The sequence below is a fragment of the Cyprinodon variegatus genome, unplaced genomic scaffold (assembly GCF_000732505.1).
Source record: "Cyprinodon variegatus isolate N-32 unplaced genomic scaffold, C_variegatus-1.0 Scaffold4, whole genome shotgun sequence".
Lineage (NCBI taxonomy): Eukaryota > Metazoa > Chordata > Actinopteri > Cyprinodontiformes > Cyprinodontidae > Cyprinodon > Cyprinodon variegatus.
Window position 1 is genome coordinate 352,937 of NW_015150457.1, and position 104,848 is coordinate 457,784.

At 38.0% G+C, this 104,848-nt stretch overlaps 1 protein-coding gene across 2 annotated transcripts; it reads left to right on the forward strand.

Moving 5' to 3' along the window:
* Nucleotides 1-22,279: 22,279 nt before the first annotated feature.
* Nucleotides 22,280-83,525, forward strand: alcam (activated leukocyte cell adhesion molecule). 2 transcript variants are annotated; one of them, XM_015372618.1, is made up of 16 exons: nucleotides 22,280-22,548; nucleotides 60,262-60,368; nucleotides 60,595-60,808; nucleotides 62,621-62,685; nucleotides 64,047-64,134; nucleotides 64,286-64,459; nucleotides 69,644-69,768; nucleotides 71,453-71,585; nucleotides 71,916-72,028; nucleotides 72,124-72,250; nucleotides 73,890-74,011; nucleotides 76,836-76,968; nucleotides 78,800-78,829; nucleotides 79,249-79,360; nucleotides 81,266-81,399; nucleotides 81,484-83,525. In XM_015372618.1, exons 1-15 carry the CDS (start codon nucleotides 22,488-22,490, stop codon nucleotides 81,366-81,368), a joined length of 1,707 nt encoding a protein of 568 aa, XP_015228104.1. In that variant the 5' UTR covers nucleotides 22,280-22,487; the 3' UTR covers nucleotides 81,369-81,399; nucleotides 81,484-83,525. The 2 variants fall into 2 exon arrangements, with proteins under 2 accessions (XP_015228104.1, XP_015228111.1); XM_015372625.1 differs by lacking the exon at nucleotides 78,800-78,829.
* Nucleotides 83,526-104,848: the final 21,323 nt, after the last annotated feature.

Below are 104,848 nucleotides of genomic sequence, written 5' to 3' on the forward strand. Positions count from 1 at the left end.
AAAGGAAGGAGTGAACTTGTATAATTTACAGTATGTGGAAATATACATATAAATACGACAATATAATTTACATTATTACAATAATTTACATTATTACACTATTACAGTATTGTATTTCATACATTTTCTATGTTGCCTTGGTGTACTTAGGTTTATCCCTGTCATCTATGTCCACAAAGACCTTGGTGCACCCTAACCCTGCTTTGAGGAGGTTATTTTATACTGAGCAGACTCGCCAATAAGAAGATGAATAAAATCACACCAGCTTTACCAGATTGCTTTCAGACTGAATGGAACAGTTTGCTCATCTACATATGAAATAAGCACAACAAAGGGGAAAATTAACTCGCAGGCAGGGCTGTATAGCAGGAAGTACAGAGAAAGTGAGCACAAGAGAGTTTAGGCAGCAGAGCAAGAACGTTTCATACTCGTCTCCTAGCGTCATGGGAGTTCATACATGAAGGTTGTTTTTACCAAAACTGAACAAGAAAAATCCATAATCAGCTACTGATTTAATTTTATGTTTATTTCTCAAAATAGGATCCTACTGAGTAGTTCAGTCAGTCTTGGAGTCTGATGTTTTTCAATCAAAAAGCTCATTCATGTGCATAAAATTCATGAAAAGAAGTTTACTTTGGGAACCAGTTGGTTATATTTATGAATAAATTCATAGCAATTTGAGAATGGTGCAGCCAATAGAAGACAAGAGAAGGAGTACAAAAGTGGGCAGAAATTTTACAGGCTTGTGAACATTTACAGGTTAAGATAAAAAATCTCAAAAATACAAACAAGTTTTCCATTTGAAGTATAACTGTCAGCCATGAATGGATCAGTGCAGCAGCTTTTTATTTTGTTTATAACTTTCTGTAAAAAAAACCCCAAAAAAAACTGTATATCTGATCTCAGGATAATCATGTACTTGGTTTGTATTGATGAAAAAAAAGTTCCCCTAGTTGTACCTTTATGTATTTGTTGTTGTTTTATTGTCTCCTCTCTGTACGCTCAACCTCTAGTCAACCTCAGCTAATGGCTGTTGATCCTGGTAATGATGGAGGTTGCTTACCATTAAGAGGAAACATTTCCTTTCTACTGTCGACATGTGGCTGCTCAGGAGTAAAAACTGATTCAGCAAAATTGAAAAAGCTTCCTTGGATGGAAAAGTCTTGATCAAATTTTCAGCTGACTCTGTTTTTCTGATATTAGAAATGCCCTCCACTGGACATACACAATCCATTCTGAGTTTAGAATAGAATAGAATAGAATAGAATAGAATATAATAGAATAGAATAGAATAGAATAGAATAGAATAGAATAGAATAGAATTCAACTTTATTGTCATTACACTGTCACAAGTACAAATCAACAAAATGTAGTTTGCATCTATCAAGAAGTGCTATACAGGATACAAATACTTATTTGCATATGTACAGAAACTATGAATATATGGACTTTGAATGGTGTATATAAACAGAGAATAATTTAAAGAGGCTATAAAATTAAAAATTATGGAAACTATATACAGATTATACAGGAAAGTTAGGATATGGATTATATAGATTAGTACAGGATAAATAATGACAGATAATAGCAGATAAAAGATTTGCTAATTATATAGTTGAGAAATACGTGTAAGTAGTGTCGGATCCCTTTACATCCTGATACCAGGTATTTAAATAACATGTATAGAAATGGCTTCAATTCCTGCTAGCATTAGATCAAACAAACTTTTGTCTTTTATGTTGGTTTGGCCTTTCGCTCTGACAAAACTGGTGTAGTTAACAGAAGATTGTGGATCACAAACACCTTTTTTTTAAGCTCTCTCCACAGACTTTTTCAGAGGACTCACATAAGAACTTTGTAATGGCCATCCCAAAACATTGACTTTGTTGTCCTTATATTAAATTTTAACCAATATTGCAGTAGGCTTTGCATCGTTGTCTATGCGGAAAGCCATTTTTACAAAAGCTTTAACAGCTTTGCTGATGACTTCAGATTTTGCTGCATCACATAACCCTCTGGTCTCATGATAACATCTCTTTTGTTAGGTGTGGAGTTCCTCCTGCAGCAAAAAAACAACACACACAACAATAAGGGCTGTTTTTTCCCTGTGCACATTTAAAACCTAATTTTGTTCCTTAAATCTCTTCTTTTTTTTTCTTTCTTTTTTTTGATTTCACACAACGTAAAAGTGTGTTTAAGATGTTGCCTAAAATACATGTGCAGGTGTTCTTTCTAAATCAAATGCTCAATATTTAATAATTGCTTAAGAATTTCACCTATTCTTAAAGTCTGTTGAGATGTTTTCAGTTGTCTCAATTTGATTTGAATTGAAATGTTTTTAGAGGAACTGTGGCATAGACTTAAAAGCTGAACAGATTATAATATCAGGTATTTAAATGTCCTCATTTCCATTCCCCTCTGGGCTATTTGTCAACAGCTTTCATTGCTTTATTTCTTAATCTTTGTCCAAATTCACACAAAAAAAGGAAACAGATACTAAATTTAACTATTGTAACATCTTTATTCAAATCTCACTAGGACTGTCATTTCATATTTACAAAAACATAGTAGTTAGAGATGTTTTATAATTCACATTTTATTAGCCATGTTTATTTGAAATCATCCTGCTTATACTGATATAGTGTAATTAAAGTCAAATCACACAAGGAATCTACAGGTAGATTTTAGATGGACTTTACTCTTGCCTTCATGGCCTCAGGCTGGTTTCAGAGCAGTTTGCATTCTTTCAGGCAAGCCTGGAACAATAAAAAAGAAAACAATGACAGACGGCATCCTCCGTCCTGCTTTGAGTTGCAGCAGCCCCTGCTCTTCCTCCCTGCAGCTGAAGCTGCATTGTCATGGACACGGTGTGAGGTAGAGGGAGAGCTGGTCAGAAACAGAGCTGATTGTTATGGTAACATCTGTTTGTTTGGAGATGTGATGTGAATGTGGGTGGGGTTAATTGCACTCTGTTCTTGTGGGTCAACACCAGTGCGAATTAACGCTCTGGACTGAGCCTGCAGGCACTGAAGCGATAAAGTCATTCCAGCTTTGGCCGAAAAACAGGCTGGCGCTCATGTCCTGAGTTGGTAACACACCTTCAGGGCGACAGTGCAACAGACCCTCCACATTCCAGAGTGAGGGGGGGGGGGGTTCTATCCTTCACTTCCCTGCAGGTCAACCGAGTGTGTTTAAAGAGGCCTAATCAGATCTATGTGTTGGACTTTCGAGGGTAGGGATAGACTTGCATTGTTGCCTGAAACAATGACTGCCTTTATGGCAGCAGTGTGAGCTGACACCTGCAAGGTGCTTCTTTTCCACCAGCAAACATTTGGGAAGTGAGTCAGTAAACAAATTTTATCATACAGCCTTTTTCAGAAGAGCAGAAGGACAGATTTAGAGTGAAAACACTGGCTTGCAAAAGGATTTATGCATCTTTGCACTTTTTTGCAATGTGTGTTAGCAAGATTATACCTGATAGGAAAAAACACCAACTCATATAAAAAAGTAAGTTGAAAGATATATAATAAATATTTTTTAATGTGTATTTAGACCCAACTAGATTACTTAAAAAACATGTGGAAAAATATGCAGTGGTCAATTGAAATCAGCTCCTGATGTTTTCTTTTTGTGAAAATCTAGAACCTGAACTCACTATTTTCTCCATAAAATATGGTGGGTACAGCATCATGCATTAAGGAAGTTGATTAGAGGTAACTGGAAGACAAAATAAGCCAAATTACAGGGGAGAATATTAAGAGTTTCACCCTTCAATGTTTTCTAATGAAAAAAAAAAAAAACTAAGAAACCTCCAGCAATCAGAAAAACAACAGCATTTGATGGAAAACATGTTGTTTTTAAATGGGAAAAAAAAACAGCTTGCTGTAGGTGAAGGACAGAAAAAAACACACAGCCAGCAGTAAAAAGCTGTCCTGCTCCTGATAAAATGAATACAATCAATTAATTCAATCAAATAAATGACAGGGTATCATTAATGCATGCTGCGTGTTTGCATATGTGAGTTGCTGTCGCCCAATTTGAGTGAGGACTGTGAGCAGCAGTGCGTTCAGGAATCTGACACCCCCGCAGAATAAGAAACAAGTCCTTTTTTTTCTGAGACACAACAAGTACAGATATTCAGAAAGGCTTTCAGAGTCACAGATTTTTAATTCTGTTACTGCAAACGGGTCTCACTGGATATAAGTGTATTTCATTTTCAAGTCTTATTTATTAGGTAAAAAAAAAAAATCAACTTTAACTTCTATAAATTCCAGATGATTCCATCAGAATCTGTTTCGATGAACACAGAAAATGGTTTTAATCTCCTGAATTGAATGCAATTTTTTTTTATTTATTAAGCTATCGTTGTACATGTGGTGTTAAACTTAGAGAAAATAAGAACTAATTTGGTGAATCACTGAAGTATTAAATTTGCGTTAGCCCTTTAAGTTTTTCTTTTACGTCAAATGTTTGCTTCTTTTATTGTGGGGAATTCAACTTTAAGCCTGTTTTGTGGTCTGACAGCCCATAAATGTAACTCCATGGGTGATTGTTACCATAAATATAGAGGACTGCACGCTGGCTGCCAACAAAAACAATTCCAGCGAATCCCTTTGTTTACTACCTACCATTAAAAACAGCAGATAAAGTAGGCATCAGACTGGAGAACATGTCGCAGCATTTAACAGGACAGGCTTCATCTGCATCTGCACCGCCACAGTTTCATTTGGAAATATTATCTCCATCCAGATGAGCCTTTAAGCTGAGATTTGGAAATCAGTGTGTGCTCAGAGTAGCAAGTCTGAAAATGCCCACTGATGCATTCAGCAGGTAGATAATGTTCAGATTGGGAAATGAAATGAAATACAACCTAATCCATTGAATAGTGAAGGGAATAGAGAATTCAAACATGAAGGGAGACATTGTAAAGGGTATGCAAGAGTAAACATGTTAGTGTTTTGAGTCAGTCTTTTTTCAGTACCATGGTGGAGTCTCTGTCATTGTTTTCTACATTCTCAGTTTCTTCAGGGCAGGTCAAAAACTCAAAGGAACAGCAGAGTAAAAAGGAGTTCAAAGGAAACTTTAAATGTTTGATTATTGTGAAAAATACTAAAAGGGGTCATGATTTTTTTAAGTGTAGTTCTGTGAAGAAGGTTGTAATCCTTTTGTAAACATCCATGTTACTTGGTGACCTTTTGGCTGAATTTCCATTGAGAAAATCAACTGTCAGGCAAAATGAAGTGGAAGTATTAGCAGGTTTATTCAGCTTCGCAGCACCAAGCCTCCTATCAAACACACAACCTCTGCCTTAAAATGGACTAAACCATTTACATGATATTGAACAATCCCTCACTTCCATTTAAGAACACATATTTAGATCAAATATATTCACACATTTCAGGTTTACTTTTTATGAACATTTTCTGATTAACTTACACACAAACACTATAGAAATCCAGAAAACTGTGTTCACAAATTCCCCCATATTTTCCATGGTCTCTCCCGGAACATCTAAATGGTGTCTAGACCCCCAGGGAATAATTTGTCCAAACACCCTGGAGAGAACACAGAAAAGAAGAGGTCTTCATTACAATCCAGGTTAGGTGGTCCAGGAGTGAAAGGCCTTATAATCTATAATATATGACATTTATTTTCATATTTACCTTAAAATACTTAATTCTGATTTCAAACACCTGCAAACTTAGGCTAGTATTTGTTGCAAATTGTATTTAACATTTTTTAAAACCATCACCATATTCGCATGTTGTTATTTTCAAAGACAAACATAATTTTAAAAATTGAAATAAATATAAGAGAAAGTGTGCCACTAATTACCTTTCTGTTTGAAACGACATGATCGGGTCACAAGCGTTTCCTGTTACAGGAAATGATAGAGGGAAAATTATGAAATTAAATGCTATATTTATTTTTTATCTTTACACCACATCACTTCTCTACCAGACATCTACTGTGCATGTGGTGTATGTGTAGTATCTGTTCCACACCAGGGAAATTATATGTGACACCCTAATCAAACTTCAACTTCTCATGAGAGTATTGCTTGTTTTAATGCACACAAAATTGGTTTAGAGGATCATCACAAAAAGCATCTCTATAAATTTATGACATTTTCGATACTTAATCCGTAGGTATGAACACAATATTAATGAAATATTCTAAGGAGGACAATCCAACAAAATACAAGTTTTGAAAATGAAACGGTTAAGTAGATGGATGGAATGGTGCTTAAATGGGTGAATGAAAAGAAGTCTCATAAAACTGTGTATTTTTTAAAACTTTATTTTGTTGTGTTTTTAGTTTGTTGTTGTTTTTGCCAGACCTGCAAAAATACATAAACCAAATGAATCCCTTTTTACAGGGTTGTATGTGCTGTATAGGAAATCTGATAAATGTGTAGGATGTTGGATCAGAACCTCACTTAAAAAAAAAGAAAACTATCCTTTTAACTGCATAACATTAGGGCATTACTGCCAACTATCTGTTCACCAATTTCAGATATTTTCTCTTGCTACTCATGCGGCCAAAAAACAGTTAATGAAAGCTGTGCTTCATGAGGCCTTTTTGTAGATTACATTTAAATTAGTTTCAAAGTCTGAATGGGGGAACTAAAGAATCTCACATCATCATTTCACTTTCAACATGAGTAAAAACAACCAGGCTCCTCCTCGAGAACTCAGTGACAGAAACCCTGGGGATCGGAAAACCTCTCAGGGCAGAAACTTCTGTGGAAAAGCAACGAGACGCCAAGATTTAAGAGATTTTTCAGGATCTGAAAGTTTTCACTGCCTCAGAAATGCTGGAGACCTTAAGTGGGACCAATTTGTCATGATCCAATCAGCACTCTCAAGTGGTTTTCTGTATTTTTTTTCCTCTTTTTTACCTCATCCCCTTTTCTTGATCTTCTTGTGTGAGAATTTGTCACATTTTTCAGAGTGCTTATGAGTTAAATCATTGAATGTAATTTGCAGCAAAGGCAATCAATTCTCTAGTTTTTGCACAGTTGAACAAATAACCTCTCAGCCTCTTTAAACCTTGTGTGGTTGCATATTCTCAAACTGTCGAACATGAGCAGGATTACAGTAATGTATGTAAAGCTCCAAAGCAGAAAAATACAGGCCTGGGTGGCTAAAAGCAGAACTCGTTCCTCCACATTCTCATGAAATTCCAGCAGTTTTTCACAACTCCAGCCATACCTGGTCACAGCTGATTCCAGCGTGTCAGACAAAGAAATCTTCATCCTTCATATTTGATTACTTTGTCTTCTATTTGATATTCCCGACATGCCCTTTTCACTCAAATGTATCAGGAGATGGTATCTTCTTCGGCCGGTATCTACAATTTCACTTTTTTTCTCTACTCTGCTTTAAAGATTACCTGGCAGAGAGAATGTCAACCAGCTTTTCCCACTTTATTGCCAAAAATAAGAGTAAAAAAAGAAAAAGCAGCTAGGACTGAAAGAGCAATGACAAATTATGCTGCAAACAGCTTTGAGACGTGCCGATGAGTTGAAAATGTTTAAAACTGTAACAGCGGCTGCGGAGATGCCATGACATGACTTATCTTTTGTTTAAGAGTTAATTTCATGGAACATTTGAGAGTTGTGCTTCATTATGAGGAATTGGTGGGAGATGTACTCCTGAAATGTTTACAGCCATATTAGAAAGGGATAACAAGGAAATGCCATTTGTGTTTGTTCCAGCTTGTTGTTCAAAGCGTTGACCGTCAGCAGGGCGGCATTTAAGTACCACCGTCTCTTCCTCCTGCTGGCAAAAATAAAATAAAAATCAACGAGCCGCCGCCATTAAATAACAAAGCAACAAACAGTTTGAGGCTCAGGTGAGAAATAAACAGTACAGACAGCTGACAGATGCCTGAGTTGTAGCTGGCTGGTCTACATTCCTCATGAATAATTTCTCTGCCTTTTCATGCAGCCTGTGAATTACTTTTGAGCTTTCACAGCCAGGTAATTTGGGAAAACAGACACAACCAGCAGCCAAGCCTGCCAGACTGGGTCAAATATATCATACCAGCAGCTGCATCTACTGCAGGAGCAGAGTGGAGGCCAGCTCCTGGAAAACATCTGATCTTATTTTTTTGAAGTAACAGATTCCTCCTCCAATACACATTATATTACCTTTCTTCTTCTTTTTAATTATTCCACAATCTATTATTTTAGTCTTCCTTTTATAATGATTGCAACTCAAACTTAATATTTCTCTCAAAATAGTTTCTTTGATATGGATTTGCGAATTTGAAGGCTATAATAGCTTGTGTGTCTTTTTCTGTCAGACTAAACCAAATAGAACATTTGTGTGATTTCCTTTTTACATAATTATTATTATTCATAGTCATATATAACAAAAGCTGAACATAATATCTGAGGAATTCTCTTTTCTGCAAATACTGATTAAAATTACATTAGTTTCTCTGTAAAATCTTGGAGCGGGGTGTCGAACATCACAAATGTCTGTTATTTTTATTTTTTTTACAAAGCAGAATCCCTTCAGTTGCAATTTGGGTTGATTTTTTTCTTTTTTTTAGCCCTTTCTAAATAGACAGCCTCAACACAAGTCCATTTTATTATGAGTTCAGAATTATTCCTTTTTTTTCTTAACCAAACCTAAAAGTTTGTAAGAAAAAAATAATCAAGCAAAATATGGTTTTGTCATTTTCCCATTATGTGTTTTTATTCAGTATGAGAACTCTGTGTGCATTCTGCTTCTCCACGTATTTATTGGATAAAGCTTCACCTTGATTAGCAAGTCAAAACAGATGAAAAAAAATATAAATGAGTACAAAGTAAAAAATTAAAACAACCTGTCACTATGTTAAATATCTGTTGGTCAAGGGCAGCATAGGATAGCTACCTTCGTAACTATTTTTTTAAATGTTGTTCTTGGATTACCAGCTTGTTGTAGCTTTCTTTCAGCCAGCTGACTAACAGCACACAACAGTGCTGTGGTAACTGTTGCTCCAAATAACTGGAGAAAACTTTGGTCACTCTGAATTTTTCTCTCGCCCCTGATTAAAAAGAACTATAAGAACAGAATAATAAAATTTTTTTAAATAAGTTTTGAAACCATGATTTTCAGAATATTTCTTGATACCATAATCTTATCTGTGGATGAACATCCTATGATTTCATATTGCACCCTATTTTCAAAGATGATTCCTCCTGCTGGTAGATGGTATGCACCATATTAGCAAATTTGTTTGCAGTAGACTTGAGGTAGATTTTAGAAACTAACCTTACATTTTTAGTTGTCAAAGAGATTTGAAAGTTTCATAAAGGTGGGTAGAGACAGTTTAGGAAAAGACGAGTGATACAAAAGTACAACATGGGGAAATGGCAAAAAGCTCATCCCTTCCCTTTATTTATTTTTCGAAACCAGTCACAATGACAAAATTTGTTGACATTTCTTGGAAACTGGCTTGGAGCTCGTCTGCCTGGCTGTGTTTCCTGGAAGGGGCCACCTTTGCATCTTTCTGCTTCTGTCTCCTTAAACCCCAATTGAGCTCAGCAGATGGGCAAACACACTGAGCCTGGTTCTGCTGGAGGTTTCTTCCTGTTAGAAGGGAGCTTTCCTCTCCACTGTCGCTAGATGCATGCTTGGTGTGAGGGGTCGCTGTCAAGTTATGAAGTCAATACAATCAGCTGGTTTTCCTTAGATAGAAAACTTTAAACGGATCTGACTGTATGATTTGGTTGAATTGTCTCTCTGAAGTGTCTTCAGATGACGTGTTGGTGCTATATAATAAAAACTGAATTTAATTGAAATAACAATTTTGTTAAATCAGTGAAACATACCAATATAAGTGCAGTTTAATACAAAGTGGATGAAAATATGTCATACATCATTAGAAAGGATCATACATCTGTCAGATCCTGTTTCTGCTTTTGTTTTTCTTATTTCGTTAAAACAATAATAATGGAAAAATAAAAACCTTGTCTAATAAACTGTCCTTAAATTACAAATATGACATTTGGAATAGAACAGCTAATTTCACCCCTTCTTTTATTCTCATAATCTTTTTCAGGCACTCAGTGCACAGAGTTCTCTAATGGTTGGCTAAACTAACTGGGAGGAAACCAAGTTAACTTTAAAAAGAGACAATATCCAACAATAAATCTTTAATTATTCTTGAAATTATTATTTAAAAGCATTTAAAAAAAAAATAGTAACCATAACCATAAAGTCTGCATACTTAAAAGCATATTGGAAATATATTTTTGACATTATTACTAGGATACATGACTATGCAAAAGGTGGAAACCAATCAGCTGCTTAGATGTTGTTCATAATTTGTTCATATTTGTCAACCAAATCAGGCTTCGGACTTTTCTGTTACTTTGGACAAAAAAACAAAAAAAAAAAGTCTGGAGCTGTCTGTCTAGGATGTCAAATTTTTTTTCCTTACTCGAATCGTTGTTATATACATTTTTGACTTTACAACTGTTTATCTGGGCCCACAATAGTTCTGTTCTTATTTTATGTCAAATGTCAAAATCGTTGATTTAAGCACACCCTGTAGTGAGCCCAATCTTACTCTCATTTTTAACACTGGTGAATGATTCCTTCTAACAAAAACAGCAGAAGCTGAATTTACAGACAGTAAAACACTCATTAATTTTACTCGGACAGAAAGAAAAATTACATTCTAGCTGAAGCTAATCATCATGGAAAAAAAAGCAAGGGGAACATCTAGAGAGAAGAGATAATGATTTTAAACTATCTGATTATTTTATCACTTTTCTTTTGCTTTGAAAGACAACATGTGCAAAAAGCAATGCATTTTATTTCCAGATAAACCTCATGCTAATACTCTAGCTGTTTACTCTTTACAATTCACTGGGCTGTGTTATTGTCCTACAGATTTAGGACATTTATTTCCTTAAATTTGGGACACCAGATGTTTCATGACCCTTTAGAAAAGCAGGGGTGCAATGTAGAGACTGTCTTTGGTGGATGAGGAAAAATCTGTTAGTCATTGTTGATTTATTTTTCTGTTTGGCCAGCAAGCAGTCACACATCCAACTTAATATATCCCAATAAAGAAGGCTATAAAAAAAAAAAAAAAAAAAAAACAGAAACCAACTGCTGCAACCATAAACAGAGACAGCAATCCACCCAGAGAGGGAACAGACTCCAGGTTCTCATCTATGGTAATTCAAATTCTGTTTGGAGGATGTAACTCTTGTTTTGTGTCACAGTGTGTTATAAAATTACCTGTTCTCTCTGTAATATAAAAAGAAAGGCAGAATGAGAATTGATCACATCTAATATGTTTTATGTTTCGAAAATAGCACATTCTTCCCTTTAAAGAGTGCATTTCAATTTCACATAGTTTTTATTATGTTCAGGCAATCATGATGGACAAACAGATGATTAGTGCATTGGCAAAAAAAGTTTACTAAAAAAAACAAAAAACAGAATTTGGACCTTAATACCAGAGTTCTGACTCTAGAATTTCATGAGATAAATGTGTTAATCTAGTTAAAAGGAAAAAGTCTGACACACTAAAACTTTATGATGTGTGTAAATAATTTCCTGTCAGCAATAAACCAAATGACCACGTTAAACATAACACCAGTCGTTCAAGAACCAAAGAGACAGATAGCGATGTATTTCACAGATTTATCTCAACCAAACTTAATCCATACAAATATTTTCCGAGGTTATTCGCTCCACCAGTTGTCACGAAATTCATCTCAGCAGTTTCTTTGCAGTAATCCTTCTGAATAAAGACAGACAAACATATGGGACTGTTCTCACCTGAATTTGCATCTTCTTCAGTGTTTTTGCATCTTTTCATCTTAAGCCCTACAGCTTTGCTGTTTTGGTTTGCTTTCACCACTCTCATTAGCATTGCCTCTGACAGCAGGCAGCATGATGTACAGCATTTAGCAGCTGGCTTGTCAGACCTTTCCCCCTAGAGTTGCTGGAGCCCCAAACAAAGCCACGGTGAATGTCAGTATTGGACTTCAATTTGTTGAGTGGACAAATGGATCCCCAGAGAAATGTCCATGTTGCACCATAAGTGCTGAATGTATAGATAAGAAACAAGAAGTGCAAAAGTGTAGCCCAGTCACTTGGTCCAGAAGATCAAAAAAGTATTCACACCCCTTAAACCTTTTTACATTTTTGATCAATTACAGCTTTAATGCATTTTATAAGGAATTTATGCCGTTTTTACACAAAGTGGTGCAAAATAAGTGGAAAAAAGACATATAGTATATTAGGGCTGAAACAATTAATCGGATTAATGATTGATCGATTATTGAAATAATTGTCAACTAATTTAGTAATCTATTAATCGTTAACTAGAGTATAGAGACTCTGAAATTCATCTTTAGTTTACAGAGCAACCAACCTTAAGCAGCAATTATGGACAAAATATGTAAACATGTTACATTTGATATAAAGATATGCTTTATCCAGAACACAAGTGGAAAAGTTTTAGTATTACCTGGTTTTATTTCGTGAAAAATCTTCTTTAAGGAGCCTTTTGCTATCCGCTTATTGATCGATTAATCGAAAACATAATCGACAGATTAATCAATTTGCAAAATAATCTTTAGTTGCAGCCTTACTGTATTTTTTTTTTATTTAACAATAAACACTATGCAATAAGGAATTTGTAACAGCACCCTTTACCTGTGCCTTGAGGAGTAATTCACTGTTTTAATCCATCATACAAAAAATTTCTGAATTGAAATTATAAAATTTTAAATACTTCAGCCTAATGGGTGAGAGCCTTCTTTCGTTCTCTGTAAGACATACAGTTTAAGAAAAACCCAGAAGATTTGAAGCTGTTCTTACAAAGAAAAATAGTTTCAGAAAATAAATATTTAGTGGGGAAATAAAATAGGTGCCACCTCTTTAAGATTTTCATAAGTTATTCTCACATTATTGTTATGCGGAACATTTTATTGGTCTACTACATAAAGTCTCTCTTTGGTTACATCAATTTAAGATTTGATAAAGTTTAAGGGGTCAGACCATTATCCAAAGACACTCCAACTCTTAATACTCAGACTCATTTGTTGATGCTTTAGAAATTTGGGAATTGACAACTGGTAAGCTCAAAATAGTTTTACTTGAAGCAATAATTGTGTGGTATAAATGCAGACACAATGGATTCTTGTCATTAGTTTTACTGTTGCTATCAAGAAGTGAGTTCTATTGATCTGTTTCAATATAATGAAGGCAGGGATGGCATGAGAAGCTCAAACAAAAAGACCCATTCTTCTCTTCTTCGTGTAAATGTGGAGATTAGTTTGGGGGGAAAGTTAGGTTCTGCAGTGAAGAATAAAATCAATAAAACACAGACTCCACTCAGAAAGAGAGGTAACTGTGCATTGACTACAAGCCGCTCACACACTCAATCAGATTAACTAATGAAGCAATTATTGATCGGGCATGGAGATGTTGGCCAGCCCCAGGCCGAGCCATTAAGTGGAGCTTCTTCTCCCTTGGTCACACTGAAAAATGTCAGGGTCACTTTGTTTTGCTTCTTGACACAGTTTACCATAGCCCCCCAACCCCACCCCCACCTCATATCACTCGTTTGCCTCCCACGAGGGGCTCTGAAAAGGCAAACGCCTCCTTGGGATGTAGGCGAATTCTAATTGTCACTATGCTTGGAGAGGAGCCAAATTAACGTGCACCTTATGAGCTGCATCAACAGGGAGAAAATTAAGGCATGTAAACTTACTGCAGGGCTGGAAATCAGTGTTATCCTATTTGCCGTGTCACTCTGAGCCTCGTCATCATTTCAGGTTACAGCTTTTTGTTGGAATCACACCCAGTAGGAAGGGTTTAATTACTTCTAGATTAGCAACCCACTTTTGGCAATTAGTGGTGATCTATAACATGACCCAGCTGCAGGGAGGAAGTGGAAGATTTGCTGTCTGCAGCATCCCTGAATGTCAGGAATACATAGTTTCGCCTGAGTCCTTAGCAACACACAGTTTGTTTGTTTCCATGCTCATAGCAGGAGCCGTGCCACGAGATGCCTCACAAAATGTCAAAATAGGAGCCCTCATTCTTTCATCAAATAAAAGACAGCAGGAGCTGGTAGAGTTTCTCCACTCTAACACGATATATTGTAATTCATTATTCTGTGTGTAATCTCTCTGCCGCGTCATGGGGACAAACTGAAAATGCTCTCCTGTGAATATAAAATCAACTACAGCGGTGTTTATTTCAGAGTAGAGGGGGGAAGCATGATGAGAAGTTTTAGAACTGACTTTTTACAGACTTTAGGTCTTTTCAATATTTAGTCCTTGAGCATGGCTCACCTGAAAGCCCAATTATGACTGAGATGTTATTGTTTGGTAATTGAACTCAACACTGCCGGCTTGGTCATCAGTCACTCTCATTCCCTTTCACCCACACTCTCACATAAAAAAGTAAATAGTTCTTTTTCTTTCTCCCACTCTCTCCCTTTCTCTCTCGACGCACTGAGGCAGGGAAAATATTGCTTTGCGGTTAACTTCTAATCAAATTGCATTAGGTTTTCACAGCCTGTGCCCTCACTCCATTTGCACAAACCATCACAGATCTTACATGAATTTCACACCCAGGGTGAGGAATACTTACTTCTTCACCCCCAATAGATTTTGGCTCTAGCTCACCACACACATGAAAGTGCGCACCCCCCACCCTCCACATACAAACGCACACTCTCATGCACACAATTTGTGATCAAACAAGCATGATCGTGCAGTTACAGGCCAGTGGTGGATCATTTTATTTGCAGTAAGTGTGGATTTAATGACATTTTACATTCTCTGATGTTATTTTTACTAACTTCTGATGTGGACTTGAAGTGACTCTCACTGTCATATTGATACAGTGTGGCAGAGCTAAAAGATCTTTTCAAGTCCTAACTTGTATATCATCATACATGCTGCATTCATGATGCTGAAATCATTGAATTATGCATAGCTCTGCTGAGGTTATTCTAATTAAACTAACATAATAAAACTAGCTATTTCTCTGTAGTTATGTAAACAGTACTGCCTTTTTGCATGTTATTTTTCATTTACACAAGAATTTGTTGAGTTAAACAGGGTCGAGTGCTTCAACCAACTGTTTTTATATTTGCAACCATCTAGTTAAATTTCTAGGCAGCACAGGACAAATGTATGTTTTTATGCTGATGGTATTCATTAGAGCACATCCTCTTAAGAACCTGATGATAAACTGTTGCATTGTAACCTCCAATGTCTCTCTCATGTTTTTATCATCTCCCTTATCACCCTTCTCATTGTGCATTGTCGTTAGATTACCGTCCTCATCCATTTTTGTTTATATCACATTTGTTTATAGTTCCTGTTGTTTTGAACTTAATTATTACAATTCCCATAGAGATAGGATCATTTTCAGTTTTATGAAGCCTAGGCACAGTTCAACTGAAGAAACTAAATTACTTGCCCTCATCAGAAGCTCTTTGCCCCTAATGCAAACCAATCAGCTTTGAACCACACCTCCACAAAGCCCAATCAGCATCCAGAGATCATCTTAAAAGGTCTTCAAATCCACAACTCTACCCTGCTACTCAGCCAAGCACAAGCAGTGGCTACGCTATGTTTGATTTTGAGTCAGACGACCCCAATTCAACCCACCCCCATCCCCTTTCCCGCTAAAGCTTCATCTGACTTTTCCATGGTGCTTCTTCAACCTCATCCTTATCAGAGTGTATTTCCTCTCGGACTCTTACTGCATCCCACGTCACATCTCCTCTGCAATGTTAAGACTCGTTCTGCCAGAGGTTTGTTCCTATAGGAGAGTTTTCCTCTCCACTGTCACTTCCTGCTTGCTCATCATGGTCAGGTTCATGCAAACCTGTTTATCCAAGCTGGACATTTATCTTTCGGGACCCCAAGTCAAACACTAGTATCAGCTCACACAGTCTGTTGGATCTCACCAATACAGCTCAAGCAGATTGTCTCGCCAACCAGCATTCTATGAACCACCTGCTTATGGATGTCAGAGTAAAATTCAGTGCAAATGTTTCCTGCCGAGGTCTGAGCACCAAAGTCTTAAAATAATTGTATCAATAAAATTCATCTAATTGTCATTTTCTCTCTGGTGAGTTTTTCAGATTCAAATGTGATCAACACTTAAGCTGTATGTAGATGGTATGTTATCCTGTCTTTGTTTTTTAAGGGTGGCAAAGACAAATTTGGCTCAGTGTTGTATGACATTTAAACAGAGGAAACAGGAAGATTCAGATCTCAAATGAAAGTTTACAGGCATTAACTTAAAAGATAGGAGGGATGGCTAAATGTACCACTAACTAGTAAAAACTATATTTATATTAACAGCTATTTATTAACATTCTTAATGAAATGTAATTTATTTGAGGTCATGCCACAGTGTTTAAAATAATGCCTTGTATTTTTGTTATTACACCTCAAACAGTGGCAAACTGAACTAAATAAATAACAAGCATGTCTTTAAATTTAGAAAAGCCTGGATACATTATATATTCTTAAAAATAAACAAAAAGGCTGTGGTTTTCAGATTTAAACACAAACATACCTGTTTACTTCAGATTAAATGTCACTTTCACTATTACTACTAAAGAAAAAAAGGACAGAGTATTTCCCCATTAAGCAACGTTTAAAGACCTCATGCTCACACGTGGGGGATCTTTTTAAAATAATAATTAGAATGGTCAGAATTTCTTTCATATAGTTTCAAACTGATCTGAGCTTGCAATAACTTTTCTGGTTGGATAAGACAAAGACCATACTTCCTCAATTATGCATTCTCTCCCCCAGAATAAAAGCTACAAAATCCAATTGTAACATCCAAAAGCTTTTAATCACCGAGCTCCATCCTACCTCAGAGATTTCATATTTCCATCCTTTCCCATCAGTGCTTTGCTCTCAGGCTTCAGGTCCAGCTGTGGTTAACGGAGTATCTGAGGCAGAGTCTTCATTATCTTATTCTTTTTACTCTCTGTATGTGTGCATGCTAATGATATTGTGAATAAAATTGGCTTAAAGAAGGCTGTAGGTATCTGGATTTTTATTAGACCTACTTACTCACCTATTTAAGTTCAACATCATTTGTTCTAAATCGGCACCGTTTAAATAAACACATTTTAGTTGATGTATGATAGTATAGGAGTAATTTAAAGATCTGCCAACAGAGCACTAAGCTAGGAGAGGGAATTTTCCTGAAAGCAAAAGCTGTCTTTGTGCCATTATTTCCATTTAATGGACAGTCATTATCTGTTATAGTGGTATTGCTCTTGAATAGGTAATGAAATAACTAAAAAGTAGGGAGATATGAGCGAGGCTTTCATTAATTAATTATGACTTCTTTATTTATGCAGACATTTCTTCTTTATTATAATTAACCATCCTACAGGCTGCTTTACCATCAGCTTTATGTTGTTTTGGCTGAAGGGTACAGCAGCAGGGTGATGCCCGCCTGCATTAAACAAGCCTCAATATGGGAGTTGGCTGGAAATGTGCCTCGGTGTGAAAGTGTGTCGATGCAGCTGTATGAGAAAGTAAGTGTGTTGGATGCTGTAAATGGATAAAAGCAAAAAACAAAAACAAAACACTGATTTGGGGATAAGACACTACCCAAAATAGGAAACAGCTACTTCAGTAAAATTTCTGAGGATTTCATCAGTTAATTTTTAAAAGCATGTCAGCAGAACTTAGAAGCTGCAAAGGAGATTCTACTAATATTATCCTGTATGTTCAAAGTGCTTTTTTGATAGAATCTCTCAGACCTATTACCTTGATGTCCACTTCAATTTTTTTTTTCCTGCATGGTTGCAGATGTTGCTCTCTTGTGTTTATTTTCCTGTGGATGATTTGAAACAGGACAATGTCTGGTAGTATGAAGGTTATTAAAGTGAACTTGATTTAGTTTAAGGTCCAGTTTATTTACAAGTGCAAATTTGCAGCCAATGTCATCTGAGGATACTTTATGAGAAAAAAGCAGGTCGAGTGAATATACAAATTACAGAATCCTGCTTGTTTTGAATTTTTGTTCATATCATAATGTGATTTGGTAAAAAGTTGTCGATCTACTAAACACTGGACTGGAGTCACTTCTCGGAAACCAGGAGGTTGTGGTGGCTTTGAAGGCTTTAAGGGTGGAAAAGGAGTCGTGGTCAGTCCAATGGTCATACACAGAGACGTAGTCCACGGGGCAGGGGTTTCTAAAAGGGCTACACAAGAGGAGGGTCGGAAATCCAGGCAAGAGAATGAGTAAAAAAGGCACTCTAACCAGCCAGAGGTAGAAAGGTAGGAGGCAGATCTGAGGTCCAGGCTCAGATAACACCCGATTGACCGAACACTCCAGATGGACACAGGAAAACAGACTTGGTCAAGAGGAAAGACAGGAGGTTGATGTCCAGAGAACAGAAGCCAACATGAGTATCAGGGGCAAGGCAGGCAGGAGAAAACAAGAAGAAGAGATTTGGAGAATAGGAGGTCAAAATCCCTTGAAGGTCTGCTGCCAAAAATGGCTTTCAAGATCCCACAGGAAGACAACAATATATAAACAATAAACAATATATAGAGCTCCACCAGGTGCAACAATCAATTGGAGCTGCCACAGAAGCAGAGAGATAAGGAAGTTACATCTTGGGTATGCAAAGAGCAGGTTCACAGGCAGGAATGGACAGGAATATTTCACACCTGAAAGCACCAAAACAATCCCTGCAATGCATTGTTTCTAAAGCTGATCCATCTGTTTGTCTGTCCATCCATCCAATCATCCATCCATTAATACATCCATCCGTCCGTCCGTCCGTCCGTCCGTCCGTCCATCCATCCATCCATCCATCCATCCATCCATCCATTCCTATTGGAGATTTAGTAATGATTGTTTCAAATTGAAGCATGAAATCTAGACCTCCCTCTTCAATCACTCTCCCCAGCTTAATGTTTGGTGCCATTGCATTCTCAGTGTGGAAGGCATATATAGTGTCTACTGTGATTACCTGGTCTATCCTAGAATAACCTTCCTATAAAAAAAAGAAAGAGAAGAAAAACCTCCATAGCAATCTTAACTGAGTCCTTTGGGTGTGAAGGAGCAGTTGCTCTATCCTGAGCTCTCCAATGGTGACTCCTAAAAAGGGAAGCTCATTCCAGCCGGTGGTATCTGGGATAAAGTTGTCTTAGTCCTGATTTCAATCTCATCACTGTAGCTGAAGATTGGAAAGTAGATGGATCAGTAAATTGGGAGCTTTGCTTTCTGGCCAGCATGATGCAATTTGCTATTTACTGCACACAAGTTCCCAATCCTGCTATAAACTTCCATCGCTCAAACAAGACACCAGGTTACTTTGACATGTCCACTTGTTGCAGACACTCATATCTGACCTACAGGCAGTATTACACTTTTTTTCCGGTTGAGAACTGTTTCCTATTTAACTATGAACCACTAGAGTGCCCTCTTAACCTGGCTATTTAAAGACAGTATCTATACTCCATCATCAGCAGAAAGCAGTTACCAGACTCTACGGCTTCCCAACAAGTCCTCTCTTCTCCAAGACAACACCTTGAAGCCCTGTCTGTCAACACTTCTAACAGGATCAGTGACAAAATACACCCCCTCTCAGAGTCCATCCTGAGCCAAGAACAAGTTTCAACTTTGTGCTGAGAATGTGGACAGCACTTTTGCTTTGGTTTTACAAGGACCGGATAACCATTAAAAGCATTCAAGGTGCCCCACAGTTCTGCAGCTCCTCCTGCGAATTTGCTTCGGGGGACATATAGTGCAATTCCATGCTGATATTAAACTGTTATATAGATCTGGAGAGCCCATTGAAACAAACCCCTCAAGGCTGAGCAAATGCTAAAATCTTTTTTTCAAAACCATAAAAATAAAAAAGTACAAATTCCATTACTTATTCTCCAAGCACTGTTAAATCCTGAACATTTTTGACAAAAATACATCACTTATTGAAATAGACAGGCTTCTCTGTAGTTGCTTTGATAATCTGTCAGATGTTTAAAAGCAGAGAAATTTCTTTTTTTTTCATTCTCTCAAACCCATAAACCGTGCAACTTCGGGAAACAGACTGCTGAAAAAAGTGAAAATGTCACCTTGCCATCTTTCTTTTCTCTATATAGCGTTCTAGTAGGGTAATGACTTCAGAATGGTCAGATACCTGGAGAGCATTTCAGTTCGGCTTTTAGATAATACCCTATTAAAACTCTTTAAAGCTTGTAAATGTAACATCTAATAACGGTTCAATCCTGAAGATGTTTCTCTGTTTCAACGTTACTCTCTATCATTATGTGAGCCATCTGGCAGAGAGCCTGATATTTTTACATTATCTGCTTTATGTATGAATACAATGATCAGGGATAACAGAATAGCAAGCAATGTGACACTGATAACGTTTTTTTAAATGCTAGTTTTTAGTGGGTGGTATACAATATGCCTTTGCTATATATTGTATCTTGACATTGATAAGTGTAGAAATTTGAGTGGGGTTTGACAAGGTCAGAATAGAGATAGATCACAGCAGGAGCATCAAAACAGCATATCTTGTAGAGATTAATAATAATAATTCAATTCAGTTTATTTATATAGCGCTAATTCAGAACACATGTCATCTCAGGGCACTTTATGTGATGATCTTGGTACTGATGACTGGTCTGATTACTCATTTCACTCACCTGCCTATCTCCGCCCAGTTCTCCTTACCGCACATCTGATCCCCCTTCTCAAGCCTCGATTTAACCAGCCTTCAACCAGTCATCAGTGCCAGATTGTTCATACCTTTAGTGAGAGTTTTCTATTGTACCTGTGTGCTTTGATTGCCTGATCCTGACCCGTTCTGCCTCTGAAATTCTGAGCCTATCTGTCCCCATTCCGATCTGTTTGTCTGACCTGTTTTGAACTCCTGACGGATTTCTGCCCGTCTGTGACCCAAACCTGGAACTATTCCCTGACTCCGATCTAGATTACCCTTCAGCACCTCTTTGGACATCTGATTTTCCACATCTTGTTGGCAGCCGAGCGGCTGGAACCAACCTCATCCTCTGGGCACGGACTGAACTATAAGATTAGGTTAGAGACCCACACGTTCATTATCATACTCCACCAGATAGATGTGGTCACTAACCTGTGTTCTCCAGCTGCAGAGATTCCTGCCTTAGACGCCGACCCTGTTTACTGCAGTTCCTTTTCTAATAAACGTTTTGAGAAATCAAACTATCTGTCTGCCTCGAATACTGAGTCCAATCTTTCTGAGTGTTACAATTTACAGAGACAATTCAATCAGATCATAGAGTCAGATTGGTTCAGAGTTTCCCATGTAAAGAAAACCGGCTGACTGAGTCGACTCATTGACAGAGCGTGCATGTAGCTACTGTGAAGAGCGTAACTCCCTTTTAACAGAAAGAATACTCCAGGAGAACCAGGCTCAGTCATCTGCCATCTGCCGAGGCTAACAGGGGTATAATAATGATATAACTGATAATAATAGTTAATAGGGGTGTTCTAAAACAACTTTTTCACTTCCAATATGATTTTGATGTCATAGCTTTGTTTAGGGACCGATACTCATAATAACCTGGTAGAATATCATGAAATAAAATAACTTTTCTACTGACTTTCTGGTGTGAAATTAAAGTTATCTTACTTAAAAAGAGAAAAAATAGTCTACAACAAATAGTAAGATAAAAACTGATCCATTTATTATTAACCTATGGGTTGGAAACACTTCTAATAGAACCTGTTAGAAGCGTTAGATGCAGGTTGATTTGCAGGTTGATTTCAATATTACCTTTTGGGTTGATATGTGACTGATATCCAACAGCACCATTGTATCATGATATGTCTATAAAGTAAAGGTATTAGCAAATAATTAACAGGTGTTATTTGGTTTGATTATTGTTGTGCAGTTCTATGTTAAAATTTGTAAAAGCACTTAGGATTTGTTATTCATTTATTCTATTTTATCAAGAAGTGCAGCTTTTCCTCTAAGTGGAATGAGGGTGCATGAATGAGGGAAGGGTAGGAGGGGAATTGGGGAGTTGGAGATGAGGGCGTACAGAGAGGCCGTGGGGGTTTAAAGAAACCTATGGGATGGGGGTGCATCTGTATAGGATATGTGTGTGGGAGGAATGCTTTTGGAGGGTAAAAGCAGAGAGGGAAAGGGTGGTGGTGGAGGAAGGGGAGGGTGTGGGTGAGTATCAGAGGCGGAGCTGCGCGCAGGATTCTCCACCCTCGCGCTCGCCTGTGAGCCCCTCGCTATTACCTGTTTGAACAGAGCTGATGTGAGCGCGACTTGGCGAGCACATGCCACGTTGGGAGAGAATCCAAGAATAAGCAGCGCGAGGAGCAAACCGAACTGGGCGCAGCAGGACACTTTGATTTAATGCGCCTGTTTTAATATTAAAAAAGAAACAAAAAAATAACTGAAGTGGGTCTCTACAAACCTTTAAATCAGAGGAAGCTGACGGAGGACCCATGAGAGTCGCCAGGATGATGCACTTGTTGTCCCTCCTCTTCTGCGCGCTCCTGTGCCAAGGTAAGCTCTATATGTGAGGTTTGCTGCGCGCTGGAAGCGGTAGGCGCAGGTAAACGCAGGATAGGGGCCAGCTTTTATCTGAACGCGCAGCCACAACTTAAAGAAAGAGTTAACTAGAATACGGATTTTAATCATATCAGCAAGTTTGTGATCTATTTTATAGTTTTTTTTCTTTAATTAAGCGTTTGTGTTGAGTGTTTGATTGAAAAACAGAAGAAATTCTCTATAATTACGCATGTAATACTAAATAAAATTATCTTTAAGAAATCAATAAAAACTTTTTTTTTTGTTATCCACTTGATATCGATCTAGAGTGACTCATTACTATAAACTCATTATGCGCACTTTGTAGATCTATGCAGTGGTCATTACCTCCTCCTGATTCGTGTTTGTGCCATGATGATCATCTCATTTACATGAGTCGTTTGTGTGCGTGTGTGTTTTGGGTCATTGTTAACAAGCAGGCTGTTGGGCCGAAGGATGCTGCTTTCCTGTATGATTTATGATAATTATGGGCTGCCTGTGCGAGTAAAGCATTCCTTACATGCTCTGTCTAGTAATTACACATAGGGATGTTGGCAGTGACTTATGTGAGTGAATGGGCCCCTTAGTTTTAACCAAATGAAGTGGAATCTTTTGTGTTTAAGCACAATGCAGAAGGTATGTGTTAGAGGTGATTTGGTTTAGTGAGAAATAATTTAAATATGGACAAAAGATGTGTGTGCGCGCGCTTTGCACATGTTTTGCATTTGTGGTCATGTCTAACCCCTTTGTAGTTTTCCACACTGTCTGCTCCTGTTGGGTCAACAGGTAACAGCACCATGTGTTCACATCACTCAGCCAGACTTCAGGCTATAAGCTCAGTGTACTTCCTGGGATAAGAGAGGGGCGGGGAGGCTGATCCCATTCTGCTCCCCTTTGCTTTGCTGCACAGCAGTGGCGCCTGTTGTTGGAAATGAACACCGCGCAGCACCTTTCAGCCCAACTCAGGTGGATTTCTTTAAATGGAAATGAGAGAAAATGGCCACTCAAGCTGTTAGAGCAGCATTGCTGCAAAGCTGTGTGGTTTTAAAAAAGGGAGGTAAATCATCCACTTTTCTGTTGATTATGAATTTCTAATTATTTGGTAACAAGATCACTTAAAAAGTAAAATAACTATAAGATATTTCTAATGTTGGGTAAACGGTTCAAAACTCCCTTACCCTTTTCCACATACTATTTTATAAAAGATTACATTTATTTATTTATTTTGAGATCTCTTTTTTTTAAACACAAAACAAACATATACATTCTTGGCTCAAGATACTTTTTTTTTTAACATTACAAATTACCCCACCGCTCAGAACTACTGTGCGTCTACCCACAAGATAAAAAAGTAATAAAACATTAGTGTGTCATTTTTATACGCATATACATCATAGACCCAAAAAAGAGAGGAAAACTACATAAATAAATGAAAAATAGTGGTCCTCACTACAAATACAAAATACAACCACTAGGGTTGATTACATTTATAACAGCTAAAGTGTTTAAACTTAAAATTTTAAGCAACTGCTGCAGCTAGATACAGCAGGAAAGCCAGACTCGGTGAACAAATACTCTAAAATTATGCATCTGTTTTGGGGTTTTTTTTTTTTTTTTGTTCGCCTCTCCGACTCCACCCTTCCCCCACCGCCGCCCCTCCATCTCCTCCCTCCCTTATTGCCTGTCCTGAACAGGCAGGCAGACAGTCCTTGGTGTCACAGCTGGTCTTACTTGTCCGGCAAATGGGGGCTCTCCTCTTTTGCTAATGGACTAATCTCATGTGTGTTTGGGTGTGTGTGTGTGTGGGGGGGGGGGTCACCCAATTATACCTGAGAGTCAGTCACTCTCCACTCTTTCATCTACTAACTAGGTTATGTCAAGGCTTGTCTGATGCTAAATCTCAGGAAAAGGATTGAAGGGCTTTAATTGCATGTTTGGGTTCTGTGTTTAATTTCCCACAACTGTTCATTTATGCCCCGTCTCTTTTGAAGGAGGCTCACAGCTTTTTTTTCCCCCTCTCTTTGAAAAGAGATTCTTTGTTGTCTAGCAAGTATTGTGTCCTCTTCATGCAAAATTCAGTTGCAGTCATGAGAAATATGAGAAGTCATCCAAATCATAACTTGTGACAGAAATCCCACCGTTGTATGGCTAATTTTGTTATCCTATTTTAACTATTTTAACTGTCTCCTCTAACAGTTGTCTATGCATTGGATTATAGAAGTGAAAAGCTGTCTAAGCGAAGAGCCTTATGAGACTATAAATGATAGATTAACTTGATATAAACGTTAATAGATGTGCTTTATTTTCATGGATAGTTTTAAAGTACCTGTAGTCGTTATCTCTCCTGGACACTTTATTTTAGTTTAAATCCAGATTTAGTCTAATGCGAATTTACAACTTGAAAATAGCCAGACTAGTTATTCTCTCTAAAAAAAATGTCAATTTAAAAACTGTCATTTTGGTGTTTATGAACACTGTTGTATGATCTCCCTGTGTGATGCATAGTGAGACAGAACATGTAAAGCACTGCTGACCAGAACAGCTGCCTCGGGGTTTAGCAAGACGTTTCTATTTAAAAGTAACTAAATGTTTCCCCTCTTGTTTTGCTCGTGTGAACCCACTGTGTCCCGTCTCATGAGCAGCGTGTAACTTGGAGCCCCTATCTAACAGAAAGGAAAGGCGGCATAAAAATCAATACAATAGTGTTCACTAAAACCATTAAAAATTGTATTGATTTTTCCATCAATTTACTTTTTATCACAAAGTTGCAGAAATGTCGGGAAATGTGTATGTTTCCTGTTCCCATTACTTGCTTCTCCTGGGAAAATCATTGATGGTGCACCACTGCTTACATCCACATCCTTAAGGCTCACTTATGCTTGACACACATAAATTCTGCAAAGATATGAGATGGGCGGACACATCTGGAGCTTTTTGCTGCGTAGTGCTTTTCCCTTCTACCCGATGTTGTGGTTGACTCCCGGGGATGTATACGGCACAGACCGCAACCTTACAACACCACGTTACATGTAGAAGTAAAAAAACACAGCTGTTCCCAAACTTTTCAAAGCTTCTTTGTGTCATGTAGAAGAAATGTAGTTTTTTTTGTTTTGTTTGTTTGTTTCCAATCTGTTTGTCACGGTGAACTTTATGGCCAAAAATTTAAGGTCTTTAGATGTTCATGAGAATCCTCGCAAGAAGGAGCTGTTCCTTGTCCACCATGTTTTTCTGCTCTGAGCTGTCTGTGTAGTTACAGACCTTCTTACGTGTGCAACGCATGAAATCTGGCAAAGTGGGGCGTGGGTACTCAAATTTAGCCATGCGTACCTCATTGACGTGTCTAGCTTCTATAGTAAACATTTCCTGGATTCCCAATGCAGACATCCTGACACTTTTAAGCTGTAATGTCACTTCCTTTCAACAAAACAGTTGACATTTTTGAGACTGAAGTAGTTTTAAGATGGTAGGAAACCACTTTGATCCCGGACACCCTTGGACAACTGGACCTGGACTAGCTGTCCAGCTCCAGTTTCTTTAAATATTCATAGTTTTCTTTGCAACTACTAGCCTTAGAATGCAGATGAGAGGCCAGTTTAATGATACATAAAGTATTCTTCCCATAGCATGGTACCACTTTTTTGGCATGGGACTAAAAAATCTTAGTATTTCAACTAATACGCCAGCAGCTTCAAAATAATATTAATTTAAAAAAATAGCTTTCGAACTAGAAGTTAACTTCAGCCGGTGGGAATGGGATGTGGTTTTTGAGACTGGACTTGTTTTAAGAGAGAAGAAACACACATCTCTTTTGATTCCTCTTTGACAAGCCATTAGCTTCACAATAAACAAAGAAAAAAAATTGCAGAAAACAGAAATAACAGATGTTCAAAGGTTCATTAGATTTGTTTTTGTTTTGTTTGACTTTAACTATTTTTAAGATGGTAGATATCCACAATGAACTTTGCTCTTTTTGGTATAGCTACTGATATCACCCGCCATGACCATCCACTCTCAATTTATGTTAAATAAAAATACACAAAGTCCTATCTACAGCAGGTGAAATACTAATGGCGTATACCCTGAACTCATAAATCCAAAAGTATCATTTTGAGAGAATAAATGGGCTGTTAAGCTCATGCTGTCTGACTAACTACATCTTAAAGTAGCAAATGGAAAATCAGTCCTATTAATCCACAGTTCCTCTCACTTATAATAGGGATGTTTGAAATGCTCCCAAAAGGGAAATCTGTGCAAGTTATTGTCCTGCTGGATGCTTAACCCAAATTTGCCTGCTCATAATGTCTCTCAAAAGGCTCTAAAGAGCTCTTGGTGCTTAGTTGCGAGTGAGAATGTGAAGTGGACCCCTTTTTTCTTGTTTCACACAGTTAGCACACTTGTGTTTTGGATGAAAAAGACCACGGATAAAGGGAGACAGACGCTATTACTTATCCGAGAAGCACAAAGCAAGTGAGATATAAGGAGACAGATGTTCGCTGCTGAGAATAAGGCTTGTGTATGCTTATTTGTGTGCACCTTGCGCTTCACTGGCCTTGATCAGAATAAGAAATGAGTGGAAAGTCTGAACAGACGGCAGAGGTGTTGCTGGAGGATAGAAAAAAAAAGACAGGTTTCTTAAAATAAGAAAAACAAAACACAATCCTGACGCCTGTTCAGTCTGGCAACATCGCACTGTAAATTAAAGCAGCATTTGAGGCGGGGAGCTTGGTGTCATGTCCCACCAGGGGTCCAGAATTCCTAGCATCGCCCCTGGCAGCAGCACTTTACGACCATGACGTGAGAATAAAGTTTAAATGAATTCCCAATCTGCTATCTTTAGTTTTAGATTACACCTATATAAAAGTACCCCAAATATAACTTGAGGTTCTGATGAAAGGAAGACACAAGCATTGCACCGTTTGAAATTAAGCTCCAGAAAGAGCAAGTTTTATTGCACATCTAAAAGCAGAGAAGCTTATATTAGAGCGGATCGTTACGCTGCTCCATTTCTCTAAGAAGTAATACAAGCTTCAGATACCACCATGTGTAAGAAATCAGGCCGGTGCATCCTCCCATCCCAGGAGAATTGATGCTTAAAACATGTGCATCCCTACCATATGGTGCGCTGCCTTGGGTCTGCTCATTAATATTGCACACCTCAAATTAGAGGTAATATATAGTGAAGATTTGGACATAGAATCGTTTAAACTGTATTTTTTTATTGAACATTTTCAGAATGCACTCAGGGTACTGATTTAGGTTTTGGTCTTTGTATGTACCTCTTTACACAGTGAGTGGGTGTGCTGAGGCTTGTATCTACCCCCAGCAGGACACCGAACAGGTGGAGGAGTGTTGGGGGGTTTTGCCTGTGAGGAATGGGGAGGGTGTCTCTTTATGATTCAATGTTTGTGTGTACAGTTGTTAGGAGGAACAGCTTGTTCTCATCACTCACCTTCAGCTAAAAGATAACTCCTAGTCTCATTGGTGTCTGAGCTCTTAAACAGTTTGCTGTTATCTAAAAGTTAATCGAGTAGTTCAGCTCACGAGAGTATAGAAATGATATCGGGTTCATGATAACTAGAAATCGAAACCATTTTTTTAATATTGAAATTATTTGTGATAACAATTGAAAACCAACATTTTAGGTTTGACAAATCTCTTCTCAGTGAAGAAATACCCAGTCTAGTTTCATTAATGTATATATTGTGGCATTTATTATTGGCTGTTATGAAGCAAAAAAAAAAAAGAGGTAGATGTTAGCAACTAATTGATTTGCAAATCCTCCTGGTTTTAGTTCACCAACTTGGAACTATAGAACACACTCAACTTCCACACAGATGCAAACTACAACCTGGAACAATTCAAATACCACGCTAACTCCATTCTTAGTTTTAGTAGTACTCCTAAATGTAGATATAACAGTTTAAAGAGCCGCAAAGTACATATTAAAAAGGTATAATCATCGTGTGAGCATTATAGATATCTGAATGGGTTGTTTAGAAATACAGTCATTGAGAATGAAGGGCATGTATCCTGAGTTCAATCTTTCCAAGATGTTCAGCTGTCAGGGTGGAGTCTCACAGCATTCGATGTCCACAACTGACACAGATACAAGTGCCCTAGGTGCTGAAGTGCATTATGAGACAGACTTACCCTCTATTTGTGGTGCAGTTTTTCTTAATGTAAAATCTCATAACATTATACGCTGCTTTACCCTTAGTTTTAACATTTTACACCTTTGCATTACGGGCCACAGAGGAAGTATAAGCAATGTCAAAAAATGTTCATTCTGAAAGGCTCTCAAAGCTTGGAGAAGTGTGAGTGTCCTTTCCTTCAGAGAAAGAAAAGACTTAGGTGGCAGAAGTAATCACTCTTAGGCAATGACTCAATAAGGGAAAGGGTCCTTTGTTCGTCTGCGACAGCTTTACACTCAGGATTATCAGTGAAAACAGTGGCGAGTGAATCTTAATTACACTTTGGTGATTGCTTTGCCCTAATTTCAAGGCAGAGCGGGAGAGATATTTTCAATTTTAATAATCTCTGCCAAAACTGCCTTTTCAGCTGCCCTCTTCTCATGTAATTAGTTGGTCGGTTCACAGAAGTTGTTAAAGTTAAAGATTTTGTTTCTATATGTATATGTATGTATAACGCTTCTCTAATAACATTGATAAGAGTTATAGGTTTTTGTTTCATTTTATTGTGTTGTTTTTTTTTTTTTTTATGAGCATTTTCTTACTTTCGACATGGAAATTTGCTTTGTAAAAAAAAATGGTTTATTGGTTATCCAAGAAGAGGCAGTGGAGATCCATTGTCTCAGCTTTAAAGACTTTAAACCAGCAGAAGGCTGAGTGTTCTGCACAGTTGTGCCCCTTTCTCTGTGTAGAAACACCCCTATTGAAATGCATGAAGCTAGTTTCGGTTTAGGTAAAAGACGAGCGGTGCACTGAATCTCTGTAGCCCTTGTTTCACAGATTGGGGGGGTAAAAAAAAGTGAGGTTGCTTCTATCTTTTGTCATTGACGCATCACCCCCCCAGCTTTCACTGGATTCCTGCGGACTCCCGCCGACTGTATTGTGAGGCTGACTCTTTTTAAACAAATGAGTGTATGATAGTGACTTCTTGCTCCCGCTCCTCTCTTTGTCATTAATATGGAACAGCACACACCCCTCGGAGGAAAAGGAGGGAGGGAGCACAAAGTAGCTGCTGCCGGTCCCAGCACTTCACATGTGGAACCTGGAGTAGGGGGAGGAGGGAATCTCCCTCCATATGAAAAGCCTGGCACCACACCCATCCCTAACAGGGCCTAGATCTTTGTTCAAATTTTCCATTAGTCGTTGCTCCATTTTAATGAATACTTGGAGTGGCCTCCATTAACTGTGATGGTAATGATCCTGAGGATAAATGAGGAGTACCACAAATTGGTAAATCATGGGTATGCAGGAATCCACAGGGTGGGTGCTAATGCTACCTTTGTTTTAGAAATTGCATTTAATGGACTTTTTGTAGGACAAATCTAAGATAAGACTTAGATAAGATAAGTTCCCGCAAACAGCATTGTGTCCCACGCTGGGGTTAAGTTATCTTACTGTCCCATAAGTGGGTCAGTAGTGAACATTTTCTCATAAAGTCATCCTTTCTGTCTAGTTATAAGCATTTAGGTAAAACAGGAGTTTATGTTTGTATTTTGTGGTATACATTTTTTAGTGTTGCCTTTTTAGGTTAAGGAGAGGCAAGAAAGTTGATACAGCCCTTGTACGAGAAAGGTGAAACATCCACTTCAAGCCTCAAGGCAACTAATAAAATGACAAGGAGTTTTGTCGTTCCATTCATGCATGAATCACTCTCTTTTGCATCACTGAGAAGTCCCTCTATTCACTCTGTTGCTGTCCAACCATTTTTTTGATTCATGAAACATCACCCCTCATCCCACCCCTGGGAACTTGGACAAAACAGTTTTGTGTCAGTATATGACCCCAGCATTGGCATTCTTGCCATTTTAAAAGCCAGTTCTTTGTGTGGTTCTGATGTCCACCATCCTTCCTTCAAGGCTGTAGCAGCAAGTCTGTAGTGCCTGGAGCTATCTCCGATTATAGTGCCATGCTTGAACTTCCCAGAGACAGACTTTCTCATTCAGGGTGACTCTCTTTCACGGGAGAATTGTAGAGAAGATCACTGGTTGGAATTAAAAGCCTCTTATGTTCGTTGTAACGAAGTAGCAGATGTAGTGAAGCCCCAAATGCTAAGCTTATCTCACTTAGTCAGTCAACGCACTTGAGTTTATTTAAATCTCTTATGGGAATTAATAATCGTTCTTTTGGGGGGGGAATAAAATTTTGTTACGTTTCCAACAAATGTGGGCAACCAATACAGCAATTTGCAGAAAAAAATAAATTAGTTATGACCCAGCTGTTACAGGCCAGCATTTATTAATTTTTTTCTATAAAATCCAATTGAATATAGAATTCGGAATAAGATAATATATATTTGGACATGAGAGGCAAATGAAATCAAAGAGATGCAAACAATAAATAAAATAAAATAATATGAAGAATAATGAAAATCAGAAGATTAAAATAGAATGTACAGCAAAAGATCAAAAGATATTTTATTAATTTGACCTTCAGTTTTAATGAATTAAAAAGGTTGTTATATTTCAAACCTTTTCCAGAATTTTGGTAAATTTAAAAGAAATTACATTAAAGTATGGTGCTTAAATATTCTGTAAAGCAAAGTGGCAGCCGTATAGCTCCTAGCAACAGATAGGAATGACAGGAGGACCCGATGCTAAATGAACTATTGATATGAAGCATACTGTGTCCTTTTCCTACCTCCTTACTGTCAGTACTACTCAGATAGCACCTATCATGGCAATCTTTGACGTGTTTCTGCTTTGGTTTATGTGTCGTTCCCGATTTGCACTATTTGGAAGAAACCAGGTAGTAGCATGGTATTGGAGCATCATCATTTAAGACTTGAGAATAGCTTAACATAAACCATGAATTGCAGCTGTCCGTGTTTTTGTTGATTGCACAGACCTGATTGATGTTCCTCCTTATTTAAGGTGGTGTTTTCTGTTGCCTCTCTGCTGTTTATCGTTGTATGTCCTCTGGTTCTTGGGTGTGTTGTGTTTCTGTAAGTTTAGTTTTATTCAGTGGAATATATCCATCCAAAATGTCAGTGTCAACGACCCATTGTCGTTCTGACACTACACCACTGTACATAAAGATAAAAACCCTTTCTGATAGAGAAAGTCAAAACTATTGATGAAGATATTAAATGTTAAATTAAAATTGAGCAAAAGCAGAACTGACAGCCTAAAATGCTCAGAGATGAGAATAATTATTTTTGGAGTTACTATGCTTTAAAAACTTCTTTTTCGTCAGTATGCACTACAAAGACATCTTTTTACTGCATTATTGTCAGTGTTTGACAGGATAATAATTGGTCAGAGGCAACCAAGGGATCATTGTCTGATTTCTAAGCTTAGATAGTTGAGTGGCACTTTAGTTAAAGATATTATTTTTGTTAAGTACTAGACCAAACCAGGCTATGAGTGCACATTTGCACAGCTGGTCCAATTCAAGGATTGCTTAAAGCAAGTTCATTTAAACCTTCAGTTGGCTCAGAGAGATTTAGACTGAGCCAAACAACATCACACAATTTCAGCAGATTATTTCAGGTGCATTATTGTTCTGGTATTGCACTGACCAACAAAAGACCAGATGGAATCCCATTTAATAAAGTTTCTGTTGCTACTTTGGAGTACAAATGTAGTAATCCACATGTACCTCTTTCAATCCTCCATGTAGCCTCGTTGGATATTTTAAAACTCTTTTATTATATATGTGCTCTTTCTTAATTTTCCCTCTTTATTTACTCAGATGTGCTTCTCTTATGCCATAAATTTCCTTCCTGTTTTTGGAACCTTATACTTGACTTCACATTGCTGATGATCTGCTCTGGCTTTCAGTTAAACAGTGGTGAGACTGGCAATTGTGCGGTAACTCTGCCAGGCTACGGTTCTCTGGTCGGATTCACAACGGATTTATCCGACAACCCTTCATAGGGTTAATGTGAAAGTCTGGTAGAAACCTACTTTTGCCTTAAAGTTCTAACACATTTTGACAGTGTCCTGTCATGAGTAGTGTATTGAACTCAACATTGATAAAATACCAGAATATTTCAAAACATTTTAAACTGTTATAAACATTAAAAAATGTAAAGACAGTGGATAAAACTTCACAGTGATTGGTTAAAAGTAATGAACACTAGAAGACAATTAGCTTAGGGAATTAAAAAACTTTGAATCAAGTTCTAAAACAGCTAGCTAGACAAATCATCATCCGTTCTCCTCTTCCCATTTTAAAGCAAGATTTTTTTTTTTGCATTCTTGTCAGTGAACATTTAAGACTTCCCATCTGGCTTAAGGGCATGTCTTTTCTAATGAGAAACTGCCAAAAACATGATTTAGTGCGAGGAAACGTAATCCTCACAACAGCTTACTGTGACTTGAATCTGTCTCGTCACTTAGAGGCTGAAGCAGTCTCCTCCCTAGTTCAGATGCACAGGCTGTGTTTTTGTCTGACGCCTCGCTTGTGGACGTGTTAGATGTTTTCTGATAAAGTACTCTGCGTGGCTGTTAAGTATTCAGCTGCTTCTCTGCCAGACCTTACGAAGGGAGGTGAAGAGATGCTTGTCTTGTAGTGGATGCAATACTTAATTTTTCTAATGGGACATATTAGGAGGTCATTATTGGTGTGCACCTGGATTGAATTACAAGCACTGCATACCTATCAGGTCCTATATATATATATATATATATATATATATATATATATATATATATATATATACATAAACAGATTTTTGTGCATTCTGCTCTTTGTTAAAAAAACAAGAAGCAGATGTGTTTGATTCTGGTGTGATAGGAATCAACAAGCAGTCTATCGCTTTATTTAAGTCTCCTAAATGTAGATTTAAAACCTAACTGAAGATTAAAAGTGTAATAGGATCAAGTAAAAGACAGAAAAGAAGGGATGTCGTGTTGTGATCCGTAAAAAAAACACTCTGAAAATCTGTACAGAAGAATAGACCCCCAGGGTGTTGCAGCTGGGATTTTTCTGCTGTTTTTTTTTTTTGCCAGGAAATCTTAGGATTACCTGTCTCATTGTGGAGGGCTTGCCATAGCACGCTCATATAAACAAAGCCAACACTACAGCAAGACAGCATCACAGCCATGGTATGTTTTTTTTATTGGCATATTGGCTCAGATCATATTAAATTGTGGGTTTCATACAAATGGAGGAGTTTGTTACTTCTCTGCTCAAGTCAGCCTCCTTTTTTCTTTTTTCCAAATATCATGCTTGAATGAATCCGTTTCTTATTGAAATGTCTTGTAGTTAATGCATTTTCATATCTCAGGCCATTACATCTGCTGGTACCCATGTTCGTTATATTAAAAAACAACTCAACGCAATAGTAGCTTGTAAGAGATTAGTTTTATTTTAGGGGTCTTTTGTTGTTTTTTTTTTTTTCTTATTCTCCCCACAGTTTTGGTACTTGGAAAGGCTCTGCTTCCCCTCATGTATATTTGATCAAGCCTTTCAGGTTTTAGTCATAAATGTGTTTGACAATCTGATTAAAATGGAACAATAAGAAGTAGAAGGGTACTATGAAGGTCTCTGGCCTGGGAGTCTAGGAAATGATCTCTGGTATCATGGCCTAATCCAGAGGGTATGTTCCTGTTTAACATTCTCATTTCCTTTTAGACCTAAAGCATTAAACTCCACCGCCCATATATAAAGGGAGGGCTTGGAGGTTTTGATGTAATTAATAGTCAAACTTTAACTACAAGGTGAAATGCAGTGATTGAACACAGACCAAAAAAAAAGGTTTCTTCTTTGATGTATCTGTAAAACACAGGCAGTGACTTAAACCCAACTTTTCAGAGGCGGATACTGATGCTTTGAAGAAGATAAGTTCACTGTCAGAGCTAGTGTTGCAAATCTAAAATGAAATGAAAGATGGCTGTGGATGTTTTCCATATGAAAATAACAAAAATTGTTTCCTCTTAGATATAAGGCATTTAAAGGACATACAAACTCTACTTCTGTTTAAATTCACTGGCCCTTAATGTCTTCTTTGGATTTTATTACTTGTAACAAAGAAATGTGACCTTTTTATTGTAAGAAATATATATGTATTTGCTACTGGGATTTTCCTGAAGAGCTTAGTCACACTACCTCTATAGAAAACTTGCGGGCATATGTATGGCAGTCAGCATTACCTTTGCTAATATAAAACCTACTTATCCTAAATTGAAATACAGTTAAGTCATATTATTTTATTCCACTTATCATTCAAATTAGAAGACTACAAGAAATGTTTAAAAAAAATAAAGATAAACAGGTGACCCAGAATCGAAGGGGTAACGTGCGGCCCTAGCCTGAATCTATAATGTGGTCTTTGCAGGTCCTCAAACAGAAGACAGGGAAAAAAATTACAACTTCATTGATTTCATAAATTCAGTTCCTCTGCTAATCGTCTAACTAATGATTTCCCATAATCGTTGCGTACTGGTTGCAACTTTTAAATGGGAGTTTTATCAACTCTTTGCCACATAGAGGCCACAAGGTGGCAAAGTTGCAGACTGAGATTGGCTTTAGGAGCTCTAGTAGAAGATGATGAAATTGACTTTAAGGAAGCTTTGCTGATGGCATTTTTTAAACCCTCATTTGCCCTTTTATACATTTCACCATGTCCACCTGGTGGAAAAAGGTTCTATGACCAGCTTTCACATTTTAAAGATCAAACTCATGCTTTACCAACATAACATTTATCCCACAAAATGATTAAGAATCTGTTATATTTTACAAGATGTCATGTTTTAGCTCATCATTTGAATCAGCGCCTTAATTAAATAGCAGTCCATGCAAGCCTCCTTCGTCATTTATAGTATTCGTTTTTCCATCCAATTTGTTGGCTTAAAATACAAAAGAAACAATGCCTTTTTCAAATCAAAAGAAAGGCTGAAGTTTTCCTCCATAAAATTCACACTTGGCTCCCCTCCTGAGTTTGTGAGTTCTCGTAAATACCTCAGCATTTTTATTGACGCAAGTTTTCTTTAAATTCTCCTGTTGAATGTATTTGAAAGAGACAGAAACTTTTACTGTGGTTTTCTTTTCTTCAGGAATAAATCATGTTTTTTATTCAATGCCAGAAAACAGCTTGTTGCTGTGACCTTTTTACCTCTTATTGACTTTGGTGTCATTGTTTACAAAAACGACTCTGTTAGGTCTCTTCGGATCTTTGACACTGTTTGCAAGGTTTATAATGGGCTGTAAACACTTCACCAATACGTTTTATATTGTGTGGTCAAATGGTCATCATTTTCTTAAAGCAGACTTCTATGTTGCAAACTGGAGTCAGTACTGAGTTCCTACTCTTTAAAAAGAGTGCTTCCTCTCTCTGTAGTTTCAAGTAGGAACAAGATACAACAGGATTTGCAGCTGTGCAGCTAGACTCCAGTGGGATTTTAATCAAAGCAGAACTACACATATTGGGAAACTTTTTCTTGCTTTTCAGGTGACATGCAAAAGTATTCATACCCACTGATCCTTCTCTTATTTTCTTTCATGTATCAGCTCAAAAAATTAAGTGAGGTTTTATTTATTTATTTTTTGCAACATATGTGCTCGACTTTCTGATCTAAAAGTCTGTTCTACTCTAACAAATTACCGTACCATCTTTCCATTATGGTCAGGTTTTTGTAGGTCTTGCCTAATACGGTAGTTTTCATGTCCAATGCCCGTTAGCAGATTTCTCCACCAGATATGATATTTTCTGTTGTTCCTCTAGAGTTATCACCAGTCTCTTGGCTGCTTATCTCATCAATGTTTTCATTACTTGGCATGTGAGTCAGGGAGGGCAACCATGTTTTAGCAGGTTTGCAAGTCTGTCATAGTATTTAAGTTTACAGATGATGGATTTGGCAGAATTTAGGAAATTGTTTTATGACCTAACTCAGCTTTACACATATCTTCAACTGTCTCCCAGACCGGGCTTTGGTCTTTATGATGGTGTCTGTGCATTTTTATTCTCTAACAAACCTCCCAAATCTTTATATAATGGCCATATTCAAATGAGATTAAGTTACGTGAATCTTTATAATTGCCTAGCTTCGAAAGATAATTGATTGCCCTTAGATTTACAAAGTGGTTTCAGAGTGAATGACATTCTTTAGCTCTTTATCTGTAAAAAAAAAAAAAAAGATTTGTTTTTTCATCTTAAAGGGGCAAAGTCACATTATATGCCTAGACAAAAAGGACCAAAAACTACCCAATCATAATGAAATGGGGTTATATGCATCACTTGTCCTTCATTATAATGCTTTAATAGTCCTTTTTGAGCCTAAATAGAAAACCTACACTGGGAGCAATGAGCAGACATAAACAGAGGAGTGCGCATTCTGCTTGCTGTAGGGCTGAACTATTAGAAAACTAGATGGAGACAATGGACGCAGCTACTTAGCTGAGCTCTGTGTGGTCCAGACTAACTGATATTAGTTAAACAAACCAATCTATAACAACTCAAAGTTCTAGTCAGTCCTCCCTGCCTATCAGAACATGAAAGGGAAAACAAAATTCTTCCACCCAACAAAAATAAACAGGGATACAGCATAAAGGTCCGATTTTTTTTATTAAATAAAGGAAAATTAAAATGCCATTTCTCCAGTAAGGGCATTGCTGATTAGCCCTGAACTGAATTTTCTAGTCTTCTAGGTTTTAGTAACATACTTAAACCATAGAGACTAAGAACAGATTTGCTGTCACTAGAATTACCATTAACAAAGACGTTTTATCACACATCCATCCACTCTACGGCAATTCCTCCACAGCTTTATCTCCCACTTCATTGAACGCTAACTTTCATAGTGCATTTGATGTGCTATTTGAGTCTTATCCCTCTTGGAATCAGATTTTTTCGTGTTTTGTTTTTTTACGCTGATTCTTGTACCTCTCTGCATCATTTTTGCAAGGAGGTTTGAACTTTTTTAGGATATGTCTTACTTGTTTATATCCTGCTCATATAGACTTTATAATGCCCTTGCCAAGCTTTACTAACCAACCACAGCAGGACGTGGTAATCATTCTGAAGCACAGCATGTAACCAGAGTGAGCTTCAGGATTAAAAAAAGGAACTGAAAGATACAAGGTGACTATGCCCCTTTAAGTCATCATTATTTGTGGTTATCTGAAAAAATACAGAAAGATGTTTAAGTATACATAACTGGAAGATATTGTAGTTCTTTCTGATTACAAAATCTTGAATATGTGCAGAAGTAATTGATTATCTTGAAACTGCTTTATGTTAATTTTAGCAGTAATGAAAATAAGCTTCTTGAATTTACATACAACAAATCTTTTTTTCCCGAAAGATTTGAAATTTCTTCTTCTTTTGGTAACAACACATCCCTGGGCTTTTCCCTGTTTTTGTCAGACTCTGCTTCAGAGGGCTTTCTGAACTGTGTTTTTAACTCGGTCTGCTTGAAGGTAGAAAGCCTGTGTAGAACATTACTATTGAGATTCTTACTGCTTAGCTCTTCAGGCCACATTGATATCTTGAATCTTTCAGCGGTCGAAAAGGTGTTGGCAGCTTATTGACAGCTTTTTTTGGTGTTTGTTTGTTTGTTTTTGTGAAGTGGGATGTTTCACTGCTGCTACGTCTTGTTTTCAGACAGATCTGCAGGGCTTTTTTTTTCATTCCTGCTTATATTCAGGGTGAACTGCACAGGAGGGGCAGCCCGGGAGAGGAGGGGGTGGTGAAATAGTGAAACAACAGGGTTGATGGTTAAAAGCACTTACCTTGATGTATGGCTTCTCCTCTTGTTGCTGTGGAAGAGGAAAATGTAATAGCCACAGCTAATGAAATTATTCAAGGTTTTGTGTACTCAAAATGACTCTGACATGGACCGAAGTATATAAACCGGGCGTGGTTATTTGATTTTGCAGACACAAAAGGAAAGCACAGACAAAAAGGATGCTTGAGTTTATAGTAGCGATGCACCCTTGTCTCCTAGAAAGGCCAGGATTGGCTATTTTCAGGTCTAATTTTGAAAATTCTTAGCTGTTTATCACTATACTTAAAGTACAAAAAAATACATCTACCGAGACTCCTAAAAAAATCCCAATTCAGACAGTTATAGGCAAGGTTAGTGGTGTGAAAAAGTATTTGCCCCTCTAACAGATTTTACCTGTTTTGACTGCTGTCTTTGATAATATCTATGTTTAGCACACTTGATGTAACCAAGGCTGTTATTATTGCCTTCTATAATTGTAAAAGAGCAGGAAATACAGTTAAAGCTCTTTCAACAGAGCACTATGACCAAAGCAGCTCATTTAACTTTAAAGTCAAAACTGTTGTTGCATGAGCAAAAGGATTCAGGAAACAAATCTTTTGAATTGAAGTCAAAACGGGGACGAAATCGTCTCCCCTCTGTTTTTCTGTTAAGAATTAAGGCAGGCATACACTGTGCGATATTTTCAATCATTGCACATAGCTACAACTCAAACTGTACGACGAAACCGCAGGGTTTAAAAATTCACAGGTCACGATTTGATGGTGATATATAATTTTCACACTGTGTAAACATACTTAAGGCCTCATACATATTTAGCAACACACACAGAATATAGGAGACAGGGTGTTTGAACCTTAGCACTCAGAACCAAGATTACAACATAGTATTTGGTCGCACACATACACTCTTAGGAAAATCAGAGCCAAACAGACACACATATATTTCACAAACATTCACACACACATCGTTCAAAGAAGTATAAATATACTGAGATGGGTGCACCATATTCAGGGAAAACAAACTGGAATATCTGATGATGTAGTGCTGAACTTATGAAGTGTTTAAGACAGCTGTCGGAATTCGAATTATCAATAAGTGTTTCCCTCCTCCGGAAGACAAAATGCCGTGAATCGTTTTCAAGTGTCCTTCTTTCTGTAATGAGAATTCTACCAATAAGCTTCCACAGATGCATGTTCTCACACTGTGCAACCAATGCTTTGATGCAATATACCTGTTCACACTGCACGTCCAAAAACCAGACGTCAGACTAAGCGCCGAGAGATGGAGCTGGTTGGACTCGATAGTCTGGAAGAAGCAGAAGAACTCTCTTGTTTGCACATGTGCAATGCTCCAGGTTCTGGTAAATCGCTTCGTAGCTCTGCTTCAACAGCAGGATTTGTCCACGAACGCCTCACGACGGCCGACTGAATTTCAAACATGTTTGACTTTCTTCCGACCTTATGATTCCCGATCGGGAGGTGGTCGTGAGAGGCTAATCGTCCCTCCTTACCCCCTGTATACTACACTTCGCAAGACACAGGATCAGGCTGAAAATCAGTTTTATCCTATGGGCATGATCAAAGCATTGATCATTGTAATCTAAAAGAAAGGCAAAAGAAGATACCTAAGAAAGGTTAAGCTCAGGGTAGCTTACTGTATTACAACCCAACTTGATATTGAATTTGAAGATTACTTTCCTTAATTTTCATTTAAAAATCATCAGGATTTAAAACCACAGTCTTTGTTAAAGAATCTGAAAGACATTTCTTTCAGTTTTATTCCTCAGGGCAAAAGAAGTTATTGCCAGTCAAACAGAATGTCAGACTTTCAAGAAAATCATATCCCAGTATCAGCCAGAAATAGCCTCCCTGCATCCCTTGTTTATCATGGTAGTCTGGTAGCCTATATGTTTATTTTTGTGTACAAAAAAATCATTGAACTTTCCCACTTGTGAAACCTTTCCACCTAGTTCGTGTTAGCAGTCATCCCACCGAATAATCCAAAAGTCCTGAAGTAGAAGGAAGCCTCAGCAGTGTAACAGCACAAGTTAATCTCCAGCCTTAACCGGCGCTTCATCAAAGCAGACGTTCGACTGTGGGTATTAAATGCAAAACCACACAGATTTGATGTGCAAGCAGGTACATAATCCTTTGTATGTATTATCTGCATTCCATGTATTCCTCTCACCATTATCCATGCTGTTTAGCCAGCAGAGGCTTTAGGACCCCCTCACTGTCTAAAGAACTGAAGCAGGACACGATTACATTTTTTACACCCAACAACCTCATTGGGAAGAGCTGCAATGCCTGCACTGTTTCACCAATAAGGGTTAAAAGTTCAGCTTTGTCATTAGGAGTGCACACACACAACTTTTTAACCAACCGATGTGAACTTACAGGTCCTGCTCTTTCTATTACCAAAAGGTGAGAGCTACATGAATCCATCCTTAGAGAAAAATCTGCCCGTTCAGTTTCTGCTGTTTTTTTGCACATAAGGCAGAGCTAATAGAATACAACAAAACAGGTGCTATACTCTGATACTCATCATTGAATCCAGATTTTATGAAGTCAATCCCAAATTTAAAATAAAGTCTTGAGATATCCACTTAGTACTTAGGCTTTTTTATGTATTTCCATAAATAATTTTGAATCAAGAAAATTGTGGCCCATGCACCATGTGACATCAAATGAAGCACTTGAAGGGCAATTATTGGAAGCCTTCATCTTCCAGCCCTCCGGTCCTGAATTTTGTTTTTCTGCTGTGCCAGGATCCATTTGCCAGGAACAGGGTGTAGCAGCAGCAGGTTGGATTGGTGTCCTCAGGCAACACCTGACAGTGTAATACAGTCATACAGATAGCACAACTGCTCCCCCCTGACCAATGCACACCACATGTTCAAAGGATTCTCTGCTGGGGGAGGTGAGGGGGCAGGGAATGCCTGGGTGGGGCCGCTTTTACAGCAGAGGCAGCTCTCGTGTTGCACACAGGCAGGCAGACAGGTGATTCAACAAAAGCTCATGGCATTTGTGTAAATAGTTGAATCTGTAGCTCTCAGCTGTGCTAATATCTCAGAGTACTGTGAAAATAAAAAAAAACACAGATTTCACTGCCAGTAGAAGGAGCAGCCTTATCGTATTATAGTATGAAAATTTTCCATATAAAGCCCCCTGTAGAGATTCTGTCTGTTTGCAAATGCAGCCGCATCTGTGCAGCAGTCTTGGTGGAAGATGTAACTAACTATAATTTTAGCCAAAAGATGTTAGGAGATCATCACAGTTTGGCTAGTTTGAAACCTCCTTAAACATTATATACATAATCCATAGAGGAGTGTAGTCCCACATAATGTTTGACACCTATGGTCAAAGAAATCACAGAACTGACCCCCCAAAATGGCTCAGAAATACTTTGGTTATGTTATTCATTTTTCATGGCCTGCTATGCAGCCAGTTTGTTCACAAAGTGGTTGAAAGTCAATAATAAAATAAATATAGATTTTTAAATGTGTATGTTGCACTCTTTATTCTAATTGTTGTATGCAGGCCTCTCATTATAAACACTTTGTGGAAGTAGGTGTGAAGTTTTCTCACCTACTTCCACAAATCCGTGCAAAATCATTGCCTCAGTTATTATTTTTCCTCCTTGCAGCTGTGACATGAAATCTACCATATTTAGTGACTGTAAACAAAGAAATCAGTGCTGCTCTGTAGAACAAACAAGGCAATGGCATTTCTAAATGACGTCAAGCGTCTTTTTCTGTGTTTGTGATCTGTGAAAAGTACATCTGTCTGTCACTCATTTTGATTAATGTTTTCGTCTTTAAAGCTTTAAAAAGCAGTGAGTTTGATCTCAATCTTTAGCCCAAGGTGACATTTTAAGATTGCTTGCTTCTTCTTCTTCTTCTTCTTCTTCTTCTTCTTGTTCTTTATCATTCTAACAAAGAGCCGTAAGATTTGTTGCTTAGTTTACTTGAGGCAACAGCAAACCTTCACATTCTATATGCAGGAAACTGCTTTACGTTGTTCATCCATTGCAATCCAGTCATCAAAGTTTTTCAGATTTTTTCCCTCTAATTTAAAAGTCGATGAATCAATGAAGTTTTTACATGTTCTGTGTTTGTAGAGCCTTTCGGCTAGTAATAAACCTGATTAGAAATTACTTTCGGTCTGTAATCCAGAGTGCAGATACTTAATCTAAAAGTCAATCCCACTTTAGTCGGCTCGGCAGCTTCAGGCAAGTATGGCTGGCAGGTTTCCGGTGTGTATGCAAAAAACTGAATATCTACTGCGTGATGCGACACGTTGTGAAGAAACCTGGTGAAATGACAAGTGCTTTGATGTCAAAAAGCTTGTGTTGAATGTGTCAGGAATATTTTACAGCTTCCTGTTAACTGGGAAAGGGTGAGTCTTTTAAGAACTCAAGGATTCATTTCTTGCACTTAGATTTACTGATGTAAGTTAAGATTTCTCAGTAATTCTAATGTACCTGCATACATCATTCCAAAGCATTACCCTCTGCTGGCTTCATCTACCATACTGTGCCATCTAAGGCTCTACTCTTTCATCTATTTTTTTAAGACTGTAAACATGTATTTTATCATCACTCTGGCTGCACTTTTAACGCCTTAATTGGGCTAATTCTTCCAGTGATTGCTGGAGGAAAGGGGCTCTGTAATTTTAATTACATCAGTTAAATATAGAGTTTTCAGACAGCAAGCACTGCCCTCTGAGAAACTGTGAGGACTTATCTAAGCCTCATCACAAATGCAGAGCTGCATTAGGGAACTACAAGAACCATGTGGCCAGATACCTGTTATCAACGCATAACTGCCAACCTTGGATTAATTGAAAGGCTTTGATTCTTCTGAATGGGCTGAAGTGTTAAACGATATACAGGATGCCAGAGTATCAAAACTGCTGATCGTGTGCAATTCAGTTGAATTGTTCTATTACACTTTTAATAAAGTGACAGTTCACAGGAAAGACACCCAAGTTACAAGACTTAAACATAAATCCCACAGATTTTTTCTGTCATACAGTCAAGTCAAATGGCTTATTCACTTGATGATCAAATTATGGTTTGTAAAATGTATCTATCTAATAAGCTCGGTTGACAGCATTGAACCGAGCCAGAAATGCTTTCAATGAGGGAAGAGAACAAAGATTATTCACTCGGTTTAGCAATAACTCTACCAGTGTGTCTGCTTAGGAGTAAAGCACAGCTTGAGAATGAAGCACTTAGCCAGGGGTACTTTCTTTGAGCTGTACTAAATGAAATTTCATGTATACAAAATGACTATAAAAGTTTTCTAAGTCTAAGTTTGAGGAGGTAAAACATAAAATAATGAATGTTATTGGAAGCAATAGTTTCATTGTCTGTCTAGTAAAGAGAGAGGGTTAAATACTGAATCATCAAAATAGTATTACCGTCTATGGGAAAAGAGAATAGCTCATATAGTTCATGGTAACAATTGAACTCACAATGGATATACGCATCTTAACTCATCCCCTTGGAGAGCAGTGGGTTTCCACTGTGCAGCGCCTGGGGAGCAATCTGAGGTTAAGGGTCCTGCTCAGAGAGCCAAAATGCAGGCTGTGGGGATGGGACCGGATACTTGCAACCCTGTCAGAGCTCAAGCGCACTGCTCTAACCACTAGGCCACCACTTTCCCAGCAATATCTCTCAAAATTACTCACTAAGAGGAAAGATACTCAGCTCAACACAGGCTTACATGGCTGTCAGTGTTTTCTACTGCAAAGAACATTAAAGAGCAGACATTGTAAAGATATACAATAGTATCTTTATTAGCTTCATCTAAGAAACAGCCACCAAAAATATGCTAATGCAATCCAAGTGGCATGATATAAGTCGGAATAAAAACTTAATGAAAGATAATGAATAGGTGTAGCTACTATGCTTGCGGGCCACGTGTTGCTATTCACTCTATCATTTTACCTTAAACCTAAAATCATGGCACTGAGTTCAAATATGTGATGTGTTTTAAAACCTGCACACCCTTCTGCTGAATTAGATGTTCGGTTATCTTAAATTAAGTCTCAACTTTTACTTCAGTAAAAACACCCTAGGATATGGCTATATAGCTGCAGGGTATAATGCTTTAAAGTCAAGGTCTCTGCAATTAACGCTGATGGTGCATGTGGACGCAAGTTCATCATGAGGCTCGGGCTGCAGAACTAATTTAGAGATGCTTGTAAGATGCAGTTTATTAAAGTCTGAAACCTCTTCAGCGGATGAAAATGTTATCGTGCTCAAATTACTCAAAAATAATTAAGAAGGATTGACTTGAATGGAGAGTCAATAAGCCCAGGCCTTGCCATTCCTCTGCATAGCAAACATTTGAAAAAAGAAACCAATTATAGAGGCGAGTTTTATTTTAATTTACCGAAGTGAAAACTCCGAGCATGAGCGCTGAATGGTGCTTTACTCTATAAATGAGATTGGAGGTCAGCAATTTTATTTTGTTGATAGTATCTACTTAAAATTTTGTATTTTAAAGGTTAAAAACTTTAAATAATCTGCTTACTCTTGATTGCTCTTATATTTTGAAATGTTTTTCTTTTCTAACAGATTAAAAGGTTTAATATTCCTTTTTGCCCACTGAAAAAAACGAGTTGTTTGCTCAGTCCTGTGTCTACTTTTCGGAAATTGCTTTGATGGCAGCAGTTTTGGGGTTGTGTGCTTTAACTGACATAGGCTATCATCTTGACAAGAGTCAAAACATGGAGATCCATTAGGCTGTGATTGAGCCTGCCACTGTCATGCTCATTTATAGCCCAGACGCTTAGGTGAGCTAATGGATGCACTTCCAGAAACAAAAGCCTTAAGTCTCAAAGCCGAAATGTTAGCCACGGAGATGCATTAGGAAAAGGGTTAATGGATAAATAGGAAGCGGTGGGGCTGTGCTTTGTTAATGGCCCTAACGTTGCCTTTAATGGTGTGTCGTTAATAAGGGAGGCTGTTGTTGGAGGTTTTTGTGTCAGGACGGCGGGTTCTCCTTTGATCGGGCTCCAAGTCTGCCTACAGGCATCTCACAACTACTCCCCCGACTCCCTCCCCATACACACCACTCCAGGGTCCTGTAGTATTCACCCCTCAAATACATAATTCACGACATAATGGACTTGATTTCTGAGTGCACTTACCACCGGATCGCTCCAGCCAGCTGTGATCCTAAGAGCAGTCCCTGCGACCGGTTACAGCTCATCTGCTGATGTAATTTATGACATTTTTTAAGAGTTTTTTTTTCACATATGTCGTGTGGTCGAGTGTATAGATGAGCACATTTTTAAAGACTAACGATCATGCAGTAAGATCAATTTCTAGGAAACCTCATGGCAAGTCATTTAGAGGGATAATCACCCATCTTCTAATGCACTTTTATCTTTCCTGTCTCCCTTTCAGCTGTAAAATATGACTGATACTGCCCACAGTATGAACCATACATTAAGCTGTTGGTACTTTTTCCACATTGGGGTCCTTGATCTTTTCAAAAAGCTGGAGTTTATTCCTTTTTTGAAGCCAAAATAAAATGAAAGTTTTATTATTGAGTTGTTCTTTGCAAAAGCCTATCTAGGTTGATTGCACTGTCCCCATCTATGTTAAAATATCCTTATTTTATATAATCTTAATTGCCATTCATTAAGATTCTTAACAATGGCTCTACGAAAGTGTTATTATTGAACAGTTTTACTAATTAAAAACAAAAAATTATTAAAGACTAACAATTTTTTTTTACCTTTTATATCTTTTATTTTGTTTTATTCAAAGCTTTAACTACATTTACTTCATAGTAACTTGCCCCCTCACAGATGTCATCTATCATCTCTAAATGGTTTAGGTCTTAGTGTTTCAATGTAATGCACATGTATGAATTGAGATTAAGCACATGACTTGAAGGTTAAGTTTATTTTCACCAGATTTTGTTTTGATTACTGCCACACCTGTTGGATCGGGGCTTTACCTAAATTGAATGTCAGACAATATGAAGTAGGGGGATGATTTTAAAAAGTGAAACATCATGCCCCCAATCTAAATGAATCCTTTAAACAAAATGGCTGTCCCACTTTAAATCAGTCTGGAAATGGTGAGCCATCACAGGAATACAAAAAATGTAGAAAAATAGCACAAAAAAGGTCTCACATTATCAAAATCATATTATTATGATTATCATCAAGACCTTTGGGAAAATTTTCTATAGGCTGGCAAAAAATGAACACAGGTAGAACGTGTGCTACAGATACATTTGGCCAAACACTAACTGCATTTTTTAAAAAGAAGAAGAGACCTACCGGCAGACATGGCAGTGCTAGTATTATACTCTGGAGCATTGAATAAAAAAAAAACAATTCCACAAAGAACAATGGAGGAAATTCCACCACAATGATGTAAATTATTTGACAAGGGTGTTGCAAACACCTAACCACTCCCCGGTAATTGGTTTTCTTTTTACCTTCAATAAATCATCATTTCAAAATTTAATTTCGAGTTGCACATATGTAAAAAAAAAACAAGTTGATGATGTGATAAACTAAATAAAGAACAGGGGTTCTGAAATTGGGATAAGTTAAAAGATGGAAAAAGAAAATAATTCTTCAGTAGATATAGTTAGATCACAGGTGAGGGACCAAGAACATGCAGTTTGTTTATGTCGTAATCCGTTTACTTCAGTCTCAGTAAGGTCTAACGAAAACGTTTTTTAGTGGAAGCATTGCTTAAAAATTATGGTGTATTTCAGTACCTCTGCGTTAACTTTTATTACTCAGATTTTTACTGCGAGAAAATGATATTCCTTAATGCTTCTGAATGTAGTAGAGTCACGAGACGTCCTGTGTTTTCAGTTTAGGAGTGGTGCTTCATTTTCCTCTGGGCCTATTCTTTCCATCCTTGTGCTGTTGTGCTCTCCACCCACTCAGATAACCCACAGCAGGTGCAAACACTTTTTACCTGTTCTTGAGGGACTGTCAACAGGTATTCTGGGAATTGCAGAAAATCATAGGATGCAGAAGCAAGCCAGCCATGATGTGAGTCATTTTCTACAGAATGTCAGTCATACTCTGAAAAATGGGAGAGTATAAACGTTATCTACTAGGAATAAAAAGAAAAAGAAAATGTGTTTCAGTTTTACAGGCTGTGAGCAGAGTTTGTCCCATTAAGGTTGATTTTTTTTTCCTTTTACCATTACTGCTTAAATAAGCAAACCAGAAGGATGTTACTACCGTGCAAAACTCTGGTACTTTTATAATGTTAAGACTTGATTTTGTTTTGTTTTTTTATCAGAATTTTATGTGATCCAGCAATGAAGGGTAGTGTACAAATTTGTAGTGGAAAGAAAAGGATGAATTATTTAACTCTTATTTTTTACAATGAAAAGTCTGAAAGCTTCCCAAATAAAACCATCATTTGTTGCAACTCCAACAAACAAGCTACTCTTACAGTTTATCTTTCTACCAGCTTTGTACACTTAGATGCAGAAAATAGTTTCTGTACTTTGTCGCTAAATTTGCACTCTTTGCAACTCAATGAACAATATCCAAGAGCTTTCATTTTTTAAATGTTCACCACAGATTACTAAAGTAATCATTACTGGACTTTGACTAGGCCAGTCTTAAAAAGGACAGTAATTTGGACTAAACCTTTTTTTCTTTGTAGCTCCAGATGAAATTTTAGTTTTTTTTCCTGCTATAGGTGAACTTTTGCCCCTTCTTTGTTCATTATGCAACAAGTACCACAGCCGTGTTTCGCAGTAAGAACTGTGTTTCCAGGGTTTCCCATCACACAGCGTGTTTTGCCTCTAGACTAAAAAAAAGAATTCTGGTTTTATCTGACCAGAGTAACATCATCCATTTTATAAACAATGGTTGTCCTTTCCAAAGATTCCCCTATCTTTTAAGCCTGTTGAATTACCATTGGTGTATTAGTGATTTGTGTTGGATTGTATGTATGTAGGCTTATAGGAGTGAAAATGCATTTTCATGGAACTTTGTGCTTACTATTTTTTTATTTTTATTTTTTGGTCAATTGTAGCCATGGCTACTGCATGAAACCTGAATAAAGGCTTGTAGTCATATTTCTTCTTGTAAATTCCAGTTCTGCTGCATTTTCTGGGGGAAATGTGTGACTTCAACAATATCTAACCTAATTTAACAATTGTTTCAAGTGAAAAGTCAAAAGGGAGCTATATAAACACATTGTTAAATTGGGTATTTTAATTAAAGTTCCCATCCTTTCATGTGCAAATATAAAACATTGCTCTTTAGTGCAGCCTTTAAGTAATCCCCAATTGTGTTTTTTTTGTGTTTTTTTTACTCAAACAACACGTTTTTTCTGAGCACCTACAGCCAGTAATTACACAAGTGACCTATAAGCCTGGGGACAGAATAAATCTCCTCCTCCTTCCCAAGCCCTCCTCTCTTGTCTTTGTCCTCTCCTCTCATTCCCTGATGAGAAACAAAGGCAGAATCCGATCTCTCTTCAGCATGTCCGCGCAGGTTTAAGAGCCTCCTCAGTACAAATTTGAAACCAGAGAACACAGAGGCAGCATTTTCAGTCACAGAGCAACAATAGGATCTCGACAGGTGAGACTGCTGGCGGTGCATTAGCCCCGTTCCCGCCTGCTGTGGTCTGTACGTGTCTGTTGACCACACATGATGCAGCTAATGAACATTGTTTTCTTTGCCCAAGGGGGAGAAAGAGGCCTATCGATGTTCCGCCTTTGAAAGATGTTTTTCCTAAACAGCAGGGTATAGTCTTTGCTTCTGTCTAGAGAGATCATCATTGTTCAGAACTTCTGAAATTGTTTTAAGAATCTCTTTCCCCCAGCTGGTCTCCAATAGACAGACTTAAGAACAGTCTGTCTTTTGTTGCACTCATGTTTTCTAAATCCTCTTACATGCACACATAATCTAAATCTTTTTCTTAAATACCGGTATATTCAGAATTTTCATAATTTAACTAATTTATTAAAAATCCATGGCTGATTTTTTTTTTTGACAGAGAGTGGACAGAAATGTGGCCTCGCCACTTGGGTGAAGAAGAGAAGCCATTAAGTTTAATGGGCTTGGACTAATGAGGCATTGTGTTATACAGTCTGCACAGGCTCCCTGTTTGCTGTGTCTACACACCTTCTTAAAAAGAACACAGAATTATTTGTCTCGCACACTTTAGTGACTTAAAAAGTGAAAAATATGAAGATCATGTGGTCTAAAAACTCATACCTCAGAGCTAAGGCAATGCTTTTATTAGTGCAGGAGCAGATCAATAGTAAATACGCTGTTTGGATTACTATGAGATTCTCACAGAATTATCACTTTTATTCTGAATTCTGATATTTGTAATGTATTTCCTTTATTGCAAAGAATACTATGACATTTTACCTTCTGAGTAGACTTTACTCTCTGATCAGATAGTCTGACTGTGCCCATGCCATGTTCAGTTTGTTTTGTATATAAGGGTCACCCCAGGTTGTGTTTGCAGTCAGCCCACATGCAGCTTATTGTCTTAATTCACCTTGGTGTGTTTAAGGCTCTGAGTCTGATGTTGCTTTTGTTAGATCTTTGTCATTACCTTGTAGCTGTTGATGTTATGAGCTGCCCTTTATATTTAACCCAACACTTTTCTCTGCTCAATAATTGTAGTTGAGTTCTTCAAACCGAAACTCATGTTCCTGGCTTTCTTTATAGTTTTAATCGATAAGATTTATCAAATTTTAAATATGCTCATATGTTCAATATTGAGTTGTACATTAAATTTCGTTAAGTGGATCTGTTTGTGGAGTACTTTCAGCTGATGTCATCACAAATTACAAAAACGATCTACAAATAACTAAACATTTCTCAAATTAAGTGAATTTACCCTTAATTTGAGTTGGTAAACAAGATGGTTTGCTAATAGAATCAGTATTATTACTCTTAAAATAAAATAATAAGATAATATGCACTTACAATACGACTATGCAATTGTTTTCTTATTTTGAATATAAATTGTATTGTTCCATTGCCAAAGTATCTCACTAACATCCTCATTTTAAGAAAAAAATACTTATTTACATAAATTTTTTGCAGTGCAGTTATTGGGAGGAAGATGTACAATGATAAATATTTTGGTCACAAGCAGCCACAAGAAAAAGGGTATTACCTTTTGATATATTTGGAGGTAGTTATTCTCTATTAAATGCAAGCACAGCTCATGCAGAAAACACAGATATTGCTTATATCTTGGGGCAGCTCTGGCCCCAAAGCTACCGATTTAATACAGCTTCTTATAATCTTGCTTATATATATTCAGGAATAGGAAAGGTGGAGCAGCAGGTCCTGTGCCAAAAATAATGCTGTAAAATGGGACTATCTTGCTACAAATTAAAGATGGACAGTGTTACACTTACGCGTCGCTGTAGAAACTCCACTCCCTCCAGCATTTTTTTTTCTGATATCTCTTATGAACCTAAAATAAAAATGTTTGACAAAGGATAATTTGCTGCTTTCAAAACACAAACCTTTTAAAACACCAGAAACTGCACCATGCCTAATTTAGTCAACGAAAATGCTCAAAGCATTTCATGTAGGTAAATACAATCATCAATCATTTTTATGCAATTTTAGCTAAATGTATTCAGTTTTTTGATGATTGTGGGATAAATAGTTGCAAAGATGCTTGAAATACAATAATCAAGTCAGAGCTGTGAATGCATATTAATTATTAATGTAACATGGACATCAACGGTCACTTTGTGGGCTATGCTATAGTGCTGAAAAAAACGTATCACAATATAAGTCTTTTGTTGATATCTGTAAGTATTGATGCATGTTTAGATTACCTATTTAAAATAAGGACCACGGAAAAAAGCCAGAATTTGGTCTGTAACTCTAACCCTATTAAACCGTAACCTTTACCCTTTAAAGTTGGTCAAACCCTATCACCAACTTAGCATAGTAGTTGTGAGAGGTTGAGAGATTGCAGCGTCTGTCTACATTATCCAGAATATTATTTTTTTCTTGATTGGATTTTTGTGTTATTATTACAGTCATTATTATTGTTACTATTATGGGATGGATTTTCTATTGATGATAAGCAGGTATCTATCACATATTCACTATGTGATATTAATTTATTGCTCTTTCATAAATATGATATTCACTGTTTTCATCTTGAGTTTCCCAACTAAAATAATAACTTGAATCTTTAGTGAGTTTAGTTTGTAAAATGGCCTTTTCCTACAATGTGACAAAAAGTAGGTAACATGTTAAGGTAACTTTTAAATACTGATTTATTTCCAGAAATAGTTTAACATTAAAACCAAAAAAAAGAAGAAGAAAAAAAAACATCCTTATGGCTGCAGTTCTATGAATCCTGGAAGTGGATTTAATCCTCCATTCCTATCTGGGTGTGAAATTACTCATATACTGTAGCATTTAATGTGCGAAAGTAAATTGCTTTGCTTTTCTTGAGACTAATTTCACATTTCATTGTAGTTTCATTGCATTGCAACGCATGAATGCAGTGTTATATTAGTATTAGACAGTATCACACACTCTTTTTCTTCATAAAGCTAATAAATGTGTTCGACTTCAGACAATGTTTAATGTGGAAGTTATAGATAAGGATCCACAGAGAGTGGATCACTTATTAAAAACCAAAGAAAAGGATAGAAAAAAAAAAAACAGACAGGCCTAGTTCAGCCAACAAAGCTACAGATGGAGTTTATGGGGGAAACTTTGTCAGAAAATGAAAGCTTTGTCCCAACTCTTCTGTCTATAAATTGATCTTCTTTTCAAATAGAAGGTCAGGGATCTTTAGGTTTTTGTGTTGTATTCAGTGCACAGAAGCATGTACTGTGGGGTAAAATAGGAACATTTTTGCAAATGTGTCACATATTGAAAATCCTTTTCCACTGTGGGGCTTTATTCACCCATATATTACAAGAAAAAACATGAAATCTGCTGGTTAGATGGCGAAGTATTCAGCATTCAGAAATCATGTTTACAACTGAAAAAGAAATAAAAAACATTTAAAAAAGACATATATACCTTTTTTTATCCTAGATTTAGTTGATTAGTTCCTGACCAGCCAATCCCTGGTAGAGACCAGTTAAGGAGAAAATCTGGCCTACGGCTGATTCCACAGAGCAGCTCCTGTTGCTGACGTACAGTCCTGCTAGATATGCTCCCTGCATGGCTGCAAAGTTTGAATCCTACCCGTGAAAGTGTAGCGTTCTTTCTCATTACATGTTTAAAAATCAGTCAGCTGTAAAGAGTGAGAATTTTTTTTTTTTTTTGCCCACCGGCTCTTGACAGTTAAAAAATACAAGCTGATGGCTTTAGTTTTATGCTCCAAAGACAGTGACAGGCAATTACAGTGGGAAGGAAAGAGCTAAATTACAGAGCATACAGTGTTGACGGTTGGAATGGTGCCTCGATGGTTCGGCTCGCTACGAAAAAAGAGAGAGAAGCTGTCTGAGAGGGATGTTGTGCGAGCCCCGCTGTCAGTTATCCATCAGCGACATGATTACACCTCTTCCCTCGAGAGAGACAGAGAGATAGTGAGAATGTGGCTTTGTGTTTTTTTTTTTTTTATGTCACTCTTCAGTGTGCTGATGTTATACCCTTCCTGAGCATGATGCTGGAGCAGAATTACAATATAGTCATGTGTCTGTCATAGTCAGTAACAGATGAGCTGGCTGAGTTTGTGAAGGGTGAAAGGTGTGACAAAACAGCAGAGCTCAGATGGTGGAAGATAGCTACAAGGATGCTTTGGGGACTCCGATGATGGGCTGTTCAGGTTTCCAAAAAAACCTCTCTCACCTTCTTGTGTGACGGCAATTTTTCCTGACAGCAAGCACTTAGAGATTGAGCTTATTAAATCACTGATCTCTCTCATTCGAGGTACTTGGTGCGGTTAATCAAAATTCCACACTTGTTGAATTATTAAAGGAAAGACAAGGACGAGAAGCAGAATGTCACGGAAGGTTAGGCTTTCTTTGATTTCTCTCTCCTTAGGCAAGTGCAGTTCACTAGGAGAATCTGGCCTTTCTCTGAGTTTTATTGATCTAGCCAGTGTGGGTCTGTTTGCCCCTCTACACTGAACTGCCTCTGAAGCGAGGCTATTTGCCGTCAAGTCTTTGTGGACATGCGCCATGGGATCTCTATTCACTGAGCAAGCCTCATTTTCGGCACTTAATAAGTTTGGGCCTTCGTTTTCTTGGGGATGTTGTAGGTGAAAGGCACACGCACGTCTGCATGCACAAACACACTCACACATATGGGAGTGTATAGGCGTAAGGTAGCACAACAAGGATGTGGAGACTTTTGCAGGGTGGAAGCTGATTTCCCAGGCGAGCTTCTATCTGAGCTGTCGTCAGCTGTCTCCTCTCACGGATAGAGGTGCCTTAATCAGGAACATGAAAGTATCTCCTGTGGTGCTGCCTTCTGTCTCCATCACTCACCTGTCAATTGCTTGATTTACCTTTTGTGGGAACATTAGCAAAGTTTTTTTTTTTTTTTTGTGACCAGTATGAAAACTCAGATTTTATAACTGAAGTGGAATTTAGATAAAACCCTAGGAGGAATGTTATTTTTGGTTCAGAGAACTAAAATGGCCTTCTATGATTTGTAAAAGCCCAGATTTATTGAGCTGGAACCTTTTGTCTCGACAGCCAGCAGGATCATCAAGAGATTTTGAGATCGGGCTCAAGGAAATCCATTTACCAAATCCATTTGAGCTTTGCGTTCGTATCTATAGTGAGTTGACTGTTCACAATCCAAGATAAGTGCTGCAAAAAAGTATTTATACATTTACAGATTTATTTATTTTTTTGCATATTTTTTTTTGTTTCACGTCTTTGATTTGATGTCACCAAAAAAAACCTTAATGGAAAAGGATAACCTGCCTTAATACAGAAAACAATTCGGAAGTAATGATTTCAGGTATGAATGGAAAAACTTAAACCACTAAAAACCAAACTAGCCTGGTCTTATATGGAAAATCTTAAGTCATACATTTACTTTGAATAATTACTATTTTTGAAAAGCTGAGTTCAATATGCAGACATTCTCTGATTGCTTAATTACTGAAAGAGCTTTTAGAACCACAAAATCACTTCCATAGTACCTGTCTGTCAAGATGAAGTAGACTAAAAGATCTAAAAAAGGCAGAAATATAACACAGGGCAGTCTTAAGAAAATAAGAACAAATGGGAAAACAAAGATATTCACCTCTATTAGCCTAGAAAGTCATTTCCAATATCTCTCCAATTATTAACACCAAACTACACAGCCTTAGAATATCAGCAAAGTTCTACTTGAGTTCATGGCAGGTTTTACGTTCCCAGCAGAATTTTTCAAATGAATACCATTCATGCATACTGTGATGTCAGATACACACTCATCAGTAACACTATCAACTTTTTAAAAAAGTTTTACAATTACATTGGGCACTACTATACATATTGAATTTTTAAACATTTTAATCCCAGTTAAAATGACTTTTAAAAACTGACCCTTAGAAGAATCGTTACAATAAGAATTTTGTAAACGACTTTCTTAGCCTAAATCTAGATGGTAAGTTTTTTCAATAAGGTCAAATACTGTAGTATTCTGTTTTTGTAAAAATCAGAGTTTTATTTCTCTTTTCTGAACCTTTTATATTTAATTTAATTGATGAAGCTGGTTTTAGCCAAATCTATTTCTACAGTATAAGATCAATAATACAAGAAAGGATTGAATATCTAAAGTATCTTCCCAAATTTTTGTATTAGTTGATATGAAAACTGACAAAATTTAATTTGTAAACTGGTTTTAAAATCCCATATTAGTAATCTTACTGTGTACCTTTTTACGGTGTGTTCACTGTTCTAATATTCTGTGGATTTATGGGTTTTTAATCTGTCGAAAACGGGGCAGAACGGATCAAGGTGAGCATTTCTAGAAGCATCTGTTGTTTTATTCATATATTACTGTTTTCTACACCTATTCTTGCAATTTTGCCAGTATCCCCTTATGGTATAGACAACTGTTGCAGGTAGTGACTTGTTTTTATTATATACTGTGTGTAAGCATGTGTGAAAGCGTTTGTCACAAGACTGTTCGCCTACTTCTGTTGTGAAGGATTACCTTATCGCAGCAAGCAGTAGGAGCTCTGCTGTCTCTAACTCAACATGTGCGATTAGTTCTCATTCTGTAATGGTGTAATCTACAGAGATAATGGCTTTGCTTAATGCACACTCTCTTAAAGTTTTTCAGGGATGCAGCTTCATTTAAATTCCAAAAGAAAAATCTGTTTGAATTTTAAATGGAGAGAATTCTATTAAACAGGAAGAGCGATAACCTTTTCAATCTCTGCTGTGCTCATGGTGTAATCTCAGTTTAATTTACTTTTATTTTTTATGAGCCTTTGTTAAACTGATCCTAGCAGTTTGTGCTGCAATTTCTCCAGAGAGGTTTATCTCTCAACATTTAAGATACAAAATGAATACCTGTTCACACAATGCATACCAAAAAAAAAAGAAAAATCATTGCCTTTAGCACATTGGGAAATGCATTCAGAATATTTTTCTTACATCACCAGCGCACACAGGTGGAGCAAACAATTAAGATAGTGACAGATTATTTCTGGCACCCTAAATACCTCCAAACATGAAATGTAGCAGGATGTCATCAAACTTGACACATATGCAAAACATGTCCCCCTGTCTTCCAAAGAGAGCTCATTACCAGGCCCCTCTCAATATATTCACAATGTCTCCATTAGCCTTTTTCCCTTCCACCCAGCATGTGCAATCATTTCTGGTTGGATCAGAAACCTGCACGTTTCATTAGATTTCCATCAGACAGGCAAAATAGGAGCGTACGGGATAGCTCCATCAGCATGCTGCGTTCAAACCAGCTATCTACTGTAGTGTTTCAGGTGGATCCTGTAGAAAAAGAGTCTATGTCCATGGAAGGGCATATGCTCATATCAGAATATGGCAATGCAGTATTTTGATAAAATTATAAAGGTACAAGAAATTAAAAGTATTGGAGAGGATATTATAAGGTGTCATGGACAATAAGGGGAATCAGAGCATAAAATTCATGTCATCTGGTCGATGGGCAACTGGGCTAATCTCTTCAATAACTAGAAAAAAATCCAGATGTAGGTGTTAGCATTAGAAAAGTATTGATGATTCATCCTGCACAGCTTAACATTTTCCAAGTAATCTTTGTAGATCATTTGCAACATGCCAAATTATTGGATGTGCAAAAATTACATTGCAAGTGCAATTTAGCGCTCCCGATGGAGCAGTGGGTAGTGCTGTTGCCTTGCAGCTGGATTCCTGGCCTGGAGTTTTTATGCTTGGAGTTTGCATGTTCTCCCTGTGCATGTGTGGGTTCTCTTCAGGTACTCTGGCTTCCTCCCACATGACTGTTAGGTTAATTGGCTTCTCTAAATTCTCCTTAGTTGTGAATGTGTGTGCATGGTTGTGTGCCTCTGTGTTGCTCTGCGACAGACTGGCAACCTGTCCAGTGTGTACCCCGCCTCTCTTCCCAGAGACTGCCGAATATAGGTACTGGCCCCACCACGACCCTTAAGATGGACTATTTCAGAAACCAACATACAAGGGAAGGCGAAAGTTTGACAGCAGCTCTACTAAATGTCTACTTAAAGTATCATAAGCAATTATGACCCAATAAACTTCAAGTTGAAAAGGAAAGCTTAGATTTAAACATTAACCTATTAGGTATTTTTAACATAAATTGGATCTCAAACATACAGGGCACTGAAACATTTCCAGTAGCCTTAAAAAAATCAAAAGTTAAGTCTAAAGTTAACTGAACAGCACTAATAGACAAGAATAGATAACAAATGTGGAGCTTATAAAGACGTTACAAGGGCTATAACATTATTAGAGCCGTCTTAAGGATTAAATACCAAATGCATCTTCTGATAGCCAGTGCAGTTTAAAACTAAAATAAACTTCTAAGACATTTACAGAGTTGTATATTGGACAAATAACTTCAGGAGAATTTTACCTGGGAGTGAAAAATTGATGCTTTAAAGGTGTTAGCACAATTGACTTAACAGGTGACCTTGATTGGCTGGGTCATAGAGCTGCTGCCACTGCATGGCCTGTTACCTTTAATAAGAAAATTCTGAATTGGCTTTTCAAACATTTATTTGCTGGTTTATATATTTTTTTTGGTCTACCTAAGAAGCGAGCCTGCATTGGAACCTTAAAAGAGATATTTGTTTCCACAATGTACAATTTTCCAGACATGATTATGTACTTAATGCAAGCAACTGAAAAGTTTAGCAGAGGGGCATTTTTCTGCTCCATATAGGCAAATAAATATCAAATAATTCTGTTGCTTTCTCTGACATCTCATTAAAAGACTTTTTAAATATAAAAATAATGACATGTACACCTCTAAAAGGGCAACTTTTTGAAAACTTTGGTATATCTTTATGCATTGACCCAGCCATTGCCTAAATAGTGCTGATGGCTATTATCAAAGCAGGTTGTGATGTTTTCTCAGACTGCATAAAATAGATGTAGTTTGTCTAAGTCATACCTAGGGAAAGATAGGATTTTAAAAGATAACAAACGATAGTGGCTACAATACAACATGTACATTTTTGTCTGTAGCGTTACACACGACTGGGAAGTTTTCTTCTGGTCTCTAAGATAGACACATTTTGTGTTATACCCTACAAAGGTAGAAAATCAATTCCCCAAATGTATGAGCAGAAGTTTGAAGTCAACATTTAGCCAGAGGGTAGAGAAGTTTCAGAAGCCAGAAAACGGCTGAAACACCCTCAAAAGCTCCAAGACTGTGAGTCAAACTGGCTTTGTGTCAAACGGATGTAATTAACTAGTCTACATTAAGTCATCATTCTTGTTTTGGGGCCTTTTAAAACAGGTTGTTCTGTTTGGTTCCAAAACCAGAATGGTAGTTGTTTGACAGCTCATAATGATGAGCGACAAGTGTTGGCGCTGGAACTTGGTTGAGTGCCAAGTAAGTTGCAATGAGAGCATAATATGCTGACTCCAGGCAGACTGTTTGATTTTCTCTTTCCCCTCGTTTAGTTATAAATCACTGCAAATCACTGCAGTCATTAACTGTTTTATGAACTGGTGTAATAATTCTAACTTTATACAAAGTAGGAAACAACTATTTCTAAACGTGTCACCTTATGTTTACATCACATGAGCTGCGCAAACAGTCCCTTGGGGTCCCAGTTTTAACTGTGTCCCAGCGCAGACAATGGTAACCATAGTAAAAGTATTTACTTTCATTCAAACAGGATTCAAATGAGTCTCATGCACACAGCAAATGAATTCACTCTTACTCTGCCCAAGTGTAGATGAAACCTTTAAAGCCTCAGTGGTTTTGGAGTAAAACAGAGCAAAACTCTTAAAATGAGCTTTTGTTTTGTAAGTTTTTTTCCTCTCTGCAGTAACACAAGTCAGACAATTTCAAAGCTGAATGAGCACATCCAGATATTCAAGTAACTTTATTCCTTCCCTGTAAATACATAAGCCTGACTTGTCACAGATTCAGCAGATAGGTAAGAAGGAGGCCGGCCACTGCTTTGTTCTCATGTGTTGAACTGCTTTAGAGCTGTTTGGGATTTTAGCTGTCAGATTTGTGCTTCCGCACGCCCACTTGCACATTTACCTAAGCCTGAACTCTGAAGAGTCTGAAATGTAAATTTGAGAGCCAAAGAAGTGAGCATGGACTCATTTCCAGTCAGGCTATGGCAGCTTCCTCTACCCTCCGGCCCTCAGGCTCTAACCCATCATCACAGTCCATTGAAGGACTTCTTTTTTATCAGTTTACCCCTCTGTCTCTATGTTTTGAATGGAATTAAAGAAGTGAAAGGTATTGCAAAAAGATGTCATACTATCAAGGAATTGTGTGTGTTTAATAAAAGCTAAATGCATTAACAAATTAAACAATAAAGACTATTAATTAAATAGATACTTTTCTTAGAAAATTAAATGCTAGATATGAGAGGTTAAGCAGCACCTTACTGTGAATAACAGTGGAGAATAAAAAATGACATTCTAAATTTACAACATGATGCTCAATGTTTCCACATTTGGTAGAGATGAGTAAAAAGTCATCAAAACAAATCTTTAATATAGTGGAGGATGTACTTTTTCCGGATGGATCATCAAAATAAGTGGTCCTCCTAATTGTCAATCATTCTGGTGATTTGTTTACGTTAGGCTGTTCTATGCGCTCGTCCCAATTTTCACTTACATAGTGGAAAAATTGCAGATCGTATTTTCGAAACTAAGCTTGTATGAGCGATGCAAACAGCAACTTTTAAACAGAGTGGACAAGGAGAAATGGGTGCAGATACAGGATTGTGCATGTGCATTTTTGTAGAGAGGGTGGGTTTTTTCAAAATTTTGCGAAAAATCATCCACTACACCTTTAATTTGAGTACTTTTAATTAAGGAAATTTAGTGAAGGGGCCTTAAAATACAGATTTTATACACATTTTAAATGGGATTACCATTATTACTGGAGTGTTGTCTGTAAAACAATGCTTGTATGTCTTATGCTATTTGATAATTCTAAATAAATAAAATAAATGAAGCACATGTTATTGACCCTCCTCCCTGTGAAGTAGTTAATTCAAAGTATTCTTCACTCAGTAACAACTTTTACATAAAAGAGTATTGCTATCAATGCAAACCTTGTAGCGCTGACATCAAATGGTTACTGGTTAGGGTCTCTAGAAATTATACAAAAATTGTTTCTAGATTTGTTTCCTGTCTTAGAATTTGAATTAAATGTTTATAAACTCCTTTCTGTTTGTTTGTTTTTTCTCAGTCACAGGTTTGGAAACCATTTTCGGCTTATATGGGGAAATGGTTGCGATTCCTTGCAAAACTGAAGCCAATATACAGGACGACTTCATCTTGATTAAATGGATATATGTAAGTCACAAAGGAGGTCAATGGATTCACTACGGTGACATCCGTCTGTCACCCATTTCTCATGTCTCAACATCTGGGAGCAGGGGATATGAATTAGAATGCACGTGATCTTTATATGTCTTCGCTTTATAAATGAGCAAAGGAGGCTAGACATTGTGCATGCTCTTGTTTGAATTGGGAAACATGCAGCAGATCACAAACAAGTGCTCTCTTCTTTTGTCTTCAGTACAAGGATCAGCAGGAGGTCAACCTTCTGGTCAAGAAACAGAAGGAGGAAGCCAATGTCACTGCCGTTGGTGAATATAAGGACAGAGTCAGCATGGCAGCAAACCTTAGCCTCTTGCTTGCAGATGCCAAACTGACTGACCAGCGTACCTTCAAATGCATGGTTGTGGTTGGCGGAGATATTAAACAACATATAGTTAACCTGGAAATCCAGAGTGAGTATAAGCATTGCTCTTCTGTTATAAAAGTCTTCACAAACTTTAAAACAGACCCTGTTTTTGAGCTTAATCTGCTCTTCTCTGACTTATGACCCCTTTTTCTCTTCCATACTGCAGGTGCTTCTTAATAAAGTACAATACCATGAAAATAGAAATTAATTACCTGAATACAAAATCTGACAGTAGAGTATTATGTAGTTGCATTACACACAGAATTCTATCTTTTAAATGTGTATTTCTGTTATTTCTGTTGGTTGTGGTTGTAAAGCTCATGAAAATCCAGAAATCACGTCCTTATTACACAAATATAAAAAAATATCAAATAATAATTTCATCTAAAGTTAGTCATGCCAACCCCTTTGAACATTAGCGTTGCACAATAATTAAATGGTACCTATGGTGAATATTGCAATATCGATACGAGGTCTGATAAATAAACACATAAAGAAAAAGTGGGAATATTTTTCTGCTTTGGGTTTATTAAAAACCCAAAGCAGAAAAATCACTGAATTTTCCAACTTTAACTTGAGCAAAGTTGCTTTTGATTGATTAGCGCTCTGTTGTCATTAAAACTTAGCTGTATTACTTTATAGACTTGACCAGCTCTATGCCTGCTGAAACATTTTGTTGCATTAGTAAAACAAGAGTTTAAAGGCGGTTCTTTTTGAGATGCACATAACAACGACACATTTGTGATGCAACCTTGGTTAATGTTTTCTTTATGTGAAATAACACATAGCAGATGTAGTCTACTGTGCCTTCCCCTTGTCCCCGCTCATTCAGTTGAGTGGCAAAAAAGCAGTTTGTGTGTAAAAAAAAAAAAAAATCACTTGTGTCCAATGGTTGGTATCTGGTCAATAGATTTTTTTATGTGTAAATGTACCATCTTTACCCTTTATTTTTGGAGGGGTGAATACGTTTCAAGTCCGGCTAAAAAAAAATCAATATGTCAAAGAAGGTTGTTAACAAAGAAAAGTTTAGATGCTTTATAGTTTTCTGGTGTTTAGCCATGCTAGTTTTGGATTTGATTAAACATAGTGGACCAAAGCTAGCAGATGACACCACTCTGCAAATCCTCTCACTATACAAACCCCCTCCTGGACTTTAATCAAGTGTATGAATCTCCATTCTTCCTCCAAACTATGAGCCTTCAGCTTGAGGCACAGTTCTGAAAACTATGAAATATAAAATATTTTTTTCTTTTTAAAATTCCACTAGCCGAGGTAATCTTCTGATGTTTTATGTCCAGAAGTGCCTGCCCAAAAGCCATGCCACAGTTGTAGACCATGTCCTGGAGATATCTATGTGTCATGGCTCTTAAAACTCTCATGAAGCTCTTGATAACGAACATTCTCCTGCCACACATTTCCTGTTGTAGCCGTTAATATGCACTGTTACAGCACTCTGAACAGCCAGCTCATTTAGCTGGGTTAGATAAATTAACATCTCCATGATAATAGAATTTATTCAGATGCACCTGTATTCATTATCGGGTCTAATTGAGTATGAGATTGGCATAATAGAAATATCCTCTAACATGATGTTGCTCCTTTAAGAAATTACATGTGAAGAATAAGGAGTTTCACACAGTTCAGAAGCAGTGTCCTTTGGGACAGGATAAATGAATTTGTTTTGGATTTAAAGCTTAGTTACCCTGGAGACTTCATATGCACAAACATCTTTTTAGCACTAAAATAGAAAGCATAATATAGCCCCTAAAAATTCTACTTTGACTGACAGCAGCAGCAACAGTTGTCTCTGCTAACAACCTTTTCATTAACACATTTTTTTTGTTGTTCTTTATTGCAGAGTTGCCTGAAGCTCCCTTTATAACTGAAAAAGCAGAAGCACTGGAGATTGGCAAACGCACAAAGGTGAAGTTTATTTTATGATAAATGTTGCCCATACCTACGTTATTTCTGGCTGCTACTCATCAAGGGATGTCCCTGATTTGTGCTGTGCTATCTCGGGACCTATAGCAGAGGCCATGAATGTTACTACAGTAATGAGTTCTTTGAAGTGATTCTCATAAATTAGTGAAGAGCAGAACCCCTCCTTCCCTACAGCAATTAGAATACTCAGAGGATTGGATGGGCTTTAGAAACGCTCCGAGCATTTCATGGTCTGCTGCCTGGAAAAGTCTTTTACTTCTCAAATGCTGTGGAGGCACAAAAAATATATAAAAAAATCTAATATGTTTGGTCATTTTAAAATATGAATAAGATGCTGAATTTTCAGTGGAGGTGTATGACTACAGTGGCATGCAAAAGTATTAAAGTTTTTTATTTTTTTTACATGTTGTCACTTTGAAACTGCACACCAATTTACTTTGTTAGAATTTTAGAGTATATACCATACAGTGACTGGAATTTTATTTTTTTTGGTTGGAGACAGAAGCTAGCCCGAATTTATGGGAACAACTAAATACAGACGACGTACCCTTCAGACTCGTTATAGGCTTCTAAAGTCTTAAAGTTCAGCTGGACAGCCAAGATAGGCTTAAATCTATTTCTGTGGTAAACTTACAAATTCTTACAAAATCTTTTCCAAATTCTCAGGCTAATCTTTGACTATTTTGAGAGGAAAATTGTGCATAAAATTTCAGACCACACTTCAAACAATAATCTTCATTGCGAAATACGGTGGTGGTTAAATCATACTGTTGGGAGGCTTTTTTTAGCAGAGTGATGGTAGCAGATCAGAGTTGATTAGAGGAAATGAAGGGAATTACTGAAGGATAATCTGACTGCTAGACGGGGATTTATCAGAAAACTTGAAGCATTAGTGGAAATTTGCCTTCCAGTAGAACAACTAACCTGAGCATAAAGACCAACCAGATCACATCAGCCAAACAGCTGCATGGTCATGTGCTGTTCTGCAAATAAGAATGAGCAAAAATGTCAGACCTTTAACTGAAACCATAACTTTCTTAGTGAAACATGGTGGAGGCTGGACTATGCCTTTGGTGCTTTTTACTTGGAACAGGAAACCTGGTCAGAGTGAGAAAAAGTTGATTCTACACAATACTGACTGAGTTTAAATGTAAATGCAGAAACATACCAATTTATTTCACAATAATGCACAACTCTTTTTGAAAAGAAGTGACCTCACAAAGTGGGAAAAATTAAAAGTGTATGAACTTGAAACTTGCTTTATGTTTCTCATTTCTGTATTGTTTTTATTTTTTTTATGATTTATCTGTTTGGTTCTTAAAATAATTCTGTTTATTCCACAGCTGGGAACCTGTTTTGCAAAGCACGCTAATCCAGCTGCCAAAATCGTTTGGCTGAAGAACAACAAAACTCTTTTGTCTGATGGAAACCGTGCGTATTCTTTATTCCTTTCATGTCTAGAACTATAATATCAGCATATCCTTTGGGCAATTGCTTCTGAACTGTTTCTCTGTCAGGCGGTGCATGTAAGAGGTGTTTTCATTGGTGCTGATTTTTCTCCCTTTTGTATGTTTGCGTTCAGGTATTTTGATCAATGAGACGGTAGTCAAACAACCAGAGACTCAACTGTCGAATGTGGCGTCCACCCTGCATTACTCTGCTGAGAAGAAAGACACATCCGCCCAGTTCAGCTGCAGGGCTGAGCACCCACTTGGTGTTGACCTTGTGTCCCCCCCAGAGACTTTCAGCATCACTTGTAAGTCACGCTATATACTATTGAGAGCTTTTTGAATATAGAATAACCAAATAAAATGTAGAAATTATGTAGAGGATGATGGGTTCATTTATTTTTTTAGTGGAATACCTTTAGAAAGATTTAATATTTTATTTAGAGTTTGGCTGTAGTCAAGAACAACTTTGCAAAGCTGCACTTTTATTTCCATTCCATCCATTTTTTTTTTTATTATTTTCCTTTGTACTTTATTATAAAATTAAATAAAAATAAAAAAACTTGCTTGAGTGGTGATGTGAGGAATGTGTGATACTTTTGCTTATGGGTTCCTCCTCTAAGCTAAGCCTACCGTGCAACGAGATTTTTTTTCTCTCCCTCAATTTTTTCTTCATAGGCTCCATTTAAAACACAGATGTAAATCCAGTTGTTTAGAGCTTAATTAAAAGGAGATTATTATTTTTGAACTTAATATATAGCTTTATTTATTCTTTTAATGATATTTATTCCCCATCTCCATTGTTTAAAACTTCATCTTTCTTTTATGGACACTTTAAAAATGCCAGTAGCATATGTAATTTACTTGGATGGAACTACCGGTAAACTGGAATGGACGCCTTATCCTTTGAGCACACAGTCTTTGTAAATCCCCTGCAATTCGCCCACTTATTAGATTGGTAGTTAGGAAGAAAAAAAAAAGCTCCTTCTTTTGAATCTTTGAAAATCCAGCCCATAGTTTTATGCATATAGATCAATAAGTTCAGTTTTCACTGCCTTTCAGCAGCAGCTTTCTTTTCTTTAAGCCGCTTTTCTACAAAAAACAGATTTGTGGATTGCCTGACTTTTAGTTGTTCAATCCACACATTATCACACCAGAGGCGTGCCATGCTGCAGCTCCTCCATAGTTTCAGTGCACCTCTTATTTTGATCTCGTATTGTTGCTATTAGTTGAGATAACTTGACATTTCTGGAAACAATGTCCTGGTGCTTTATAGACTTTCTTTTTTCAGATGATGGACATTGCTCAGTACTGCTTAAACAAGTTTCTTATAACGTTCTCCACAACTTCATCCTCTACCTGTTGGGTCCTTCTATTTTTTATTTATTTTTTGGTCTTTATGATCCTGTTGGTTCATTAATATGCTCTAAAAGATGTCTGACACCACCCAAGGTGAATTATCTTTGTTAACTAGATGAAGGGAATTTGTTGCACTCGATCCTTGCCCTTATTTCATTTTATTAAAGGAAAGTGAGAGTGATGAGTATGGTCTTTTTCCCCCTGCTTTTTATTGTCATTACACTGTCACAAGTGCAGAGCAACGAAATGAACTCTCTGCATTTAACCCATCCCCTGTGTATGGGCTGCCATTGTGCGGTGCCCGGGGAGCAGTGTGAGGTTAAGGGTCTTTGCCCAGAAACCCAGAGTGGCAGTCTGTGGGAGTGGGTTGCGTACTCAGAACCTCAGGATTCCAAGCTTTATGCCCTATCCACTAGGCCACCACTCAATACCTTGTTAAATATAATAGATATATATTTTTCTTTTTTAATTATAGATGCATACATTTTAAATGCTTTATTTAATATTTCCCAGGAGTAACAATAGTTGAAGCAGAAATCCCTTTTGTCAGGATAAAAGTAATCATCTTCATTGCTAAGTCAAAAGAATAAGCAATAAGAATATGAAGATACATACAGGCAGCCTATATAGATAGTAATGTAGTTATTCTTTTGAAGGGTGTGGCAGGAAAAAAGTGGGCATATACCTGTAGCTGTGGCAGTGATGAGCAAGCAGCACAGGTATGATATAGGAATTGAACATCATTAATGACACAACCCACACAGTGTGACACATAGCTTTACAGATATGAGTAACCAGCAGGAAATGTTCTTCCTTGGCTCATCTCCATTCTTTAAGCCCAGCAATGTGACAGTTTATACACTATAACTCTGCTAAACTTAGATTAAATAATGTTAAAGTTTGGTTTTAGAATCATTTACTATAAGAAAAACAGTTATTTTAAAGAAGGATCGCTCCAGGCAATAAGTACTGTGAAAAAGCTCTGAGTCGAGGAGCCTTTAGGGAGCAATACCCTACGTTATAGTCTAGGATTCATTTATCATGCCACATATTTCAGTTTTTAGCTTGTAAAATAATTTGAAAGCAATGAATCCTTCAAAGAATGCAAATGTTATCATTGCATTTATGGCATAAAAAGAAATGTAGCGAGTCTCCTAAAAAAAAAATATATAGATATATTGACATTTAAATCCCTTCCCCAACATTCGTTTTATTCTCACTCTCCCTTTTCTTTCCTCTTCACAGCTAACTAATATTATACATCTCTTCTGTTGGTGCAGCACACAAAAATCCCAACAAAATGCATTGAAGTTTGTGCTTGAAAAATTCAGAAGGGTAGAATATTTTTGGAAGGTGCTGTCAGTGGTGTTTGCCTCTGTGCAGCTTTCATCTTTCCACATGAAGTCTACATGAAATAAATACAAAACTTTTGTTTTACCATTTAAAACTTGAAACCTCTTCATTTTCTCTCAGCTTTAACTTCCTTTTTGAGATATTTAGATTTCTCTCGTCTTTGTCTCCACTTTTGCTGAGCAGATTTAAAGTAAGCCATGCTACCACAAAGTGTTTCGTTTTTAAATAGGCTAGGACTGAAGGTCACACAAGTTGCTTTTGTTTAGAAAAAATATTGCAGGAAGCATTTGCTGCCGTGGAAATCCTGCAATTGTGGCCTACCCTTAAGGATAGCATGACTCATGAGATGTCAACCACTTCAAGCTATAGCACTCATCACTACATTACAATCACCTCTGTGTTGCACTAACTGGAAATGTCAGGTTTGATTTGGATGGGGCAGATTACTAATTATAATACTCCTCGAAATCATTAATTCTATAACAAATGTCTAAAAATGTAATTTTTTTTAAATATTTTCCTTTTAATTGCTGGTATAAAATTGATTTTACGCTTTTGGTCACTTTATGGCTGGTGCCTATCTCTAGCTGTCTACGGGCCAGAAGCGAAGTTCACCCTGGACAGGTCGCCAGTCTATTGCAGGGCAGCAAAAACAGGACAAAAAACTATTCACGCACACACTCACACCAAAGAAAAATTTAGAGAAGCCAATTAACCTAACAGTCATGTTTTTGGATTTTGGGAGGAAGCCGGAGTACCCGGAGAGAACCCACGCATGCTCAGGTAGAACATGCCAACTCCATGCAGAAAGACCCCGGGCCAGGAATTGAACCCAGAACCTTCTTGCTGCAAGGCAGCAGTGCTGTCCACTTAGCAGCCCTGTATGAAATCCTTGACTAGAAATTAATTTTCCTTACATGCATATTAAATGCTTTGGTATTGGCTAAACATTGTAATTGCGCTGCTGAATTGACGCATATGTCATTAAGAACTGCCCGCAGACGATCCACAATCATGTTAATAACTGCTGATTGTGTCTGATGCAGATTCTTTTTAGGATTAAAAATAAATAAGTTAATTACTGTGTCTTTTCTAGTGTATGCTTTTAAAAATTATTGAAAGATTACGGTAAAAAAAGCTGACATTTGCCAAATAATTGGTAGGACTATCTGCTCAGACAGCCAGTCTGCAGTCACTTGCTTATGAAACTCGCCTCCTGTAGTTTAAAACAATTTTACCCTAGTAAGAATACTGGCTGTTGCTATTTTTTTTTTTTTATAATTTCTTCTGCTCCACTTTTTTGCATCTGTACCTCAAAACAGTTTTGTAAGTGAGGTAAATGTATTGCAGTATACTTTCAGCCAGCTGTTCCGCTGTGACAATATCTGGAGTGCATTATTTCTCAATGCTCTTTCTAGGTAGAGGAATGTCTTTGTTATTATTGACAATAATCCTGTCTATTCACAATCTTTCCATTAAAAAATGAAATACAGATAGACATAAAATAACTAGAAGAAAGGCTTATAAACAAAGAAAACAAACAATAATTTATGTAGAGGGCAATGACTATGTGGGAGACCAAAAATAACAGCACCAGAACTTGTTAAGAAATTAATAATGTTCAAGAATAAAGTAGTAGTTTCTCAGAAACCTAAATGAACACATATTTTAACCTAGTTCAATTCTTATTTTGTCCAAAATCTGGCTGAATAAAACTGTTGGATCTTTCTCAGTGTGCAGAGTTGATCCATTGTTTTTCAGCTGAGATGACAGAGATTATACTCTCACTACTCGTCCTCTTAAATTATCCGGGAGAACTGCCGTCTCAACAGTGACTCCTAAACATCCCTCCCATCAGACACCTGCTACAGGACCTCTGGAGGAAGCCCAGGGTGTACCAGAGCCAGCAGAGAGTCATTGTCCCCCCAGTGTGTCCTGGGGATCCCCTCGTTGATAGCCAAGCTCCTCAACCATCCGGCACCATCTCTCTGGGCTCAGTCTGACGTGTGGTTTTTGGATATGCAGTGTGAGCAGGTAGAGCGCATCAGAGCGCTGGGCCACATCATGAGCTTTGAACTTTTAAACCCTGCGGTTTCGTCGTCCAGTTTGAGCTGTAGCTGTGTGCAACGATTGAAAATAAAAAACAATCATATAAAGTAAAGAAAAAGGGGCCAGGACAATCCAGTATTAAAAATGCAGGCAGAGAGCTTATTATTTCTGTCAAAGTTATATGCTGTCTGGATGTTTACTGGGAAGGTTGAGCTATTAGCTGACATAGTGAATCGTTTAAAGTACATTCGCCTGTCTATTCAGTACATAATGAGCTGCATAAAAACAGCCTCTGACCCATCAGAGAATCAGCAAACACACTTTGCAGCTGATACTGATCAAAGCTTTTTTTTTTACATTTTTGGTGATTATTTTTGCTTCAAGTCAAAGAAGGGGAAAGCAATCGCAGCTGAATACATTTCTATCTAAACATACAGGGTTCATAAAGGATGTTTTAGTTTTTTTGGGGGGAACAAATATTGAAGTTATCTCCTCACTTCAGTTGAAAATGGAGCTTTAAGTGCAGGAGCTACTTCTGCGTAGACATTTTTTAATGTTTGCTTCAGACGGAGCAGAAACACTGAACTTTGAAATGATTGTTTGCTTGAAAGCATTAGCTTGGTCATAACCAATGCTGAGGTGAAAAGTTGAAGCTCTCAGGATGACGTCTGAGGGAGAAAGCTTCCTCAATTGTTGCTGTCTGACACATGTCTTCTTGCTTTTCTGCACAGACTCCACAGAGAACATTGCTCTTCAGGTTGAAGATGAGGATCAGCTTGTAGAGGGAAGCAACATGACTCTGAAGTGCGTGGCAGATGGAAACCCTCCTCCTACCAGCTTCTACTTTCTCCTTAAGGTACCAAAATTCACAGAAATGCCTTCACCTTTATGCTTTTGAGAAGTTAACTAAATCATATGCTCGGTGCTGTCACAAAATCCCCATTGCTGTTCTCTTCTGTTTTTTCTGTCAGACCATGAAATAATTACAATGTCAAACATCAGTTAAAAATGCAAAATAGAGTTTAATTTACTAAGGAATAAATAGTTTTCCCACTATCCATAGCTGGGAGGGTTAAGGGGCAAAAAAAATTTAAGTGGAACATGAAATAAATAAATGTGCCATGAAATAATGACATGTAAAATAAATATACTATCAAAATTAACAGTGAATAATAAAATGCACCACTCATTTAAAACTATTTATTTTATACTATATTTATTTTTTCATCCATTCCGCATTAACCCTCTCTACCATAAAACCAACCTGGTTTTAAGTGAGAAAGTTTTTGGCCCTTAAACTTTACTGGTTGTACTGTCCTGTGGGACAATGATCCCTGTCAGGAGTTTGCAAAAATCACTTTCAAGATATTTGAAACTCTTCCTGACACAACTATTTTATTCTTACCACACTTAAAGGTTTTAAAGTGTGGACATCCTGTTGGGCTTAAATCCTGACTTCTGTCATATTTCCTTTTAAGACATACATTGGTGGCGTTAATGGGCTTTGGATGAATGTATTTATCAGGTGCCCTTAAGTTTAAAAGGATAATTCACATGGTTCACAAGTTCAGTTGAAAATCAAACAGCAGGGAAGTTAACCCTTCATTTTTATATGTCTTTAATTTAATAAATCAACCCTTAGCAATGCAATTTTTTCTCAGGACAGTTTACTGTTTAATATGCATTTTTTTCTTTAAAAAATAATCAAGAATAATGACACATAATAACATCAAAGCAAAAAAAGAGCTCTGGTATAAGAGTACCATCAGGATCGGCTGTGATACAAACTTGTTATCAATTCTGATTTGAAAAAAGAAAGATTTGTTGGGCATTGTTCCTCTGATATTTTGTCTTCTCAGGCTACCTAAATATATTTCTGTACTTAGTTATTTCCTCTTCATTTTCTTCCTCTATTCAAATGCGGTATTCTTACATCACATCCTCTCATCCAGCTTTTTTGCTCGCACTCATACTGCAAGCAAACCACCTTGGGGTTCAGATTAACCATGTTGAAATCTACATCTCTAACCCTGCCAGGTTTTTTTTTTTTGTTCCATTACAGGGTCTAGAATGGGATCACGCTCCAGTCTGACCTGTTACAGAAAGTTTTAAAGAATACTTTATCACCTTATTAGTTAATAACCTGTTTTTGAAAATATTTCAGTCATTTCAATCAGACATGATGATCAGTTTTTTTTTTTTTTGTTAGTTTTCTTATTTATTTTTTTAATCATTCAGCCTGAGGCTGGGGAAGTATTTGCCAATACATTGAACAAGTGTAAGACACTCCACTCCAGCACTTTAGGTGGCGGTATTACGCTTAAAGTGGGTTTACCCCCCCATACAGAATCTCAATATTGGTTAAAAAAGAATCACAAATTTAGATTTTTGGCTAAATTGTTCCACACTTATTCAGACTATGCTGTCAGACATGCTCTATTTAGGTAATACTGCAATTTGTATATATTGACTTATCTCTGTTGTGTTTACCTCATAATATGGAACATTTAAATATTATCTGATTGAATGCTTTTTTGCAGGGGCATATGGTTAAAGTTGAAAACACAAACATGTACACCATCCAGGACATCTCACGTAACAACAGTGGGGAATACAAATGCTCTCTAATTGATGACCCCTCAAAGGAAGGATCCAGGAACGTCACAGTCAACTGTAAGGATGTTTCATTGTTTACTCCCTTGGAGAATAACAGCTGCAATTTGGTCACACGCCTGCATCATTATCTCTGTAATTTCCTTCTTAGCCTGCAGACTTTCTTGTTACTATGAGATCGGAAGCTGTTTGTTAGAGAAGGAAGTCCTAATATCTCTCTTTGCCAGACAGTCCTCTTGTGATTTGCAGAGACAAGTGTTGTGTGTCAGCCGGACAGCTACTAATAGACTCTGCCTCTGAATCAAATGGAAAGTTGTGTGGTTAACGGCAAAGATGTTTCAGCTCTTATCGAACCTCTGAACTGTCTTCTCCACACTCTGTCCTCTTCAGTCCTAGATGTCAAGTTAAACCTCGATAAGACAGTCATCAGAGAAGCAGGTGGTTCTTTAAATATAAGTCTGGACATTGATTCTTCTGCAAAACCAACTGTCTCCTGGACAAAGGTAAAAGCAATCTTCTATAGAGGGAAGCTGCAATCGATTATGAAATGTTTGTGCTTGTTATTGAAAGTGCCGATGTTTCTATTCATTTGATGCAGGGAGGTGTTAAATTGAACCAAGGGCCCAAGAACACGAATCTTGCTTACTCAGACGCTGGTTTCTATGAGCTGGAGGTGATGCTTGGTCCCCTCCGCAGAAAGGCATCTTTTCATCTGACTGTGCAAGGTAAGGTTTAAGGAAGTGGTTCGTTTCTCAGATAGCTGTGGAGATTTTTATTTCCCCTTATGTAAAAATAGAGAAAAAAAAGAGTTTCAGCTAAATGCCTTTTTGCAGGTTTAATGCCAAAGACTGAAGTAAAACAACATTGAACATATGAGGCTGAATAATTAACTGAACTGGTATTGGCTTGATAGAAAAATCAAAGCAAACAAATCTGTCAGTTAATCATCAAGGATAACGATTCACATTTAGTCATAACTTTTTACATTTATTTTCTGCATTGGCAGAGGCATGAATGGGGATCTGGTTTCATGTGTCATGGATGGCTACAACATGAAGCACCTGAGAAATTCATGAACTATTTAATGTACCTGAAGCTTTCTTATATTGTGGTACATCACAACCTCAAATTTCAATATTTGTTATTGGAATTTTATGTGATGGACACATTCCTGAGGAGTGTATGATTGGGAAGTAGGGGGGAAATGATACATGCATTATGCAAGGTTTTATTATGAAAAATTGGCCTTCCTTTTCTCTGATGCATATAAACAGCATCTGGGGTAACCGGTTACATCATGAAGTTTATAAATAATTTCGGAATAGTCCACATTCAGACTGGAATTTAATCCTGACATAAATATAGTCAACCACATCAGGGAGACTAAATAACAAAGCAGACAGGTGATGAGTGAAGGTATGAAGAAATTCAAAGCTGGGTTAGGTTATAAAACAATTCCAAAGGTCTCAACAACTTGCAGAGAGTTTGGGGCAACTAGCTTCAAACCTACTACGTTACATCCTTCTTAACTGGCACACCTTCTACTCCATAGTAGCTGCAGAGGAGCTACTGAGATTAATCTGCTGACATAACCACTGTTAGTCTCGGAATTGCTGAGAAAGTCAAACATGGAAAAAGTCAAGGTATGATCCTTACCCTGACCCTAATCACACAAAAACACCTGCTATCGGGTGATTGCTGTCCTGTAATATTAACATATAGAAATTGCATAGTTATACCTTTCCTAAATCAAATGGGTAATCAGTTGAGCTGTTTTTGCCATACAAATAAAAAGGACAATAAATTCAGTGCCTAGACCTGTAAAGCTGGTAGAGAAACCACCCAATAAAATATTGGGTATAACTGGAGTGCCCTCCTTTGTGTTTTGAGGTGTCACATCAAATACTATACTAGAATAAACTTCAGGGTGTGTTTGTAACACAAACAAATGAGAGTGAGTTTTTCTTGAATGAAAATGTTTACTTTCCCATTTAAATCAAACCAATCAAATTTCAAGTGAGGGATTATCTCACTTATTTTGAAAAAAATCTGACCACATTGTAAGATAACAGGACCCGTCAAACTGTTTGTCTGAACTGCTAGGACAAGTATCAACAAAAGAAATAAAGATTTGTGTATGCTGTGCCTTTTAGCATTAAAGTCGTTTGTTCATATTAGACACAAAGAAAGCATCTAGCATTTCATATAACCAACTCACGGTGTGGTTTCTTCTCAAAATATTGTCCCTTCAAGTTGCGACTTTTCTTCAAGTCTGTCATTTCAGACTTTGCCCATGAACAAAATGCCTCTATGACAAATCATTTTCTACTTCAGGTGTATCTGAAGTGTTCTGTGCCATTGCAGGTGCTCCGGTTATCAGAAATCTGCACGAACAGCATGACAAAGATGGCAACCGTAAAGTCTTAATTTGTGAGGCCGAAGGTTCCCCAAAGCCAGCTGTTTCCTGGAACATCAATGGCACTTTGGTATGCACACTAACACACACCTCTAAGGATAACCCATTTTCCTCCTTGGGATTACATAGAATTCACTTCTGCATAATTTTTGTGGGTCAGACCTATGATGTTTTTTCTAAGTGCACATACATTTATTCATAGTGGTTACAGAGTCCAGATAGCTACATACTTAGGTGGTTCTCACTATCATTAGCATCCTTGGTAAAGACGTTTAAATGCCTTTAATTATTATCATTGTTACATTTATTATAATGTAATGTAAAATTGTATTTTTTAACTAAATCAATTCTGGAAAAACTATTATCCTTTGCATCCCTAAAATTTAGAATTAGATTAAGTAAATTATGGTTTTCGTTGTATGATTCATCTAGGTACAAAGTATGATATTTCAAAGCTCAAAATAACTGCAAATATATAAACAAGGCCCACCTCATGAAGTTAGGATGGTAGGAGAGATCAAAATAACCATTAATGCTAACTGATGGAGAGCAGCATTAAGTAGTTGCATCTTGTTTTCACCAAGTCTCCACAGCAATCATTAAGAGCTATCTATGTGTCAACAAATAGTTTGAAACTCGTAAATTTTGAAGCATGCTGTGCTTCCTAAACTACTGGGAATTTAACTCTGCTTTTTATACGTCAGATTTCAATTGAGCCTTTTAGTGACACCTTGGAGAAATTTGGTAACAAAACAGAGGATTAATTCTATTTCTAGATTTTATATCTTTTGACAACTAAATTAATGCACTTAAATTAAAGACTAGATTATTTTTTAACCCTTTTCACCTAACATTGTGCTACTTTAATATAAGACTGAAGGTGCTACAGTCCAAAAAGTCACACATTAATCCAGGATACCAAATCATCTTAAGGGTATTGTATAATGCATAAATATATATCCAATATACATTAGTCTTGTTACCCTTCTTATTTATCATTTGTTAATTATTTGTCTTAAAGCATAAAACTTGCATCAAGTAGGGTTATGTTGATAGCATCGAAGCACTTTATCACATTTCCAGCACACGTGACATTTTCTAATAGGCAGATGCCATTAGCTAAATTCATTTTGCTGTAGGGTTAAATGCAAAGTGTCAGCAGAGGGTTTCCATTTTGGTTGAGTGCTTAGTGTGGACTGGCACCGCGAAGACTGAAGCTGCAATCCAGAAACATGAGCGATATGAAAGACTACGCATGTGCTAACTGTCACTTTAGATGAGATTCATACAGTAGCTGTAGGGAACATTCACAACTAAAACTATATTTTCATTTGGTTCAAGGACCTTTTATTTTTTAACATAATTTTTTTTTTACTTTTCAGTTGCCATATGCAATCATTTTATTTTTTAAAAGTTATCAAGAATTTTATTAAGTTTAACTCAGAAAAAAGCAGTAAAGAAGAGTTTAAAAGCATAACCCAATTATGGAAATAGTTTTCTTACAGCAAGAAGTTACTACGGTAGCATAGGCAGATATGGGAGGAAATTATCTTAAGATTGATTTGTGTCATTCCTCCGTACTGATGCTAAAACTGCTTATGTTTTTATATATGTTTCTAAATGGTGGAATATTCTAGCAACTAGTGGGGCTGCTCTATGGTTCATATTGAAAACATATTTTATTGTTATTTTTTTTAATTAATAGAACTAAAACACAATTTTGCATCAACGGCTTGCATGAGCTATCAGCAGCTTCATTCAATCTTTCCTAAATCTGTGAAATCTGTCCATAAACTGTGGTTATGTTTAATCGCAGTAACATTTTTTTTAAAGACTAATGTTTTTTTTTTTTGTTTGAATAGAATCTAATAAAAGTGGGTATGTTCTTTAACAAAGTCACTCTGAGTACATTCCTAAGGTTTCCCATGCCTTAACCTTGAGTTTAAAACAAAGTTTCAAGTCATTTAATGTGAAGAATGCTTTTAGTGTTTCGTGTTTCTTTTTGCCTTTAAAGCTTTAATTTTTTTTCTTGTTAAATCAAAAGCGGTTGTCATAGCAATTCTTTAAGACAGCGGATTTTGATTTGATAAAAGGAAGACCACATCAGCCACTAAAGAATCTCCAATAATTAAATAGTGTGAAGCTCTTAGGTGTATGAGCATGTTTTCTTTGCAATGAGCAATGGATTGTTTGAGACATGGACATTTTTTGAACTCATATTACACATTTTCCAGAGAATGCTGCAATCATTACACAACATGTAGTGCTGATTGAGCAAAGACCTCATGCTACGGTAATTACATTAAAGTTAAATTACATTCTTCTGTTGAGCTGCAACGCGTCTGAACTGATCTGAGCATTCTTAGATGGTTATTCCACATGTTTTGAAAGTTTTTTTTTTTTTTACCCCTGAGGCTTATACTCAGTATTTTACAGCAGAGCAATATAACCTCCCCCCTCCCCCCCACAGCCTTGTGTTCTACCTGAATTCAAGCTGATGGGTGAGTTGCTCAGAGAAGAGGTGTGAAATAAAGATGAACCTCAGCCTACCACAAAAAAAATATTCTCTTTTCCTACAGCTAAAGAAATGCATCTTTTTCCTTACTACAACACTCAGAGTCTAAACATGATAACAACAATAATTTTGTATTTTGATCCAGGCTTATTAGCTAATCTGTGATTAATTCTGTAAGGTGTTCTGTAGAGGATGTGAAAGGGTGTTGCCAGTCCGTCTTTGTGTCTGGGGTTTTCCTCTGAGACAAGGAATCTTATGTCCCACTGGCAGAGGCTGTTCCCTTGTCATATAAGGCTTGCCCGCTTATCTGTAATACATTGCCACCTAGTGGCACTGGTATGTGAATACTAACATATTTGCTTTCTCTCTTATTTTTCAGATTGATGAGAAATCCTTCGACAATGGCACAGTAACGCACAAGATTTCAGTGGTGCCCTCTGCAAATCTGAGTGTAACTTGTATAGTGTCCAACTCCTTTGGCATTGCTACCAAAGTTATAGATGTGTCTTCTCGTAAGTAAAAAGTGATTGCATGATCTTTTTATCTCTCCCCTTTTTTTATTCTTTCTAAATGTTTTCTCTACTTTTTTCACTAATTCTATGTGTCTGCATGTCCATACAGTAATTAAATGTAGAATATTTAGTCAACATAAAATATTTCATTTATTTGTTTTTTATTATGAGTTGTTGGGTTTAGCCTGATTTCAAAATTGGATACATAAATAATCAGTTTTTCACCATAGCCGAACTGTAGGCCATAAAACAGAGACCATTACATTAATTATTTCCAGATATTATATTTAGTGCAGTTATTGTTTCAAGTACTACAATTTAGTGATTTATGATCTCAGGGTTTTTTATTAAACTTTGACCAGATTGCTGAAAAGATATAAGCAGAGCAATATAAATATTTTTTAGCCTTCCTCTCAGGAGCAATAAGTATTTAGATAGAAAGCAGAGACAATGTCATTCTGATTTAAAACGGTCTTCTGCATCTTAGCATAATGGCGATTAGCAATGCAACTACTACTGAAACTGTCCATTTGTATTCCCTAGAGATTGGAGATCCTAACCACAATCCTTAGATTTTCAAATGAATGCCAAAAAAGACAGAACTTAAAGAACAGAGACTGAAAGCTAAATTTTCTGAGGCTCAGTTTTGCTTGACGTATGTCCGTTCCGCTCTGCAATTAAACTACTATGTGTGGCCACCTAATATTCTGGCTGATCCCAGGGGGCTTGTAGGCCTACTGCACAGTCTGCAACCTTCCAAACCACACTACATGTTGTAGAAAACCTCACTGTTTATACATTTTCAAAGGCTCTTTGTCGCCGTAAGTGCTAATATAACGTAATTTATTATTATTATTTTCTATCTATTACCATGTTTTATATCCTATTTTAAATGTATCTATCTGGAATTAATGAATTATCTATCTGTCTATCTATCCATCCATCCATCCATCCATCCATCCATCCATCCATCCATCCATCCATCCATCCATCCATCCATCCATAATTTAGCCTTACAAAAGTTGCGGATGCGTCAAACACAAACCACGTTTTAGGCTTCCTTCTATAATTCTTCTTTTCTATAACTTCTACTATTCCTCACTCAAACACCTCTAAACTTTCTGTTTATTGGTTTTATGTTGATGAATAATTTTTCTTTTTGTAGCATCTAAAATCTATGCACTCCCTTTAAAATGATTTCTAAATGATTCAACGATGCTCAAACTGGCTAACTAAGCTATCAATTAGATTTTTCAATCATTATAGATAAAAATTGTTGTTGAGGCTGTCTGTTTTGTGCTGCATGTCAGTAAAATGTGGATAGTTTTATCAGAAAAAAAATATATTTTCAGTTTTTTTAGAAATTGAGAACTTACATCACTAGAGATCAATTTTTTTTTAAAGAATTTAAAAGAAAATGTCTAAACAATATAATCTAATTTGCAGACCATATAAAGTGGAAGCTTCATGTTGTGAAGTCTTAGTTTGTTGGTGAACTGTTTTATGTTGTCTCTTTATGTCCCACTTTGAACTGTCACCTCACTACCACAGTCTCAATGATGCATGCTCTTTAGACCAAATCTAAAAGTGTGTAGTGTTTGTACCATCTTGTGCTCCTTCTTAATCCCCCATCCTTCTTAAGGACGGCTTTTCACATCTTCTTCTCACCATGTTGGGATGCTGGATTTAATCCGTTCCCTCTGTGCATGCAAAAGTAGAGTAGAAGTAGAGTAGTACGTTTTCTCAACCACAAAATTGGTTTTATTTTTTGTTTTGTTTTTCCTCCCCCATCTTTGGTTGAGCGTTAATTTTATTTCATATCTGATTTCAGTATTTGAGGATGTAAAGGTGGATAAAAGAGGTAAGTTGTAGCAGTCTTCTACGTCTAAAGTTTAACATCTCGGTTGAAATAAAAGACTACCTACTGGAAGACGGCATAATTACAGTAAATATCTATCGCTGTATCCCTTAGGTTTTTACAATTAGCCCTGTTTTTTTATGTTATGTTTGTTTTTTTGTTTTTTAATAAAACTATGAGAGGAATGGAGCTACCAGCATCCTGGCAAAATGTCAATCCTGCTCATAGTCTCATTGACGGGTTAATTAAAACTGGAAAGCAGTCATAAGTCCGATGGACATTCCGCAACAGCTCAGTGCAGACTTTCCCACTCATCAATGTGTTTAAAGCATATTATTTCTTTGATTCTCTTCATACGCCTGGGATTGATCTTTTGACAGAAATGGATATCAGGTCACCTTTTTCTCTGGCTTGTGTTACAGATCCAGCAGGAGACGATGACAAAACTAAGCTGGTCGTTGGAGTTGTAGTCGGTCTGCTCGTTGCAGCTGTGGTCATAGGCGTGGCTTACTGGGTGTATATGAAGAAATCCAAGTAAGAAGACTTCTTAAACCTTGTTTATGCATTGTTATCACAGCCCTCAAAATATATGACACTTATAATTATTTAATTTATAAGTCCATTAGAACACTGAAAAAATTTATGTTCTGACTGACTTACACTTTCAATGATTAGGATATCAGACTGATTTTACATTACACTGAGTTTTCTTTATGATTAAAAGAACATTTCTATTTTAAATTTCTTTCCAAAGTGTAAAAATAGGTTGTTAAACGGAAAACTTCTCAGTACCTTACCTGCAACAGATACCGCTCATAATACTCAGATACCGCTTCTTACATACTCTGCAAGAAAAATTTGTTTATGCTCTGAATTCAGTTCAGTTCAGTTTAAAAATACTTTGTTAATCCCAAAGGGAAATTAAATGTAATGCATTGAGATGGTGGTGGCAGAGACAAGTCTAAAATAGTGCAGTTTTAATCACTTCAGGCAATTGCTATGATACTAACGATAAGTAATCCTTATGCAAAAACACTATTCATTGAAGAGATTCAAGACAGAAAGTCGTGCTAACCAAAGAAGACACCACAGTTATTCAAAAAAAGTTAAAAAAAAAAAAAAAAAAAATCCACTGGACTTTGATTGGAATGACTATAAACTGGATGACTAAGAATCTTCGCCGGCAAATGCCAAAGCTAATTTCTAATTTTACAAAAAACTGATAACTTCTTTACAAGGGAGAGGAAATAATCTGTAAATTGGTAATATTTGATCTTCTTGGTAGAAGTGCTCTATGTAATCTAGAATAAAAAATACCACCCAAAAAATATCAACGGTCAAACAGTAAATAGCCTATGTACTTTATTAGGTCCTACACTACAATCAGCTATTCAAACACACGTTTATACGCTGATGGTGATAGTTTAAATTGTAGCCACAGCTGCTGTGGGGTGCACTGACAGAAGCAGGGCGACATTGCCCCCTCTGACTACCAACATCAGGCAAGGGTCTTTTGAGAGCTGCAAGCAAAGACAAAGGGCTGCTGCAGCTGTGTTGTTGCTGGAATTCCAGCTGTGCTTCCTCCATAGGAGCTGTCATAAAAATGGGTCAATGTTGTGCATTCTGGGGATTTTTTACCTGTCTTTTTTAACTGTGTGTAGGTGAGTCCTTGCTTCCTTCCATGGCTACGACCAACATATATTTTATTAACTACCTTAGATTAAAAAATTTGTAGTACCGCAAGTTAGAGCATAGTCTATTAAAGAATGTACCTCTTAATCAAATGTAATAAATCAGTGATTCCCAGAGTGTGGGATTGGTAGAAATCAACTGAATGAATGACCCCTCTTGAGAGGTATTGAAGCAAATATATGTACAAATATATATTTAAAGTATGTTTTTGTTGTATAAGTTATTGCTAAATGTAATCTGCTGCAGTTGACCTTTCAACGTTAGACTGTTAAAAAAGGTTAGGTGTGGTGGTCTGTAATTAAAGGTGTGGGAAAACTTTCTGCCTTGTAAAAAAAATGACTTTACAAGATCAATCTGGGAAATCTAAATTCTCTGTCTTGCTTGGAATAAAAATTAAAGGTTATGAATGCTTTAGGTTTATTGGATAAACAAAAACAGATAAAGATCATATATATCTTTTTTTTTTTTTAATTGGGTAAATTGGTTGTACAGCTGTACTTGCTACCATTAGTACCTATTTAGCCTAACAGTAAACAGTTTGTCAAGGGAAAATCCTTGTTTTGTTTTTTTCCTTTTTTATAATTGTGGTCATAAGTAGTTTAGAAACTGAACATTACTTTAATACAGTTATTAATGTTCCCACCCAAAGCAACATTAAAAACACTCACCCCCACACAAATATTCTTTGCTCCTTTTGTATATTATCTCCAGGGAAGTCTTCAATTAATAACGTTTTATTTCTTACAGGCAAGGAAGCTGGAAAACTGGTGAGAAGGAGAATGGATCCTCTGAGGAGGAGAAAAAGTTGGAGGAGAAGGCGGAGGAGAACAGCCAGAAAGCTGATGTGTAGACAAAACCATTCCTGAAGGGTGAAGTGAAAGGTAGAGACCAATGCCAAAGTTTCCACTTACTGATATGAAAGCTGACTAAATGTATCTGTAACCTTGTTGTAAATTTCTTTTCAGTGAGGACGCAGAACCTTTGCACATTTCTCTTCACCTTTGTACTGGAAAACATTAAAAATCGTGCATCGGGATGACGACAGCTTGGGTTTGGTTTCAGGGACACATTCACAAAAAGCATATCCTGACATCCCTCCCACCTCCACCATTAAAGAAAAAGAATGGATACTGTATGTGATAACATAAGTTTTCTGCACTACTGATACATGTGTACACTTGTCTACCATTAGGATTCACGTTTGTTAGAATGGTATTTTGGAAAAGTAAGAACATGCAGATCTTTTTATTGAAATTCTTAGTTTAATGCAAGTGAAGTTTCTCCTTGACCCATTGCTTTTGTTGCAAGGATGCTTAGGTCTGCAATAGTCTGTACTTGATTCTTTGGTTCTTTGAAAGTCGCGGGATCCATGGGATGTTTTTTCATTGCTTCTTAGTTTCATGCCATCTCAGGCCAGCCACATCTGCCTTCAGTGTCAGTATGTAGTTGTAGTAACTCTGTTTGTTTGTGCATTTATTTCAATTTTGTAAATGTATTGGATGAATTAGTGATGAACAGATTTCTGGAAGGGCTTAGAGTACAGTACCTTGAGAAAGTATTCTTACCCCTTTGAACTTTTCCACATTTTGTCAGGTTACAATCAGGGAGCAAGGTGTGTTTAATTGCAATTTGGTTTGATATAGCAAGATAAAATCATACATTTCTGAAATTGAGGCATGCATTTGTCTATCCATCTTGTAATCCCTAAAATGTTGGCCTGTTCTTTTTGAAATAGCTTATGCTCAGTCAGATTGGATGGAGGGAAATCATCATCTATATTTAGATTTAGTAGTGCCATTCAAACAAATACACATGCATTGATCTAAAATCTAAAATGCTTCTCTATCTGTTTATTGGGAACTGATTTCTCACCTGTTTTTTTTAGCTCCATCTTAAGTTTGATCAGTTTCAGTGTCCTTTCCAAACAGAAACCTCTCTACAGCCTTTTCCCCAGGTTTGCCATGTTGAAGCAAACTTAATCTTAATCTGGGTTGTTTCTCTGATAAACTATCTCCTTGTCAAAACTGTCTATTTAAGTAGGGTGCCATGACTTAGCAGGTTTGCAGTTATGCAAATTACTTATACTTCTAAGCTTCTGCCTAACTTAACACAACATTGCTGCTGTGTCTTCTTTTATCTTTGCGTTTTGTTTGTTAATGTTCTTATTTGAAGCTCCGAGGCCCTCACAGAACAGCAGTGTGTTTACAGAGATTACGTTACATATAGACTCCGTTTTCTAATTAGGGGACTTCTAAGGCAATGGGTTGTGCTTGATTTTATCAGGGGTATCAGATCAAAGCGGTTTGAGTAAATAATTAACACCAGACATGGATGATTTTTTATTTGCAGAGGAATTTAAAAGCAGCTGAACCTACAAAATACACTGAAGCTTGTCACCTGATAAATTTGGAAATGTTTAAGGGTTTCAATACTTTTACAGGGCACTGTATATTCTTATAATTGACATTAGGTAAAAATGGCAATATTATTTTCATGTAAGGCAGGAACTAGGTAATCTGTCTCAAAGCTGTGTGGTGTTAATAAACATGTTTGTTTTTCTTGGTGCATTACCAGGAGATGAGATTTAATATTTTTGCCTTTCTTTTCATTGTCTTACTGTCCATGAACTGTGCATCATTGTAACCACAGCACAACACAAGAAGCTAGATTACTGGGAGAATGTACAGCACCACTCAACTGCTGGATTTAGTTTTGCTGCACATATTTGGATTTAGGTTTCTGGTCATAAATCTCTCTTGAACTTTTCTTTCAGCCTGCAGTAATGAGAGGATGTTAGTTAGTTAAATCTTTGAGCCACATATTATCTGTGTGTTCCATCAGTGTTGAGGAATGATTGTTGCTTTAAGTAGCCATGGGATCACTTTGTGAATGAGGACTCGAAGTGGAAAAACTAGCCTTTATGATATGTTTGCCTTCTTTTCAAGATCTACCTGTAATTACTTAAGTTTGTGATGTGCACTAGGGTTCATGTTTCAAATTTGTGTAGAAAAAAAAATGGGATACGCGCAGTTGTACATGTCACAAATTTTGGTCCAGTTAAGAGCATTGACAAAACAGAAAAAAAAAATCTTTCAACACCGGGACGTAATGTGAAGTGTTTGAATTTAATTTTCTTTATGCTATTTATATGGTACGCAACTAAAGATCCTGGTAGGCATATTCAATTACTGTCACATATCTTTGATTTAAGTTGTTGCTAAATTGCTTGCAGACTTTATGAAATAAAAAAGAGATTAACTCATCAGTAGTTTGCTCAGAGTCTGGTCGAATTATATATTGAGCATGTAATAACCTCAGATCTCCAAGCTGCTGTTTGTTGCCACCTTGTGAAAATAAAGACATCAAATTGGAAGAATGACCAAAGAAAGTGAACATTGCCATGCAAGTATTGTAAATATCTGATGTTTGTTTTTGTACTTTTGTTTAAAATAAAGTGTACATTTGGAAAAGTTAAGATCATTGAATTTGTCATTTTTTGTGGGATTTTTTTTTATCTGATCATATGATGAAATAAAGAACAAGAGGAGCTGTTAATTGTGGTCAAAACAAATTCTAATTATTTAATATAATTAAATTAACCCTGAGTGGTAAGATACTATTTCTTTTATCACAATGAATGTTCTCTGAAAGGTGGAAAATGGATTAGTCCTAATCTGCACCAAGTCATTTTAACTGACTTATGTAAAGAGTTTTTATAGAGCCGGAGGGGCAGGAGGCAGAAAAGTCGATCTCAAGACCAGTCAGCCATTTACCATAGAATCGATTCCAACACTTGTTTTTCTACCATTTCTTTTCACTAAACCCTTGTTCAAATTTATTTCCAACAAAAGCTAATTATTTCTTTCTGTAAAAAATTTGGAGTATCAAAGTCTGACCACTTAAATTGGACTATGCTGGCATATAGGCAGTTTCTCAATATAGACTATTATCTTTGTTCTAAATCATGGAAGACATACATATGAACAGCTGATTATGAGCTTTGAGCCCACCATCACTATTTACACATGGGGCCTATAGTTTTACTACAGCAGAAAATGTTGAATTTTAATGTATCAGATTGTATTTAAACAACGTTGGACTTTACAAAATAAAGTTGCACAGAAGTTGAAACAATATTTAGCAAAACGATCCAGCCCATGTCTGCACTCGGTTATCGTCATTAGGTTTATATTGCAAATGGATGTCTCGTGGACCAAAGTGTAGACCCACTGCGAGGAGACTTGGGGCATAACCTATTGGTTTGAGGATCATATTCCTGACCTGGGGGTCCAAGTGTTGCTTGAGAGAGACGGATGGTTACTCCTGCAACTCCCATCTCTAAAAACAAAGACTCCATTGTACATCTCACCTTTTTTATCTTATTGTTAAAGCAATAACATTTTGATTCAGAGATCTTAAAGATGACTGGTCTGTGTGCATATGAGAAAATTATAGATACATACTTTCAATCAAAGGCCAAAAAAAACATTTTCAGAAGTTCTTCAAGACAAAACTAAAAATGATGACCTGAATAACTGTAAAAACCTGTTTGCAGTATGGAAGTAAAATAAAAATAATTTAAAAAAAGTCCTCTAATAGTCAATCATTCCGATGATGTGTTTATGTAAGACCTTCCTGCGTGCTCAGCCCCATATTTACTTACTGCTGGTGAGTTTGACATTGGAAAAATTGCAAACCTTCTTTTAGAAAGTAAGCTTGTATGTTCGATGCAAACAGCAAATTTTAAACAGAGCGTGCACAAGGAGAAATGAGCTTGTACATGCGTTTAATACGCTTTCCCTCTTGGGAGCAGGTACAGGGTTGTGCATGTGCTTTTTTTTCTAAGTGGAGAGGCTGGGTGTTATAAAAAAAAATTCGTGAAAATCCCCCAGTATACCTTTAAGTTAATAGCAATTTTGTAAATCAAATTAGCACATAGATGGAAAAACAAACCACACAACAGTTTTCTGAACAGAGGAACATGTTTAAGTCCATTTTGTGGTCTCGAGGATGATCCTGCTTTTAGCCTCCAGAACTCTCTTAGGACAGCCCACACCTTAACTGTGTGCCTGTTCTGGACAGTCTCCTGGTCGCTCAACATAATTCTGGTTCTTTAGCTTTGTTTTCTTGCTCACTTTCCTTATTTTGGGGGTTTTCTGACATCCTGTCACTTCCTTTTGCTTCCATGCTGGTTTCCTTCATGTAAAAGTTTTCATTAAACATACATCCTTCTAATATGTGTCAGCCGATGTCCTTTTCGAGCTTCTGTCCTTTCCCCACTATTCGTGATATTTGCTGTGTAGCTCTGTGACAAAATAGTGTAGTATAAGTTAGAAGTATAAACTAGTGAATTACATCCCAAATTAAAGTGTGCAAAATAAAGCATTATAATTACAATAAAACCTGTTGGAGGATCTAAGAAAAAGATGAGAAAATATTGATGCTCCAAAATGAAATCTCAGGAACATTAAAGAAACTAACATTCACATACTAGGCTTCATTGTTAATCCACTGGAATTACACAGTGTTAACTGACATTAATTAGAGCAACTACACCATCACTTACATTAATTAGAATACTTTTGTTTGACTGTATTCTCTATTCATGACCTCAGGTGTAATATAGCATCATGAATCGCCTTATACAGTTTAAACTCCTTTAATTCTACCCCGGCAGTAAACATATTGGCCCTATAGCCTGGTTTCCACATATTGGATTAAGAAATATTTATGTTCAAAAAAATCCTTTGGTGCCAGAAAAGCATAAGAAATCCTCAGAGGACTTGATGATCACAGGAGTTTTAAATGACAAAGAACACATTAAGTAACCTCTGTACCTTACCAATGATAAATATTATTACCTTTGCCTTAAAAAAAAAAAAAAACAAGCCTGGAATTTGTTTAAGTAAAATTAACTGTAAGAAAAAAAATGTTGCTTTTTTTCCTTTACTTTTCCACATTTATTACAGATTTACTGCATTATATCAGCAAGAAATAGTAAAATAAAATGTCTGCTATTGTGGACTAAAAAGATCACTTTCTTAAAAAAGTATCATACAGTACAGAAAATTTGCACATGCAACATAAATTATAATCTAACAGGAGGGTTTAGTAACCTTTAGGCAGTAACAATCTATAAGGTAAATTGGCACAAGTTCCATCTTTGGCATCCAAAGCTGTGGAACAAACATGAAAGTAAAATTTAAAAAATGTGTATAGCATACAGACAATTCAATCGGCAGAAATTCACAAAATCTAAGATAAGCTTCTGCTGCCATCCTGTGGAAAAGAGGTATACTGCTTTCTCAAATAGGCGATTAGGATTGTTTTTCTGTTTTGTTATTATTATTTCAGTTATCCACACTGTATAGATAACATGGCATATCTGTGTTTTATTTTGAATTAAACTGTGTCCTTGTTAAATTAGTTTAGTTTAGATAATATTAAATGTTAAAACGTTAAACATATTGTTCAGAAATTGAAGAAGTAATTCATAAATCAAGAATTAGTAACTAATTAATTGTCGCTGTGGTTGTGGTGTCTTTTTAATACTGCATCTTTTAATATCCCAAGTTGTACTTTTGTCAGCACTGAAATTATGGAAGAGATAGGCTTAATTTTGCATAGATTTATAATTTGTTACAAGTTTGTAAAGTCAAACTTTGTTTAGTCAGCATGTAGAATTGGACAGGAAGGAAAAACAATATGCTAATCTGAAGGAACCTTTAACATGTTTAGCTATTTCGTATTTGTAAAAAAAAAAAAAAAAAATCAGTCACTTTTGATGCATGCATTGAATAAAGAAATATACTTTTATCCTAAATAATTAAATATTGTTCATTTAACACATCTTTCTTGCTTCAAAAAAAGTAACTTAAATATGCAACATTTTAGGCATGACCTCATTAAAAGATTGATCAATCAATATAGGGGCTTGAAATATATATATTTTTCTGTGTGTGTTGTGATAGTGTGGGAATGTGTTCTTGTTTTTAACACAATAGCATGTTGTGGGGACCAACTGCTCCTTGTGGGGCAGACCTTAGTTTGTTTAAATGAAGAGCTTACTTTTCTGCTAATTCTGGGGATGGTGGGCCACTCCTTGTGCCAGACAAATATTACTTTTTAAACACCTAAAGTTAGTAAGAGGATCAAATAAATGTGCATTAACACTAGTCGTTTGTAAATTGTAGTCAACAATTTATCCAGATACTAAGAGTCTACAAAAGTTCTTACATTTTATCTTGACCTGCTCTCTGTTTGGCCAAGGCATATTAGTTCTGTATGAAAGAGAGTATGCATAACAAATAGTGTCTTATCTGCAGTTTAACAAAATTTTCATGCCAGATACCATTCATGAGTCTCCCACATTCCAGTCATTCAGTAGCCATCAACTACACCACAGACAGACTGAATGTAAGGGTGAAAGAGTTATTGAAATCATCAACTGTAAGGTCCACAGATGTTGCAATATTACCTTCTGTTTTTAATGTTTAAGTTAGTAGTTGTTCATTTGAGAGAAGTCTCAAAGTAAGTTTTCATGTTAGAAAATGTGTATTTTGGGCTATTTAGGCATTTAATTGATTCACTATTGTTTGCCACATCAATGAATCTCAACTTTATGAACTCTCAAAAAAAAGCTGCAGACCTGCATTTAGCTCACTTACTCACACCTGACTTCATAGCCGTACCTGTGGGCTTGGCTTTTGTTAAACGAAGGAACTCAGGATACACTCTTCATGCTAGGTTAGCCGAAAGGAAAGTTTATCCTACGCTCACACCACAAGCAGCAGGAGCAAAAAAAAAAACGTGCATGCTGCTTCATTTTTGATGCTTATACAAGTTTAGTTCTGATGCATGGCTGAAGCATCTTTGCTGATCTAGCTGCATGGTCGAAAAGTGGGTCTAATGCGCGTTGGACGGAGCTACCCTATCCTTTCTCTGCCTGTAACAATGGTAGCTATATTGGTGCATTGAGTAGCAAACGTACAATTTCTCCAACTCCAGCAGCTGTTGCTTCTGAAATGCGTTGCCCGCATCATATGCTCAGAAGCTCATGATGGGCTGCTTCAGCTGCTCCCGCTGGTCAAAACGCTCTGCAGGACCTTTTGCTGCACCAAGATGCGCGTCAACTATTGACTTTGCGTGTAAACTAGCATCTTCTGCTGCCGCTGCTGCTTGCGGTGTGAATGTAGCATTATGGCTAAGAGACCACATATTTAGAAAGGTATTTCAGCAAGAGCCATATTTTTGGATTATATTGATTATAAGTAAATGTGTGCATATTTAAGTAAGACCAACAATTTTGAGAGTACATTAAATCTCTCGATTTTGCTCTTTTTAATGTAAAACTTTGTTACACTGAAAATTACCAATAATAAATGCGATGGCTCAGAATTCCAACGTCCATGTTAAGGTTTCAGATTATGGCTTTGTTTTGACGCAGCCATCCCTCTGACATTACACCCTGGAAAGGATTTTTTCTTTCTCTTTCATTGTAGACCACCAGTCGGATGAAGAGACCCAAAGATCCAGCTGGAAACTACATTCCCCATGGTGTAGAAACTCAGGAGCTTTGTTCCATTTTTGCTGGTGAAAAGGTATGCATCCCGCTTCGAAGAAGCTGTGAGCTGAAAATGCAGCTTCCAAGCGTGGGCACCACTGCCGACGTAAAAATACTGTGGCCTCTCTGGCGGATATGCCCGAAGCTGCCACTTGCTCTCCAGCAGGTCAGATTGACGCCGCCACTTCTTCCCTATCAGGTCAGTCTGACGCCGCTGCTTCCTTACCGTCAGATCAGTCTTACATCACTACTTCCTCCTTGTTGGGTCAGTCTGGAGCTGCCACTTCCTCTCCAATGAGTCAGCCAGCTGCAAACCATACTCCTCCACCAAGCCAGGTCAGTTTTGTCCAGTTGCCACAATCGTCATGTTCATGACCAACATCTAGCTTAATGAGTTAGAACTCTTATGCCAGTTCCCAATATCACTGCCCTCATCTCAAGGAGTCCCACTTATGAGAGTTTTTCTATGGGAAAAAGGATCTACTCCATTTCCTTCCACCTCCATCAGCTCCCTTCCAACCAGCCTTACCTGAGCCACAGCCCCTTAGCGGCCCAGTTCCCAAGCTGGAGCCCCTTAGCGGGCTAGTTCTCAAGCCCGAGCCCCCTAGCAGGCTAGTTCCCGAGCCAGAGCCCCATAGCAGGTCAGTTTCCAAGCCAGAGCCCCTTAGCGGTCCAGTCCCCAAGCCAGAACCCCTCAGAGGGCCTCAGTTAGATCCTCTTGGCGTTTCTCCTCAGTCAGACCCTCTTAGTCCTCTAGCTCCGCAGTCAGACCCCATTGGCATTCCCCCTCCAGGGCCAGATCCCCTTAGTGTTCCCTCTCCAGGGTCAGGTCCCCTAGGAGATCCCTCTCCAGGGTCTGATATTCATAGTGTTACCTCTCCTGAGTTTGAGCCCACTCTGAGCTGTCCAGAGACCCTGAGCCTGCTCTGAGCCATCCAGAGACCCTTGAGCCCGCTCTGTGCCATCCAGAGACCCCTGAGCCTGCTGACAAACTAGTCTCTGAATTAGAGCTCTGTAAGAGGCCCCTCGCACTCCTCGCCTTCAAGGCCCCTCATCGGGCGCTCCTTGCCTCCTAGTCCTCTCAGCAGGCGCTCCTAGCCTCTAGGCCCCTCAGTAGATGCTCCTTGCCCCCTAGACCCCTCCACGGCCGCTCCTCATCCATTACCATCTGTAGTGCCTCAATGTGAATCTGCAGCGCCGGTTTATAAGGTTTAACAAAAGTAACATTATTTTAAGTGTGGTTTTCTGTGATTATTTATACAGCAGTTTCTGATTGTCTCTAAAAGCTGTATCATCTTCCTTTGAGTTAACAACTTGAATAGAAAGAGACCAATATTGTCCTTGTGGTTAATGCTTAATAACTTTGCTCAATTTTTAAGCCAAGTTATTGACATTTACTCAAAGTGAGGACAATTTGAATTTCAACAGCGGGTCCAAAATGTCCAGCCACAAAGGTAAGCCATTAAATAACACCTGGTAATTGAACAAAATGTAACTTATAATCATTAAACTATCAATCATCTTCAATTGCCTGTTTTAATTATTAATATATTCATAATCTGCTAATAAAATTGCTAAACATAAATACATTTCTTACCATTAACTCAACTTCTGGGGCTGCATGGATTTGCTGATGGCTTTGTAGTCATGTGTCCATATCTTTCAAATTGCTTGCCCTTTCAGAGGATGGTACATTCTAGGACGTTTCTATTGTGCAACACAAACTTGTGTAGTCTTAGACCACCTGTAGCACAAAGTTCAAGTGCATCCCTGGCAAGCCGAATAATATCTTCAAGGTCTTCCACCCTTGTAAGACCGACATCGAAATAAAAGTCTCTCCTGATAAATAATTAACTGTTTTGAGGGTAGACGTCAGCATTAAACTTAGCTATCTGTTTCAGCCCAAAATTGGTGCATCCAGGAGAGGACGCTACACCAAAAAGATGTACTTTAATGCGGGACTCACTAGGTTGCCAGTTCAGGTCTCCTTGTTTCCATCAAAGAAAGCACAAGTAGTTGTGATCAGTTTCTGCAACATGAAATTGATGAAACATCTTCTCAATGTCACTCAGCAGTGATTTGGGGAGCCGTCGAAAGTGGATGAGAACTCCTGTCAAGTTGTTTAACATGTCAGGTCCACGAAGAAGATGGTTGTTCTGGCCAGTCTCCCTGTACCTGGCTGACCAATCAAATGCTACACAAAATGTATCTGGCTTCTTTGCATAGCGAACACCATGATGGGGAATGTACCACATCTCATCCTTGCTCCCACCGTCTTTAACTAACTCTGCATCTCCCCTTTCAATGACTTCTTTCCATAACTCTGATGTATTTCTTCTTATAATTTTCATCTTGTTGCAGTTTCCCTTTGAGATGGTTAAGGTGTATTGCGACTGAGTCCTTGTTGTCAGGTAAGGAGGGTCTGGTTTTGAAGGGGAGGGGCATTTTGTAGTAGCCTTGTCTAATTTTTCATATGCCTTCTTTTACCTTGTTTAGAAATGTGATGTCATCCTATGTCTGTTTTACCATCTTCACTGCCATCCTTGAAGTACGATTCCAGGATGTGGATCACATCAGCGGGGGTTGCTGGAAGAGGCTTCTTTCCTGTGATTCTGTGACACAGATGACTTGTGCTCAGGGAATCACAGTCTTGTGATGAGCATCCCACAATGCTCCATCCTAAGTCACTTCATATAGCATAGCATATCTTCAGTACCCCTAACAATGAACTGCCTTGGAGCCAAGGCCCTGGAGTAGTTGTAGCCGATGAGAAGGCCAGCTTCACAGTCCTTCAGCAGTTGGATTTCAGCTACTATTTCTGCAAGACGACTCCGTTTTTTAACAGTCTTGCAAGTAGCGATGTAAGCGAGATTTGTGTAGACTACTGGAAGATCGACTCAAATAGCATAACTGTATCCCCTTAAAAGAAGGCCAGAAACACTCTCACTTCTGATTACTGTGCCCTTTCCACTCATGATTGTCAATTTTTACTCCACAGGGCACTTCTCAGCATCAAGACCATTGCTTACTTCTTGGTCAACGAATACAGTGTCACTTTGGGTATCGAGAAGAGCATATACAAGTTTCTCAACAGTCGGATTATTTTTGGATTAAACCCACACTGGTATAACCATAGACATGTTGGTTGAGCCTTCTGAGTGATACACTGAGTGAAGTTGCTGCAGAACTTTGACTTATCCTGGCCTCTGAGGAAGATCTTTATTTCACATAGTTGTTGTCATGAAGAGCTGTCGGATGCTTTGCCTTTCTCACAAAAGTGATGACGGTGACATTCTTTTGTACTGTTGCCTGTTTTTAGGCATCCTTGGCAGAGTTTCTTCTCATAGTTTTGCTGCTCGGGTAATGACCTCTCTGTGAACTTGGGACATGTATGAATTTGGTGATTAGCATCTTGACAAGGAACACATGGAGGCTTGGCCTTTTTTTTTACATTTGGTTCTCATTATCAGCAACTGTTTGAATGGCGAGAATGTTGGCTGTCTCTCCTCATATATTGGCTATGTCCCTTTTCAGTGCTTGAGTCTGATGAACACAGAGCATGAAGAGATGTATTGGGATTGCACGCAATCTTGGCTCAAGTTAGAAAAAAAAACTAACAAAGTCCTTAAGATTGGGAAATTCTTGCTTCTCTTTTATTCTTTGTGGATTTGACGGTTTCCACGTGAGGCCGCTCAGTCTGTGAGCTTCTGAACAAGTTTCTGATTCTCCTCACAGTCATTTTACATGTCAAGGCATAAGGAATGGAATCTTGACAGGCATTAAGAAAGTCTGAGAAGTTTCTTAGCACCTCAGCATCTTTAGGTTGAATACTTGGCTATTTGGGCAGTCTTTCTCTAAGTTCTCTCTGAAGGGCAAATGGTTGATTATAGCAACAATTCAATTGTTGATAAGCTTCATCATAATTTCTGTAGAGGTGCCGATGAGGGCCTGGCATGCTGTGTCGCCAACATACTTGTTGAGATAGTAGAGTTTTTTTAGCCGGAGTAAATCACCCTTTGATCCAAAAGTGAGTTGAAGGTGGCTTTCCATTCAATTAATCTTAATTGATCACCACTGTGGACAAATGGTTCAGGAACGGGAAGCCTGTTTAAGGCTGTATTGTCTTGAAGAACCTGAGTGAGTGAAGAAATGTCTGCATGAGAGGGAGCAGCAGGGTGGTGAACGGACTACAGCTACAGGCACCCTACTTGCTTCCTTGTTCCTTCCATTGACTCTGTAGTAAGCTACATCATGTTACATCTCCTCATGATATACCCGAAGCTTGGCTTGAGCTGCCCCTACTTCCTTCTTTGCCTGCAATTGCTCCAACTCATGCCTTTGTGTCTCTAGAGCCTTCTGTTGTTGTTCCTCCAACTCTCATATAGATTCTTCCTCTAACAGCATCTTGTAGTTTGCTTCTTTCACTGCTAGTTCAGTTGCAGCATAAGCACGCTTGGCTGCTAGTGATGATGTCATGGAGCAATTATCAGACTTGTCACTTATCATGGACACAGCAGATCCATAGATGGAATTTGCGAAGGCATCTTTCGTGTTTATCATCGAATTCACCTTCATCGTCTATTGCTCTGCTTTAGGCAATGTTGATGATTTCTTTGGACACCAATTCACATGTGTCAACTCGTTATCTTATATCAGCAGAAGGTATTGTAAGATCCTGGATTTCAAACAAAAATGCAAAAGCAAACCCCACAATAAATGCAATTCTTAAGAAAAAGCAAAATAGGGAAATGTCCCTTAAATTCCATTATATTTACTGTAGTTGAGCAGGTAAATACTTATGTGTTTACTTTACTTCTGTTTGGATGTTACTACTTGACAACTGCATTTAATCATCGTGACTGCCCTCCGTATCCTTGTAGAGAAGTCGATGATGTATTTGCTTGTCTGGTGAACCCCATGGGCAGCGAGTGGCGTAAAAGCAGAACACCGCAAAGAACCTCTTTTGTAGCCTTCTTGGGAGCACACCGTGGTATCTGTTCATCGCAGCACATATCGTCGGCGGCAGATCTTGAGATTTGATGAGGGCAAAGTTCTTACTATAGCAAACCCAGGCAAACAATGCCGAAAAAACGTATTCTTGTACAGCCATTTGTTTCTGCACATGAATCCGTCGTGAAATACCGTAAGAGCTGTGGATATAAAACAATAAAAAAATCAGCTCTTACAAATAAAGTTTTATCCATGAAGTAATCCAAAATATGCCAAAGTCTGAATTAATTAAACATTAGCATAGAAAATTAACAATCATTTAAGTCAGCAAAACACACATAACCCCACATAAACCATATCCTTGTATCATACCTTGTCCCTACTTTTAGCCAGGTCCTTAATAAATGTATTAAGTACCTGGTTAGATCTTTAAAGTTGTGAAATATTTTTTCTATCCTTTACAGACATGCATATTTGCTCCGTGCAAAATCAACCATTTTTTTTTTATTAGACCTACTTCTGGCCCTGGAGCATAAAATAAAAGCATGTAACAATAAAAATGGAAACAACAAAATAAAAGCACATGGGCTGCCATAATAACACTAAAACACATTTTTTAAGAGTTTGTTACAGGTTTTGATGTGTTTGAGATGTGAGAGAGACTACAGCCAATCATGTATAGAGCCAGATATGGTCAACACAGCAATACTCACACACTGCAGTGTGTAGTATGTGACAGGAATTACATTCAAAGTTTTGACAATCAGCTGGTCTGGACATTAAAGATACAGATGAAAAAATCTGTCAACTTATGTTTGCTAGCGAGCTCTGCTTGCTGTTTTCAAAGTCTTTGCATATCTTATCCAACTCAATACCTTGAAATACAGTTTGATATATCTGCAATTTTACTAAAATTCTAAGCACAGCTAGTGACATATTGCCACATCTACATTGTCCCCTTCTTCAAGAATAACCTAAACTGAAGACTGGAAGAAGAGTGATGGTCAACTTGTCAGTTCAGAATTATCCCTAGGTGTTTTTTTCGGTTCAGATTAGGGAGAATATTTGGACATTCACCTTTGCTCTGGTGATCTGGTGTAGGAATTCAATAGTAGCTACGGATGTGTGTTTTGGATTATCATCAAGGGAATACAGCAATGGTAGTATCTTCCCTTTAAGTATAGAACAGTAGATCGCCTATCCAGAAGCTGGTCACGGGGGCAGCCGTCTCAGCAGAAACTCACAGATTTACCTCTCCTCAGCCACCTCCTCCATCTCTGCTGGGAAAAGCCTGATAACATAGCCCCTCCAACGTGTCAAGGGTCATACCCTGGGCTGGTAGGATTCTAACTTGTTCCAGTAGAATGATTCAGGATGATGAAATGTGGTCCCTATGACCTCCAGCAGCCTAAGCCTATAGCAGCATAACTATAGATGACTCAGGATAGCCTGAAACATCATAACTATAAGCTTTACCAAAAAGGAACATTGTAAGCATGGTCTTAAAATAGTGTCTGTCTCGTGAATTAAAACTGGTAGATTTTCCACAAGAGATGAGCCTGATAGCTAAAAGATCTGCCTTCCATTTTACTTTTATATATCCTAGGAATCCATACTAAACCTGGAGATATAGAATTAAGTGCTTTGTTAGGGTCATAAGGAATAATCCGATTTATGATTTAAGATGGAGCTTGGATATATAGGGCTTTATATTTCAGAAGGAGGATTAAAATTATTAATCTTATTCTGGATTTGACAGAAATCCAATGAAGGGAAGCTATAATTGGACAAATAACTGTGATGCACATCCCAAAGGAAAATAAATACAGTATTCCAGCCTTGAAGTAACAAATGTTTGAACTTGTTTTTCAGCATCACACTGGACAGGCTATTTTTAATTTTAGAAATATTTGAGTTATGAAAGAAGGAAATTCTAGATACCTGACTACTATGGAATTAAAACATGACTAGCCATCAAATAAAACAACACCAAGGTTTTTATGTCACAATTGGAGGCCAGTTCTCCCAAATTATGACATGGGAGAACTACTCAGCCAGTCAGAGAGAGGTGTGGATCAATGCTGCCTGTTCCGGTCTGGTCTGGAGATCAAATCATGCAGGGCCAGAGTGACTGGATGTCAGTATTTAACAGCCATTTGGTGCTTTCAATTAACAGCCCGTCTACCTGCGTCCTGAAAAGAACAAAATCAAATAGTGAGGTAGCGACACCTACTGGACAGTAGGGGATCGTCACAGCAGAGTTATCTATTGACCATGATTTGAGCTTAATTCACTATTTCTTTTGTTTTTCTAACACTAAACCAGTAGGGTGTGTGTTCACAAACAATATATGACAGTTTGAATACTATCTGATTAAATAACATATTTACAATGCCTACTTAGTTTGGGAATATAACATGTTATAGTTGCAGAACTAGGATATGCATCTACAGTTATAAGTAAACCTCTACCTAAGTCTGAAGTCCTTTGCAGCCATTAACTATTTTTCTGTCAGGATTACCCTGACCTGTCTGCCCACTGGTCACCACCAACCCATCCACGTTTCTAACCGATTTTCCCTGCTCAGTGATGCACCCTCTGCGTGGCCCACCCTGTTAACTGGCAGCTCCATAGTCAGAAACGTTGCATTAGAGACACCAGGGACCACAGTCAAATGTTTGCCGGGGGGCAGAATGGGCCAATTAAATTCATCCTCAACCCTTTCAGCCAACCACAAGTTCTGCTTTAGCAAAACGTTAACAGGAACCAGAACAAGAGGTAGTCCAGACCAAAACCGGTTATGTTTTAGTAAACAAGTTAAACCAAGTAAATGGTGAATGGCCTGTAATTATATAGTGCTTTTTCAAGTCAGGAGACTTGACCAAAGCGCTTTACACTTCATTCAGTCATTCACCCATTCACACACACACTCACACACTGATGGTGGCATTGTAGCCACAATGTAGCTACACACTAGTTATTAGATATAATACTGTGTGATTGTAGCTAATAAAGGTACAGTTGCATTTTTAACCCGTGGTCTTTTGTGTTCATCTTACACAGTAAACGATTTATCACTCAGGTTGGATTCAATTTTCTTTCAGTAGCATCCAAATGAACAGAGACACATATATTTGGTTGGTGATTAATAACATTGCTAAGAGCCATAGCCTAAATTACTAAATTGGTGAAAGACAACTGGATCTTTAACAGTTGGATTCAGGAGTCTAATCTTTTAGGAAAGGGGCTAAAACCCTGGTCAATGAGCCATGTGCGGTTCTAATCATTCAACTGATAATAAATAACTTGCTTTGCCCTTGATTTGAATGATCTATTAATTAACTAACTCCCACCTCTAGTAATTTAATATATTCATAATCTTCTGGTAAGCTAAGTGGTACAACACTATAAAGTCCCCCATATAGTCCCCGCTCTATATAGTGACTGGGGGATTTAGGGGTAGGGGTAGATGTTCTCACACAGTAAGCTTATGAGCTATGAGATTAGCAACTCTTAAACAGAGCGTGCACGAGAAGAACTGGGCTTGTGCATGCAAGCACAAGTTTAATAGTCGATCCCTCTCGGGAGCGTAAACAGGGTTGTGCACGTGTGCACTTAAACAGTTCAGGGGGAGACAGACGTGGCTCTTGAAAAACCAAAAAAGGTTTTTTTTAATCCACTGGACTTTGCTTCCAAGTTTGAAGACATTGCACTTCCAATCCATCTCTCGACAAACTGTTCTGACAACAGGTGACGAGGACATGGAAGCTGTAGTAGGCGGAAATGAGCAGAAGTAGCCTGTTTATGTAAATGTGTTAGGGTTTCCCGCACACCTGATTTGAGCTGAGATATAATTTCTTCTTCACCTGAACGCCACTATCTGTCTATCTCAATCTGTATCTGTGCCGATAGGTCCATATTAGGCCTGATCATTTCTTCAGTGCTCAGAACAGGGGACCCAGTAATCAAGGCAGAAAGACTATTAGTATTCTCAAAAAGGTGTTTATTAAAAAATGGTGGATCTGCAGTGATTGCAGGGACGCCTAAGGCAGTAACTTCAGCGGGGGGTAAACTCAGGTTAGTGACCATGTAAATTTGATGGAGGATAATTAGGAATGTGTAAGTTGCTAACCTGGTCTTGCAGTTCATTCCGTGACCAGAGAAAGAGGTTGATTCCAGCCGAATGGCTGCCTACAGCATGTGGCGAATCCTGCCCAGAGAGTCCCAGACGATGAGGACTTCAAGACTGCAGAACAGGCAGGCAGGAGATCAGATCCAAGCAGTCAAAGGAAAGCAGCATCCTGAAGGCAAAGCAAAAGCTAGTGTCAAAGAGGTTCACAGGAGTCTGAGCCAGAAGATCAGAGATCCAAAGAGGTACCGAAGGGAAATCTAGGTCGGTTTCGGAAAGCAAATCAAGGCTTGGTCAACAGGTAGGCAAAAAGATCAGAACAGGAACAGGCAGGCTCAGAGGTCCAGAGGAAAAACGAGACAGGATCAGGCAATCAGAACACAATCAGGTATGCTAGAGAACACTCACCAAAGGCTTGAATAATCTGCCACTGATGACTGGGAGCAGGCAGGTTAAATAGAGACTGGAGCAGGTAACAAAGATGGACAGTGATAAGAAACTGGGTGGAGCTAAACAGGTGAATGGATTGAACTATCAAGCCAGCCACCAGCGCCAAGCTCATGACAACCTGTTTACTTTTAAGGGTAGGCTTAAATTCAGTTCAACTCAGTTTATTTATATAGCACCATTTCACAACACATGTCATCTCATGGCACTTTACAATTCAACCAGATCATACAATCAAATTGATTCAAAGTTTTCTATCTAAAGAAAACCAGCTGATTGCATCGACTCATTGACTCAATGGCAATTTCTTACACTTAGCAACAGTGGAGAGGAAAAACTCCCTTTTAACAGGAAGAAACCAACAGCAGAACCAGACTCAGTTTGATGGGCCAGTTGCCGAGGACGACTGGGGTTCAAGGCGACAGAAGCAGACATAGAAAAAGAAGCAGATACAAAAGGCAACTGTAAACCAGCTCCACAGGCGGCCCCGTCCAGGAAACACACAGCCAGGCAGACAAGCTTCGAGCCAGCTCCCATGTCGAGGATGAAAGGGAGCACATCCAGCCAGTCACAGTCAGAGAAACAGGACTACTCTGAAAAACAGGCTGATCTCGAACATCTATAAACAAAGGTGTTGATAGCAGCAGCACGGCTGATATTATTTCTCTTTAGAATGGTGTCACAGCCAAACAGAAACAGACCAGATAGAACTACTATGAGAAAAAGCAGAGAGAACATAGAGATTGAAATAACAAATTATGCAGAGTGGGAGAATAGAGAAAGAATGAAGCAGAATGATGGAAAAGGGGTCCCCATGTCCTCCAGAAGTCTAAAGCCATAGCAGCATAACTATAGAAATAGCTCAGGATAACCCGAACCTCTCTAACTTTAAGCTTTATCAAAAAGGAAAGTTTTAAGTCTACCCTTAAGTTGACAGGGTGTCTGCCTCACGGACCAAAACTGGTAGTAGGTTCTACTGGAGAGGAGCCTGATAAATAAAAGATCTGCCTTACATTCTACTTTTAGAATTTCTAGGAACCACTAGTAAACCTGCAGATTGAGAGTGAAGTTCTCTGTTAGGAACATAAGGAACAGTCATATCTGGAACTTGGCCATTTAAGGCTTTATAAGTGAGAAGGAGGATTTTAAATTATATTCTGGATTTAACAGAGATATTGTGGCGGACCACTAGGGGGCTCCACTCTCACTCAGTGGAGAGGTTGCAGTTATGTTTGTTCGGATGTGTATAAATATGGATTTTCTGTACAGTTGCTCTCAGTTGGAGTAGAGTAAAGAACTGTTTAAACCTGCCTGCTTTGTGTCGTCATCTTCACTCCTCCACATTGGTGACCCATGTGAGCCAACATGTCCGCATCTGATGGCCTGCCCAGCTCCTCTCAGCTGATCGCCATTTCTGGTGGACCTCCACCGACCCCTACGGCTTCTTTTGCTGTGGCCGTTAAGATCCCGGATTTTTGGCAACATGATCCGCAATCGTGGTTCTTCCATGTCGAAGCACAGTTTGCTCTTTGTGGAATCTCATCAGACGACACAAAGTACCACTATGTGGTTTCAGCGCTGGATCCGCCATCCACCAGGCGAGCAATGACCCTGCTTCGCAACCCTCCGGCGGACGGAAAGTAACGCGCCCTCAAGCACCTGCTTCTCCGCCGTTATTCCCTGTCAGACGCAGAACGTGCCGAGAAGTTGCTTTCTCTCTCTGGGTTAGGGGATGGCTCGGCTTTGGAGCTGATGGAAAGCATGCTGTCCTTGCTGGGTGACGACAACGGTGGATTTCTTTTTATCCACCTGTTCCTGCGACAACTTCCTGCCCCGGTGCGGATCGCTCTGGTTAACTCTTCCCTGCTCCGGGAGAAGGATTACCGCTTGCTGGCGGAAGACGCTGATCACATCCTCCTGGCTTCCAAGACCTTCACTGTCCAGTCGCTAACCAGGGAAACTACAGCAGCTTCTTCTGAGCCTTTGTCCGCTTCAGCGGTCGATCAGCCGTCAGTGATGGCAGCGATCCCCACCAGGAAACGCCAGAAGCCGGCTCTTTGTTTTTACCATCAGCACTTTGGCGCAAGGGCGCGGTGCTGCCTCCCACCCCGACCAAGAGGCTGCTCTTTGTTGAGGATTCGTGATCGGGGAGACGTTTTCTGGTGGTTTCGTGTTCGCAGAAGAGCCTCGTTCCCCCGGCGGGCTCCGACAGGCTTGCTGAGGGCTGCGGTCCCCAGCTGACCGCCGCTAATGGTTCTCCAATCAGAACATTCAGAGAAAGGTTGGTGACTGTCTGTTTCAATGGGCGTGACTTCCAATGGAACTTTGTAGTGGCTGCAAGCTCTGTCCCCATCATAGGGGCTGACTTCCTCTGTGCTCACGGCCTGCTTGTGGACGTTGCAAACAGGCGTTTAATTGATGCTATGTGTTTTTCCTCACTGCCTTGTATAACGCGAGGAGCTGGGTCGTTAGTACATACAAATTTTTTAGCTTCAGAGGACGCTTTCCAGCGTTTATTGTCAGATTTTCCTTCTCTGACTCTCCCCAATTTTTCAAACACCGACACAAAACACGGGATAGAGCATTATATCCCCACAACTGGCGCTCCAGTGTTTGTGCGCGCATGCCGTCTTGACGCGGCAAAGCTGGCTGTTGCGTGGGAGGAGTTTGCCAACATGGAGCGTTTAGGGGTTGTGCAGCGCTCCAACAGCCCCTGGGCGTCACCGTTGCACATGGTACCTAAGTCGGACGGCCAGTGGCGGCCTTGTGGGGATTTCCGTCGTCTAAATAACGTCACAGAGAATGACAGTTATCCTATCCCCCACATCAAGGATTTCTCTGTCCATCTCACCGGGACATCCATTTTTTCTAAAGTGGATTTGGTGCAGGGTTATCACCAGGTTCCCATGAGAGCTGAAGACATTCCTAAAACCGGGGATCACTCCATTTGGCCTGTTTGAGTTTTTACGCATGCCATTCGGCCTTAAAGGGGCAGCTCAAACATTTCAGTGGTTGATGGATTCCATTCTCCGTGGGTTGTCCTTTCTGTTTGTTTATTTTGATGACATCCTTGTGGCCAGCAGCTCGGCCGAACAGCACATGACCCACCTACGTCAGCTGTTCCACCGTTTGGCGGCACATGGCCTAATTATCAACCCGGCAAAATGCCAATTTGGGTTGCCGGTCATTGACTTTTTGGACCACCGCATTTCTGCGAGTGGTGCGGTCCCACTGCCACAAAAAGTTCAGGCGGTGGCCAATTTTCCCTTGCCCCAGACGGTTAAAGCCCTGCAGGAGTTCTTGGGGATGGTTAATTTTTACAACTGCTTTATCCCCAAAGCAGCACAACTTCTGCTGCCGCTTTACGGTGCTCTAAAACAGAAGAAAGCCACCGACAGCATCGAATGGGTTCCTGAACGCCTCCAGGCGTTTGGTGATGCTAAGTCTGCTTTGGCCGATGCTGCTCTTCCGGTCCACCCTTCCCTGTCAGCACAGATAGCATTGACAACTGATGCATCTGACCTCCAGTGTTTGGCAGCCACTTGCTTTTTTCAGCCGTACTTTGCCGGACAATGAACGCAAATACAGCATTTTAGATATTTTCTGGAGGGCCACTCATTTACTGCCTTTGTGGACCACAAGCCCCTCATCTTCACCATGTCCAAAACATCAGACCCCTGGTCCGCACGACAGCAACGCCACCTTGCTGCCATTTCTGAATTCACGACTGACATTCAACATGTTGCCGGCAAGTCCAACTTAGTGGCCGACTGTCTGTCCCGTGCTCTGATCTCCCCAGTTTATGTCGATATCGATTTTTCTGCTATGGCTGCAGAGCAGCGCAGTGATGCAGACATCCTGGCATTACAGTCTGGGTCCACGAGCCTCCAGCTGGAGGAAAGACAGATAGAGGAAGGTGGTCCTCCTCTGATCTGTGATGTCTCTACTGGCTGTCCCCGCCCTCTGGATCCTGTTTCGTGGCGCCGCCGGGTTTTTGACACCTTACACTCCCTCTCACATCCTGACATTAGGGCCTCAGTAAAACTGGTTGGTTCTAAATTCGTTTGGACTGGACTGCGCAAAACAGTTAGAGAATGGGCTGCAGCCTGTGTCCAGTGCCAGCTTGCTAAGGTCCAGAGGCACACTAAAGCACCCTTGGAACTGTTCCCCATCCCTAACAAGCGATTTGATCATGTGCATGTAGAACTTGTGGGTCCCCTTCCTCCATCACAGGGTTTGACACATCTACTGACCATGATCGATCGTACAACCCAGTGGGCGGAAGTGGTACCCCTGTCATCCACGTCAGCAGCGGTGGCCCGGGCTTTTCTGTCCACCTGGGTTGCACGTTTTGGCCCTCCCTCTGACATTACCTCTGACAGGGGCCCACAGTTCGTTTCAGAGCTGTGGTCCGTCATGGCCGATGGTCTGGGGGTCAAGATCCACCGCACCACTGCATACAATCCGCAGGCTAATGGGTTGTGTGAGCGGTTCCACAGGTCATTGAAAGCTGCGCTCCGTGCTTCTTTGACTGATGGGAACTGGGTTGACCGCCCTCCATGGGTCATGCTTGGTTTGCCTTCAGCTGTTAAGGAGGACCTTGACGCTTCCACAGCTGAACTGGTTTTCGGTCAGCCCCTGCGTGTCCCTGGGGCATTTTTACCTGATTCGCCTACGCCACAGTTCAGTCCACTTGGGCAACGTTTTTTCCCTCAGGGAGACTCCTTTCGTGCCCTGTTCATCATTGTTTGCCCCAGTCTTTTGTTCCTGAGAACTTAGAGACCTCTAAATTTGTTTTTGTTCGACACGATGCACACAGATCACCCCTACGACCTATGCATGATGGCTGTTTCAGGGTCCTTGAACCAGGGCCTGAACATTTTCTTTTGGATTCAGGAGGGCATAAGGAAACTATCTGTATTGATAGGCTCAAACCTGCTCATGTCCTGGCGGACAATCAGGTGGTAACGGCCCAAGCTCCTCGCAGGGGAAGACCCCCCTCCACTATTTTAATGGACCGCTGTTCTCCCTCCAGAGATCCTCATCTATCGGAGCTCAATTCCCCTGCAGCCCCTCCGTGTCGCCCTCGTCCTAAGGCACGGATGTCCCAGGACCATCCTACAGGTTCCAAGTTCAGCTGTTTTGGACGTTTGATGAAACAAAAGGATCTGGATTAGTTTTTTTGTTTTTTTACCCTACTGAGTGTTCGAGGGGGGCATATGTGGCGGATCACTAGGGGGCTCCACTCTCACTCAGTGGAGAGGTTGCAGTTATGTTTGTTCGGATGTGTATATATATGGATTTTCTGCACAGTTGCTCTCAGTTGGAGTAGAGTAAAGAACTGTTTAAACCTGCCTGCTTTGTGTCGTCATCTTCACTCCTCCACAATATGATCTCTCTTTTTAATTTTCATCAAAACTTCTGCTGCAGCATTTTGGATCAGCTGAAGGCTTCTAACTACAGTTTGTGGACTTCCTGATAGTAAAGAATTACAATAGTCCAGCCTTAAAGTAACAAATGTATGGACTCGTTTCTCAGCATCACCCGTAGACAGAATATTTCTAATTTTTGCAATAATTTTTCATAATTTTTCCGCAGATAAAATAAGAATATTCTAGAAATCTCTTTGCTATAGGATTTCAATGCCAGGTCTTGATCAAAAATAACACCAAGATTTTTTTACTTTATTATCTGAGATCAATTTAATCCCACCCAAATGAAGTGACTGACTAATCAGCTTCTTTTTCAAAGACTCTGATCCAAAGACTATAACGTTTGTTTTGTCTGCATTCAGGAGCAGAAAGTTAAGAGTCATTCACATTTTTATGTCTTCAACACATGTTATGTGTCAGCTTATTTGGATTTGTAGACAGATACAGCTGAGTATCATCAACATAACAGTGGAAATTAATCTCATGCTGTATTAAAACTTTTTATTGAAACTTTCCTTTTTGAGAAAGCTTATAGTTAGTGTGGCTCAGGTTATTTGAGGGATTGCTTTTGAGTCAATGAGTTGATACAATCAGCTTGTTTTCCTTAAATAGAAAACTTTCAACAAATCTGATTGCATGATCTGGGTGAATTGTCTCTATAAAGTGCCTTGAGAGCACATGTGTTGTGCATTGGCGGTATATAAATAAACTAAATTGAAATGTATTGAGATATAAAATTGAAATAAATTATTATTATTTTTTTATTTAATTAAAAATTTATATATATATATATATATATATATATATAT

Coding starts and splice junctions, on each gene's coding strand:
- alcam (XM_015372618.1), top strand. CDS start 22,488: ATGAGAGTCGCCAGGATGATGCACTTGTTGTCCCTCCTCTTCTGCGCG. Junction 71,586..71,915: donor CAGGAACGTCACAGTCAACT/GTAAGGATGTTT, acceptor TGTCCTCTTCAG/TCCTAGATGTCAAGTTAAAC. Junction 72,029..72,123: donor CAACTGTCTCCTGGACAAAG/GTAAAAGCAATC, acceptor CATTTGATGCAG/GGAGGTGTTAAATTGAACCA.